The sequence below is a fragment of the Periplaneta americana genome, chromosome 14 (genome assembly GCF_040183065.1).
Source record: "Periplaneta americana isolate PAMFEO1 chromosome 14, P.americana_PAMFEO1_priV1, whole genome shotgun sequence".
Lineage (NCBI taxonomy): Eukaryota > Metazoa > Arthropoda > Insecta > Blattodea > Blattidae > Periplaneta > Periplaneta americana.
Genome location: NC_091130.1, coordinates 94232261 through 94376439, shown reverse-complemented (window position 1 = coordinate 94376439; position 144179 = coordinate 94232261). Strand labels below are relative to the sequence as shown.

The 144179-nt window shown below is 36.2% G+C and overlaps 2 protein-coding genes and 3 long non-coding RNA genes across 5 annotated transcripts; 2 read left to right on the top strand and 3 right to left on the bottom strand.

Moving 5' to 3' along the window:
* Positions 1–50465: 50465 nt before the first annotated feature.
* Positions 50466–123870, top strand: LOC138713584 (alkaline phosphatase-like). The gene is made up of 6 exons (XM_069845772.1): positions 50466–50484; positions 67954–68319; positions 73863–74191; positions 84278–84458; positions 94134–94470; positions 117040–123870. The coding sequence occupies exons 2-6, from the start codon at positions 67963–67965 to the stop codon at positions 117486–117488; spliced, it is 1653 nt and encodes a 550-aa protein (XP_069701873.1). The 5' UTR covers positions 50466–50484; positions 67954–67962; the 3' UTR covers positions 117489–123870.
* A 348-nt stretch (positions 123871–124218) lies between these two features.
* Positions 124219–127437, bottom strand: LOC138713586 (putative nuclease HARBI1). Its single transcript, XM_069845775.1, has 2 exons — positions 126134–127437; positions 124219–124307 (listed from the first exon to the last, which is right to left on the bottom strand). Exon 1 carries the CDS (start codon positions 127254–127256, stop codon positions 126135–126137), a length of 1122 nt encoding a protein of 373 aa, XP_069701876.1. The 5' UTR covers positions 127257–127437; the 3' UTR covers positions 124219–124307; position 126134.
* Positions 127438–127448: 11 nt separating this feature from the next.
* Positions 127449–132415, top strand: LOC138713589 (uncharacterized). Its single transcript, XR_011335932.1, has 2 exons — positions 127449–127906; positions 130176–132415. It is a non-coding gene; the product is annotated as an uncharacterized lncRNA (long non-coding RNA).
* On the bottom strand, positions 128978–142903 carry LOC138713588 (uncharacterized). Its single transcript, XR_011335931.1, has 2 exons — positions 142840–142903; positions 128978–130692 (listed from the first exon to the last, which is right to left on the bottom strand). It is a non-coding gene; the product is annotated as an uncharacterized lncRNA (long non-coding RNA).
* Positions 136597–139681, bottom strand: LOC138713587 (uncharacterized). The gene is made up of 3 exons (XR_011335930.1): positions 139389–139681; positions 138955–139162; positions 136597–138684 (listed from the first exon to the last, which is right to left on the bottom strand). It is a non-coding gene; the product is annotated as an uncharacterized lncRNA (long non-coding RNA).
* Positions 142904–144179: the final 1276 nt, after the last annotated feature.

The window sequence follows — 144179 nt, the reverse complement described above, 5'->3', positions numbered from 1 at the left end:
ATCTCACTTGTTTCCATTTCCCACTCAATCAAAATTGTTCTAAAAATTTAGTTTTTGAGAGATTTTAACCTATATAATCATGAATAAAAACTACAAATCCCATCGGATTTGCCTAGTTTATTAAAGGATTGTTCAATTCGTGTGTACACACGCATTTCTATCAAAGGATTCATGTTCGCGTCGAGAAAAATATGTGTTTGTTAGTGTAATCGTGAAAAGTAGAAAAATCGTCGTTTCTCGAGCTAGAAATGCGTTTTTTGTATAAACATTAATAAAACCTGCAAATTCGAACCGATTGTGCTAATTCTTCCACAGAGTATTTAAATATGCATTATTGAACAGTATTCTGCCACTCGTTTCGATTTTCCACAGTTACAAAATTGTTCTAAAAATTCAGTTTTTGCGAGATTTTAAGCTATATAATCATGAATAATAACTACAAATCCCATCGGATTTGCCTAGTTTCTTAAAAATTTTTTAAATTCGTATGTACGCACGCATTTCTATCAAAGGATTGATGTTAGCGTCGAGAGAAATGTGTGTTTGTTAGTGTAAATCGTGAAAAGTGGAAAAATCGTCGTATCTCAAGCTAGAAATGCGTTTTTTCTATATACATTAATAAAACCTACAAATTCGAACCGATTGTGCTAATTCTTCCACAGAGGATTTAATATGCATTATTAAACAGTATTCTCTCACTTGTTTCGATTTCCCACTGAATCAAAATTGTTCTAAAAATTTAGTTTTTGCGAGATTTTAGCTATATAATCATGAATAAAAACTACAAATCCCATCGCATTTGTCTAGTTTCATTGAAAGCAACGGTCCATCGATGGCTACTCTCCCCTAGTTCCTAAAATTACTGCAAAAAATGGAAACCAAATAAAAAGTGTTACTATTGTGAAAGAGGCGTTAATGCATTTGGTGTTGTTTGTATAAAAATTCACATTAATGATGTGTTTCTTCTTCCAGAACAGATTTCATGTATGATTATATATAACTTGTAAATGTTAGTGGAAAGAAGTGAAACGGAAATCATACACTATTTATTTATTTATTTTTATTTATTTATTTTCCTAATAATTTTAACATAAAATGTAATATAAACAGAAAAACTTTAGCTCTCACCTGAAAGATTAGAACTCGTGATTATGGGCGGATTCCTAAATTGAAATTGAGAACTATATAATACAATTTATTTTATGTCTACTACACAATAAGAATATATAAATTTAAATTTTCAATTTTTCAATTTTCATAAAATCCATACATAACTTTTAAAAAAAATATTAGAACTATTAGAATTGACAAGATTAACATATTTAAATATAAATTGTTATATACTCTTTGGCCTAAATAAATTACTACGATTAAATACTGTAGTAGTGTTGCATTTTGGTTCAAACAATCTTAAAGAATTCATATCTTTTGTTTCATAACTATGAGAATGCAAATAAAAATTATTTAGATTTTTATGTACGAATTTTATTAATACAACATAATAAATTTGTCTTATTTTAGAACATTAAAGTCTAAAAACAATTTTCGAGATGGAAAATCAATAGGTTTATGAAGACATTATTTTAATTATTTTGTTCTTTAATAAATATAATGGATTAAAATTGGATTTAAATAAGCTACCTCATCCTATAATTCCATACATAATTACCGATTGAAATAAAGTTAAGTATATTGTGCGTAATAAATAACACTCGGGAGGAAATTAAACGCAGAATAAATATGGGAAATGCGTGTTATTATTCGGTTCAGAAGCTCTTATCATCCAGCCTGCTGTCCAAAAATCTGAAAGTTAGAATTTATGAAACAGTTATATTACCGATTCTTCTGTATGGTTGTGAAACTTGGACTCTCACTCTGAGAGAGGAACATAGGTTAAGGGAGTTTGAGAATAAGGTGCTTAGGAAAATATTTGGGGCTAAGCGGGATGAAGTTACAGGAGAATGGAGAAATTTACACAACACAGAACTGCACGCATTGTATTCTTCACCTGACATAATTAGAAACATTAAATCCAGACGTTTGAGAAGGGCAGGGCATGTAGCACGTATGGGCGAATCCAGAAATGCATATAGAGTGTTAGTTGGGAGACCGGAGAGAAAAAGACCTTTAGGGAGGCCGAGACGTAGATGGGAGGATAATATTAAAATGGATTTGAGGGAGGTGGGGTATGATGATAGAGACTGGATTAATCTTGCACAGGATAGGGACCGCTGGCGGGGTTATGTGAGGGCGGCAATGAACCTTCGGGTTCCTTAAAAGCCATTTGTATAGTATAGTATATATATAGTATATATATTGTGCGTAATAAACTTATTGACAAGTAATTCCTCAATAAAACAAAACAATATATTATTTTACTTAATTTATTGCAAAGATGATTAATGTTTTGGTTCCATTTTAAATGATTATCGAAAATAGGACGAGATGTTTCGTCATTATGAACATACTGTGTATGTAATGTCAGGTATACAACAAATAAATGCTTACTCATCAATTTCTTCTTATTTACTTCTATATTTTCTTTAAAAATAACACCAAATCAAATTGAGGCAATTTTATTCTTGGTGTAGACGTTCACGTATGACTCATTTCACAATATATCGGACATTTACATAGGAATAAAGATAAATCTCATTTAAATGTGGATACAGACATAAGTACTGTACGATGTTAAAGTTCAAAAGATGGATCGTAGGGAATAATAGTTGGATATGAAATAAAGACCTGTTTAGTAGGCTAAAGGATAATTACCGACAGTAAATAAGATAAGTCGAATCTTAAGTATGCGAAGGTGATATAAGAGATTCAGTTAACCACGGAGTTTGCGTGTGTTAAGGATTATAGGCAGTCGTTCGTCGAGAAAACAGTAAGTAAATTTCTGTTCAGAATATGGTGACTTTGCTAATGAATTCTGTAATTCAGTTGGACCTAAACATGTTGTTATTTTATTATACAGCCTAAAACGAACAACTTAGTGAGGTTTTACGAATCTTACTTTCTCAATGTACAAAGAACACAAAAGTATGGGAACATATTGTAATCTGATGTAGGCCCTACTGCAATGTCCATGGTACTTCATCTGGTCGTCTGAACATTTTTTCTTAACTGAATTATTGGAAAAAGTTATTAGTATAATCATGTCTAGGATTTAATTCTCCTCGACATTTACATGTTAACTAAACTAAATTTGAGCAAAAGCAGCTTAGATTATTTGAAAACTTAAGTGAGGCCTACTTTATTTAGAACTTAGTAAGATGATTTTACTTCTTGATATTTAAAACATAAAAACTGTAACGAACTGAAGCTCTACATATTTCCTCTTTATAAAAAAACATCATCATAATCATCATCATAATCATCGTCATCATCATCATCATCATGAATACAAAGCAAGAAGTAAATCTTAAAATCTGCTCTATCAAGAGTGGAGATGATGTTGCACATGCCATTTCTTATAACTTTGTCCTTAACAAAAGACACTTTTTGTAATCGGTAAGATCTACGTTCCATGAACGTTTGATGACCAGTAATACGGATTGTCTACAAAAATAAGTGAAGCATGTGTAGTAAAAAAGTAATGCCAAACGTATGACAGGACAATATTCGGCCCAGAGAGTGGCGACAGATTAAGGCTTACACTTTACAGGTAATCGGCATTTAATGGCAGTAAGGATGTCAGTCCAAAGTGCCCGTCGCCATTACTCCCAAGGAAATGCCCCTGATACTAATTTATGTTAGAGGCTGAATAAACCCCAGGGTCAAAGTGCGTCTGGAAGAATTACATCAATGGAGAAAATCATCACCTCATCGGGAATCGAACCCGCGTCCTTCAGACTTGGAGCGTAACGAAAAAAAAAGAGTAATAGTGATTAAAAATCAGCACGAACCTGTTCACAGGTCTGGCTTAAAATTAGACTTAAACGCTAGAAACTTAGAGGTGATTTAAATATTATACGTAATTGATTTTCTAGCGGAAATTAAATGCTGATAGGTAGATATACTAACACAATAAATAGGCCTAATGCTAAGTTAAGCTTATATTGGTCCCCAGACATACACGTTTCATATTATTTCAACTGATCTAGTAAGTATTATTTGATTCTAATTTAATAAAAATAACATGTGCGTTGTAATTACATATTCTTAAAATAAAGTGTGTAACGAAAGTGACGCGTATTCTATCACTTATGTTTTACGCATTCCTCGATAATTGAATTTATTTACCGCGTTAAAAATGATATTGAGGTTTATAATTTATCCTGGAGACAGTAGATCTGTTAACGTAGGCAAGCTTGTTAAAATTTACTTTAATGCATTAGCGTACGAAAAGTGAATTTAACATTTGTTCCAATGTCACATGGGAGCAATCGCAACGGATGTATAAAGCGATTCAAACAATGCCAGGCCTACGTCCTTCTAGAAGTGACTGTTTTTGATTAAGAAACGCACACAAATTTAATAAATTGCTTCAGTAATTATTTTATTGACAACTATAGGCTATCAAACAAATTAATTATTAAATGCAATTATAAAATATGTATTAGGGAGCACTTAAGTTTACTTCAGGGATAGGGTTGCCATACGTCCTCAAGAAGCTGGATATTTCTGAATTGTAGCGCATGGAGAAGTGTCCCGCCCGATTTTCAACAAATTGGCAAAGTCCTGAATTTTTAGTTTGGTTTCAAACTTTCATTATAGGATAAAGCAGAGCTTCACAAATGCTCAACATTACACGCGCTCAAATAGCCGTGCAACGGTGCAATGCACGGTGCAACGAGGTAAAGAGTACTGCTGTGAGGTATCCAAATACATCTTCCGCAATTATTGTAGTAAGTCTAGGAGGCGAAACTAGTCGTCAGCGCCTGAGTCGAAAGGTTACGCAGTTTAGCGATCGATCATTATTTTTTGTTCTAACCTTCAGAATAATGTTGTTTAGATAAATAAAAAAAAATACGTTTTTTATGTTTGGTTAGGCTACATTAGATACACAAATTCTTAGTTTGTTACAACATGTAAAGATAATTGTGTGGCATCTATCACTGAACGGAGTTTAACTTTGTTTACTTTAAGTTTTACTCACAACATGGCATAAGTAAAAGATTATCGCATTCTGAAGCTCTACCCTGTCAGTCTGCTTGGCGCTGTCGGCTCGATAAGACACGACTCGATTCTACACGGCGCTTTTATTAATATTGTGAAGTTAAAATAAATGGATACACGTGCAATGGATCATTCAATGGCAAAAAAAAAAAAAAAAAAAAAAAAAAAAAAAAAAAAAAAAAAAAAAAGGGGGGGGAAGATTGGTGACGTAACTTTTACAAGTGAATGGGAACGTGGGTATTTTTTGTACAGCACGGCACGAGCGCAACATGTTTATTTTGCAGAGGCGTGATTAAGTTCGTAAGAAAGTCTTCCATTGAAAAACATTATAATGCCCTTCACAAAGAGCATTATGTGACACTTAGCGCAGACGACCGGGAAGGAAAATTAGTGGAACTTATATTGGCGTGTGTTCAACAAGATTCGTCTGTTACCACCGAAATCGAAAACGATGATGAAAATGAAGAATGTAGTCTACTGAGTGAGGATCGTGCCCTCAGAGCAAATTACAAAGGGACTCTGCGCTTGGCACGAGTTGGTAAGCCGTTCATCGAAGGGAACTTAATCAAGGATATTTTGATTACCGTGGCGGAAACAATGGACCCTACAACTGATCCCGGCTATAATCAAATACCCTTATCGAGCATGACGATAAGTCGTCGCATCAGAGACATTGTATTCTAATAACTGGTGGCTAAAGATGCAGACCAGCGTAGAGAATTGGCTGAAATCACAGGCGGCTGGCTTCTACTCGTATAACGAGGCTGGTTTGCAGCTCATTGTCTGTGCCAAAATGTTGTCCTCCTAGACACCGTTTCATACGCATAAAGAGATGAAAATCAAAGGGAGCCACGTCCGGGCTGCATAGTGAGTGATTAAACACTTCCCATCGAAACCGCTGCAGGAGCCTCTTTGTTGCAGCTGCAGTGTGCGGCCGAGCATTGTCATGAAGGACGCTGTATGAGGCTGCAGTGATGGTTGTGCCACGTTCCATGAATTCCACCAAGAGAACTCCTTTTCGGTCTCAGAGCACAATAGCCATACACTTTCTGACGGAGAAGGTTCGCTTGAACTTCTTTGGTTTACTCGGGGAATGAGAATGCATCCATTGTTTGGATTACTCTTTTATTTCTTCAAATTCAAAATGGACCCATATCTCGTCCCCTGTGACAATTTTGTTCAAAAAATCTTCTCCATTATGATGGCGCTGGAGAAACATTAAGGCGGCGCCCATTCGCTGTGTTTTGTGATGGTCGGACAGCATCTTGAGAACCCATCTCGCACACAATTTGCGGTAATGAAGTCTCTCAGTCAAGATGGTATAGAGAGCTGACCTTGAAATTTCGGGAAACGAATCACTCAACATAGAAATTGTGAACCGGCGATTTTCTCGAATCGCCTGATCCACTCGCTGAACAAGATCATCGGTTGACACTCGCTTCCTTCCCTGACTGCCTGCATCATGAACGTCTGTACGTCCTGCTTTAAAGTTCCTGCACCATTGCTGCACGTTGCTGTCACTTATGAAAGTTTCACCGTACACATACTCATACGTCGATGGATTTCGGCTGCATTGCACCCCTCCACATAAAGAAATCGAATTACAGCACGTACTTCACATTTGGCGGGAGACTCTATTGTTTTTTATGTGTTTACGTGCTCACTACGCGCTCAGAACTGACAAGTGCGATGTGACGCGATCGACGGGCATACTAGAGATACTGAGCAACACATCTGAGCAAAGTTTCATCAGATTGTCACTGTGTTTTTCATTTCGCGGTCGATCGGACCTTGAAAAAAATAGCCTTCGTAGCATCTATTTTCCTATCGTCATCAGACGCTTCATCAGTATTGTTTCGGATTTCTTGCGGTGACCCTTCATTTTCTTTCTTATTCAAAATTAATTTTATACCTTTCTTACACAATCCTTTCTTATAATGAAACTGTGGCACAAACACACTCCGAATGGCAAAGGGACTTTGTAGACCCAGCCAAAGAACATATTAGTCAAGCAGAAGCAACAGGATGGCAGGAAATGTTTTTGTTGCAAGTGCTTTGTAAAACAGGAATTATAAATACTTACTTCCAAATTATTTCATTGTTTACAGCCATAGGCACAAGAGGGGAAGCATAGAGGACGAATGAAGATCCCCCACCCTCCTCATGAGCCGTGGTGTGTCTTACCGAGACGCTGTCACAGATTCGGTCTCGCATTGGCGGAATATGTTAACCGTGCAGCTGTGCAGAAAATAGCTAAGCTAATACGTATTTATTAGGCAAATTATGTATATTGTAAAGTATTACGCATTAGAGCACCAGAAAGATTAATATGGATATACTCGTATTATGAATTTTATCCTGAATTTTCCATGAGTGAATGGGAAACAATTTTGGTAATCCTAGGTTGAATATTAGAAAAGTTTGTATGTAAACAGGAATTTAATTTCTGTCTGTAAGTCGAGAACGGAATGCAGATTTTGTCATATTCATATGACAAAACAGCTTCTCGCGCGCGCGCGTGTATATATATATATATATACATATATATATATATATATATATATATATATACCACTGCCACTTGTAGTGTAAGTAAATATACATACAGGGTGTTTAAAAAATACGGGGCATAATTTCAGGTATGTATTTCCCACATGTAGACAATCAAAATAGTTCATTACAACATGTGTCCGGAAAAGCTTTATTTCCGAGTTATGGCCTTCACAACATTGAAATTCACCGGAACGTTTTTCTTTCCGCAGGTCGTTGCCGTCAAAGGAGACATTAAGAGGGCACTCTGACAGTTCATTCCGAGGCGAAGGTTACATTCAGTGTTGTGTAGGCGTTAGACTGTGCGACATGTATTCAAATCAAGAGCTGGCAGAGATACACTTCATGCACGGTAAGGCGGACGGCAATGCTGCGCTGGCTCGTCGTTTGTACCAGGAGAGGTACCCACAGCGACAATGTCCAGATCGGAAGACATTTGTACGTCTCCATTACCGTATGTGCGAGTATGGAAAATTTAACTCTCCAAGATCTACAACTCCAGAAGTACAGGAGGAGATTCTGGATTCTGTGAACATGACTCCTTCTATCAGCACACGAAGGGTAGCGTTGCAAGTCAATGTTCCTCATACGACTGTCTGGAGACTGTTGAAAGAGTATCAATTGTATCCTTATCATTTGCAACGTGTACAGGCCCTGTCACCAGCAGATTACCCTGCACGAGTTGGGTTCTGTCAGTGGTTCTTGCAGCAGTGTAAATCCGAACTTTCCTGCCTTAGTGTTATTTACAGATGAAGCACAGTTCACACGAGATGGCATAACAAATTTCCACTATCAGCATGTATGGGCGTATAAAAACCCACGTGGAACTGTTCCATCTCATCACCAGGTGCGGTTCTCCCTCAACATGTGGGCCGGTATCATTGGTGATCGATTAGTTGGACCCCATGTACTTGTAAACAGACTTACGGGGCAGGCGTACACAAACTTCCTGGAAAATACCATACCTCATGTTTTAGAAGACACTCCACTGATCAATCGTCAACACATTCACTTCTTGCATGATGGCGCTCCTGCACACTTCAGTCGTACGGCTCGCCGGTACTTGGATCGAAGGATGAATAGGTAGAGGTGGCCCAATTGCTTGGCCTCCACGCTCACCTGATCTGAACGCTCTCGATTTCTACTTGTGGGGCCATTTAAAATCATTGGTTTATTCGTCTCCGGTGCCTGATTTGAAATCCCTTCGGAATCGAATTGTAGCATGTTCTGAGGACATACCTGGAGTTTGGGATCGTGTTCGCAGGTCAATGAGCCATCGATGTGAAGTCTGTATTCAAGCAGGAGGTGGACATTTTGAACATCTTCTGTAATGACAACGACCTGCGGAAAGAAAAACGTTCCGGTGAATTTCAATGTCGTGAAGGCCATAACTCGGAAATGAATCATTTCCGGACACATGTTGTAATGAACTATTTTGATTGTCTACATGTGGCAAATACATACCTGAAATTATGCCCCGTATTTTTGAAACACCCTGTATATTTATATTTATTTATATAAATAAACGTATAAGAAAAATAGGTACAAACTTAAGCTCCAAATGAATGCAATTTAGGATATTGTGAGTTTATATGTTTGTAAAGTTCTTTTCCTCTGAGAGATGAACACAGAACATGCAGTTGAAAATCACATTTCAGGTCTATCAGCTCCATTTGAAAATCTAGGTCAGCAAGTTAAATGGATTTCGAAACATTGTGAAATATTTATCCAATTTTCTTATACAGTATATATTTCTGTAGTCTTTCTGTTATTTTCTCCAGATCTTAAAGTGAAAAGAAGTGAAGTAGTTCATTGTTACTTACAGAGGGTCATACTGAAAGTCATACTCAAGAGCAGAGACAAGAACTTTGGAAGAATACCTTTTTAAATGTGTTAAATCTATCTTCATTTTGAAAGTAAATCTGTACGAATTATACCTTTGTGATTGAAACGTCACAGCTTTATGTTGCCCTTTTCTGCCTTTTTTTAAATATAAATGCCTAATTTACAAAATAAATGTGTTTTTGCCTTTATTTGATCATTTATCTATTATTTATTATTAAAAATTGCCTACAGGTATATTTTAATTCATTTCTATAACGGCTACAATGAAAGTGACTTTACCGAATGTATAATATTGTCTTTCAGTCACTTCATATTCTCTTTGCAACAATGAGTGCTGCCGTGCAAAAATGTATAACAGTAAGCGTTTTAATTATCGCTTGTGTTTATTTGATAAGGCAACAATGAGTGCGGGTCTAACGTTATTTTTAACGCTTATTTTTCTTTCAGTTTCCATTGCGACGTTGTTGTAGCTAGTTAAATATTTCAGATCGCACCATATCAGTACAACCAAACACAAAAATTCACTTTCCAAGGCTACTGGAACATCGAATCGAAAATCTTAATTTGCATTCGACTTAAGTAAAGCTTTTCTTGCTGCCGAAATCCTATTTTAATGATTCATAATGCCTAAACTTCCGGTCTCTGCTCATGAGCAACCCATTACTATAATTCCAGTTTCAACACTGTAACAAAAACAACTATGATCATAATCTACAGACTTTACACCATAGACAAATAAATATGCTTTACCCTATGTATTGACGTATTGTGACGTCATTAGCATCTAACACGTGATCATAGGCAATGTTCGCAAAATGATCGACAACGATGATTCGTTTCGACAGCGTGCTGTCATTGAATTCCTTATTAAAGAAAAAAAACTCTTCTCCTGAAATTCACCTCAGGCTTCAACATGCATACGGAGATGTGTGCATGGGCGCCAGCAGTGTTAGGAGATGGGTGAAACATTTTAAAGACGGGAACAAGAGCATCCAAGATGAGCCTCGTAGCATTTGCCCTCGAAATGCCTTCACGGAACGCAACAAGGAAAGAGTTGTTGAGTTCTGGGATGCATTCTGGTTGAACTTCCTGAACCTGGAGAGACCATAAATGCTGTCCGCTATATCCGGACACTTTTGTAGCTCCGTAGTACATTGCGCGAGAAACGACTGAAAAGATAATCCTGCAACACGATAACGAGCGGCCTCACATTGCTCTTATCATGGAGAAAATCAGGACAGTTGGGTGAGAAACTCTTCCGCAACCTCTGTACAATCCTGACTTCGAACCCTCCGACTACCATCTTTTCTGTTCTCTAAAGGAACGGCTGCGAGGCCAACGCTACGTCAATGTCTTCAGAAAGCTGGAATGGACATCTACCGCAAGGAAATTTTCAAACTTACAGAAGGGTGGGAAAAATGTGTGCAAAGAAATGGAGGCTATGTTGAAAAGTGACAGAAAAGTCTGTAGATTAAATAAATAAATAAAATAAAATAAAAAATAAAAATAAAAATTAAGATTTATAACAATGAGTTGCTCATGATTATAGTATGGCCCTCGTAGTTGCTGTTTCAAATGCTTGCACTGCATCCCGCATGTCAGTTATGAGATTTCTTTACCTTGTATCTGTGTATTTAAGCAATCTAAATGTTCTATCACCAGTCAAAAAAGGTATATCCTTTATCCAAGATGGGTCATTTAACTGCTTCAAAGTGTTACCTTTTGTTTCAATAAAATTTGCCACTCGTTTCCTTAATTGAAAATATCGTTTTAGTATCACAGTATCACTTCTCTGCTAAGCCATCAGATGTCATTGAAATAGGGAATTTCTGAAAAATCTGATCTAGTGTTTTGAAGAAAAAGACGAAATTTTCTGTGAAGTACAGCATTTCTTCTAATTTTCTTGACAGTATTAATACCAATTTTCATTACGTTTTCCGCTCATGGGCCTCTTGATGAATAATGCAGTGGAGCATCAATATGCCATTTAACTATTTTATAAGTTTTGAGTCGCCCACGCAGAGACCTGTACAACGGCCCAGCCCATGGGCTGCTTCGACACTGCACCGCACTGGGCTTCAAAGTCTCGCACGGACAAGCTCGTGACGTCATCGAACTGGCCAGATAGGGCTGCTTGCGTAGCAGTTTTGTGCGGTGGGCTGGTATCAAGGCATCGAACCCAAGTCTCCACTTCTACCAGTTACTTATTCATTGAGTTTGCGCGGGCTTGTGCTTGCGTGTGCAGTTCGATCAACGATCAGCTACTGTTTCAAACGTTTTTGTTTTAGTTTTTGATTTCTGTTTTTCAAGATGAGTCGAAATAATGTTGCATAGCAAAGAAAATACAGTCTCTGTGATGAAGGTTTTCCGGGCTGAGCCGCCGTGGTCTACTGATAGACTGCTTGAATGGTAGACCACGGCATCTCAGCCCGGAAAAATTTCATCACAGACACCGGCCGTGAAAACACACATTCTAAAGTACAGTCTCTCTAGAGAAAAAGTAGTGAAGGATAAAATCGCTGCTTGAGAGTTTAAACAACAAAGTAGGGTGGAAATCAAAAAGTACAGTTGGGGCAGTTTTTAAATCTGTGTTAGACAGCGGTGGAAAATAATTAAATTTTGTATGTTGTCCGGTATACGGGGAAGTGTATGCTCATGCCACACGGGAAGCGAAAGCACAACCAATGCGCGGAAGCGGAAAAGCAGTGGAATGCATCAATTGGTGGATTGATGTCAGTACAATGTTGAGCAGTACTGTGGGCTTCGAAGCCCAATGCGATGGGCTAGGAAGTGGCCGCGTCAAGCAATGTTGGTCTTGTGTGGACTGGGCTGCTGTCGCGTGCGGGCTGGCAGTTCTAATAGCTTATCACATTGGTGAAAAGTTCATAGTTTTTTCCCAAATGTGTAACAACCTCTTATTCGGTAACTATTGTGAGTAGAATCGTGATTTTTGTCTATATCGATAGGAAATCTAATACAGAATAATTTATCCCTCTGGCGTATTTTAATACCGTGCACAGTTTTCGTATAAATTTAATGTTAAAAACCTCTAATTTCAACCCACTGTACGATGCGAGCAAGTGGCAACGTCGAGGCAGAGAACAGCTCACCTACCGAGACACACCGAGTTCGTTGACTTCTTACATCTGTATCACGAGTAGTGTGTGTTACCGGCGATGTTGCCGGGCTGCTGAAACTTCAAACTTAAATTTCTAATTAACCGTGCATTTAATTACAAAACGTAATAGGCCTATAGGTTTTCTATTCATTTAAGTACAACCTATCGTCTCTTTCAATCTGCAAGGTCATTTCACTTTCACCCTTTGTATTCGAATTAGGTTTAAGCATAACATAACACAATAAACCGGGAATGCGAGAGAAATAAGTCTATAAAATATACATACATACCTTTCAAAACCAAGAATTCTGCATGAGTTATGTAGTGTCTTCGTGCGTTGTAGGTTTTTATGTTTTGTAACTGTGTTTATAGTCATTTGAGTGACTTTGATGGCCGGGATTCCACAGTATATGCACATATGCATCATTGGGCGAAGAATGTACGTAAAGATTAAACATGGAGTCAGACCACAAAGGGAAAAAACACTAGAGGAGGGGGATTCGATCCGGTGCTGTGGATTGAACTTCGGCTTAGCTCAATGGTTAGAGCGCTTGGTACGTAGAACCAAGGATCCGGGTTCAATTCCCTGCGCCGGAGCGAATTTTTCTCTTCTAGTAACTTTTGTTGCCATAACAGATGGATTCTGTAGGACCAGAAATTAATCTTTACGTAAATTTAGCTATTATAGAATTTGTTTTAAATTTATTGTAAGTATTTTGGCAATTATACTTTATTTTACTTTTGGGAGATTGAGAATATTTTCATTTTATTTATTTTTTGATTCATTGTTGAGGCGAAATGACTGTTATAAAGGACAGAAAAACTTGATTTTCTTGTGAACCAGTCGGTATTGAACATCTTCTGGGTAAAGAACTAAACTTTTTGAGTTTCTCTTTCCACTGGTACTTTTTTCATGCACCTCAGATTCATAGAACGTAAATTACATGTGCTTAAACCGGAAAGATCCCGGTAGGATCACTGTGTCCTAAAAGTCATAGTGCGTTTCAGAGGATTCTATTTTTTAAATGAATAAAGGCAGAAATGTAATATTGGTGCCAGATGAAAATGAAACTCTCAAAATAAGTTTCTGGCGCTGAAGGAAGCAAAAGACGGTAACAATCGAAGAAATGTAATAACCAGGGAACGGATTTATATGGACTAAAAATATATGAAATATGTAAATATATATGTAGTTATTTTTACCAAAATATGGAATTAAATATGGATTTTTACCAAAATATGGAATTAAATATGGACTTAAAATTATAAAAAAATGACTATGTACGTTAAATATTGGTACATTTTAATCAAACTAAACAAAAAATATAATGGACGTACCTTATCTTCCAATGTAGTTTCAACAAAACACAATTTTTATTGTCTGTTACCATAACAATAGGTTACAAACATTTCTTTCAAGTGCTGAAAAGTGAATCTTCTTCTATTGTCTCTGAGGATAGATTTATACTGACTAAAAGAGCGTTCGACGTCACAAGAAGTAACTGGTACATAATTCAATTTCACAATGTCTGCTGGGGATAAGTCCAAGTTAATCTTCACTGTTGATTCACCACTCATCACAGCAACAACCTTTTGTAGTTCTTCATATCCAGGGTTTTTTTAAAGTACAGTGTCCACCTTAGCTCTTACTGCATCTGCAACTTTACCTCTACCACGATTCAGTTGTTCCACAGTACTATTTATAATTTCAAAACTTTCAGATAGTGAAAGGTGCCTATTTTGGAGACTTTTGAGCGTTTTTATGATGCATGAAAATGTATGCTGAATGTGAGCTAAGTCATTCTTCACACTTATGTCACAGGTAACTGTTTTCGCAGTATCAATTGAGACTGCATCTTCAGAGTCCAATGCAAGGAGAACATTGTTAATAGAGTCTATATGTTCGGCATAATATTCAACTGCTTCTAGCCATGTACCCCATCTAGTTAAAATTGGCTTTGGTGGCAATGGAATTTCAGGGTACATTTCTTTCAACACGTTAACTCTACTGGGAGCTTTGAGAAATACTTTTTTCACTGATGAAATCAACAAATCTACTTTAGGGAAATTGTCTCTGACCACTTCTGCCACACGATGAAATGCATGCGCCACACAAGTAAAATGAGTCAATTTAGGATATACAACAGATAATGCTTGTCCAGCTTTGACCATATAAGGGGCAGCATCGCTAATAAAGAATAACACATTATCGTACATAATACCCTTTGGCCACAGGATACCCATAGCTTCGTTGAACAGTTTAACTATAGTTTTGTTATTGCACTTTTCTAGAACATCACAATGTAAAAGAATTCGTTCAGAATATTGTTCACTTAACAAACCGATAACTACATTACCAACAAGTCTACCTTCTTTGTCGGGAGTCTCATCAATGGAAACCCAAATTGAACTATCTCTAATTTCATCTCTTATCTTCTGTATTGTCTCATCGTAGATGGATGGAGCATACGTCTTCCTAAGTGTTGACTCATCCGGGATTGTATGTTGAGTATATTTTTCAAGGAATTCCCTGAAGACCTTATTCTTTAGTTTGTAGAGAGGAATATCAGCAGAGATGAGAGAACGGCACAGGTCGATGTTAAACTCAGATCTTACATTCGATGTTGTTGGTTGTGTTAAAAACAATTGTCTCTGCTTGGAATTTAGTTGTTTGTTGGCCTGATGTTTACTAGTTGTAATGTGTTGTTGCACCAGGAACTTTTGTGTAGATGATACTGCACACTGACACAAATTACAAAATAATATTTTATTGTCAGTTGATAAACCATCTTCTTTAAATTCTGAAATGTAACTTGTTAGTTTTGATTTTAAATTGACTGAATGACGTACTTTTGGCATATTTACCGTCTTTATAGTATGATTTACAAAACTGAACCTATGTGTACTCTGACTGGCATTTAACTGTTGAGCTGCACAACTGAAGTCTGTTAAAAATTTTAAATTAAATTAATACAGTTTTGTAACTTACTTTCCCATTGTTGATAGGACTGCTAATTTTCAAATAACTCTGATGTTAAAGGGATTACTGAACATGTGTTTAAATCTCTATTGTTGAAATGTATTTTTAAAAGTTAATGGAATTTTGTTTTGTTTTATTGTTAAACCTAATATAATATGGACTGTTTTATATGAAATATGGAAAATATATGGAAATTAACGAAAATATGTACTAAACTCTAAAATATGGAAAAATATGGAAAATAAAAGTAGGATTTTTCAACCCTACACATTGTGAAACATAAAGATAATGCAAAATATAAATTATATTAGATTTATAAGTAAATATGTATTTACATATAAATCCTTTCCCTGGTAATAACAAATGCCTTACTATAATAATACCGGACAGCTAGCAGTTTTGCGTAGGTGCTGCTACCTAGGCGACAGGGTGTGCTGAAACCCGCGAAGCAACCTGTAATCTACTACAATGTAGGTTGTTGCAGGGCTAGTAAATAGTTTTATTAATTATTGCTATGTTAAAATATCAAGGCGTATAATGTGTTGTTTATAACTGTTACAATTTATAGCATTACAAACTGCTCCAAATCGTACTTTCGATTTCCGAGGGATCATAAAACGTGAGTCAACAAAATTCTTTAGTAGCCCTAATGCATTTGTCTCTGTGTTGATAGAACAATAAAAATTAGCTTTTTTATTTAGGCCTATTAAATTAATAGAAGTTAAAATGTATTGGAGATTTTAAGGTTTATAAAATTAAGTTTTATTGTTGTCCGCATGCTTTTTCTAATTATTACAAGCATCAGATTACTACGAATTTTATCTTTGCAGCTGTCAGCAATGGGTATATAAAGCGTTATTGTAAATTCATTCTTAATGTCAGAATTAATTTTGTCTCACTAAAGCAAAGAAAAAATATTTATCGGTAACAATTAATTACAAAAAATAATACCACTGTAAGTATGCAATATTTCTCATAATATACAGCTTTGATATAAAAATATAATAATGTTACATTAAATATTATTCAACATTTAAGTGTCTCATATATTATTCCATATTAGTCGGTACCTCAAGTTGTAAACAATAGTCCGATTCCCGCTATGTTAATATTTGTATTTGTAGTCGTAATACCACATCTCTCCGCTAGATGTCAGGTCTGCAACATTTCGCATTCTCGTCAATGCTTCTAGTATCCAGCTGTCCGATATTATTATATTAAGGTATTTGATAATACAGTAATTTTCGTCGTTAAAATTAATTACACAAGATGTATCTCCAAAGAAAAGTGCAATGTGTTTTGTGAATGGCAAAATTTGAACCTGTGACTCGTGTACGGCGGCGTGAACTTTGTCGCATATTTAACATAGTTGAAACTAGGTTGTTTCTGGTGCGTCTGTGTACGTGGAACATTCGGGGGAGGATTCTTCTTTCGCGAACTTCGAATTTTTATTGGTATTTTGGAGGGGTTTGTGTGAGGAATATGGAGAGGTGTATGCATAGGAATCTAACCAATGCTTTGTATAGGTGGTGGAGTGTTCTGGTGATACAACCAGGTCGGTTGGTGCCACTTAGGTAGCTTATTGTTCTGGTGGCTCAGGTTCCTTTACTACTTTGGTCTAAAATTAATTATACAAGCGTTAACATTTATTAATGAAGCCAGTTATCTTTCTTTTTTCGAAAGAAATAATTTATTGTGTTACGTGATAAACGATAGTATTCTGTCTCATTATATGGAGGTGCAATAAATTTTTTAATTTGTATATTATATTTTCTGAACACTACTTCATTCAAAATAAATTAAACAGAAAAATTATTAGTTAACTTGGTAAACATATTATCATGTGTTACAGAACGCGTAAATTATTAATGAGAAATCGTACATTATCTTTTACAACACTGGTGTTTTGAAACTAGTATTCCCTTACCCATGTGATTAATACGTCCATTCTACTTTAACAGTCTATTGTACACCTATTTACTGAAGTGCTCAATTTTATATTAATTTTCTCCTAAAAGCAAAGCTTGGAGTTTTCGCTCGTAATAATTTTATTGAAACGTCGATATTCTCTCACACCTCACACGGAACAGATATCTAAATTGCGTTGTGTTATTTCATGATCAATTAATGAAAGTGAGAGATGAATAGATCTACAAATATACACGCGACACATATACAGGGTTGTGCAGATAAAACCGGCCCCATCTCATGTCATATGATTTGAAAAATAAATTATGTAGAGTATTGCTTTCTTTTCTTTCTTTTTTCTTGAAAATGTAATTATGTTGGCTATACTGTATCTTCCGCGTGTTTTGTGTCATTGTTGTTGCGCCATTGTTGCTTATAACCTCTTCTGGTTGCTGTTTAAAAGTCAGACGTTCTAAACACATGCAAAGAGTTGTTCTTTAAATAAGCATGACTTATTCAATACCAGAGCGAATATTCATTGTGGAGGCGTACGTACAGACCAGCTCTATTAAGGAAACACAACAATTATTCAGAGACAAATATCCGCTTCGCTCAGTACCAGCGAAAAGCAGCATTCAAGATTTGGTGCGAAAATGGCGTACGACTGGATCCATCAAAAATGGAACAGGAATGGAATGTAACAAGGAACAGAACTCCTTCTGTCCGGACTCCTCAACTTACGGCGCGAATTAATGAATTTATCACCCATGAGGAATTGACACGTGTTTTCATGAACCTGTTAAAACGTGCACAGAAGTGTCTAGATGCAGGTGGAGGGCACTTCCAACATTTATTATGAAGGTAAATGCATTTTATTTTCATTCCATTTGAAGTTTGTTTCAAATCATTAGTACCTATAAATGTCATAACACGGGCCGGTTTTATCTGCCCAACTCTGTATTATTCCGTAAGGTACGTACACATTTCTTTTTACATACATACATACATACATACATACATACATACATACATACATACATACATACATACATAAGTGTTGTCCAAGGGCAGGTCTTTCACTACAAATCCAGCATTTTCCAACCATTCCTATGTTCTGCTTTCCTCTTAGTCTCCGCATATGATCCACATATCTTAATGTCGTCTATAATTTGATGTAGGCCTATTTATCTGCCCCGAAATCTTCTCCCGTTCACCATTCCTTCCAGTCCATTCTTCAATAGACAGTTTCTTCTCAGCCAGGGACCCAACAAATTCCTTTTTCTTTTTCTGATCAGTTTCAGCATCATTCTTTCTTCACCCACTCTTTCTAACACAGCTTCTTTTCTTATTTTGTCTGTCCATTTCACACTATCCATCCTTCTCCATATCCACATTTCAAATGCTTCTAGTTGCTTCTCTTCACTTCGTCGTAATGTCCATGTTTCTGCCCCATATAATGCCACACTCCACACAGAGCACTTCACTAGTCTCTTCTTTAGCTCTTTTTCCAGAGGTCCGCAGAAGATGCCCCTTTTTCTATTTAAAGCTTGCTTTGCCATTGCTATCGTCCTTTTGACTTCCTGGCTGCAGCTCGTATTACTGCTTATAGTACATCCCAAGTATTTGAAGCTGTCCACTTGCTCTACTGCCTCATTTAGAGTTCGCAAGTTTACCTTCTTTATTTTTGTTCCAGTAACCATGATCTCCGCCTTGTTTGCATTTATCTTCATCCCATACTGCTCACAGCTGTCGTTTAGATTCAGTAGCATATCCCTTAGTATCGTCCCCTCTTCTGCTAACAATGGCATATCATCAGCAAATCTTATTCACTTTATTCTTCTTCCTCCTACTTTTACCTCTCCCATATTCTGAAAACAGTTATTCACCAAATCCTCCAAGTAGATGTTGAACAGGGTTGATGATAAAGAGCATCCTTGTCGTACTCCTCTCCCTATTTCACTTCCTTCAGGTATTTCTTCTCCTATCCTAACTTTGACTCGTTATTTCATATTATAAACATTACTGAACAGCTTCCTGTCTTTCCAATCCACACCTATTTTCTTCAGGATGTTCAACAGTTTGCTCCAATCCACTCTATCAAACGCCTTTTCTAAGTCCACAAATACTTATATAGGCCTACACTTCTTTATTCTTCTCTAGGTATCTTTCGCCGATAGTTCGTAGGAGTCCAATTGCATCCTTTGTATCTTTTCCTTTCCTGAAGCCAAATTGTTCTTTTTCCAACTGTTCTTCCATCTTAGAATATAAACGTCGATTCAGTTTAATACTTACTTACATAATTGTTTCCCGTATTTCTTAAAATAATGTTTGTGTCATGTGTAGGGCTCAATGTTAATTTTCAATTGTTTCTATTTACGTAAATAATTATGCATAATGATGCCAACACAAAAAATTATCTTCTTACACAATCCATGCTATATTCACATTGCTTTGAAATGATTTATTGAAGAATGTATTCAAGACTGATTTAGGAACATTTTAAACGGATTATCTTTGCACCGAAATCGGATGCTTCCTGGACCAAGTTCGTATTTTAATTATTTGGATACAATGGAAATTAAGAAACATGTTAAAGAAATTAACCTTGCACCAACATGTATGCTCTCTGAACATAAATAATAATATTTTAATTATGTAATTACTTCGTAGTTTCATCAGGTTTTTATGATTGACGAACCTATTGTTAAATGTTTTTATTTATAACAGTAGGCCATGACAGACTCGCGCTCAGAGGATTGGAAGTCGGGATTTGGGATGATCAACAAAGCCCCAAGTTGCTTTGTTAATTATCCAATATGGAGTCTTGTAAGCACAGAGCGGTCAATTATCTTTCGGCCGTTGAAGCACGGGAACCGACACAGCGTGGAATTTACGGCCCGTAACTTTTCGCTCATTTTCCCGTATATTATGTAAAGCATGCAGAGAATTTTAAGGTACTGCGCAATGAGTAGAGCTAGGAAGTCGGTACCAAAACTGTTTAGTTGTGTGAGCTTGGGCTATATTTCTACCGAGCGAAAAGTAATAGAGAGTCTCTCGGTGTCAGTGAAGCAGAACGACTAACGTGTACAGCAGGGTGGTAACCAAACATGTGCTCCAATCGTCCACAGCCTTGGAACAAGTAAATATATAAAAAAACAGTAATTTATAATTACAAATTTCGTAACTCAATCTAAATTAATTTACCCATAAGTTACATATAAAAATAACATACAAAGTAGCCTATACACTTATGATTCTAGCCTCATTACAACAAATAACAATGAACATTTTCACTTTATCAAAATGAATACTCGTTTCAGAAAAAGAAAGAATAATATTTGTATACTCGAAACTATTCGTTCTACGTTACAAGATGTTACTGGAACAAATCTGAAATATGATACAGTATTTATTACCATCATCAGGTGAACAACTACTTTGTGAATCTAATGGTATATCTCGTATGTGGCACATAATATTAAATCCATAATTTGTTTTCAAGAAAATTGTTGAACTTGGACTTTAACGCAACTGAATGGATAGCAGCACAGTCGTCAACTTTTTAACGAAGAATAATCGTAAAAAAAATAAAAATAAAAGTGTTACACAATCCTGTTTCCATAATTATTTAATAACAGATGAGTTTACTTGTTTGGGAATGATGCATATAATATTCACATTACGTAAATAATGCAATAATAACAGAATAGTTCACTTTGTTCAGAACCTAAAATATTAATATAAATTAACAATATTCTTCAAACTATTCACGACTCTACACAGATCCACAGAATGCCACTATGCGTTGTTTGTGAATATAATGTGCATCATCTCTAGCGAGCGGCAGTAGGGCGAGGCGCGGGAGATATACTCCTCGCTGTACTCAACTGAAATCTACTGCTTTGGTACGAACTTCCTAGCTCTGGTAATGAGAACTAATCTGTGTTATAATAGTTGCTCAAAGTGTGGCTATCTTCATTTACTCATGCCTAGCATCTTGTGATGGAAATTTCATTAATTCACAAAAAAATTCCTATTCAGTAGCCCTAATTCTGGTAATTTCTGTTCTTAATGTCTTTCAGTTCATTGATTGTGTGTGGAATACTTCCATAGACTCAGTTTTTTTTTTAGGGATTCCCACAAATAATAGTCGCACACGGTAAGACCTGGCGAACGTGCAGACTATTAACTTTTGGAAATAATTCTGTTATTAAAACTCACCCTTGTTTGAAGTATCGACAGCAATGTGAGCTGTGGCGGAATCTTGTTGAAAATTCCCGTTTTCTCTCTTGTTATTTGACAACAATGGGACGATATTTGATATGCGATACCTTTCTCCATTTATTGTCGTGTAAAAATATGGAACCTAAATTATTTATCTGGCACTGACAATACAGCATACACCAATTTTTTCATCACGTATAAGGAAATTTCGTGATTTTTTAAATTGCTGTTTATTTAACGACGCTCGCAACTGCAGAGATTATATCAGCGTCGCCGGTGTGCCGGAATTTTGTTCCGCAGGAATTCTTTTACATGCCAGTAAATCTACTGACATGAGCCTGTCACATTTAAACACACTTAAATGTTATCGATCTGGACCGGGATCGAACCCGCAACCTCGAGATTGGAGGCCAGCGCTATACCAACTTCGCTACCGAGGCCGAAAAATTTCATGAATTCTTTGGAGGTTTTCCTCGCTCCAGTACCTGTTGTTTTGTGTACAGACATAACCGTCTCGTCAGAGAAAATAATTAACTCTGGATCAACCTTACCGTCACCAATATTCCGTAAAGCCCAATTACAGAAATTCACTCGGCTTACGTTGTCACGTTGCTGTAATTCCTGTATACTAAACTCACTCTGTACGCCGTACGGCTTCAGTTTGAACAATTTAGTTATCGCATGGGCTGATCCTTTTGAAACGCCTCCTTTTTAGACAGATGACATAGGGGTTTCGTTGGAGAGTATTCTGACGATACACCAGTTTCATCCAGCATTTCTTCCATTGAAACATTCTCTTCCGCCTACGAATTCCAGAGTTTAGCGAACTAATCTAATAACCAGTCGCGTAACTATAGCTCTATTTGGAACTTGAACGCAAGGGAATTTGTGTGGAAATTGCCTACAGTCATCTCGACATGATTCGATTTTCACATAGCCTATGTGTCATACATGAAAAATTCTTTGCTCTAATGTGAACTTTTTGGCTGCCATTTCAATGGGATAATAACAAACATACATAAACATACACACATACAGCATTTACACTGAAAAAAAAAAACATACGGAAATTATACGCAAATAAAGAACATTGACAATAATATCTACATACTGAAATTACACAGAAAAAACATACAGAAACTACTCACACAGAAATAAAGAACACTGACAGTAATGTTTACTCTCTGTCAAACAAACCACGCTATAGCAGCACTCGGACTCAACTGATCGCACAACGCAGCCACGCGTATTCAGTAACGTGATCTTCAAGTTGCTGCATCAAGTCCCGCGCTCTACCGGCCGAAAGATAATCTGACCACGCTGAATAAAAGTTTTCGAGTGATCACATCGTGTCTCTAGAGTTAAGTGTTACAATTTTGAGGTTATTTTCAATGATTTAAATACATTTCTTTCTCTCGTGTGTTGTGAAAGGATATCGAAATTTCATTATAACAATTTTCCTATTCGACTCAAAATTTTACAGTATCTCATAAAATTATTCTTCGTAGTAACTATCAATAAAGCTCGAAGAGAGTCCTAGTTCTTGGATATTATTTACAAAAAGATGTATTTTGACAATATTAGTTATATGTTGCATTTTCAAGAGTCAGCCAAGAAAAGAATTAATTTATATTCACAAAATAAAAAAGTCTTATATGATTTATTCATTTCTTCCTGTAACCACTATAGGTTTCCATTGACAAAGAGTACCATGATACAATAAAGAGTAAATGCCTTGAGGCTTAGTGATACATTGTTGTTAGAGTGAAAAATAACATCTTGAATTAGATTGAAACACATGATAATAAACGAAGTTGTTTATGAAAAAGTGATACAATATTAATGCATGAAACAAAATGCATTTCATGCATTAATATTGTATTGTTTTGATTACTTCCTGCGGGGTTATCTCAAAAGTAGGGTGTATTGCAACAAGCCTCGCACCATCATCCAGCTGAAACAAAACATAAGAAACGAAATTAGTGCCATCGAACCTGTTTTGTTGGGGCGAGTTATGCAGAACTTTCACAGCAGATTGCAGGAATGTATTACTTACGAAATGTAGTTATTAAAAAATAACCAGACATTAATAAATTGCATTGTACTAGATTACTTCCAGTATATGTGTTTTCTTTTCATTCGTCCTGAATGTCCCACAACAGGGCTGTAAAAACCGTCATATCCACTGCCGCACCCTATAGAAATGGTTGGTGTAAACACTTACGTTACGTTCTCGATCTGTCTTGAAAACGGCTAGATTAGGCCTACATTAATTTTTATATAGGAGCTGTTAGTGCGAACACTTACGTTTAACCCCGATATATCTCTAAATGGCTAGATTACGTTAATCATTGGCGTAAACACTTAAGCTACGTCTCGATTTGTTTTACAAAACAGATAAGTTACATTAACTTTTATATACTCGTAGAAATTGCTGGTGCGAACACTTACGTTTAATCTCGGTCTATCTTGTAAATGGCTAGATTACGGTACATTAACTTCAATACATAGGCCTAAATGGTTGATGTGAACACTTAAGTTATACCTCGACCTGTCTTGCAAATAGATGTTACATTAACTTATAATATAGAAATGGTTGATGCAAGCAGTTGGATTACGTGTGAACACTTAAATTATTCCCCGATCTGACTTGCAAACAGCTACGTTATATCACAGAAATGTTTAGTGTGAACACATACGTTATATCTTAATATTTCTTGAATATAGCTATGTTAAGTAAATATTTCTTACATATGAACACGTACGTTATGTCTCTGGCTTGTAAACGGTTACATTACGTTAATTTCAATATAATATGGCTGGTTCGAACACTTACTTTGCATGTCAAGCTGTATTTAAACATATAAATAAATAGGTAAATAAATAAATAAATAAATAAATAAATAAATAAATAAATAAATAAATAAATAAATAAATAAATAAATAATTTTAATATAGGAATGGCTGGTGCGAACGCTTACTTTACATCTCATTCTGCCTCGCAAACAGCTAGGTTACATCAATTTTTATAGCCTATATAAATAGTGTGAAAACTTACGTTCGATACATCTCAATCTGTCTGGTAAGCGGCTGGGTTACGTTAATTTTTATATTGATATTATTATTTTTATTTAAGTATGTTATTTTACGACGCTGTATCATCTTAGGTTATTTAGCGTCTGAATGAGGTGAAGGTGATAATGCCGGTGAAATGAGTCCGGGGTCGAGCACCGAAAGTTACCCAGCATTTGCTCAAATTGGGTTGAGGTAAAACCCGGGAAAAACCTCAACCAGATAACTTGCTCCGACCGGGATTCGAACCCGGGCCACCTGGTTTCGCGGCCAGATGCGTAAACTGTTACTCCACAAGTGTGAACTTGATTTTATCGATGGGGGGTCTCTTAAATAGTTCGGTTATTTTAATATTAATACATAAATGGGTGGTGAGTACTCTTATGTTGCGTCTCGAGAAGTGACTAGTTTAAGTTAAGGGACACTAGAACTAAGTATTGAAGTGTATACAATTTTAATCCGATTTCTTTCATTTTTGATCGTTTGTTAGAATTTATTAAGAACAAGGTTTGTGTAAATTTTCAGCTCAGTCAGAGTACTAGTTACGAAGTTAACGTTATTTTAATTGTGTTAATTAGTGACAGGCCTATAATCAACGGTTGTTCTGTATGGTTGTGAAACTTGGACTCTCACTTTAAGAAAGAAACGCAAATTAAGGGTGTTTTAGAATAAGGTGCTGAGGAAAATATTCGGGACTAACAAGCAAATATTCTGATGGAGCAAGATAAAAAGTTTTTTTTTTTCTTTCGCCATGTTAATAATGTCAAAAGAAGTGCTTATATAAATTTTGGCCACTCGACCGCAATTACGAGGGCCGTAAAAATAACTTAGCCAGGGGGCCGTTAACAGAAAGAAAACACAATTTCATTGAACAAATTTATTGGGACACACACATTAATTATTGAGCTATTTTTCAACATATTCCCCAACGGAATTGAGATATATGTCATATCGTGGGATCGTCAGAGAGGTGCAGACGGCTGTCAAACGCTGGTTCCGATCCCAGGCGACTGAATTCTACGACACAAGGATACAAAAATTTATCCCATGGTATGATAAATGTCTTAATTCAGTTGGAGGATATGTTGACAAATAGCGCAACAATTGCTGTATCTGTTCCAATAAATCTTTCCATGCAATTGTGCTCTTTTTCTGTAAACTCCCCCAAGGAAATCACTTTCTGGACGGTCTCGTAATAATTGGGGTCGAGTGGCCAAAATTTGTACAAGCACTTTTTTTGACATTATTAACGTGGTAGAAGACAAACTTAATATTTGCTTGTCTCCCTGACCTTGATCGCGTAACATTCTGTACGACGGGAGAGCCTATCTGCTGAGCTCCTTTGTTTAGGTGAGTTATTTTTATTAAAAACTGATATGATATTTAAGTCTACATTCTGAAATTTTCACAGTGGAATCAATATACCCTAAATAATTAAACACATATTTTTTCGTCTGTAAAAATGAAGTGCATTTTGTGTTTTATATTTTTTAAATTATTTTACGGTGGGTAACTATTTAAAAAATTATATATCTTTTTCATTTTAAGGGCATTTATAAACAAGGCTCTCCTTTTACGAACTGCATTGAAATTATTTTTTCATCTTCCTTTACATACTAAGAAAACTTCAATGAAAGAAACTGCGTTCTTTGTTAAACCAATATTTTAAATGCTGATTGCTGCCAACCTATGAAGGATATAAATATAATATTGCGTGAAATTCATATTTAGAACATACAAAATAACCTAGTACAATATTTTTAACTTTTGAGACATCATGGTTCAAAAACATAATTTTTTGCATGGAATGACCCTTATGCGAACACTTATAATATTTCACGTCTGAATATGTCTCGTAAATACACAGGTTGCTTTAATATTAGGCGTAATATAAAAACAGGTAGAATACCACTTTTACGCAGCGTCTAAATAAGTGACTTTTTCCTTAATTTTAATATAGGCCTAGAATGGTTCATGCGAAAATTTACATTAAGTCTCAATCTGTCTTATCTTAATGTATAAAAGTGTGTGTATGTATGTATGTATGTATGTATGTATGTATGTATGTATGTATGTATGTATGTATGTATCTATGTATGTATGTATGTATGTATGTATGTATGTATGTATGTATGTATGTGTGCATGTGTGTATGTATGTGTGTATGTATGTATGTAGGTTCTTTTTACTAGGTTATTTTACGACGCTTTATCAACAGCTTTGGTTATTTAGCGTCTAAATGAGAAGAAGGTTATAATGCCGGTGAAATGAGTCCGGGGTCCAACACCGTAAGTTACCCAGCATTTGCTCATATTGGGTTGAGGGAAAACCCCGGAAAAAACCTCAACCAGGTAACTTGCCCCGACCGGAAATCGAACCCAGGCCACGTGGTTTCGCGGCTAGACGTGCTAACCGTTACTCCACAGGTGTGGACTGTATGTACTGTATGTATGTATGTATGTATGTATGTATGTATGTATTTATGTATGTATGTATGCATGTATGTATGCAGGCGCGGATCTAGAATTTGATAATAGGGGGAGCTAATAATAATTGAGAGGCTGGGTGCAAGAAGGACATTTTAGAGGATGTGCCCTTTTTGAGTAAAACGCTTTATTGTGTTCTCTGATCTGTTATGCATATGATCACAAAGTTGTAGTTCAATACTGTGATCATAGAGGTCAGGAGTACCGGTACCCAAAATGTAAAGGCGTGCATAGATAACATTATTACGGTTTGAATTTTCAACATCAATTTTCTCAAAACTAGCATTTGAGAGAAATGTCTTTCTTGCACCCAACCCCTCAATTAACATATGAATACAGTAGTATAATCATAACACAGAACAATGGAATTAAAAACAAATAAATAAACCACAACAATATTGTCACTCTTAGGTTCTAAGTCTTCAATTAGTTCTAATTCTAAAGGAAATGGTGACTGGAATGGAAAGTCGATTAGGCCCTAAATGTTACTTACAGTTTAACGAAGCTGAAGTCGTTTGGGATGTTTTCTTGCGAAAAGTTCTATGACTTCGTCCGGACTTACGTCAATGTTACAATGAATGTTGAGCAATACCAAACCATTCAGTCTGCCCTGGTTCATCGTCGATCTGAGGTAGGTTTTCACACGTCTCAGTGTTGAGAATGACCGTTCCGCGGTGCAAGTTGTCACTGGCATAACACATAATATGGTGAGCAGCTCCCTCATATTGGGGTAGAAATTATTCCTAGTATGCAGGAAAGCTTCTATAGCCGTGTCTGGTTTTTTTTGTTGCTCCTTCGAAAATTGAAACCACAAATGTAGCTCTCCTCTAAGCTCTGGAATAGTTCCTGGCAGATCCTGTTCATAAATCGTTGCAGCTTGTAGGATGACATCGATATTTTTATCAGGATCGTGTAAAAAGTTAGGAATCAAATATTACATGACTGTGCCTAGCAGGCGAAAATCGTACTGACAAGTCGCTTAGAAGGTGATCTAGAAAAGGAAGAAATACATTGAGGCTGTAATAATCTTTAGGAGACTTAGACGCAACATTATTGCGATGGATTTGTCTGGATGCAACTCGAGGTACATTTACTTCTACGTCTACAATTGAGCCAATGTAACAGCCTTCTCAAAAAGAAAATTATAAGTGTTATTATCTCGGCAGGCCTGAAGAGTATTCATGACACATTCAACCATCTGGTAGCACTGACTTAGTTCGAGATTTGGGCTCTGTAGCTTCCGCGAAACACACAGTATTATTCCAAATATTTCTGCTAAAATATGCAATGAAATTATGAATTCGAATTTTAGAATTGAGTTAAGCATCAAATGTGCCTTTGTACACTCTTAGACAAAAAAAATGACCGGACTCTTGAAGCGTAAATTTTTCTAAGTTCCGTTAGGGTGTGCGCCTGATACACAAGACTAAAATCAGAGTAGGAAGGACGAGACCAGCGAGATCCAAGAACATACTCTTATACCGGCAAACAACGGTTTGAACTGCGTGTGTGTCATAGCTCCGTGGTAAAACTCTGACTTCCCACGCAAAAAACCCGCGTTCGTATCCGCCTTCGGTTAAGTATATATATTTATTTCGTTTTATTTTTTCTCTAGCTGAAAACGAATGATACATTTATTAACGTGCACAGGAGTTTGGAAATTAAACAAAAACTTTCAGTAATATCGGAGACTTCTTCCTAATTACCCTTGAATTAAAACAGATGCTCAGGTCTTGGATCTTCTGCCTTCTCCATAAGGAGTATTGTTCAGTTACTAAAATTAGTATTAGTAGCAGTAGTAATAATAATAATAATAATAATAATAATAACAATAATAATAATAATAATAATAATAATAATAATAATAATAATGAGCCTAATAATAATATTGCAACAACGAGAATAGTAACAATAATAAAATTCATAGTATTACAAACCCGAGAATAATAATAATAATAATAATAATAATAATAATAATAATAATAATAATAATAATAATAATCATTATCATCATCATAAAGTTAATAGTGTTGCAAAAACGAGATGAATAATGTTAAAGACAAAACCAATGCGTTCCATGGCTACACTCGTAAATAGTGCCGTTACATATCTGCTTTGTAATAGCTCCATGGTAACAGCCTTGCTTCTTGTGTAGGCGATTCAAGGTCGTGTACCCCGTAAGGACGTCAGATGTTTATTTCTATATTGATGTGTAATTTATTTAGAGACATCTGGAACTTCTGAAAACAAACATAGTTCTGCGCACATGTAACTGTGCATATTAAACGTGAAACAACTATTCTCTCTTGTCATTATCAGAGGTAACAGAAGACATAGACCAGATACAAGCTCTTCTCTCTCTTGTGAGGGATGCCGGATTTTCCGCTACTGAGGCAGGTAGGCGACTAGGAGTGCACGATTCCACAGCTAGAAGATGGGTGAGATTATCCAGAGAAGGAATTGAACATCGTCAGCCAACTCGTGCACAGGACGCTGCTTTAGTTGCAGAAGTAGAAGCGAACCCACTTCTTCAATTAAAGTAAATGCCCGTTTCCCTGGATCTTGTCATAAGGCGTCTGCGGGACGTAGGACGTTATCCAAGAGTGACAGCAATGAAAGGATGCACACTGATGACCACAGATTATTCCGCCTTGCATTTGGAGAGGAAAATGTTAATTTCGATTGGAATAAGGTAATATTTTCAGACGAAGTTACTTTTTCCTCTGACAATTACGGGCGGCATATAGTCTACCGTTCACGTGGATCCCGATACGATCCTACGCATGTGGCAACTCGCTTTCTCAGTGACCATGTATCTGTTCCATGTTGGGGCTGGATGTCCAGTGACGGCCTGGGTGTTTTATGGCTGCTCGACGGAAATCTTAATGCCCAACAATACAAGGTCTTATTAGAAAATGTTATGCTTTCCTCTGTACGGATGTTATATATCCTAATGATGGTGATATATTTCAACAGGATAATCATCGTGTTCACACATGTGTCGAGGTCATGAGATGGTTTTCAGAGAGGCCATATATCAGACAGACACAATGGCCTCCCTGTTCACCAGATCTGAATGACCTAGAAAATGTGTGGTCGGAGGTGAAGAAAACAGTGAACGCGATGATAAATACAATGGCACGCGTCGGCCGACCACAAAAGATGCACTCTGGAATAATATCAAGACCGCTTGGGATCGTGTATCTTCACGTCGACAGTACCTGAGACGCCTGAACGCATCCATACCCCATAGGATGCAGGCGGTTATAGATGTGGAGGGATTACATACCCGGTATTGAATTTTTTTTGTCTATTTTGATTTTTGTTTATTGGTCTCCGAAATGTATTTCTTTATTTTGTTTAAAACAAAGAAAAGAATTATGTTTGTTTATTCCTATCCGAGAAGAATTTCTTTTACTTAAGGTTTATTTTTCTTTATTTCTATCCGAGAAGATTTCGTTTAGTCTCTTTAAATACAAGATAGAAGGGAAAGGATTGCTATTATGTATCTAACTTGCCCTTTGTAAATATTCAACTTTCTGTTAAATAATTCACAATACTGGTTATTATCAGTATACAAGAAGTAAAAAATGAAAATTAAAAAACAAAGTTTAGGCGGAGATTCGAAGTCGAAACCTTTCGAATACAAGACCACACTGCTACCGACTACGCTATGCGAGAGAGACGATGACTGCTCTTTAAGAAGCATGTTATATAATCATCATATAGTGGTGGCAGTGGAGTGTTGGAAATATTTACGACAGAAGATATTCGTTTGCGTGTGTATCATGCTCTGACAAATGCACCCGAAGTCTTCCGAATCGGACATAGAATCTGGAGCCCGGTCATTTTTTTTTTTTTTTGTCTAAGAGTGTACCATAGGATCCAAAATCTTCCAGGAATGATATAACTGCGGAGAAAATGTCTAAAAATTGTAACACTGCGTCATGCCGTTCAATCCATCTTGTTCCACACAAGGTCTTTAGTTTCGTTTTCTTATGTTCAGGGCATATTTGACTAATTTTTTCTTTCATCATGATTGACCGCTTGCTAGACTCCCTAACATATTTTGCTATTTCAGCTACTGTATCTACAGTTTGTCTAACACTGGGAACAGAGCACGATTTTGAAAGTAACAAATTTAGGCAATGTGAGGTACAGTGCATATAGTATGCGAGAGGCTGCTCTTTTAAAATTCGCGCTTGGACACCGCGAAACTTCCCCGACATATTAGCACCGCCGTCATAACCCTGTCCGCGAAGATTCTAAATGTCTACACCTAAGTCCCACAGTTCACTTAAAACAACTTTTGACAATGCCTCTCCACTTAGATCTTGCACCACTACGAATCTCAAAAATGCCTCATGCAAGTAACACTTTTCTCGGTCTACGAATCGCACACATAATGATAGTTGCTCATTGGAACTGATGTCGGTTGTTTCATCTACTAAGATAGAAAAATATTTACTTTGGTTAACCTCTTCAACAATTTTCTTTTCAATAATGGTGCCACAACAGTTTATGAGATCGTTTTGCGTTGTTTTACTTATTAGAGATGAGTTTTTGGGGGCATTTTTAAGATGACTATGCAGAATCTGATCACCGGCATCAACGCGATATTTTAGAAGCTCCCTGAAATTACCTTCGTTTTGATTTTCGCTTTCCAAGTCAATCGCACCATCATCCCTGTGTCCTCTTAATGGAATATTTTGTCGGCCGCACAAAATAATTGTTTTTACTATTGGGACAAGTTTCATCCTGTTTTCGCGCACTGTTTGTAACATTTCATTATTCAATTTAACCAGAACGTTCTCTACCTTACCTTCAAACCTCGTTTAAAGTTGTCACATTTTAAGAGAGCAGTTTTGTGATAACTGTTCTCCGAATGTCTCCTGAATATTTTAGAGGCCTTTTTGAATTTTCTTAGAGGTTTCGTAACTAAATTCTGTAACGTGCTTCGCCCTCCCTCTTTAGGTCCGAATAAAACGCACGCGTGACAGAACACACATTCATTCTTCTTACTGTAAGAGAGCCATGGAAATCTTTTAAGCCACGCACGCTGAAATTGTCTAGAGTGTCCCGATTCTAGTGTCTTCGGAAATGGATATTTTTCGTCTGGAACCCACGGATTTGTTAGAGCTTTGTATTTTATCTCGTCACTGCATATTTCTTTTTCCACTAAGAACCAATATCTAATACATTATGAGTCGTCGAACTAGCGTCATCACTTTCACCTCACATAACCGATTCCACTGTTACGGTATTAACAGGCATACACTTTTCTTCATCAGTTGTATCATTGTCATCCGTACTGCACTTTTCTTTCACTTCACCACATGGCTTCTTGATGAATTGTAAGATATTTGTTTGAAACTTACGTATCGACATTTTACAATTTCTTATAACTGTTACACTAAATAATTCACCTGTACGGACTGATCACTTCTCGTCTCAATTCAGAAGTCGAATGTAGTGGCTATTGTAAAGTACGATAACAAAGGTATTGGTAGCGGCCTAGCTACAGTGTGGTAGGGGTGGTTACCGTTAGATTTCCGTTCCGAAGTCCGAGCTATTGTTAAACCCCATGGTAACGACCTTTAAGGAATGCGACCACTTACCTGATCTATTCACTGTAAAGAGATTTGTATGCGAAAGTAAAATAGCAAAATAATATGAAGTTTAGAGAGTGAAGAAATCATATAAGTTATATGAATGAAAAAAAAATGCTTTGTACATTTTAAATAAAAAAAAGTCTTTGAATTGATAGGGGGGTCTATAGCCCCCACAGACTCCCCCTTGTATCCGCGCCTGTATGTATGTATGTATGTATGTATGTATGTATGTATGTATGTATGTATGTATGTATGTATGTGTGCATGTATGTGTGTATGTATGTGTGTATGTATGTAGGTTCTTTTTACTAGGTTATTTTACGACGCTTTATCAACTGCTTTGGTTATTTAGCGTCTAAATGAGAAGAAGGTCATAATGTCGGTGAAATGAGTCCGGGGTCCAACACCGTAAGTTACCCAGCATTTGCTCATATTGGGTTGAGGGAAAACCCCGGAAAAAACCTCAACCAGGTAACTTGCCCCGACCGGAAATCGAACCCAGGTCACGTGGTTTCGCGGCTAGACGTGCTAACCGTTACTCCACAGGTGTGGACTGTATGTATGTATGTATGTATGTATGTATGTATGCATGTATGTATGTATGTATGTATGTATGTATGTATGTATGTACGTACGATGTTAATGAGTGTAATTGATGTATTGAATATTTCGTCAATCTCAGAAGATGACATCACAGATGTGGTTGATTCTGAGTGAACATTAACTGTTTCCTCAGCCGCTGAAGAAGCTGGCACCGCAGAATTTGTTAAATCTGAGCCAGCTGTCGTTTCGCTAATTTCAGTCTCAAGTGGGCGATCTGTAAGTTCATCTGGAGCAAACTCTTCATCAACAAACACATTATGGTTGTATGGCCAGATAGCAGAACCACTGATTGGAAGATTTTATTTCTTCAAGTGCTTTCTTCATGTCTTCTTCCGACCATTTGGCTTGCTCCGTCTTCCTCTTGAAAAATTAAACCATCTGAAAACACATTACGACCTTTTTAAGTAAAAATTAAGATCAGTGTTGCTGATTTATAATTTAATTATTGTGACTTAATGCCTCCACTATGTAAAATGATCTAACACGCTTTATTACAATAGACAAATATATACAAAAATGCAGCTGACAATTATATAGTGGATAAGTTATCCACTTTGCCCTATTCACTTTGCCCGCAGACGCCACTTCGCTTTTCATTTAAGGTTATACAAACATAAACGTCAATAATCTTCTTCGTAAGTACGGCATTTTAGAACTAATTCTATCGCCTATATATTACTATCATATAACAAAGAGTTTTTGCAGTACTGTATGTTGTACATATGTTTCTCTTACCTTGATATTTTAAAAAAACAGTCAATTTTCTTCAAACACACGCTTAGTTTTTCTCTTAGTAGCTAGAATGACGACAAGTCAGTTCGAGCAGCAAAATCTGGTAGAGATTCTTCCCCAAATAGCAGGAAGCGCTACCTGTTGGCGTTTCTAAGAAATAGGCATTATTCTCTTTTCCCGGGTTATTCGTTTTGCCCGGGTCTCCCCTATGTATGTATGTATGTATGTATGTATGTATGTATGTATGTATGTATGTATGTATGTATGTATGTATGTATGTATGTATGTATGTATGTATGTATGTATGTATGTATGTATGTATGTATGTAGGCCTATGTACGTATGTACGTATGTGTATATGTGTGTATGTATGTATTATGTGTATGTGTGTATGTATGTATGTATGTATTTTTTTTTTATTGGACAGCATGTTCCATTACAAGGTTAGTAATACTACATGCCTTGTTGATCATTCGATACAATTCTAAATTACTATTAGATAATCACTATTAGATAAATGTCACATATGGCTTCAATGTTCTTTGAGTGTGGTTCATAATTATCTAGTTCCTTCCCATTTATGTTTATACTTGATACACTGCTATATCGCTAGTATTACTAAGAGATGAGTGTTATATAGTTACACAATTTTCACTATGGCTACTGATTGCACTTGTTATATTGTTATTACACTACTATACGAGTATACACTATTTACAACTCTGTTTCTTTCTTTGCTCTCTTCTTCTTCCTATGTATGTATGTATGTATGTATGTATGTATGTATGTACGTTTGTATGTATGTATGTATGTGTGCATGTGTGGATGTATGCATATATGTTTGTATGTTCTCTATTCAAATCTACAACCTTTGACCGATATGTGTCAAAGTTTGCACATTTAACCTTCATAACCAGGAGAAAAACATAGGCTACATTTAAATTGTGCAAATGTACGTCAAATTAATTAAATTCACTTGTGGTCCTTCTGGGGGACTGCCTCTATGAATTTTTTTTTGTGTTTTTGGTCTTATGAGGGTTCACAATCCTTCATAGATGATTTAGTGCCACTTCGTCCATTTATCTGTTTTTCTCTCTGTGTATCTGTCTACATGTATGATACTACTTATCTTCCACTGAATCAATCTTAATTAAACTTTATATTTTAATTTTTTATTGATATCGGATAAATAGGAAAAGGCAGAACTCTCGATACAATCAGCATAGCCTGTACTTACTTACTTACTTACTGGCTTTTAAGGAACCCGGAGGTTCATTGCCGCCCTCACATAAGCCCGCCGTTCCTCCCTATCCTGAGCAAGATTAATCCCGTCTCTACCATCATATCCCACCTCCCTGAAATCCATTTTAATATTATCTTCCCATCTACGTCTCGGCCTCCCCGAAGGTCTCTTTCCCTCTGGCCTCCCAACTAATACACTATATTTTGCATTTCTGGATTCGCCCATACGTGCTACATGCCCTGCCCATCTGAAACGTCTGGATTTAATGTTCCTAATTATGTCAGGTGAAGAATGCAATGCGTGTAGTTCTGTTTTGTGTAACTTTCTCCATTCTCCTGTAACTTCATCCCTCTTAGCCTCAAATATTTTCCTAAGCATCTGATTCTCAAACACCCTTAACCTATATTGCTCTCTCAAAGTGAGAGTCTAAGTTTCACAACCATAAAGAACAATCGGTAATATAACTGTTTTGTAAATTCTAATTTTCAGATTTTTCGACAGCAGACTATTTTGCGCAACTACTAAATGTACATATGCCAAATAGCAATGATCGGGACGAAATTGAAATACAAATTGCTGAGCCATTTATACCCGAACCCACGCTTTCAGAAGTCGAAATTGCGATAGAAAATCTGAAAGTACAAGTCTCCAGGTATCGATCAAATTCCAGCAGAATTAATACAAGAGAGTGGAAGTGCATTATATAGCGAAATTTATAAACTTGTACTTGCTATTTGGGAAAAGGAAATTGTACCAGAACAATAGAAGGAGTCCATAATCGTACCTATCTTTAAGAAGGGGGACATGACTAACTGTAGTAACTTTCGAGGAATATCACTTTTGTTGACGTCGTACAAAATTTTGTCCAATATTCTTTTGAGAAGTTCAACTGCATATGTAGATGAAATTATTGGGGATCATCAGTGCGGGTTTCGGCGTAATAGATCGACTATTGATCAGATTTTTTGTATTTGACAGATAATGGAGAAAAAATGGGAGTATAAGGGTACAGTACATCAGTTATTCATAGAATTCAAAAAGGCATATGACTCGGTTAAGAGGGAAGTATTATATGATATTCTTATTGACTTTGGTATTCCCAAGAAACTAGTTCGATTAATTAAAATGTGTCTCAGTGAAACATACAGCAGAGTCCGTATAGGTCAGTTTCTATCTGATGCTTTTCCAATTCACTGCGGGCTAAAGCAGGGAGATGCACTATCACCTTTACTTTTTAACTTCGCTCTATAATATGCCATTAGGAAAGTTCAGGATAACAGGCAGGGTTTGGAATTGAACGGGTTACATCAGCTTCTTGTCTATGCAGATGACGTGAATATGTTAGGAGAAAATCCACAAACGATTAGGGAAAACACGGAAATTTTACTTGAAGCAAGTAAAGCGATCGGTTTGGAAGTAAATCCCGAAAAGACAAAGTATATGATTATGTCTCGTGACGAGAATATTGTACGAAATGGAAATATAAAAATTGGAGATTTATCCTTCGAAGATGTGGAAAAATTAAAATATCTTGGAGCAACACTAACAAATATAAATGACACTCGGGAGGAAATTAAACGCAGAATAAATATGGGAAATGCGTGTTATTATTCGGTTCAGAATCTCTTATCATCCAGTCTGCTGTCCAAAAATCTGAAAGTTAGAATTTATAAAACAGTTATATTACCGGTTGTTCTGTATGGTTGTGAAACTTGGACTCTCACTCTGAGAGAGGAACATAGGTTAAGGGTGTTTGAGAATAAGGTGCTTAGGAAAATATTTGGGGCTAAGAGGGATGAAGTTACAGGAGAATGGAGAAAGTTACACAACATAGAACTGCACGCATTGTATTCTTCACCTATCATAATTAGGAACTTAAAATCCAGACGTTTGAGATGGGCAGGGCATGTAGCACGTATGGGCGAATCCAGAAATGCATTTAGAGTGTTAGTTGGGAGACCGGAGAGAAAAAGACCTTTAGGGAGGCCGAGACGTAGATGGGAGGATAATATTAAAATGGATTTGAGGGAGGTGGGGTGTGATGATAGAGACTGGATTAATCTTGCACATGATAGGGACCGATGGCGGGCTTATGTGAGGGCGGCAATGAACCTTCGGGTTCCTTAAAAGCCATTTGTAAGTAAGTAAGTAGGACTGGATGGTGAAAGCTTCTCAACCGAATAATAACAGGCATTTCCCATATTTATTCTGTGTTTAATTTCATCCCGAGTATCATTTATATTTGTCACTGTTTCTCCCAGGTATTTGAATTTTTCCACCTCTTCAAAAGATAGATTTTTATTTTAGTTGGTTATTTAACGACACTGTATCAACTACTAGGTTATTTAGCGTCGATGAGATTGGTGATGGCGAGATGAGGCCGAGGATTCGCCATAGATTACCTTGCATTCACATTACGGTTGGGGAAAACCTCGGAAAAAACCCAACCAGGTAATCAGCTCAAGCGGGAATCGAACCCACGCCCGAACGCAACTTCAGACCGGCAGGCAAGCGCCTTAACCGACTGAGCCACGCCGGTGGCTCAAAGGATAGATTTCCAATTTTTATATTTCCATTTCGCACAATATTCTCGTCACGAGACATAATCATATACTTTGTTTTTCGGGCTTTACTTCCAAACCTATCTCTTTATTTGCTTCAAGTAAAATTCCCGTATTTTTCCTATTCGTTTGTGTATTTTCTCCTAACATATTCGCGTCATCCGCATAGGAAGCAGCTGATGTAACCCGTTCAATTCCAAACACTCTCTGTTATCCTGAATTTTCCTAATGGCATACACTAGAGCAAAGTTAAAAAGTAAAGGTGATAGTGCATCACCTTGCTTTAGCCCACAGTGAATTGGAAACGCATCTCACAAACTGACCTATACGGACTCTGTTGTACGTTTCACTAAAATACATTTTAATTAATCAAACTAGTTTCTTAGGAATATCAAATTCAATAAGAATATCATATAAAACTTCTCTCTTAACCGAGTTATATGCCTTTTTGGAATTTATAAATAACTGATGCACTGTACCCTTATACTTCATTATCTGTCGAATACAAAAAATCTGATCAATAGTTGATCTATTACGTGTAAAACCACTCTGATGATGCCCAATAATCTCATCTACCTATGCAGTTGAACTTCTCAAAAGAATATTGGACAAAATTTTGTACGACGTCAACAAAAGTGATATTCCTCGAAAGTTACTACAGTTAGTCATGTCCCCCTTCTTAAAGATAGGTACGATTATGGACTCCTTCTATTGTTCTGGTACAACTTCCTTTTCCCAAATATGTAGCAAGTACAAGCTTTTAAATTTCGTTAGATAATGCGCTTCCAACCTCTTGTATTAATTCTGCTGGAATTTGAGCGATACCTGGAGACTTATAATTTTTCAGATTTTCTATCGCAATTTCGACTTCAGAAAGTGTGGATTCGGGTATAAATGGCTCAGCAGTTTGTATTTAAATTTCGTCCCGATCATTTTTATTTGACCTATGCATATTTAGTAATTGCCCAAAATAGTTTTTCCATCTGTTCAGGATTGAATGAGAATCTGCAAGCAAGTCACCATTCTCATCCTTGATAACGTTTACCCGTGCCTGATATCCCTTCTTAAATTCCTTTATGCCGTTATATAAATCTCTAATGTTTTTATTTTTACTATTTGTTTCTACCTCATTCAGTTTTTCCTTCAAGTAATTTATGTTTTTATTCCTAAATGTTCGATATGCTTTTCGTCTTTCATTGAAATAATTATCTCTATTCGCCTCAACTGGATCCTTTAAGAATTTCAATTTTTCCTATTTCCTTCTTTCTACTGCCATGCAACAATCTTAATCAAACCACGGTTCCTTTTTCTTAGTTTCATAATAACCTATGCTCTACTCAGCTGCAATTTTGATGTTATCTCGGATATTTTCCCACACGCTATTAACATCTAACTCTTCCTCAACTTCGTCGAAAATTGCTAATACGGCAAACCTATTTAAGATTTTGACCTGATATTGTTGCTTAGTTTTCTCGTCCTTTAATTTCGGAATATTGAATCTTTTAATATTAACTTGTCGCTCTACTCGCTTGGTTACTGATAGTCTTCCTCTTAGTCATCCAAATTACCAAATAATGTCAGAATTACAGTCTGCCCCCCCTGAAGGTTCTAATGTCTACTATACTAGTATGTCTTCTTTTGTCTATCTAGATGTGATCTATCTGGTTTTGTGTCAATCCATCTGGAGAAGTCCAAGTATAGTTATGTATATCCTTATGGGGGAATGTTGTACTTTTGACAATTAATTTTTATGTCGCAAAGTTGACTAACCTAACTCCATTATCATTACTAGTTACGTGTATGCTCTCTTTTCCAATAGTTGGTTTAAAAATATCCTGCCGTCCTACTTTAGCATTGAAATCTCCCAATAAAATGTTCATGTAGATATCTAGGTAACTGATCAAAAGTGTGTTCCAATTCCTCATAGAATCTATCCTTTATATGGTTGTCTTTCTCTTCTGTAGGAGCGTGAGCATTTATAAATACGATATCGCACCATCTACTCAGGTACTAAATACGATAACCTATAACTGATAAATTCGACCATTTTACTGCTTATTTTTTTCTTTTATGGGTAAAGAATCGTGTTCCTAAGTGGTGATTATCGTTTCCGTCCCCATAACACAACAAATAATCTCCTATTTGTGTCATACCGTTCCCATCTAACCTAACCTCCTGCACTCCCACGAAGTCTATTCTATGTCTAGCTAGGTCTTTTGCTACTAATGTTACCCCACCTGTTCTATGTAGACTTGTAACATTCCAAGTACCAAATCTCATAACCCTAAAAGCTATATGAATTAACAATTAAAGACGTAAGAGAATTGACATCCTGTCTTACTGCAGGATAACTTGTTTGATTACGATCTGGTTCTAGCCGAAAATTTATGTAAAATTCCAGTTGAAGAAGACATTACCACTTCCCCAAAAACACCACAGACACTATCTGCACAAGGACATATTTTAGGCTTGCCTAAAGTGATACTTCCTTTGAATAAGTGTCGCCAGTTCCGCCGCTCACACTTCAGCTGGTGGAAAAAGAGTAAAAAGACTGCAAGATTCATACTAATAATATTTGAAAACTACAGGAAACAGCTGAAGGAGACTAGATAATAAAAAGAAGGTAGGCTTTCCCACAGAAGGAAGCTGTCTAATCCTCGGCTTTTAGGGGGAGGAAGCTAGTTCATCAAACAATCTGGATAATAAAAAAAATTATTGTGCCTCATATAGTGGTATTACTACGATGACAATGCTAGAGAATTGTGTATTCAGTGTGTTGGAGAATACCAAATATGGTTTCACGAGGCATGTGTGGGAAATGACATTGATGAAAAATTCATGTCACCAACGCGAGTAGGAGTATTACAAAATATTTAGAGTTATCAGGAGCTAAATTTGTGTTATAAATGTTGGGTTTTAAAGTGTTTTAAATGTTTTTCTTTGTTTGTTTGTAATACTATACCGAAATGTTCCCCATTATGAGAGAAGTAGATGTTTCCGCACCAATTTTTATTTTTAATGCACATTGGCATCAGATGTATGAATTGTACGGAAAGCATGTTCATACATATTAGGAGAAAGAATTATAATAAAATTTCTATTAATTGGTCTCAAATAAGCATTTTTCCTTAGCGTGTCGAGATGTCTCTAAATGACCCTATGTCTGAATCATTTTCGTAAACAACTAGTTTACGTTACTTTTAATGCATAAATGATATGTGTTGGCGTTAACATGTAATCGTATTTTTCAATATTCATTCATATCTCTAACAGAAAATGACAAAGTATTTTCCTCTATGACAAAATCTCGCACTTTCAGTCACTTTCTCTTCATCTTGGCTTTGTTCACTTATCGACTCTTATGACAAAAATCCATATTTCTTTTATCGTGTTGATTTTCGAACCTTGGTGATATGTTTCTTGAGAGTAACTAACCAGCTTATATCATTAAAACGTAAAAATTAAATTTTGGAACCCGAAGAAATTAATTAAAAAATAAGTAAAATTTTTAAAGTCCTATCTTCGTTACAAATTGACCTAGAGTAAAATTTATTTCGCCGAATGGTCCTCTACATATGGAGCCATCTCGAGCCATAAATATGCACCTTGCCTTCTGTACAGTACTTCAATAAAAATATGGTATTATACTTTACAACTGGGTGTTACAGGCTTACTATTTGGAGCGAGGAGATATTATCTACCAAGATTCACGTGTAATGTACTTTCATCTTTTAATATAACTTTTTATGAAATTCAGAACATTGTGGTGTAACTTCTGAACATCTGTCTTCAAATTCTACACTATCAATAATATAGCCTATAAACACATTTTTGTTTAAATGTACAAAACGGATCATTATTTTACTCATATAATTTTTTTTATATTTTCATGTTTTAATTCCGGATCCCAGGGGTCAATCTCACTTGAGGACGAATGATTTTGAACAAATCTTAGTAGTAATATATGTTACATTATATGGTACTTCAGAACAAAATTAGAGTAATATTTTAATATACTTTTGGGATGAACTACTGGCAATTGATTTAAGTGGATACTTTTATTATATAACACAGCCACATGTGTTAGCATTAATTTTGTACTTGAATGAAATATATTGCACGATTGGAAGTCTACTTTTATTTATCGACAAGATAAAAAGGTGGTGTACGGTGTAGAAAATATACATTTTACTTGTCGAATCCTAAGATTGTCGTATAGCATAGGTTACAAGTTAAAGTAGGCTATATATTTTTAAAAGTAGAGGAAATGAGGTTTCGGATTAGACAATAATTCATTTAACAACAGTTTGAAGAAAACTGACATTTCAAGGATCTATGTATGCCTTATCAAGAACAAAGACATATCGTAGTTACAAGCTTTAAATTGTGTCTGCTAGGACAGCTTACTGAGAGATAAGCTAATAGCTGCTTTTGACCTCAAATAATGCCAGGTAAAATAAAATAATATTACTGCAGATCGAAACACAGCACCGACAAGTCATATTCAATTTGCTCCTGAAAAACTTGAAAATTAGTGATTGGCAATCACTGATTGCCTTATTGCTTCACGCACGTCGCTGAGTTTGGAGTGAGTATTAATACTTTTAAAATAAACACAATTGATATAATTTTATTAAGTGCATAAAATTAAGAATAATGAGAATAAACATTCATTTGGCTTAAATCTAGGTTGCAGTATGTCGTTAATTACATTATAGACCCAGGTGTGGACCATATGGCTTTATAGGCTACAATAATAATTTATTAAATATATGCACAATGTAGATAATGCAAAAGAATCAGTGTGTTTCTAGGATTTACATGTTTCACAACAATTAAATTCATTGTCAATTTTATTATAGTCTTGGACGTAGTTCGTTTCCTTTATCCGTTATTAAAAAAACAGCTACATGCAGGAAGGATTTGAAATTTTTGCTACGGTTTCTAAAAGACGAATGCAGTCCTTTTCCTCCAGAAGTCGCGTATTTTAAACCGAAAATTTTATTGAGAAGTAAGATAATATAAAAATTATTAATTGATAGCCATGTTTACTACTTTAGTTTATTTTTGTTGAGTTTATTTATATTCACTTTAATATTTGTGAGCACATCGCGTGTTTAGATTCTATGGGTATACCAGTAGGCCGTTTTTACTATTGTTTAGGACCTGTTTCTATTGTTTTGCACTGTCGATGGTTTGTGTTTATGCAACTGATTTTAGATTTTTATTAATATTTATGATATTGGTGACCGAGGCGGTGATGAATCATGGTATGGAAAAACCATTAAAAATTCCAGTCAGATTGGTCGGCCATAGGGGACCTCCCGATGCGAGTCTCAAACGCTATCGCCTGAGCCAACTCGCTCGGTTTTTAGTGTATTAATTTAATAACAAATGGTCTGATGAACTCGCAATTAATTTGTTTGATGTCATTGGTAAAGCAGGGAAAAGTAAAGATCTGGACTTTCTATTTTAGTAGAAAATTTTAAAGATATTTTTAGACAAGCAATCCTAAAGTAGATATTCTAACGTTAGGAAAGCATGTTAGGAATTGACTAACTGTAACGTGCGAAAAGTACGAACGTTTTTGGCGCGTGTCCTTGAATAAAAAGCCAGTCAGTGAGCATTTGTTGCCATTGCAGCTGAGAACGGTACCACTCAACATCTCACGTCAACAATCTCCCAAACACAGTTGTCAGTCTTATTGCGTCTAAGGCAAGACGGTCGCACTTTACGTTTCTGGGGTGTGTCCTTGAGTACACTGTCCAATCAGTGGCATTTGTTGCCACTTCACGGCTAAGAGTGGTAACACTTCCTAAACAGATGTGACGTCAGCAATCTCCCAACCACAGTTGTGAGCTTTCTCGCCCACGAACTGTGGCAAAGATAATATACTCGTTCTCAACGTTCCCATTACTTACTTAACGCGCCAAAAGCGGTGGCTTTGGTTATAACATTAGTGCGACACTGACTTTCAATTGTTTCCACCGATTGTCAATTGTTTTCCAACAGATGTCACAAGGAAGCAATCGCAGCCAGAGTCCGTGGATATCCAGAGTACCGCAAACCTTTGCGCCGGAAATGCCGATAAATCAGCCATTGTTATTCCAGCGCGCACTATTTGACGTATATAGTTGTATAGGGAGTGAATGTAGCTTAAGTAGCCTATATCAGAATCAAATATTTTTAATTTTAAGGGCCCTAAATTGAGTTTTACTTTAAATATTCACATCCCAAGTTTGTTGAAATTGAATAACAATAGCTGCCGATTGCGCTACTCTGGGTATCCACGGACTCTGATCGCAGCCAGAGTCAGTGTATATTGGAGAGTACCGCATTATCGGCGGCGCCGGCCATATTTACCCCTTGGTCGGCACAGAAACGTATGCAGTAATGCTAGAACGAAGATCATTAAAGGTAACATCATACATGCTGTTCTGGTTTATTGAATACAGGAGACATGGATTAATAAACAGTATTGCCATAGTGAAATGACTCATTAGAGATAACACTTTATTATTTATGTCATGTTCGTTTCAATAGGGATAAAATCAGCAATTTTCTATTGCAATTCGTACCAACATTTCGATTGCCACGTTTAGCAGATTGTTGTAGTGCATTTGCTGTAACAGACAATTTCTTAACAAATACATTCTAGTCCTAAAATACATTGACAAGACTTTTACGTATTGCGTACGTATTAGTTGAAGAGTTAATGAATAGGCCTAAAGGCGTCAGAGTCTTTAGTGTCAACTCATTCTTTACCGACGTTTCACGTTTTGTGTCTGAAAAATTGTTCTGCATTCAGGATTACATCAAACACAGATTTACAAGGATATGCAAGTGACATTTCCTTGTACGACTTAAGAGTCACTAATATTCTAAGAAAATGTATAGATTCATGCTTGTTATCAGTTATTAGAGATGAAAAGCAATTTTCACAAATACTATATGACTTATTTTGTTTTATTTTGAACAAAACTGATCACAAGTCTTGCGCTGTAATGAGTCTCTTCTGGAGTAAAATCCGGCCGCCGCGTCGGCATTTGTCAAATCAGAAGAATGAGGTACTCTTCAACCGCAGCCGGTAAATTAAGCAGTTGAGACAATTACTATTTAATACGAGAAAAATTCGTACCGGCACCGGGAATCGAACCCAGGACTTTTCAGCTCTGCGCGCTGAGCGCTCTTTCCAACTGAGCTATGCCGGGACACGATCCACGGCGCCGGCCGAACCCCTCTCGTAATGCTTTTACGGCCTTACTGCCTGCATTTGAGACGATATACGGTACGTCATATATGCAGGAGCGCATATTTAAATGACTTTATGGCTGTATTCAACATCAGTTTGTGACAACTGCTAACAGTTAATACATCACATATTCACATATTAAATAATAATAATACATATTGGCTACTTCAGAGTAGTCGTGTAATAATCAATGAGGTGGGCGAGACCTCATACAAATGAATATGTGATTAGTAGAGACAATGTTAGATATACTTTAAAAAATGACTGTTTTTACGTAGAATACGTCTTTTCCCGTACCGAGTATTGGCCACAAACAATGCCAGATTATTTCGTTGTAAAAGGACTATGAGCAACAGGCCATAGTAGTTAGGCCATGAACCAATGTAACTTGTGTGACTGCACCCAATAACGCCACCTCCAATCGCTATAAACTACTTATTTGATTTGTAATCGCCAGTTCTTCAATATTAACATGATATAATAGAATGATAGCTACGTACAATACATTTTGAGTGAACTATAGTGTTTCTTTTTTACCTGGAACTGATTTCAGATGTCGCGTCATATGAAAATAAAATAAATTCCATGCACTTCATTAATTACTTCTCTTATCAAAGACAGTCTGCATTTGACTTTGCATTTTTAAACCGAAAAACATTCAAACCAACACAACTGTAGTTTCTTTTCAGGAAATAGGCAACATTTTCTACGTGCCGGTGTATCCCTTGTATAGTGCAGAATTTTTTTTTTTTTTTTTTTTTAAATAACGTAGGTTATACAAATGAAATACATTTCCTTAAGAATGAATTAATTGCATGTGAAAAAAAAGAATTAAATGTAAATAGCGTATAAAAACATTAAAGAGTAAACGAGTTTGAATCGTGGATCTCGTGGTCTAAAGTCCAATACGAGCATGGAAGAACGACTGTTTAAAAAGAGTATAAACTAGGGATGGACAAAAATAACCAGTTATGTTTATATGGTTAACCGGTTAATTTTCCTTGCCAGTTTTTTTTTTTTTTTTTTTCGTTGTTGGTAACTCTATAGCATCTATTAGATGCTTTATGGTTGTGCTAACAGATTGAGTTACTTGTCAACAATGTGACGCTGAAACGTGTGTTCAGGTTACTGCCCAGCGACAGTTCTGGTGTATTTTATATTTTGATGATTGGTTAATTAATATTAACCCGGCACACTCACATTCATACAAATTTCCAAACTCTAGACACCCAGGTAATTTTTCTTCTTCAAGGAAAAAAAAAAAAACTTGCCGGTTTAAACTGATAAACGTTTTTTTTTTCTCAATAACCGAACGACCGACACCGAATCAAGGGTATTTAAGTTTATCTCAAATTTATTGCCAGTCGAACATCCAATCTTTTTATTATTTTCTAATCGATGTAATCAAATTGTCTTGTAGGTTTTCCTAGATGGGGTATACGTTACTGCTTTAGTTACTTCATCTGTCCGCAGGTGGCGAAATAATAATAATAATAGTAATAATGATAATAATAATAATAATAATAATAATAATAATAATGATAATAATGATAATAATAATAATATTAATAATAATAATGATTTAACTTGACAGAGTTAAGGCCATACGGCCTTCTCTAACACTCAACCAGGAGTAAAACTGCGTTACAAAAAACACTACAAATTTACAAAGTACACTACAATTTTACACACAAAACTGAATAAGATAATAGTAATAATATGTAAACAACAAGTAAGTAGAAATCAGACATAATATATAACATACAGAAAGAAAGGAAAAAGCATAATAAATTGTGAACAGCAGGTCAAAATAAATGAGACATGCAAAGTATAAAAAATAAGACAATTATTGATAATAATAATAATAATAATAATAATAATAATATTAATAATGATAAAAAATAAGAATAGTAATAATAATAATACTAATAGTAGTAATAAAATAGTGCAGTACAAAGCATACAATGAACACAATATTTTTAAGTACACACAGTAAGGAAAATTATGATTATATATAGCTCAACTTATTACATTATAGATATACCATTATCGGAAAGTATGAAAACAAAAATATAAAATAAGTTAAATATCACTAGAACAGAAAAAAATGTGAATACGTGGTAACATGCAATGCGGCAGAGAGTTCCAGTGACGAGAGGTAGCAACAGTGAAAGATGAGGAATACAGAGATGATGTATGAAGTGGAATTTCTAGCGTGTTGTCGCGTTGTGATCGAGTATTAATATTATGATAGCGAGAGAGAGTATGAAAACGAGCGAATAAATAATAGGGGGATGAAGTGTGCATAATTCGGTATAAGAGAGAAAGTGAGTGCAGATTTCTCCTCTCATGTAACCTAAGCCATGATAACTTCTCGAAAGAAGGTGAGATATGATCATAGTATCGAACATTACAAATGAAGCGGGCGCACGCGTTATGAACAAGCTGCAGTTTCTGAGCGGAATCAATCCTGAGATCACTGAACAAAACGTCGCAATAATCGAAGTGAGGTAGAATGAGTGTCTGTACCAGCGTCTGTTTTAATTTAGATGGATAATGATACAATCTTTTTAGTGAATGGAGAATAGAGAATGCCTTCTTACATGTATAACTTATTTAATATGCGTATCCCAATTGAGATTAGATTCGAAATCCACTCAGAGATTTTTTACGGTAGAGCTAATCGGGATGATTGTTTTATTCAGTTTCACAGGTGGAATATTCAGGTCGTTGACATCAGGAATTAATCTACGGTTCGCATCGACATCGATCGATTCAATGTCAATAATATGTATATGCCCATCTCAATCGCTGATTTTTTCTGATTGGCTTATACATATATGTCTTCGGGCCTCTTCTATTCTTGGCTTTTGTAAATGATCTGCCAGTTAATATCTTGTCCAGGGTTCGCTTATTCGCGGATGATTGTATGGTATACAGGGAAATAAAAAGCCATGAAGATACTACTCTTCTCCAGAATGACCTCAATAGAATAAACGATTGGGCAATAGCCAACAAAATGAAAATAAATTCCCTAAAGAGCAAAGCCATCAGCTTTACAAGGAAAAGAAATAAAATAGTCGCATCGTATACGTTAGGGGGTGAAACCATTCCGGAAGTTAACAAATGTAAATACCTCGGAATAACATTTAGCAGCGATCTCGGCTGGGGGGAACACGTTACAGACACAGCGGGAAAGGCATGGAGAGCGTTATACTTTGTGATGAGGGTACTAAGAAAATAAATAAATCCAAAGAGATTGCATATAAATCACTAGTACGTCCAGTAATGGAATATGGTGCTGCATGTTGGGATCCTTACAGATTAGAACATATTAAGACACTGGAAAAGATTCAAAAACGGGCTCTTAAGTGTTGTCGGAAAAATTCACCATTAAAATGGGACACACTCACGGAGAGGAGAATGCGAATTCGATTATGAGCACTGTTCAAAACATACAGAGGTGAGCCTGCCTGGAGAGAAATAAAAAAATAGGTTGCAGCCGCCAAATTACTCTTCAAGGAACGACCACTCATATAAATTGAGGGAAAGAAGGCAGAGGACGGACACTGGAAAGTTTTCTTTTCTCAATCGTACTATCAGGGACTGGAATGCTTTACCTGCAGACTTACTAAAGGCTTTACCAACAACCAAAAATGCATTTAAAATAGGCTTAAGGACCTTACTAATAGACGGTAATTATACACAGTATGTAAAGGGTGTAAATGATATGTTGTTATTGAAGTATTGTATCAGTGAAGAATTATGTTGTGTCAGTGAAGTGTGTTGTATCAGTGAAGAAGTATGTCGTGTCAGTGAAGTGTGCTGTGTAAGTGAAACGTGTTCCTGTCAGTGAAGCTTTATAGTTTATAGTGGCAGTGCAAAGTATTTGAACAGTGAAATGTTTTTGAAGTGTTAGTGAAATCAGGATAGAATCAGTGAAATGTGTCGTAGTTCCAGTGCAGTGAGTGAGTTGACAGCGAAATGAGTGTAATGTTGAAAGGTACTTGTGCAGATATGAACATATCATACTCGTGGGTTTTAGTTCGATCTTAGTTTTAAGATACAAATTAGAATATTTCAGATGTTATTTTAAGTGATCGTGCATTTAATTTAGTATATTCCTTCTTGTTGTTGTTGTTGTTGTTATTATTATTAGTATTAATTATTAGTATTATTATTAATTGTATTTTAATTAATAAGTTTATTATTGTCATTATTGAGTGTAATTAGTTACCACTGCCACCGAGTGTATACCCATTGCAGTGTGAATAAATACATACATACATACATACATACATACATACATACATACATACATATATATATATATATATATATATATATATATATATGTGTGTGTGGATATTGGAGCATTTCAAACGACGAGAAACTTTGACTTCAGTATTTATTGGTTATAGGAGAGTAGATTGCCCGTCGAAATATATCATAATCAAGATTATTATTGTAAAAAATTATACAATTTGTGTTGTTTTAATTTATTTTACCTAGAATCCTAATGCGAGTGAAGTAATTAACTAAATGCAATTCCATAACCTCTTATTATTGTTTTGCATTTTGTTTAGGGATGTGATTGTTGATCTTCAGCATCGACGTTCTTTTAACTACCTTCTGGTTGGCTTACAGTTGATTGCAAGTTGTTATTTGATTTTTATTACAAATTATCTCTCATTTTGTTTTTCTGACTAATTTACTGACCTTAAACTGTTAAAAAAACAATAACCGGTTACTTTTTATCGGTTAACTTTCTTCAGGTTAAATTAATTTAAAAATAACCCGTTAACCGATAACCGGTTATTTTTAATAACCTCCCATCTCTAGTATAAATACACATGTTAAAATATTTATTTTGTTTGTAGAGTTTGCTTCACTCGGCTTAAACGGCTTTGTTTCGTAAACATTCCTAGTCACAAAATAAAATGCCATTCTTTGGTTGGCGGAAAAGTCACATAAGTTGTAAAAAAAAAAAAAAAAAAAAAAAAAAAAATTTCAGGAGAAGGCAAGGCAGGATCTTGGTCCCAGCGTGACGTCATCTGTGCGAGGAAGAGGGAACGATACCTGCATAGACAAATAAATAGATATCTGCGCACCGCCTCACGTGGCCTCACCATTATTCTTCCACTGTGGCAGCCTCGTTGACCGCTGATTCTGTAGTGGTAAGAGGAACCTTACTACAGTAGCAGCATTTGCTATAGCGCGTTTTCCTTTCTTACCTATGTTCCCATCTACTTGCCATACATCCTCCGAGGGCGCGCAGTATTTTGTTCAGGTTCTGCGGCCTGTGAGAGACACAGGTGTCGAAATTCTCCAGGTTGATTGTCGGAACAGGAGGGGAAGAGGGAAGACGAGCAGTATTGGCAGTATGATCTGACACGTCAACCGCTGTAGCACGTCTGACCGTGAAAGGAGCGGGCCCGGGTTCAAATCCTGATTGGAACAAGTTACCTGGTTGGGATTTTTTTCCCGGGGTTTTACTTCAACCAATTGAAGCAGAATTGTTGGATCACTTTCGGCGATGGTCCTCGGACTCAATTCGCCATCATTAATTCGCATATCATCATCATCATCGTCGTCATCATCATTCATACCATAGCCCGAGTTAAGTTCACGGTGCAGCGTGCTGTACTTGTACGAGAGCGCGGCCATTCAGCTACCCAATCATTCACAGAATAGGAATGGTAAGCACAATAAGCCTCAGGCTGCATGTAAGCGTTCCACATGACCTAACGTGTAATGTCTCTTATGATACAGGTTCTTATAAGCAATGTATTCTCTACAACCTCTGTACTTCAGTACGTTGCTGGGTGTTGCCCCTGGCAGTTCACACAATCTCGTGTAGTGCTTCAGCATGTTGCAAGCAGATGTTACGTGCTGTCAGGCGTATTTTCTACATCTTGGCGGTTCTTTACACTACCTAGCTGTAGGCCTATGTCTGAACCTCCAGCAGCAAATGCACTGAAGAGGAGTGAGTCCAGAAAATACTTTTCTACCCTCACGGATGTGAACAACAAGTTTGTCAGAACGAGTATCTATCTCACCTTTTCGTCAGTAAGGTTAATTAGAAACATTCCGTTCGAAGCCTCGTGGTAGTTGTCATACATGACGACAGTGTTTCGTACAGGAAATCCAAGTCTAGTCAGTTACTGAATTAATCGCTTGCAGTTATTTTCTAGTGGGTTGTGCGCGTCTCGGTATGTCGTCAGTACTGTTACATGGTCGCCTGGGTAGTCATTTTCGATGGTTATTAGAGGAACATCACCTCTCCTAACAGTCATATAATCTCCCTAAGCGACTTCAGAGTTTGTTGTTGGCGGCTGAGTGGGTGAGAGTGTTGCAGCTGCACCCCTCTCGTTGATTAGCAGTGGTGTAGTGGGAGGTCGTGATGCTGATCTCCTATCGTTAGCAGGCGAAATTTCTCTCCTCTCGCTTTCAGATAGCTCTCGTATATCAGTATTGGAAGCTGGAGACGTGTAGGACACACTAGAGGTCCTTTGCATATTAGAGAACACATTGTCAACCGAGCGAGAGGGTGGTGCCCCTACTGACACATCTGAAGCTACCGGTGAGGGCAGACTTCCAGAAGTCTCAGTAGCAAATGATGCCAGAGACGACACCGGGGACTTCATCTTCTGCCTAAGCTTTACAGTGACTGGCAGTTTCGTCTTGCTGTCTACACCAATTCTGGATTGCTTGGAACTAATCACTACCGGTGATGTCTGTCCCTGTTTGCAGTCACCTACTTGACGGTTCATAACTGTAACCTTTATCTTGCGAATGGGATCCATTTCACTTAATTGTCAGCAAGTTAGCAGCGTTGCGCAGGCTTATGCCCAGAATCCTCGGAAGTCCGAAGGTCAGCTGTCCTCCAGAGGCTGCTACTGCTGCTCCGTCGTCCGATGATCAATCAGATGCTCCGCTCTTGAAATATGCAAATGAAAGGGCAGGGTTATATGTACTACTAGTGGGGTGGGGTAGGGATCAAACATCCATAGCATCATCATGCTACTCGTGTTTATTAAGCAACTGGAATAGCATTACAACACATATACCCAATCTAAAAATCGTTTGAGTCACAGCCATTATGCAGGGCAGTCGACTCACAACTGCATTACGCTTTACGCTGTGCGGTAACCATATCACCCTCTATCTAGTGATGCGGCCACATACTCGTACTATGGATGCACGCCACGACAGTCGACCCACAGCTGATTTTACATCGCTCTCTATACGATAAACATACGTATACACGTATCTACTTCACAGTGCTATAATGCTTTTCATGCGACTTAGTTTATACATCTTCGCTACTCAAAACTCAGCGCGACATTAGAAGACCTCTCTCTCTCTCTCTTCCTCTGTCGCGGACGCATGAAGGATATATTACCTCATAACATTTATTTGTGAATAATTTAATTATAATTGTAATACATTTCGAAGTATTAATAACTTACAATCTGTGTTTACACCCCGTATAAATGAAGACACAAAATTAAATTAAGCAGATGTAGGCCTATTAACTTTTGCACTCACTAGGTTCACAAAATAAATACAATTATTTTATGTATATATCATTGTCATTATTATTATTATTATTATTATTATTATTATTATTGCTCTCTCCATGTTCGTGAAGTAAAATACAAATATTTGATGTGCTCTAAATACAACAGACTAATATAACAGATAATAAATAATAGGCCTAATAATAACAGTAGTAGTAGTAGTAGTAGTAGTAGTAGTAGTAGTAGTAGTAGTAATGAAGTACTTTATACACCTAAACGCGCAATAAATTAGAACAGACATATTTTTAAACTAGATATTGAGTTAATGCAACTATCACCCTTAATTGCATATTTTCACTTCTTTATTATAGGCCGACATTATTCCACAATAACTATCCAATGTAGGTATTTGTGTTTGACGCATGTGAATAAAATAAAAATAAAGGAGACAGGAATGGAATATTATTATTATTATTATCATTATTATTATTATTATTATTATTATTATTATTATTATTATTATTATTATTAATGTTAATAAATTGACTAAATAATTTAAATATGCGGTAACTGATAGGCCTAAAAATCAATTTTCTTATGATATAGGCCTACTTTTTAGCACATTTGCACATACCTACTTTTCTTGCTACGGAGGATCCAAATCATCTTCATTTTCGTCAGTTTGTCTGTCAGCTTCATTTTCGTCGTTGTCCAATGAATCAATGTCTTGTACGAGTATGTTCATTACAGGCTCTGAAGTTGAGCTGGCGACGTTTCTCCTCACATTTAATTCCTCAACAGAACTATGAACCTAAAAACAATCTTCCTTGCCTGGTTTCTTAGGACTAAACTTAAAAACGTCGAACTCCTTGATTAATTGTATAAGTGTTCGGTTTGCTATACTGTGTGTGTATATATACATATATATACAGGGGCGGATGCAAGGAGGGGGATTAAGGGGATATATCCCCTCCCGAAATTTTGAGAAAAATACGAAACAAGAAACAAAAATAATATTAATTTTAATTCGTGAATGTACATAGGAATTAGAGAGTTTTCCACGTAAATTCTTTTTGCTAAAGTGTTAAATTCCAAGAACTGCAGGAAGACAAACAAAGCGTTCTTACTTCAAGACAGATAGTCATGAAGAGTATTTTAGGCTTTTAATTTTCCTTCTCTTCTTGGACTATTTCATTAGTCAGCTCAAGGACAGGTTTTTAAATCGTAAGGGAATCCTAAAATCCATACAAACTTTGCTGCTTAAAAACATAGTGCGAGCATGAGATGAAGATTTAGAAACTGCTGTTGAGGCTATAGTAAATGAGTGGCCCAATGATGATGCATCACCAGAGTCTTTCTTCAATGAATTGAAGATGTGGAGAAGAAATTTCCTTGATCAGAAAAATCTTCACCTAATACCTACTGATTTTATATCATCTTTGAACAGGTGCAATGAAATTATTTTTCCCTGCACTCGCAAGGCACTGAAACTTTTCTGCACGTTGCCTGTAACTACAGCAACACCAGAACGCTCGTTCTCAACATTGCGGTATTTGAAGACTTACTTGAGGAACACGATGGGAGCAGACAGATTAAATGGACTGGCCTTGATGTATATACATAAAAATGTAGAAGTAAAAGCTCATGAAGTACTGGATGAAATGTCTAAGAAGCCTCGTTGCCTTCTTCTGTAAATGTCATTCTGTCATTGTTTTTGTATTGCAGTCATTGTAAATGTTAAAATTAAAAAATTATGGTTTATTTAACAACGCTTGCAATTGCCGAGGTTATATCAGCGTCGCCGGTGTACCAGAATTTCTTCCCTCAGGACTTCTTTTACATGCCAGTAAATCGACTGATATGAGGCCTGTCGCATTTAAACAAACTTAAATGCCATCGAGCTGGGTTAGGGTAGAATCCGCAACTTCGAGCACAGAAGGCTATACCGACTACGCTACTCAGGCCAACTTGTAATTGTTTGTGACTCGGAAACAAATTGTGAGTATATAAACTTATTTCTCATTACTCCATTTTTACTATCTCCTCAAATCCCTCCCCGAAAAAAAATCCTGCGTCTGCCCCTGTATATATATATATATATATATATATATATATATATATATATATATATATATATATATATTCTCCTAAAGTGGTTCACTACTAATATAAACACTAGGCTATAATATATAAATCTAAAAAATGGTAAAAACACTAGTTTCGTATACTTAGCACAGGAAACTGTAATATCAAACACACACGATCCAGGAACAAGAATCAAGCAACATCATAGGCTTTTAAAGACTGAATTCTGATAATAATATGCGTGGTAGGTAACGTCACTCAAGTCAGGAATGTGGCTGTGAGACATTTTAAATTGAAATGTTGCTCTCACCAGCTGTTAATCTTTGTGTGACAGGGTCAAAAGTGACATTCAGCCAAAGACACTCACTGTTAAGAATAAAACTGGCATAGGAGGAGTAAGGGGGTTAAAAAATATGGTAGTTTCACCAGCATGTGTAGGAAATAATGCTCTATCTATAGAAATATTCATTTTCTTCCAGGCTCCGGGCGCATGTAATATATACAGTAAATTACTGCACTCACAGCGAGGGAGTCATGCGTTGAACTAGGCAACATTGCTTAAGCGCGAATGGCTGTGTTGTTTTGGGCAGCTACGAGGCCACGCCCGCCATGAACTAAGTCCTATGAAAAGCAGTATAGTGATGCGACCACATACTATTGATTACATACGATACCTCGTGATAACTTCGCTGAACTTTGAATATATATATATACTGTATATATACTATATATATATATATATATATATATATATATATATATATATATATATAGGTCTAGATATACTATTGTATATATGAGGAGCAACTCTTCAAAATGCATAATGTCCCTGGAAAGTAAATTTTCAGGAGATGTGAAAAACTGATTACTTAAGAAATATTTATTGCATTTTTCAAATTCACAAACACGAATAGGGACGAGATCCTGAAAGAGGAAAGTGAAAAAAATTATTGTGTCTTATTAGAAACGTTTTTATGATGGACTAAATGCACTTCGTTTCGTCCTAATTGACAAAATTCTATTTGATCAGTCTGTTTTGGACATTATGCATTTTGTCAATAATTTATTAATACTAAAATGATAATTCAGATGAATCAGATTTTAATAATGAATTTATTATTTAGGCACATTTGCATTATAACTTAATTGTAATCAAATCCTTATAAAATAATATGACAAATTTTGGATGCAAGCAATTTGTTTACAATTTTCCAAGAACTTTTCCATATCTTAACAGTCATAAACGATTGGTAGTTACGTAATCAAGAAAAATTATTTATAATATTTTTCCAAGAACAGGTTCCTGAGCTGAACAGTCACAAGCAACGTCTTCTTCGTCGCCAAGGTGAATACAAGGAAGGCGGAGGCAGTTTACGAGGAACTTCAGTTCTTCTTTTGCTTCCAATTTTCTCCAAACCTGTGTGTTAGCAATTTTTTCACGTCATCTTTTTTTTCTTGTTTAACTCTACTTAAAAGCGGTACTAAAGATCTGATGGCAATTTTTACAAAGCAATAACCACGTTTACCCAAGGACATGAAACTCTTTTATGTAATCATCAGTGAAATAACTCAACTGGGTTTGGATTTCAACATCACTGACCTTACTACCTACCATTAATTTCTTTAACTGAATCCCTTTTATCTCACTGATTCCATTAATAGGTTTCAGGTTGTTGCCTAGTTCTTTGTAATCACGCATGTTCCAATCTTTTCCTAACACTCTCGTTTCACCCACCTCCATGTAAGTTTCTTAGTATGTCTTAGGATTCAATATTTTTGGGATTTTTCAAAGCTTCTTTTCCACACGGCAAAGACTCGATCAGATGGTAAAAATGAGTGTCCTCGAACTGGGAAACAAAGATGTGCTTCAGTCACATGTGGTGGGGATTCCTTGAGTAGCCAGAAAGCAATTGCATGTAACATGTGTTTATTTTTATTCTGATCAGCGCATCCGTCGGCAAAAAATCTGAGACTAGTTGTTGAGTTATCAATGTCCATCTTATTTAAGAAATCGGTGATGGCTGAAAAACTTCTTCTGCCCCTCTACCTGCTTGAGTTTCATTCCAAATGTAAAATATAGGCTCTCTGGCTTCTATGTTTGTTACACAAAAACTATAAAGAGCTATCTGTCTGGCATAATACGCCTCTCCAATGTTTAATTTTGACAATGATTGAACCTGTTGCAAATGAAATGCTAATGTCTTGCTATTATTAGGAATAAGCCTCATTAATTATGAAAGGCTTTTGACTTCAGTCTGTGTGATCCAAGTTCAGTCATTAGCTTATTCTTTTTATTCATGTCTGTGGCAATATTCATTTCATTTTTGCTCTGTGCAGGCTCTTTACCGAAATAAAACAACATCCTACTCTTGATTTTCTCTTCATCCGCTTCCTTGTCCCTCGATCTTTTTCTTCTCCAACTATAACACTAGACCTCTGCATCAGATGATCCATTGTTCTGATAGTGAGAAGTACAGAAACTTCCACCAAACAAGTTTACTTTACAATGAGAATGAAAAATATCTCGCCAACGCATATAAATGAAAATAAAAATTATTAATTAAAGTCAACACTAACATTGTTGTATGATTCCGTTGATTGTTTGAATTTAAATTCTAGTTTAACATGGTCGCTACATTATTTCGTGACGGAAGAAAAACATTAGTTTAAGGAGAAATGGACAAAATTCTATTCGATGCATTCACACTAGAGCACAAAATGCTATTCGGTCTGTCCACTACATTTCGAAGCTCTATTACAAAGAGTTAAAATGCGTTTTGTTGAAATCTGAATGCAGGAGCGTGTAGGGCATGTTAAAAACTATACGATTTCATATCAAACTCAATTTTGTCCATGGGTGGACATTATGCGTTTTGAAGAGTTGCTCCTCATATCACGTTGACTGCCACCGTGTTTTATGTACATTAGTCCTGAATGCTTGTGGAGACACTGATGTCCTCTCTGCCAGTCAACGTAAAATAAATAGTTGTCATGACTTATGTACCAACATTTGTGTAAGTAAAAATGATTAGGGAGTCTTGATTCCAGAATTAAAATCTTAGGGCCGTATTCATAGGCATTTTTAACGCGGGCTTCCGGTGGATGATCAGCGTTTTTCGTATTCATAAACCAGTGTTAGCAATAGGATATGATTTGAATTCTGTACAAGTAACCAGTGGATAGCCGGGGCTAGCTTAGTACGCTCGTAGCGCGTGCTGCGAAATGTCTATGAATAGCACCCTATGTTAAATACTCGTACTAGGTTTTGTATTAAAACATATTTACCTTGGCATTAAATAATTGATGTAGGGAATGTTTACGTTCTTGTTTCTAATGTTTATGCGTGAGTTTTGCGTTGTTTATACTCAGTAACTTATTCGGCATTAGCCCTTTTCCGTGTGGGTACACTATTACTACTGGATTGAGAATTATTTTTCTTTTCCTATAAAGTCTCATATATCCCGCGCGGCTGCTTCCTGTAGACATGTTTATTTTCAGTGACGTCAAAGGGTTGCAGTTGTCAAGGCTATTGGATCATGCTCTCAGCATAGCAGTTGCGTAAGCCGAACAAAACAGGTCCTACTTCCCAAACTGTAAGAGATGGCCCAAAACGGATTGCACTTTTGAAAAGGTCACGTTTATTAACGCATTTCCGTCGTAATAATGTCCCTACCCATCTTGTACGGTTTAGAAATAGCAAGCAGTTGAAAGTCTGTACAATTAGGACAAGTATTATATGTTCTTGAGTTATTGTTTAAACAATGTACAATGTAATTTCGGGAATAAAATAAGCCTAAGCATCATTTTTTACGTAAGTCTTTATTATTTTATTTACATATAAAATGTTCCTATAAATAAAGTAGGCCTATAACTATTAAAATTTATTGGCAGCCAAAGAATTGCGTCAGTGTCATGGAAAAATCAGTCCGTTTCATCCTAGTGACCCTCGAACAATATAGTTATTGAACGTTAAACCCGTTTTTAACAATCCTCTTAAATGGTCGATCTTCTGTCAGTCCCCTCTTGCTTTCTAACGATTATTTCTGACAAGAGGGAATTGCAGACATTCAGAGTACATTTGTTCTAAAAAAAATATTGTTAAAAGTTTTCCACATTATTTCATTATTGGAAAGGAAATACAACTTTTGGAGCTTTCCAATATCGAGAACTGACTAAAAATCACAGGTTTCCGAGAAAGACATATCACTGTAATCTGGAAAATGTGTTCAATTAAGAGATATGTAGGCCTATGACTATATTGTGGGTGCCGCCACGCCCACATCATGGTTGAAACGTCAGAAGTTTGTTTTCTAGGATCAAACCCTCAAAGCTTAGGCCTAGATATTAATATTTCCGGAACAGAGATTTTTTTAAAGAATCTAAAAGTGCCTATTTACTGGCGTAGTTCAGTTTTCAGTAATTGTGCGGGTGTGAAAAGAAGAATAAGAAGAAGAAGAAGAAAAAGAAAGAAAATATTTGTTGTGTATGTTGTTCGCCAGGAACAAGGAGAGACGTCAAGTTTTTCTTTACAAATAAGTGAGTTAGTGATTTTTTAAAAGTAGATCGCAATATTGATCTGTTACATTCTTTTAAATATTTTCTCGATGTAGTCTGATTTAGCTTCGATGGTATTCTTGTAAAACTATATTTTTACTTCCGAACTGCAGTAACTGTATAGTTCTTACAGAACGGGATCTATAATATAATAGGCCTATACTGATTTTATTAAAGTAAACGATCAGATTTTTCAACCACCAGCCGCCACTGCTCATCACTATTTTCCCTCTTCACTTCCCATCACATCCACCCTGTTTCTTCTAATTTCTTTCTTCAAGTTTTCCAAATTACCTGCTTGCAGTAGAGTCCTCACATTCCACGTGCCACTCTTCAATCTTCTTTTCTTCTCTCGCTTGATTTCCTTCCTCAGTATCTCCCTCCCGGACATCCGAACGAGGGGAAATTTACGTCCGGAATCTTTTACCATGGAAAGACTGATCATGTCATGTTTGCAGTTTTTCTTAGGAAATATAAATGTGGTAGCTTCCCGTTGCCCTCCGTATATCACGCTCTCTTAAAAGATCCCAGGGGGTCCCAGGGTTGAGGTGAGGAGAATGGATTTGACTAATTAGGCCCTCCAGACTTCACCGAAATTCACCGCAAAGGTTAAATATCAGTTCTATCAAGGTTTATGACCCGATCAAAGACCGGGAAATTCCAATTAGCCTCTGACCCCCAGCCATGTGTAAATTGTTTTATAGCTTTTATTTTCTGGCTTATTCTATGACATTAATATGTTTAATGATAAAACATTTACGTCTAAACAAATTTTGTTTGAGAGTATACATACGTTGCTAATTTATTATAATATGACGGCATTTCAGCACAAATGCTTTCAGAATACAAAATTTCATAGTGAATATATATATGCACAGGAATATTGATGTGTTACAGAATATAAGTGCCTATTTCAAAGTGTTTTGTCGGTATGTTTATTGATTTATTAAATATTTATTTACTAGTTCTCGTTCGGTTGCTCAACTTGCTATTTCAGTGTGTATTAATGTTCATATTACACACGCGTAATATTAAATTCAAACATATTTTGCGATCTTATGCTGCCCATAAACATTTGAACTCTTTTGACTACTGTCAGCACTTGGTGAGCATTCTTATACTTAAACTTGCCGACTGCTCTGCGATGGTCCTGGTGTGGTAGTGTTTGAGAAATAGTTGTGTGAAAAGAGTCTTTGAAAACTAAATGGCAAAGTTAAAAATCAGCTGTAGATGTCTGTTAAATCTGTAGGCGAAAAAAGATAGGCCTCAGTCGGTAACCAGTATTAGCAATGAAGTTGGATAAGCAACAAAGTGCATAAAATATGTCCAGTGACATCAAGTGATATGGAGAGGACTTTGTCAGCCTATAAATTCATGTTAAATGACAGAAGACTCATGGTCGGTTTCACCAACCTTCGTTTTTTCTGTACCGTCTGGTTACAGCAACAGTGCTGAACTGTAGTGCTACGTGTCCAGTGCGGTAGTAAGTAAGCGAGTCGATTTCTAACCTGTAGTGCAGTGTTATTGTCATTACTTTATATATTAAGTCATTCTAATATATGTAGGCTTCAGTTGAATTGTACACTCCACAGAGGACTACCAAGAGTAACAACTTTACATTGGTTATATTTAACTCATGGCCGGTTTCACCAAGCTTCTTTAAATCAGCACAAACGACTTGTCAACAAATGGATCGTTTAATTTTAACGGAATCTTTAAAAGTTGACTATTTCACCAAGCCTCGTATCTTTAAAATTAACAGGCGTTTACTAACGAGGGGATTTTGTACTTGTATCTTGCATGTTTTGTTTTTCATACGACCATGGCTTCGAAATCGCGAATTTCATTGGTTACATATGATCATGGCTGACTTTGTTTGGCATGAGGAAACAATCATAGGCAAACGGGTAAGAGGCAGTAATTTTAATAACATCTTCCTAAAAACAGTATGTTGTTATACCGCAATTAAAAAAAAAAAAGACAGCTGCTTCCAAATGTAAATAATAGGAATATAGAGCAGTTAAATTGTAGCTTCTAAAGGAAATCTGAGAAAATTTAGCGGACTACAAGGTCGACAGCTTAAAAATTGATGCCACAATTAATTATATACAAAGCATTATAAGCAGTTATATTAGGCCTAAATTTAGGACGGGAAATCGCCTCTTCCATAAATTGCACACTACTTTTCCACTGTATTTCATGCAGATTTATTAGTACCCTGTAACAATTTTGCCATACTTGTGTGGCAGGATTCAGGAGAGATGTCATTAAATTGGATTTTAAGGGGTATCCATTGTCTCCTAAAAGAAAATCTCTTTACACCCTTTTCATTTAAAAGGCATCCTCCTTTGGAATGTTGTGCTATCCGTGTAGACCGTAACATTATCTTAAACCGAGAAGAATCTGTTGGAGAGGCGTTAAGTGGGTGATTCCTATCTGTCGTATTCTAACCTATTACAATTTCAATAAACTAGCGCTGAGGTAGTTCTGAGGTAGAAGTGAAAATCGTTGAACTTATAAGGGATTTTTTTGTGGTAATGCAGTTGATCGTATATGCAAGGCATAACAAAAAATTAAACTAATCAAACATAACCTGTCACAGATTCGTATGTGCAAGGTGTAGGCTATAAGCAAAGTACGAAGGAAACTACCTCAGCGCTAGTTTAGCCACAATTTTTCTATGCGGAGCGTTACATAGGCCTATGAAATTGTTTGAATATTGAAGGAAAAATAGGATCTTCTATTGCAGAATCTTTTGGCTATATTACTGCCAGGGTATACGATTGGAACATGTACACAATCTATGTTGTCTATGACAACATAAAATTTAGCTATAAGCTTATTAGGCCTATAGAAATAATGACTATTGTAATGTTGGTAGTACGTCTGATAATTTATTCACATATCTAGACAATACAGCTCTTGATACCCCGTTCATATCATCAATTACTATTTCAAAACTTCCCGCAACATTATTTTAAAACGAGAAGAATCTGTTGAAGAGGCGTTAAGTGGGTGATTTCTGTCGTATTCTAACCTATACAGTATACTGGTATTCAGTTTCTTCTAGAACATTCTTACTGCTTATTTCCTTAATGTGTAGCTTTCGTGGAATTCTTTATCACTTAAATCTTCAAAATGATTATTCCGAGTGTTATTACAACATATAAGTTCGTCGTTATGTTGAAGTTCTAAATAAAGAACTTCATCATCGAATAATTACGTCCGCCATGTTGTTGACTTCTTAACGCATCGTTACTGTTTTAACGCGACGAATAGGTCCTAATAAATTAACGATGAATTTAAAGATGCGTTAGCAATAATGATACTTGGTGAAACACAAAAACTGACTAACGTGTCATTAAATTATTTAACGAGACGTTATATTGATAACGAAGGTTGGTGAAACCGGCCATCAAAATGTTCCCAACAGGTAGTGAGCAGCGTTTATGTTCCACCAAAGTATACTGTACTTTGTATGTCTGAAACCTGCTCTTGTTTACATCTGACCGCTGTGCAGAGTTCAGAGATACCTAAACTGTATAGTTGAAGCATAAGCAACCTCGTGTCCATGGAAGGAATTGTTTCAACTCTAGTTATCATTATAACGTTTCGTTAAATAATTTAATAATACGTTAGTCAATTATTGTGCTTCACCAAGCATCATTATTGCTAACGCATCTTTAAACTCATCGTTAATAACATGTTAGTCAGTTTTTGTGAAGTATCATTATTGCTAACACATCTTTAAACTCATCGTTAATTTAGCCTATTATGACCTATTCGTCGCGTTAAAACAGTAACGATGCGTTGAAAAGTCAACAACATGGCGGACGTATTCAGTGCTGAAATTCTTTATTTAAAACTTCAACATAATGGCGAACTTATATGTGGTAATAGCACTCGGAATAATGATTTTTAAGATTTAAGTAATAAAAAAATCCGAGAAAGCAACATACTATGGAAATAAATAGTAAGAATGATTCAAGTGGAATAACGGTTAGCGCGTCTAGCCGCGAAACCAGGTGGCTCGGGTTCGATTGTCGGTCGGCGAAAGTTACCTGGTTGAAGTTTTTTTCCGGGGTTTTCCCTCAACCTAATATGAGCAAATGTTGGGTAACTATCGGTGCTGGACCCCGGACTCATTTCACCGGCATTATCACCTTCATCTCATTCAGACGCTAAATAACCTAAGATGTTGATAAAGCGTCGTAAAATAACCCACTAAAAAAAAAGAACGATCCAAGAAGAAACTGAATATAAGTTACAATACGATAGATAGGAATCACCTACTTAACGCCTCTTCAACAGATTCTTCTCGCTTTAAGATTTTATGGTACGGGAAGTTTTGAAAATAAATAGTAATTGGTGATATGGACGGGGTGTCAAAAGCTGTATTGTCTAGATCTGTGTTCCGCAATCTTTTTCTACTCACGGCACACCATAGAAGGGTCCAATATGGTACACCAAAATGTTAATCTCCTCAAAACATATGATGTGACTCTCTTAATATAATCACGTAATGTAATGAAATTTATTATTATTATTATTATTATTATTATTATTATTATAAAACAAAAATCGAATCTTGCCTTTATTAACAATTTATGAACTTTAATTCCCTCTGGAAAACACATTTCTGTTACTAATATTGAAGTAACATAACTTTAGTCATAACTTCAATGTGATACTTGGGCTTGCTTAGGTGCACACAGGTGGTTGATCCGCTTCAGAATCTTTGACAGTGCAAGTCTCATTTCCTCATCTATGGATTTGAGTCCCTCTTTTATGTTTTAATTTCATTTAACGTCGAGAAGCCCAGTCCACACATATATGTAGTTGAAAATGACAATATCATATTAACTACTATCTCGAAGATAACCAGGTATTCACTCCTTATTGACAACCGAAATTTTTTCCGAAGGCATTTCGAGAAGTTTTAATTTCAATGTTCTGTCTGATTTTAAATCTGCCAGTTCCTCTTGTACGAGTATATATTAATCGGAAGATGTTTTGAATCCACAATGAATGGATCATGAACCCAGTCGGAATCTTGAACATTCTCTTTAAAATAATTCTTGAACTTCTGCTGCAAGATTATTAAGTGCTATTTAATTAAGTTCATCAACACTTTATTACCGCCAGGAAGGGGCCATACAGTTGGGAACCATCTCAAATGACCCTTTTCAATGATCTGTATCCACAAATTCAGTTTATTCACAAATCTTTGAATCTCATCCATACCAGTCATAATATTTTCGTTCCTAACTTGCATTTTTCTGTCAAGCTCATTCAAATGTACGAAAGTATCGGAAAGATATACCAACTTAGATACACATTCATCATCTGCAAATAAATCCTCGTACTCATGACCCTGAATAATAAAAAATGCAAGTACGTCCTCTTTAAGTCCAAACATTCGCGCTAACACGTTATCTCGTGATAACCATCACACTTCTGTATGTAGCAGGAGTGTAATGTGCTGTTATTCCATTTCCTGACACAAATCGGAAAAAAAGGATATTTTGGGGCCGCGATTTGATGAAGTTGACGACTTCGTCCATCATAATTTTCAGAGAAGATGGCAAAGACTTAGCAACAATGACTTCGCGGTGAATGAGACAGTGGTCGCTCCATATGTTAGGATTTACTTCACGTACTTTAGCAACAAATCCTTTCATTCGGTCTGTCACAGAAACGACTTTGTCTGTAGGCCTACAAACACTAACGTAATCCTCCAGTCTTAACTCATTACGGATCACATACTCATTAGCAGTACGAACTATTTCTTTATCGGTTCCTCGCTCGGGCAGTTCTTTGCAAAAAAAAATACAATTACATCCCTATTGTACTGAATGTATTAAAGAAGTTGTGCGTGACCGCTAATATAGGTGGACTCGTCGATCTGAAGTGAGAATATCTGACTGCTCTTTATTTTCTTCTTCATAATGTCTTCGATGTCACTGGATATGTCATTAACTAGTTGGCTGATTGTGTCAGCAGAGAGAGGAATTTAATTTTAATTAATTTTCATTAATTTTATTAATTTCTTACAATAATAGGTAAAAATTCACGTCACATCTTTCACCTTGTGGAGGCACACCAATGTGCCGCGGCACACCAGTTGCGGAACACTGGTCTAGATATGTGAATAAAGTATCAGATATACGTTAAATCTGCATGAAATACGAAGGAAAAGTAGTATGCAATTTATGGAAGAACAACTGCTGAGAATGCTATAAGCTTATGTATAATTAAGGCATCAATTCTGGAGCTGTCCACCTTACCATCCGATTTTTCTTAGATTTCATTTTGAAGTTAACATTTAACTGCTCTACATTCTTATTACTGTATTTACATTTGCGAAACTATTTAATTTTTTTTTCATAATATGTTACTCAAATCTCTTCTTTTTAACGTCGTTCCTTCTGTCTTTTTGTTTTTAATTACTGTATGACAACATAATTGTATTTAGAAATAATATCAAGAACTAAGAATTTTTACGAGTAGATGTTCTTAAAATTATCCTCCTCCGTTTACCTATCATTGTTTCCTCATGACAAACAAATCAAAACAAAGTCGGCCGTGATCATATGTAAGAAATGAAATTCGCGATTTCGAAGCCATTGTCTATGAGAAATATAACATATAAGATAAAAGTACGAAATCGCCACATTAGTAAACATGTATTAATTTTAAAGAAACGAGGCTTGGTGAAACAGTCAACGTTTAAAGTTCTCGTTAAAATTAAACGACCCGTTTGTTGACAAGTCGTTAGTGCTGATTTAAGGAATTTTGGTGAATCGAGCATGAGATTCTCAGAAGAGAATAAATGGAGAAGATAATAAAATGTTATAACAATGTCACTTCAAGTAGATATTGTATATAAAATGAAAGAAAAATGAATTATGAACACTAATACCATATACACGATTGTTCTTTTACATATTAAATGTTTTATTTAATTGGTTATTTAACGACACTGTATCAACTACGAGAATATTTTAGCGTCGATAGAATTGGTGATAGCGAGATGGTGCCGAGGATTCGCCATAGATTACCTAACATCAGTAGCAGCTGGTGGTCAAAATAATGAGTGTGATACAATCTCTATATCGGCCTACTGTATACACATATATGCATTTATCTTAATTTGAGACTCGTCTAGTGACGAAATATGAAGTCCATACGACATTCCTTCCTACTGCAGAACTTGTCAATTACCCTGGTTTTAAATCCCTCCATCTTGGACATCATACTCTTTTCTGTTGACAGTATTGCAAGAGCAGTGAGGCGATCCTGGGACAAAGTGTTTCTTAAAAAACGTTTTTATGCGTTTCAAGCAAGAAAAACATATTTCTGGCTCAGCAGTGATCATTGGTGTTGTAACCAGAATATTTAACAATTTCGTTACTTCACAGAATGGATCCTGTGAAATTGTTGGAGGCTATGTATTGTAACAATTGAACAGCTCCATCTATATTTCGGAAGTCGGGTCTTCGTATAGAACTCCAAGTTGTGTCTTTAACACTCTTTTGTTCAGTACAGTATAGCTGTTAACAGAAACTTCAAGTTCGCGTTCAGGAAAATTATGCGAAAAATTGTCAAAAAATTTTCTGTTTCAACAATTTTGTTGCGTCTAGGTAGCTTAAAGACTGGAAACGGTGAGTAGTTTGCTGAATTATACGGTCACATACTTCCTTGGCTTCAATTTTCTGGGATTCCATTTTCCGTCGCTTGCTGACTGATTCAGGAGGAACTTAAAAAAACAGGTAGATGGCACCAGCAGTCGGACACTTAAATTACCAAATACATTGTACATAGTTCCGAGTTCTTCCACAAACAAGCATTCTTTCGTTACGCTTTACTTTTGCAATCTCCAAGCTGTGTCGTGCTGAAGCTGACTACAGCACTTCCCCGCGTAAAAATAGCCAATCAGAGCAGTGATTTCAGCTTCGTACATGCACATTAATTGTCTACATTGTCATGTAGAGTTTTGAGTAGCACAACGTACCCCCTGAGGCACCAAAGAGCGAAGAGCGAAGACTTAACACTCTATAACGCGTCATGAATATAACCACGGGAAATTGTCAAATGGCAGCTCAAATACTATGGTATTGCAAATACATTATTTAAGCAAAAATTATCATTGTGCTGTAGCAATGTAGCACAAAAGGACGGGCCGCCCCTGCCTAACATTCGCCTTATGGTTTGGGAAAAATCTCGGAAAAAATCCAACCAAGCAATTATTTTCAAGCGGAAATCGAACCCTCGCCCGAGCGCAACTGTGGATTGACAGGCAAGCGCCTTATCGGACTGAGCCACCCTGGTGGCATCAGATTACATTACTTAATTTAATCTTTAAGAGAATATTGTTGTTTTTAAGAAAACATCCGGCAATTTTAAGATAATATTTAGATATGTGTTTGTCATGTTTCTAAACATACAATTTTCGTCCCTATTAATAACACTTATATGTTATAGGTACGCACAATGGCACACGATCACACGAATTTCCTGAAAGCGTTATTCGTGTGGCTGTCTATGCTTCTCTTTCTCAAAGTTGAGGCAATGCATCTTACGAGGGATGAAAGCGCGGACTTCTGGATACGCTCAGGACAAGAACGTCTTGATCTGGAAATTCGTCGCCAGCAAGAAGCAGCGGCAGATAAAGATAAAATAGCCAAGAACGTGATCTTATTCATTGGGGACGGAATGGGCATGTCAACCATAACTGCCACACGAGTCTACAAGAACCAAAAACAGGGAGGTTCCGGAGAGGACAGTAGCTTGAGTTTCGAGAATTTCCCTTATGTGGGGCTGTCCAAGACTTACGAAGTCGACTATCAGGTAAAATCGGTTTTATTTAAACATTTTAACAAGTTATGTAATTTTTTATTTATTATAACACGTTAAGTTACTAGCAACATAATGTAATATGCCACTGCTTCATTATACTAAGCAAAAGGGATAAACTACAAGGCTCAAAATAATTCATTTCCAGCTATTAACGAATATTTCCAACAGAATAATTATGATGGTGTTCAAATTTATATGTTTTCTTCTTTTACCCAGGTCAATTAAATATTTGTCTTCTCTTTAGGTAACTTTACAATACAGGTTCAAGTAAATAGTGTATTGAAACATGAAGCACTTGCCCCAGGAGCTAGAAAAGTAATACTATTAATTATTGTTAGTACTAACAAAAAGTAGTTTTCCTAACACTAGGCTATATCAAATGAATTTCTATTCCTCTCTTTGAAAATTTAGAAGCGTCCAGTCACTTTAGCATACTTCACGCCAAAATGATCTTATCAGTTGAAAAATGAAATAGAAAACAATATTCTCTATCTATGAAATGATATTTTCCTTTGGAATAATAATAATAATAATAATAATAATAATAATAATAATAATAATAATAATAATAATAATAATAATAATCCGAACCTGATGCGGACTGAATTTTAAACGTGAGCTCTAAGTGCGGAGAAGTGGAGACTAAAGGCACACGGTAGGAAATAACTTTAAGGGAGACTGAGGTTAAACTACAAGGGCAGTAAAGCCGAAGAAGAGAATTCCGTCTCTTTGTGTCTAATAAGCTGGATTAGGAAGTTCATGTATTGGTAGCCTATATTTTTAAAACATTGTTACTGATAGGCTAATAAATTATTCGTTCGAATTTCGACTTTTCTAGTGTCCTGGATGAATTTTACTGTGGGAAAAATGCATATTTATGCTCTTTTAAATCGTTGCGTCTTATATTACGAGTAATAAATATAAACTTTTTTCGCATTATTAAAATTCAAATGCAAAAAGAAAATCTTCAAAACTGCTTGAAACTGGCTAACTTTGATGAATTAAGTAAATAATAAAAATAAGGCCAGATGCACACAGAATCAGACGCGGCTCGGCGTGGCGCGGTGCGACACAACATTTTGTGTGATGGTACTTGATGGTAGACTACTTGATTTCTTATAATGTGATGCACACAGACTCAGACGTGACAAGGAGGTCTCGAGCAGACATGAGGAGACTTTGATGACTGCTTGAAATTGGTCGCGAGCAGACGCTCTGATGAGTGCAGCGTACTGCGCATGCGTGACTAGCCATATCCACGAACTCCATGTCATACAAACACCATAACACCAATCGGACCTCAGTCAACAAAAGAAAACCTCCTTTAGTCAAAATTAGCAATATTCATTCTAGTGGAATTTTTTTAAACCTTTCTCGTCAGTTCTTAGTTCTTGCATGAGCCCAATTAGGTCACGTCTACCCAAAATCTACATACATTCTGATGTCCTTCCAAAGTAGTCAACGTGCACAATGACGCCATTTTCTAGACTGGGGCAGTTTTCCAAACCCACACAACCAGCAGATCACTTGTCGCGAGCAGACAGTGTTAAGCTGTCGCGAAGCGTTGTGAGACGCTGAAAAACAAAATGTCGCGTAGCGAAGAACCGCGCCGCGTCTGATTCAGTGTGCACCCGGCCTAAGTTGCCACATCGTATCAGTAGGCCCTAATCACTCAGGCAAGTGAATCATTGATCACGTGAAGAGTGAGAGAATGTCCTGGCCGGCTGTTTAAGAATCACGTGATACAGTGCTTATCTCGAGAAGTGGAGAAATCCCCACCTTAAACAATAGGCTACACAATAAGGAAGGGTCTAGAAAACATACTGTTCTCCAAGCAGGAGTTAAACCATGAAAGGAATGTGCTTACTATTGCGTCATCTATTGGAGCGAAGTAGATAGATAATATTAGAGTTATAACGTCAGTTTAAAAATCATGCGCTCTCCTGCATATGTTATTTCCTGTATGGAGGGTTTAAAAGACCAGGAGATAAGAGTGATCTAATTTTGTAACTAGGGTAGTATAAAAATGTGTATATCAGTGTTATGGTTTGTGTTTTGAGAGATAGCCAATAGAGATACGAGTATCCACGTGTGTGACCTTATGACATCTTATGACATCAACATTCATTCACAGCATCACCCCGCTTCGTTTCATTCTCTGGAGACTTTCTCGTGGTTGGAGTACAGTAATAGTGTCTTTGAGAATAGTGACGGAACAAATAGTGTTAAAAATGCTGACAGAGAAACCAAGTAATGCGAGTAGGCTTAAAAGTTTACGAAGTTTATTTTCTAGTGATCTTATTAGTACAGATGGCAAACTTTTATATTTTAAGGCATGTGGAAAAAATACTAGATGTGAAAAAAGATTTCAGGTGATTCAACATTTAATATGCGAAACATAAGGAACTGCTAGCAAAAAAAAAAAAAAAAAAAAAAGTGAGAGAAATGGTGTCAAATGGATATTACTACAAAAGTACCTTGAGAGACAATAGGCGAAGATTTCTATGGAAAGTATCCGCCACAAAATAGTGATAAATTGTAATTAATCTCTTAAAGTATTCTCATTAATCCACTCGTTTAGGCGATTGAAGAATTTTCTATCCTTTTCCATGAAAAAAATGTTAGTGCAAACACTCGTGATGCCCCACTTCGATTACTGTGATATTCTGCTTACTGACCTAAGTGTTACTTCGGCGCAGAGACTACAACGTGTTCATAATATGTGCGTCCGTTTCGTCTGCAATATTCGCCGGGCTGATCACGTAACACCATCCCTCGAAATGTTGTCGTGGCTCCGTTTAGAAGATCATAGGAAAATCCACTGTCTTTCCCTTCTCTTTCACATATTGCATTTCTCCACTCCTGTCTATCTTGCGTCTCGTTTTCAAAATTTATCCACCCTCATAACCAAGACACACGATCACAACACTCCTCAAAATTATCCATTCCCTCCCACCGAACATCCTCATATTCATCTTCTTTCACTGTGGCTGTTCCTCGGCTTTGGAATTCCCTACCGAGTATTGTCAGGGACTGTCAGACATCAAACCAATTTAAGAATAGGCTAACGAAATATTTTTCTAACAATTCTTGTTAACAATAATAACTGTTTCAGGTTTCTCAATGTTTAATGGTTATATATATATATATATATATATATATATATATATATATATATATATATATATATCACAGGTAAATATCTAAATTATCTCATTATTATTATTATAACTATTTCTTACCAATGTTTATTATTGTCACACTAACATTACTTATCCAACTTTCATTATTTACTTTCATGTTGTTTTATGGTCTAGATATTAATGTAATAACTATGTAAGCAATTGTATTCAATTAGAATTAGAGTCTAGCAGGGCGGAAGAGAAGACCTACTGGCCTTAGCTCTGCCAGATTAAATAAATAAATAATAATAATAATAATAATAATAATAATAATAATAATAATAATAATAATAATAATAATTATTATTATTATTATTATTATTATTATTATTATTATTATTATTATTATTATTATTATTAATTTGGATGTGGAGCCAAGCGCGTTTATTTCTCAGCAATAAATAATGTGAGTTTTCAAGAGTACATTGCTATATTCAGAGATTTTCCGTGCAATTTTTTGTGCACATTTCGCACATTTTGACGGCATCATTTCATGCGTAATAATTACAAGAGGTCTTGGAGCATGAACTTCCTAACCCTCCTAGTAAGACACAACAGACTTATTGGTCATAAAGAAGGAATGTTGCTACGGAAACCCTTTGAGACTTGAAATGTCGCAAGTCGGTTGTTTTAATTCCTTTTCAGGCGAAAAATAATATTGGTGAATTACTTAAGAAAATCCTTAAATCAGATACATTTTTCTCTGGAAAAGGAAAGTTTCTCTTAGGAATATTTTCGTCAGGAACAGTTTCATTCAAACTTGCTCGTAAAATAATGTAATTGTTTCACTTAAACGCATGAAATATGCTATTTGAAGTACAGGGCGATTCAGAAAGATGGAAACACTTTTAATTTGCTGTATTTCCTGAACTATGTGTTGTATTTTAATTCTGTAAATTACATTTGATTGTACATACATGGAAGTTTAAAGATGTTCCACATGCCCGCCTCCGGCTGCAAGGACAACTTCTAGACGGTAGCTGAATTCGTCCCACACTCGTTGCAGAATGTCTTGCGTCACTGAGTTCACCGCAGCTGTGAGACGGTTTCTTAGCTCATTCAAATTCATGGGAAGAGGTGGTACGTAAACTGCATCTTTTACGTACCCCCACAAGAAAAAATCACAGACTGTCAGGTCGTGGGACCTCGGTGGCCAGAACTGAAGTGCCAAGTCTGCATTTCCCATGCGGTCTATCCATCGTTGAGGTAGAGATTCATTCAGAGAACGTCGAACATTCAGATGCCAATGGGGCGGAGCTCCGTCCTGCTGGAAGATGTAATCTCCTGAATCTTCATTCATTTGAGGAACATGCCAGTTTTGCAGCATTCTAAGTTACGTTACTCCAGTAACCGTATTTTCGTCAAAAACGAAAGGTCCATAAACCTTTTTCAACGAAACGGCGCAAAACACATTCAATTTAGGTGTGTCCCGCTCATGTTCCAGTGTCACATGGGGATTTTGTAGCCCCCATATCCGAACTTTATGCCGGTTGACTTTCCCATTTATGTGAAACGTAGCTTCATCACTAAAAATTACACGAGACAGAAACGAATCGTCTTCTTCCATGTTTCGGAGCATAGCATCACAAAATTCTACACGCCGTATCTTATCGTTTGCGCGAAGAGCCTCTAGCAGTTGTAGGTGGTATGGTTTATACACTAAACGGCGCCTCAGTACACGCCAGACAGTTGTTTGCGGTAGCCCAAGTTCCCTACTCGCTCTACGAATTGATTTCATTGGGCTACGTTCAAATGTCGCTCGAATGCGGTCCACGTTCTCCTCCTATACAGCGGTCGACCTGGGCTTTTACCTTTATTCAAAGAGCCAGTTTCGTCGAAGTGTTTATTCCAATGATAAATGCTCTTCCTCGTTGGAGGTGTAACATTAAACTTACGCCGAACTGCACGCAGCACAGCAGTCACAGACTCGCTTCTACTGAATTCACGAACGCAAAAAATCTCATGTTCCATAGTAGCCATCTCGATTACAACTTACGTGGTACTGTACAGTGCAGCGTATTCGAAACAGCTGACGGTACAGTGCGGCGGGGCGCTCTAGTGGTAGTATTCGAAACTTTACACCTTCCTCTTTCAAATATACTCGACAGAATTAAAATACAACACATAGTTCAGGAAATATAGCAAATTAAAAGTGTTTCCATCTTTCTGAATCGCCCTGTATATATGTACTTTATCTGTTGAATGAAAAAGTAGTCTATAATCTGTTGAAGCAGGAAGTTGTTGATCCAAATAGCACAGAAGGGTTACAACTAAATCTAACAAAAGGGTCTGAAATTCTTCAGTTCCTCCATAATTGCCATTGTTAACAAGGCAACCAAACATTGTTGTTAGGTGCCGGATTCAGCTGGTACGGCAACTGCAATGCTGTCAGGAGTGAAAGTTAATGCAAACGTGGCTGGACTGGACTACAGAGCGAAGGATTTAGAATGTAACGCTACCATCAACGAGATGGCAAAACTGGAAAATATTATAATGTGGGCTCAAGCCGCCAGGAAGTCTACGGGTTTCGCCACCACGACCCGGGTCACTCACGCCACACTGGCGGCAGTCTACGCTCACACGAACGACCGATACTGGGAGTGCGATACCAAGGTTCCGCCAGAGCACAAAGACTGCGTCAAAGACGTGGCACGACAACTCGTCGAGGACTCACCCGGCAGGTAACATACAGTATGTCGCAATACACAGTTTATTGACACACACATACACTTATAATATTTGTAGGTCTATACACTTATAGAGAAGAAACCATTTACAGCATTGGGATGTACACCCTTTGACATGGAAATTGGTCGCTGTTCAGAGATTTATGATGTAAAGAGTTGTTGTACAATAACTTCATTTAGGTCAAAATTACATAAATTCTTGCTTAACAGATTAATTACTGATTAATATTTGTTACTTACAATGAAACTAACATCTGTCCATTTTTATTATTGCCATTAATTTCTCTAAATAGAATACAAAACATCTAATGACAAAATCTCATTACATTAATATTTCATTATATCAATATATTTTAGATTTATATTTTGCTCCCTATTAAAAGAGTTCTATTAAATTAATTTTCATAATTTTAACCAACTAGCTATCTCAACTTAATTATAATTCTTTACATATTGCATATAGACTGCATTGAATTATATTAGCTTATCTGACAGCACATAATAGTGGATTCGCGCGTGGGAAATTCAAACTAGAGATATGTAACAATGAATATGGTATATTAAAACAACGATGTAAAAAAATTTCTTACCCCAGCAGTGCTGAGGTTGATGGGGTTGACTGCACGCCACTACATTTAAGTGTGCTGAAATACGACAGGCTCATGTCAGTAGATTTACTGGCATGTAAAAGAACCCCTGCGGGACAAAATTCCAGCACATCGGCGACGCTGATATAACCTCGGCAATTGCGAGCGTCGTTAAATAAATCATATTTTTAAATACATACATACACACCAGTGGCGTGCGCAACCTATTGCATTAGGGTAGGCTCTTCATGTTTGCATGCTACATAGGTATACAACTTACAATATCTCGAACATATTGATAATTTGATATAATTTTAGTGAGTTCTGACATCAAACCAGAGCAGCAGCCAGAAGGAGGGTAAGAAAACAGAAACTTCCGGAAACTAATGATAAAATAAATTGGTAATTAAATAAATCATACCTTATTTACTTAAAGGTGAACTCCATTCTGCGTTCCTTTTTAGAAAACTCCTCAATGACATCGCTGTGGAACGTAGGGGATTTTCAGATTTCTTTCAGCTTTTTCTTCTCAATGGACATCAAGGCTAAACTGCTTAATCTTTCTTGCCCTTGAGTTGATCTTTGAAGTGATTTAATCCGCTTAAGGGCAGAAAATGACCTCTCAGCAGATGCAGATGTGCTTGGTATGGTCAAAACCAGTAGGGTCAATTTGTACAATTCGACAAATTCTGTGTGGAGTTGTTTTGATTTTAAATGTGTCACCAGTTCATGAGGGTATTTTCCACGAAACTCTTCCATTGAATATAGGACTGTCAATTCATTTTTTAGACGAACTATATCAAACACTGCACTGTGCTTTACATTCAGCGCATCCAGGGCGGAATTAGGAAAATTTAATTTATAAGACTGAAATTTGTTTGGATCAAGCAATGAAATAAATTCCAACTGAGGGAGATTTCCAAACCTATCTGTAATATGGTTTGTCACATTGTCTATTTGTTTCAAAAAATATTCTCCTGTATTTTATGACATCATTTTCCAGGCATTTTCTTTTTCGCGGCACTTCTTCACATTCGACTTCATTACAAACATCACTCCATAATGCATCAAATCTGTATCTCTCATGTAGAACAATAGGTTTTGTTTCATTAACCTTTTCTACACAATACAGAATATCCAAATGCTTCGTTTGAAGAATGTTGTACAGAACGTCAATGTATGCATAGATCTTTGATAACACATTTAGAAGAAATTTGGTCTCAAACTCTGAAAGGAAAGACAAATATCCACGCGCAAGAGCAACAGTTTCACTTTCCCAGTCTGATGAGTTGTTGAGTATATTTTTAAAAAAGTCCACCAGCAATTTACGGTTCTCCTTTACAATATTGACTATTCTGGAAGAGAAATTTCATCTTGTGGGTGCATTTCTTGGAAGTATTCTGTTGGAATATTCAGTAAGAGCATGCGCGCGTTTTGTAGACTTGGAGAAGAAGCTACTTAGTCCATTCAATGTCTGAAAAAAAGATCCGGCACTCCTTAATACTCATAGCTGACTGAGATAAGACTAGATTTAGGACATGACTGAAACAATGAACAAATAGAGCTCTAGGATAAATGTCTTGAACTGTGGTTTTAAGTCCATTTATTTCTCCAGCCATCTCTGCCGCACCGTCATATGTTTGACCAACTAATTTGTCTCTAATATCATAAGATCCCACTATGTCCATTACATGATTAAATAAACCATTACAGGATCTATCTGCACTCACATCAACGAAGGAAATAAACGTTTTTTGAACCTGTGCTGTCTGGTCATGGACATACCTGAGAGTGGTGGATAGTTGTGATTTGTTGCTTACATCGGATGTTTCATCTAAAATAACTGCAACATGCTGGGCCATGGAAATGTCATTCTTAATAGATTCCATCAACACGCCACTGATAGCAGCTATCAGGTCATTTTGAATTCTGTTGATGTACCCTTAAATGTTGTAGACGACTCTACATGTTCTCGAAGAGTAGTGTCGTAGCTGCTCAACAAATGTAAACATTCTATATAGTTGCCTTTGTTAAGTGAATCTTCACTTTCGCCATGCCCTCTGAACGGCAGTACTTGCATGGCTAAGAAGCACGTTGTGTCGATTAGGCTTTTCATTATTTCTCTGTTCTTCTTCACCATTTCATTGTGACGCGCCACATCCGATTTCAATTGTTGATCAAGTTGGGTGTCTATACGAACACTTCCAAAACAAGAAAGCTGAACAACCGAACGCAAATGACATTGCGATCGTTCGTGTTTGACAATGGCATTGCTGAGATTATTTAAATTATTATAACCCTCTTTGTTCCACACACTTTGTTCGTTACAAATTAACGGTTAGCACGTCTAGCCGCGAAACCAGGTGGCCCGGGTTCGATTCCCGGTCGGGGCAAGTTACCTGGTTGAGGGTTTTCCCTCAACCCAATATGAGCAAATGCTGGGTAACTTTCGGTGTTGGACCCCGGACTCATTTCACCGGCATTATCACCTTCATCTCATTCAGACGCTAAATAACCTAAGCTGTTGATAAAGCGTCGTAAAATAACCTACTAAAAAAATCGTTACAAATTAATAAGCATGGCCAGCAAAATAATGACTGCATCCTGTTAGCTAATTAGTTTTCACATATTGGTTCACATTGAAATAACGTAAACATTCTCTACTCTTTTCTTTATGTAAAAACTTAAAGTTCGGAAGCGCCGACACTGGTCTTCCCCCCACAGTTACAATTTCAACTTTTTCGTTCAATGATCTACAACCGAAAGTCCTTTTAAAAATCTGTTCAATTATACAGTGATCTTCTGCCATATTACAACAATATCGCACTAGTTTTACCTCACTTTGTTTAAATAGACTCTATAACACACTCACTTTACCAATAGAAGTTCAAATAAACACTATAATATAGTAATTTCATCACCAAAAGCGCTTTCATTAGCGCCTACCAGCCTAACGTACTACGGCAATGGGCAAGACACGTAAATCAGGGCGCATGCGCCAGCTGTTCTAATGTACTGATTATGAAGGGAAACACTACGCTCACTGCAGGGCCAGGGAGGCTCAGCAAGCCGAGCTGCCCAACTCTCCAGTGACGAAAGATGACGCGAGAGCGAGCACACAGCGGACAATAATTGAAATGCGACGTACAGTACCAACCGAAAGGAAATGAAAATAGGATGCCAAGCCAAAATTTGCTGAAATTAGTTAAGGACTCTGCAGACTTTCTTAAATTAACAGTATTACTTTTAAATACAAATTTAATAAATTTGTTCCTGTCTGTCTGGGTAGGCGCAGCAGACCTAGCCTACCCAGAATGCACGCCACTGATACACACACACATACATACATACATACATACATACATACATACATACATACATACATACATACATAGCCACATTGACTTTTATATATAAGATTTGTCTATTTGAACTGTGATGAAGTTCTGTTTTAATAGTATTTGATTTTCTCTAGGAATGTTACTGACAATTTTAATGGAAGTGTCACTTTGTATGTTCTTCAGCAGGTTAATAAACATAAAAATATTTTGCTCAGGAGAACAAAACATGTTGATTTCGAGTGAAACGATTCGCAGCAATTTGTAGTTCTTGCTGGCTGCGATTTCTCAGCCCATACATTTGGTGGAAATTCAGAATTTGATGTTATATATGTCTCTAGTAGATAGGCTAATCACGGAACTTAAACCTTTACGTTATTTGGTAGTATTGCTATTCCACAGTTGTCCACATCTTCTGATGATAAAATGGCAGTCCAAAAAATAACTTAAGAAATTGTCCTATTCCGGAATTATAATAGGAATATCCTGAACTAGCACCAACAGATAGCGCGCGTGTACTTTGAGGGATGTGCTTTGCATGTGCATTTGTTTTCCAGTACAATAATATAAAATTGAGGATTTTCATAGTGTATTAGTATATTAAATACTCTTAAAAACAACTCAAATGCCAAATTTTTTTTCTGTTCCTATATACAAAAACCAGGAAAAGCTTTTTGCCTTTAATCAGTTCCCGAAAGATTGTGAATGCTTTCAACCTTAAAAAAAATGTAACTAATTAAATTGCGCCTCAAAAGTGCTAGCTATTAAAGAAAAAGAACTACTTCAAGTATGGAATTGCTGGCTACAGTTTCATTTTGGTGGAGGGTAAAGAAAAATTGTAATAAAAACATATGCAACCTCAACAGCAAGCTATATTAACTTATATTTATTCAGTACTTGCAGGAATCTCCGAAGTTTACACCTGCATTTTTCAATGGCACGGTATTAGGCGTATAGTAAACTCTCGATTAACTAGGATGATTATTATCCAGGACGATCCGTAGTGAAGGAAGAGATCTATAAATAATTTAGTTTATGTATAAAATAAGAAAGTTGGGGAATCTTGACTCCAAAAATCCATTTCGTGAATAATGCCTTTAATGTAGACTAATTATTGTTAAAACCATGTTTTAATTTCAAATTTTCAAAATCATTCTATTTAACCTCCTGAGTCCTGAGAGTATAGTACAGACCTGCAGAACTGTAGCTCCTGAGAGCGACTGCTTTACTCCCCTTTCTTACCCCACCCACCTTTTCTATCAGTGCGGTCATGACGTTCTAGTTACGCTCGGCTGCATCAACATTATCGCGGCGGGAGGTATATAATACGCTATCAAGAATTACAAATGAACAGATAATAAAATCCTTAGGAAGATACCTTTAGAAAGTAAGAGAAAAATGAATGAGGGAAATAAATAAATTGAAAGACATGTAAAATAAATTTTTAAATGTATGTGTGCATATAATGTAAGAAGGTCTACCTATATATATATATATATATATATATATATAGGCTATATATTACTAGTAAAGCCGATTAAATCCACTTTTTGTGTAAAATAAGTTACGTACAGTGCCCGACTTGTCTTTACGTGCTCTGTATTCTACTAAAATGAAATAAGTCCGAAATGTTGCATGCAGGCAACAAACCATTTACTTTATTTGAAGAATTTATTATGATTTTTCGTACATTAATAAAGTTTTAATTCCTGTTTTTACAAAACTTGCATTACTGGTATTAACTGGTTTTACTAGTAATAGGACGATAAATAAACTGTACGTTGAAAAGTGAGTGATAGCTATATTACAGGATGTCAATGCTGTCATTCAACATTGTAACGCACTCCGGCCAAATAAATAAGTATATAAATATATAAGTAAAGTAAAGTAAAGTAAATAAATAAGTAATTAAGTAAGTAAATAAGTAGGCCTAAATAAGTAAGTAAATAAATAAACAAACAAACAAACCAATAATACGCGTACTGCAGTTTAAGGAGAACTGGAACATGGCAAAATCTAAACCCGTGAAGAAATATTACTTCCAAAGGAAATGGGAATATGATTATTTTGTTGTTGGAGACGAAAGAATTGCTTGTTTTCTGTGTCCCATCCAATTTATTTCTACTCGTCATTTCAATATTAAACCACATTTCAACAAAGACCATATTAAGAATTATGGAATGCACAAACTTTCGGGTAAGTTCATCATTACGAACTGTGTATTGATTATTTATTTATATACTGTAAAATTAAGGACTTCACTCATTGTGTTCATTTTGAATTGAAATTAAAAGTGACTTTCAAGGTTCATTACTTAAATGCTATAAATTTATGTTTCTGTAGGTGATGATAGGAGAAAAGTTTTCGAAAATCTAAAACGGGTTAGGTGCAAAGAAATCTCAAAGAAACTACCGACAGGAAATTTAGCATAATTGTAAACCTTGAAACTAGATAACTCATTATAAAAACAATAAATTTATTACAATCCTTTTTGAAACTTACATGCCGCCACTTATGGACCTTTGACGTCCAGAGAAGGTAAATAACTCTACGCGGAAGTCGATAATTCCCAATAGAAGTGGAGTGAGGCTGACGTCATATTTTCCCTACTTGCGAGTTCTGCAGGCCTGGTATAGTACGTCATTATGATATAAGATGTATGTACAGAGACCCGAAGCATAGTATAGTCTAACACATTTGAATTTTTGCTCTAATTGTAACCTGTAGATTTTTTCTGCATTTTTCCTCATGTCAGTGACTTTTTGTTTTGAAGTGTAGAATTATATTGAACTTTAAAAAGAAAACAACAAATGTCTCAGGACTCCGGAGGATATTCAAAACTGCATGTCCTTAACCTACAAAACCCACGAATAATCGTGATACTACTTCGATCATATTATAGCATTCTACTAAAAATTGAATTTGATCTATCTGCAGCTAGAGAAAAAATACGAGGAATTCAAGCCCGATAGTCTCCTCTATGTAAAAAAAAATTGGTGGCTGCATATCCCGTTTTTCGCGTACTATACTTACTAATATTCACTTTTCACAAAGTTCCTATTTTCTTTTATTCGTGCACCTCGTTCTCAAAGTTCTCGTTTAGGTTCATGAACATTCAATTCACTCGTATCTATATTCTGCATACTGCAGATTTCTCCATTTATCTCTTAAGGAAAATCGCTCAGTATTAAAGCCTACAAGTTTACACTATTATTTATTGTAAATTAAATTAAATTATGAGATAAAATAAAATTAATTACATTAAATTATACTAGCTTATAGAAAATAATTATAAATATAATTTTGACACGCACAGAAAACCAACAAGCGAGAGAACATAATGAACTGTAGCATATGACATACGAGTAATATAGGTCTACAACATTTTTGCCGCATGGAACGTACCTGGAATCTAACGGTAAAACTTCTCATAAGATATTTGTATTACTATAGCCTTTTTCTAAATGGAACTCTTTGATTTTCCTCCACCAATTTTATGCGAGATGGCTTTTGTAGCTGCCAATTTTTAATTTAATTTACAACATTCAGAAACAAAATACTGCATTGCAATGATATAGACCTACATCACTTTATTGGAAAGAAATAGAAAACCAGAGATACATAAACACTATGATTAAGACATGAATTATGAAAAACTGATGGAACAATATTGATGAAGTTATAAATTTTCAATCTACATAGAAAGATTTGACTCAGCAAAGAATATTCAAATAAGTTTGTATCAAAAACATAACAATATTGTTAATGCTGTCGTTCACAAGAAATAACTCTTCGTCTCTCTTTGTTTTTACATTCACTTTATGCAATTCTGGTAAGAATGTTGTAAATTTAGGAAATTCCACTGCTCTAGCCCGGTAAATAGTATTTCGAATAAACTTAACATCATGAGCAGAGGTAAGAAGTTCATACCGAAGAGATTTTGTAGATAATGTTTACACATTACATAATTTCCAGGAACATGTTTCTGCATTTTTTTATATATGATTATCAGTAAATCTTGAAGTACTACATTCAACTTCGTGTGATCCGAAGATTTAAATTCTGCCATGATGAAAATCGCTCACTAAACTGCACATCTCCACTGCGAACGTTAGCACGTATGATATGATTGGTTGGGGAAAACCTCGGAAAAACCCAACCAGGTAATCAGCCCAAGCGGGGATCGAACCCGCGCCCGAGCGCAACTTCAGACCGGCAGGGAAGCGCCTTAATCGACTGAGCCACGCCGATGGCTACAATTCTATATTATATTACCCCAGATCTGCCTTACTTTACAATTTTACTCATCTATGCCAAGTCTCACACTCACAACTTTATATATATATATATATATATATATATATATATATATATATATATATATACACACACACACACACACACACACACACACACACACACACACACACACACACACACACACACACACACACACAACAAGATCAATTTAATACACAATTACTTTTAACTTTCTCTTACCATTTCATCTTCACTATCATTAAAAATTTGCCCAATTTATTTAACTCTCTTATATTAGTTATATTACATATTTTCTTATATGCTACAAATCTATTCATATTCAAAAATTTATTATTCATCCATTTTTTCCTTGTATTTTCTGTTACTTGACATTCTAATAATATATGGAACGCGTCTTCTCCCATGTCGCAAAGGACGCAGATATCCTTCTTTATGGTACCCCTCCTGTTTTTCAATTTCCATATCCCTAGCCCATCTTCACTTTCCTATTATTTATTCTGACATATTCTTCTTGTTCCCATGACGTTTTAATGTCCTTATAGTTACTCAATGTTCTTAATTCGTTGAGATTTTCATATAATTCCTGTCTCGTAATTTCATTACACTTCTCTTTTACGATTTTACAAATTACATTTACATTCATTACTCCAATTTCCTCCCATAACCATCTTAGACCTGATCTATTCACCTTGTTCTTTACATCTTCTAGCCAATTGGATTTGAAATTCGTGTCCCGAAGAAACTGCAAACACTTCTTTTCAATGGCACTATCCTCCTTCTCCATAATATGACCTAATAATTTTATTTTCCTTACTGGTATCGTTCCCATAATACTATCTACCCCCATTTCGAATCTAGCAGCTAGGTTAGAGGCGTTCCACGGGATTCCTATAAATTTCTCACAAAACGTTAGCACGTAATGAAACTGCTTCTCTGCTGTGCATATTGATGTAATGTAATTCCAAAAGTCACCCATCCACACATGCGGATATACTTTTGAGTTGTTTATAGAATATAGGAGCAGAGTCTAGTATAGCCTACACAGAAGATAGCTAGTGTAATAGAGCGAGCGTAGTCTATATGTGTGGCTGCATCCTGAATAAATCCGCTGGTTCTGTCACAGTTTTGTTTAATTGCTTTTCTCTTCAATTTACTGCAGAGTTTTCGCCTATTTAACACTTGTTCTTCAACTTGGTCATGATTATGATTTAAAACATTCAGTACTACATTTTCATTTCCATAAAATTTTACTATTTACACAGCACCACAATTGAACATTGTTTGTTATCACGTTGAGAATTCTAAATGTATAGCAACATTATCACTAAGCACAAGCAGACTGAATATACAAGTTGGTAAGATGGTGCTAGAAGCAGCGGATATATAAGTAGGCTACATAGTAAGGCAGAAGAGTGTTTAATTGAGCGGCGGATGTATACACCATAAGAAAATATTGTGACCTTCAATTCCTACCTGCTTTTTCGGTTGGACTGACTCGATGCGCGATGTTATCGGTGCCACCGGAAATGACACTGGGTTGAAGTGCAGTCATTTTACGAGTCTTAACGTGAGTAGTAAGAGTAATTTTTAATTATACACCTTGCATAGTTCGTTTATTAAATCTCTGCCTCTATGCAACGTCACAGTTTTCGGTGAGGGAGAAGAAAGACAGCAGAAGTTTGCAATGCTTTTTAATGTTCTGACGTCCACGATCAAGATAAGCCACTTGAAATTTATCGGTCACTCACCAGCAGAGATGTAATGAAAAATTGTAAAACTAAACTGCGTTAAAGTTACAATCTACAAAATTTGTAGTGCAAAGTTTTGTCAGTTTTTTTTAATCATTAAAATTAAGCTTTTATTAAATGTTCCAGGGACCTCAATGTGATACTTGGAGGTGGAATGAACCAAATGGGAGTTCCAGTGAAACAGGGCGATTATATCTACTGCACTCGTAACGACAATCTAAATCTCGCCGAAAAATGGAAAGAGGGAAGAAAAAATTATCTATTTGTTAACACAACAGAAGAGTTCCTGGGAGCTGATCTTAGCAAGGTGAAATCGGAGAGCTTAATGTAAAGTAGTGCCACTTTTGTCAAGTTTCAGCAAACTTTTTGTTATCTTTTCTTGGGATCTCGATTGTTTTATAGAAGTTATTCAATCACATATTTAAGATCAAAAGCCGGGTTTTATCTTTGTTATAAGAGTTCTCATTTGAACTTATAGGCTAATTTCAGTTTTCAAACTTAGGAAATAACCCTTCAGTCAGCAGCATGTCCGTGACGATAATGTGCCAAACGAAATACTTACAAATTGATTAATATTATGGTATATGTTCGTGACATATATACTGTACATTACATATTATAGTATCTACAAAAAAGTAATTGGGCACTTTTTTTGCCCCTTTAGAACCTCGTGGTACCACCACCTCTTTATTTAGTTTATTGGGTTATTTTACGACGCTATATCAACATCTTAGGTTTGAATAAAATGAAGGTGATAATGCGGGTGAAATGTGTCCGGAGTCCAGCACCGAGAGTTACCCAGCATTTGCTCGTATTGGGTTGAGGGAAAACCCCGGAAAAACCTCAACCAGGTAACTTGCCCCGACCGTGATTCAAACCCGGGCCACCTGGTTTCGCGGCCAGACGCGCTGACCGTTACTCCACAGGCGTGGACACACCTCTTGTTACTATAACAGCAGCCGCCCTATCACGCATGCTTCCACTAGTTTGTGTAGGATATCCACTGGAATGCGTCGCCATTCCTCTTGCAACATGGCACTCAGTTGGACAATGGAAGTTGGCCCCATGTTACGGCGGCTACTGTGCAGTGGTATGCAGACAATAATGTTCACCGGTTGGACTGGCCTGTACAGAGTCCTGATCTCAATCCTATTGAGCACCTTTGGGAGGAATTGGACCGCCGATTGAGGTCTCGGGAGATACGGCCAACTTCCATTGTCCAACTGAGTGCCATGTAGCAAGAGGAATGGCGACGCATTCCAGTGGGTATCCTACACAAACTAGTGGAGAGCATGCCTGACAGGGTGGCTGCTGTTATAGCAACAAGAGGTGGTACCACGAGGTTCTAAAGGGACAAGAACAGTGCCCCATTACTTTTTGGTAGATAGTGTATATACACATATGTATACATGCACTCGGGCGTGGTTTCGAAACTCGCTAATGCACATTGGTCTTCGCAGATATTTCTGAACTGTAAAGGAATGTAAGATAACCACATGGCGAACCTTGGTTTCATTTTTCCACAATACTATCTCGCTATCAGCAATTCCACTAACGATAATGATCCTAGCAACGTTGTTGAATAACATATTGAAAAGGGGGGTTACTAGGTAGGCCTAAATTGGCCTGGAAAGACGATTCATTGAAGATCTTCAGAAACATACGGCAGTACCACTTACTGTGGGCAGCATAATCTTGCAGGCGTGTAAAGATTCGTTAGATAACATGATTGCTAAAGAAATTGCTCAGCACTTTATATACGATAAGAGAAAGGAGAAGGTTGCGGAAGAATTTTCAATTAGAACTAATTTTACCTACGACTGTGCAAATTATATGAACTTATTTTCTTAACAGTCAGTATATATTATATATGGTATGTAAGATAATAAACTTTTCCCTTGGTAGGAGGATAAATGAACCAATCTCTTTCCACGAATTCTTTGTTTGGCACTGGTCGCGAAAACATTACTTTATTGAGGCATCTTTTCTCGACTTTATCTCCAATTTTGTATTCATAGGCTGATTTATCAAAATTATTACCTATATTTCTACAAGCGGAAGGCCCGTTCCTACTCAATAATCCCATAAGATGTTATTAGTATCTGGTCAAAGACTTAGGTCTAAAAATTGTATATTTACCTTTTCTGAAACAATCGTACGTACATTGTTTTGTGAAGCACAATTTGTCACCTGTTTTTTTTTTAATTTCAGCACTGTACATTAATGAATCTTCTAGCTTTCGGTTTACTGTTTTTTATTCAGTTTTGTCCAAACTCGAAGATGAGTGGCCAGGAATCTCATTTATATTATAATTTCGAGTAATTTATTTTTTTGTTGCCAGTGGTGAAACTGAAATGGTTAATTAACTTCAGAATTTTCTTAATGTTTTCTTTTCGTTGTATACCTTCCTTTCGCTTAGCCCAACCACTTTCATAAACCCTTATTACTAATATTAACTGTTTTAAATTATACAATAAAATTTACTAACCCAGTAGATTTGCTGGTACAATCACTTACGTTCGAAAGCCGAATAAATAGTGTGGGTACTATCGGATGTTGTGTAGGATAAGCCATTTGATTGCGAAATTCCATAGTATCTTTTTAAGAAATTTGTATTATAGTTGTATAAAATACTCCGATATATTATACGCAATAAATTAATAAAGGAATTTGGCATCTTTGGTAGGTACAATATAATTTAGGAAAATAGTTATTGAAATATAAATTAATTGAATGACTCCATTGCAGCGTCATTTACTGTTTTTTTATTTATTTTATTGGGTTATTTTACGACGCTGTCTCAACATCTAGGTTATTTAGCGTCTGAATGAGATGAAGGTGATAATGCCAGTGAAATGAGTCCGGGGCCCAGCACCGAAAGTTACACAGCATTTGCTCGTATTGAGTTGAGGGAAAACCCCGGAAAAACCTCAACCAGGTAACTTGCCCCGACCGGGATTCGAACCCGGGCCACCTGGTTTCGCGGCCAGACGCCCTGACCGTTACTCCACAGGTGTGGACTCGTTTATTGTAATCGTTGCAAATTGGATGAGAGAAAAATAGCATTTGAGAGAATTGAAAGATCTCACACTTGCCAAGCAGCACTTTCAACAAGACGAGAATAGAGAATATTTTATTAAGAGAGTGTGATAGAGAAAAATTGATTGTGCGGAAGCAGCTGAGACATAACGGCAGATAATAGTACAGTATTGTCGAAGCAAGGATGACAGAGAAACAGTAACAAACAATACCATTATTATTTAATGAATAAACGTTTTGCTCTAAAAACTAATAGGCCTAACTGATTTGACAATATTATTATTATTATTATTATTGTTATTATTATTATTATTATTATTATTATTATTATTATTATTATTATTATTATTTTGAGGCCCCGTTATAATCCGAGACCCCCGGCACACAGTGTACAGCTTTCCCAATCTAGGTGGACAACATGAAATTTAGACTTGTTTAGTTGAAAAGCTCATTTCCGAAAGTTACCAACTTCAAAAAGTTCGAAAATGATATAAATAACAGGTGGCATCACTTCTAGGAACCACACTCTATAATAACACAGTCTAGTATATACAGTCATGAAGCTTGAGTTGTGTAGGTGCTAGGAACAATAGACTGTGCCGGTACTATTTCGCATTGTCTGTAATGAGGCGATATTAGCAACTATTTATGGATCCATATTTTCTACGTATTGAGCTTCGTGACTGTATATACTAGACTGTGATAATATGGCGAAAGCAAAAGTTGGCAAAACGTATGATATTCATGTTAAATTATGTCTTAAAATCTTGCTTTCATTACACTAAGTAGGCCTACCAAATCCCAGCTGATTTCTCTGACAAAAGATAACATCCGTTCAACCAATTAGACTATCTGCTTCTAAAGCAGTGAGCTCTATACTAAACAGAAGGCGCTATCGCAATTATCTTTCCTGTCTGAAAGCGTGACTGTTGGTGAGGGTATTGCTCTCTCTAACTAATCTGTTTCAATGAGTCTTTCGTGAGGATGATGTTGCACATGCGCAGTAAGCAATAAAAGTACCGTTATTGCAGGGGTCAGCACAGAGCACGCTGGGGCTAGGATCTCTTACCCGCTGAAAACGCAGTGCACCCTCGCAGTGCACTAGGGTGCACTGCGTAGATGCTAGCGGGTATGCTTTCTATCTCTCCGTGCTGCACGACGGTGTACATGGGACAGCACCGCGTACCCATTGTACATTTCAGCGAGTGCTGACGACCACTGCGTTATTGTGTACGATAGCATTCACTGCAAGAGAAACATGGACAACACTATGTTAGAAAGAGATAGCAATACGCTCAGGCGCTCAGCATTCGCGTCACGCTTTTAAAACATTGAGTGGTACCTTCTCTTTAGTATAGAGCTCACTGTTCTAAAGTCACATGATGCAAGATGGCGGTTGGTGTAGGGCGGTACCTTCTCTTTAGTATAGAGCTCACTGTTCTAAAGTCACATGATGCAAGATGGCGGTTGGTGTAGGGCCATACAGTTAATATAATACAGACAGCGTGTATAGTTGCACAGAAGGCTACTGAAGGGTATCAACATCGAAACACGGACGACTCACGTGACTTTGGGACGAAAGCAGCCGATTTCTGTTGACTGACATAGGCTCGTAAAGATTTTTCATAGGAAATACTGTGATTTTATTTGATCGAGCACAATAAGTAGAAATATTACGTTGTTCATAATATACCTAGGTATAATGAAATTAAATGATTGTCTAAACTTCTGCTATTCGTCCGAGAATATATTATTATTTATTAAATTTAATGCCCAGACACTCCCTACAAAAGGGTAATTCCTCTTACATAAACGTAATCAACATTTCTACACAAAAATATTGTAACTTTTATACAAAACAATAATGTAACTTTATTGTTTCAACAATATCACTTTCTATAATTTACTTTAAACGCTCCCGTCAACAATGGGATTTCCACTCCACACAGCAACTCAGTATTCGTTATTGCACTCCACAGACGACAATGACAATTCACTTGGATTATTGAAAACAACAATGTACTGCTAATCTCAACTAATGTTCACAAAGCACTATTTACAAAACAAAACTGTCAGTTCTCAGTTCACAGTTCGTTGCCTTGGCTAGTTCCTCTAGCTCATTCACTCAAGTTCACAGTATATCGAACCCAAGCCTTCTAGAGACAGTCCACTGCACTCGAACTCAGGCCTTCCGGGGACAGTCCACTGCACTCGAACTCAAGTCTTCCAACTGCGTTGCTCCCGCCTGGACCCTCGCACAGTCGCGGACAAACACTCAAGTCGAACTCCGATCTCGAAGCTGGCTTCACTGCTACACACTGCTTGCTGACCAAAAACTGACAACTCTCTTCTTCTCGCGTCCTGTATTTATTACTAAACCATAGTTTCGAGAAATTACGATTTCGCGATCAATCTACAGATGCCGAGAAGATGGCGCCTATCTAGACTGCTCTGGATTTCTCCCCTCTCCCTTCGTCACAGCACATGCCCTAGGAAGTAGATGCGTGTGCAACTTCATTTGCCGCTCCGAGCCACCGCCGACCTTGCCCTCCTTCTGCCGGTCGCGAGATCGTATCCCTGCTGTCACAATATAATCTATGCTACTGTATTCCTATAAAAATGTTTGTAAACATCTGTTATGTAGGAGAGAATTTACTAATTTTGTCTAAATGTACCACCAATTAAATTGGAATTTCTCTTATACAAGCGTATAATATATGCCACCTGTAACTTTCACACAAAGTTCCATAAAAATTTAGGCTATTATAAAGAAAGAAAGTTATTGATTTTGTATAAATTCATACGTATAAGGATTCAGTATATCTTTCACAAACGTAATTACAGTCTCTATACAAAAAATATAGTATAAACAATTTCATAAAAGTCCGTTATTATGGAGACAAGTTACTAATATTGTCTAAAACTAGCCCCTGTAAAGGGGTAGTTTCTCTTACTCAAATGTAAGCAGAGTTTGTACACAAATAATATGTGCTACCTGTAAGATCTATACAAGGTTTCATAGCAATCCGTTAGAATGTAGAGAAGTTATAGCTAGATTTACATTTTTTAGGATTTTTCAGCGGCCACTGGATTCGACCATGCGTTAAAACGGCACTGATTTAAATAACGACTGTGCACAAATAAAATATGAATGACTCGGCAAGTGCACTTATTGTTATTTGTTAAAGTCTTATATTTGATAAATCGTAAAATAAAGATTTTTGCCACTTTTATTGCAACAATAAATATTTTATTTCCATGTGAGCAAAATCTGCAGAAATTACAATAGAGATATAAGTACAGTTGAAATTACTTCAAAACACCTCTTTGAGTATGTATGAAAGTATAAGAGGGCGCCTTGGTTTATAGCTCTTACTTGAAATGTGTCTTAAATATGATGAATCAATCTAGCACCAGTTACTTAAATTAAAGTAACTATTTCACCCATACCGTCAGAATCCGTTGAAATTCAACAAACCAGAGCCATATAGGAGAAAGTAAAATTGTTGTGTATATTTAGGCCTTTACATAGGTCTATGTATTATTTATATATTGTGACAGCGACGTGAGATTCGAACTCACGACCAGCGTCCCGCAAGAGAGAAGATCGCGCGGAGCACTTTGGGATGGCGCGCGGCGGAGAGGGGAAAGGGCCAACGCGGCGAGAGAGTGGAGAGAGAGTGCGCGCGCATCTGGTGCTGGTAGAGAGGAGAGGGCTCTGGATTTTTCTGGAGTGCCATCTCTAGAGACGCGTGGAACTTTCGAGGCTACGTTGCTGTGGTTATAAATTAAGGACGCGAAGGAACGACAGCAGTTTTTCAGTTATTCAGTCAGTGAGAAAGCCAGAGCAAGGAAGCCAGTCTTGTGTACCGGAGTTCGACTCGAGTGTGCGTCCGCAACTGCGTCAGCAGCCGAAGGCCTGAGTTCGAGTGCAGTGGACCGCAGTTGGGGGGACCTGAGTTCGAGTGCAGTGGACCGCAGTTGGAGGGACCCGAGTTCGAGTACAGTGAACTGTCTCTGAAGGTCTGTGGTTCGAGATACTGTGAACTCGAGTGACTGAGATAGAAGAACTGTGAACTGAGAACTGATAGTTCTGATTTGTAAATAGTGCTTTGTAAATATTAGTTAAGATTAACAGTTCATTGTTGTTCGTAATAGTCCGAGTAAATTGTCATTGTCGTCGGTGGAATGCTATAACGAATATTGTGTTGAGTGAAAATCCAATTGTTGACGAGAGCGTTTGAGGCGAATTGTAGAAAGGAATTATTGTTGGAAGAATAAATTACATTGTTGTTACTAATAAAATTCACAATATTATTCTTCAGTTGCGCTTTAATAAGTTCTTTATGTTAACTTCATAATTTAAATGTAGGCCTATTATTATTGTTACGCAACACAAATCAAATATTTTTTTATCTGTACATAAGGTAGATTAGTTGTAGCCACAATCTCAATGTCGGCTCAATTTCGTGAGAAATAAATTGCATTGTTATGGTCTATGGAATATTTGGCATTTAAATACCTTTAATACTGTATATTCATTTAATAGTGTATAAGGTAAGTTGCCAAGTTGCCCATTTATCGTCCCCCGTTTGGTTTTTGCTTACCATTCACAGGTCATTAAAGTTGAAGACTTGAAAATTATGTAATTAAGGTCCTTGAACATTTAGCTACATTTAGACTTCGAAATTTATAAGTGCGGAAACAAATGGAATATAAAACATGAATGTATTTATGCATTTTTTGACATTTCAATGAAGCGGTCTAAATTTCGCCCCTATGCTTTTTAACATATTCAGTGAAAATTATTTCAATAATAGGCTACAGTGAAATTAAAAGAAATGGAACAAAAGGATCTTTAGTAATAACTAATGAACGCTGAAAATATTTAAGACAGATTTTGAAAATTATTTTAATGATATTTCGCAAAAAAGGAAATACCTCTTTCATATGATATTTTTTAAAACTTTGCAAAACTTTTTAGACAGTTTAAACCGAGATTAAATAATTCAGTGCGTTTTAGTCCGGTCTGAAATATAAATGACAACAACCTTTTTAATATTAAACGAGATGGGAATAAAGTTTCGATTTTCGTCCCGGGGACAAAATTTAGACAGATCCTTGGGGACGAAATATAGGTATGTAGCCTACACCACAAACGTATGGCAGCATCATGTACTAACTGCGCTACAATATCCGGTCCGTTGACTGTATAACCTTACACTAGACACTTTAATCTATATAAATTATAGAAGCAAAAATAATACGGAAATACGTACCTTGGACTGTAAAGCACTACTGAGAATGTATGACAGATATTAATAACCAGTGGCGGTTCCTCGGGGGAGGGAAGGGAGGAACGTCCTCCTCACATTTTCTTCTTTTGAAAGTAAATGCCAAATAAAATATTTGCCTTGATATTTGAGGAAGATTCGATCATTTTTAAGTTCACAGCTATAAGAAAAACACGGTTGATCGAGTTTTAAACGACGCGCGCTCATGTGCTGTAGAAAACTGTGAGAAAGATGCGAGATTGTCTGTGTAGAGGAAAGGCACTCCATTTTCTCCTCTACTGCAGTTAACACACATAGACAACAGCGTACTAGCGGCCAGAGAAAGAAGCAGAGTTTTAAAGCAAGTAAATGAACGAAGAGGGAGGAGATCCTCCTCTGAATCAGTCGTGGGCGGGAAATAGAAACCGACTGGTCGTGCAGCAAGCTCGCTACCGCTGCCACCTAACGATGCTGCATTCAACCGGACTATAACACATCTAGGAGGAGACACAACAAAAACAGTTTTAACGCAACGCTATGAAAGACACCATGTAAACTTTTTTTTTAATTATAAGTCAAAAATATTATTCATTGCACTTTATATAGGCTACTATTCATGGTTTGAAACTTTCGTGGTTATTTGAAAGTTAAAGTCGGGTTTATGTAAAACAAAGAGGAAGTAGTTCTACGTAGTTGGCCCCTGAAATTCACTTGTATTGATTGTTTACTAGACAGGGCAACAGCTAAGTTGTCAGTTTTGTACAAATATATTTGAAACTGAAAGTAGGTACTCCAAACTACATCATTTTTAACATGAAAAATTAATCGGCCACCGGCAGCTTTGAACAATAATGATAGTATGACTTTACAAGAACTGACATTCTTCAAAAGCATGTGATACTGAACTTGTAAAATGTACATGTGGCAACACAGACCACGTGGGTGGTGCAGTGTTCTCGCTTTCCTCAGATTATTTACCATTTCCATTTCCGTAAAAGGTTCCGGTTACGAGTTAGTAGCTAGTCTCTTCCAACACGTGTGATGCTGTAGTGTGCTCGAAAAATGCTACGAGGTTGTGAATTTCCTTGTAATTGTTAATTTGCGCAATTCTTCAACAATGAATGGAAGTGAAAACATAATATATTTTGGACAATTTAGGAGATTCAATTTACAAGAACAGATTATTGCTATACAGAAGGGAAGGCCAACCCCAACACTACCTGGTCTTTACATGTATGCATGTAGGCTGATTTGTAGCATGTTTCATTCAAGAAGGTGTCATTCCGTGCTGTTAACTTCTTTCCTCCTCTTAAGAAATATGCAGGAGCCGCCACTGTTAATAACCCAAATAACAGCGAAATATACTCGCTCTAACTGAACGCACGCATACTACTGCATAAAGAGGGATGGTTTCTACTCACCACTACCAGGGTACTACGACACGTTATAGAAGAAAACCTGTGGGGGACGAATATAGGCAAGGGAACCAACATTGGGCGGTACACCTTAACAACAGATAGATTTTCTTTTCCCCGACTTTCCTCGTGAAGGTGCTGATTCATATTTCCAAAATGTTCAATGTAGGCTATCTGAATCTATGACATAGTGTAAAAACAAAAAATGTTGATGAACTTATTGCTCTATGTGCTAAACGTTGTGCAATTTTTCAGATTGAGTACCTTATGGGATTATTCAGCCCTGGACACTTGCCCTATGTACTGGAACGCAAGGGGGAGCCATCACTGGTCAACATGACTGAACAGGCCCTGAAGATTCTTAGCCGCAACCCAAATGGCTACGTTCTCCTGGTAGAGGGAGGGAACATCGACAACGCCCACCACGATGGCATGGTTCGCCAGGCTCTGGAGGAGACAGCAGAGATGGACGACGCAGTGGCGTATGCCGTGCAGGTTACGGATCCCGATGACACGCTTATCGTAGTTACCGCAGACCATTCACACACTCTCTCCATCGCCGGCTACCCTGCGAGAGGGGACGACATTCTAGGTCTGTATGACACAGTATTTGTTTAACTCATAAGTAGGGCCTGGATTTTTCGAAAATGCATAAGCGCATATGCAAATGCATATTTTGAGGGTTAGTGCATGTTTCGGCATTTATTTAGTTTATGTATGATCAATTATCTGACATTATTGAACGAACTGTAAATCTAGTAATGAATTTGTATGTCGGGCATTCCTTGGCACCACAATAACCTTCCTATTTCAAGTAAAATGTTAACGGGACCATACTTCCAGTCTCACAATACATGCAGGTAGATGGACGTTGGAGACCTTTTTCACAAAAGGAATTTCTTACATTCCTTTCTCAGTGCAGTATCCTCTCAAAGTTTGTATCGACAGGACCGCAGGTGTTCATCTGTTAACTTGTTTTTCGTCTACTAATAGTATATGCGGTGTTCTGTCAGATTAAACTAAAAATGCCTAAAGATAAGTCCACTAAATCCTTTTTAATTAAACAGTGGATTTCAGGCAATAGTGACTATTCAGGTAACGGCGATATAGTGTATTGTCAAGTATGTAAGAAGGCTGTGAAATGCGAGAAAAAGTTTTAACTAGAACAGCATTCGAAAACAATTGCACATCTCTAGTCAAAACAAAAGAACACGCAACAGGTACTTTTAACTCAGGCGAAATCACGGTCAAGTTAGTACATTTTAAAACCGCTGACCTTTGTAAAGCTTTGTATGCAGAACATTCCGCTGCATAAATTAAATAATCCACATCTACGATCATTTCTTCAAAAATATTGTCTTAATGAGAGGACACCAGATGAATCCAACGGTCTGACATAGGAGGGAACTGCGCATGGATTTTGGTTGATGAATCAACAGATTCGTGTGGCAGATACATAGCGAACTTCATGGTGGGTAAATTATGTCCAAAAGAACCCAGAAAACCTCATTTACTTTCATGCAAAGTGTTGGAAAAAACCAACCACAGTACAGTTGCAAGATTTGGTTAGTGCATATTGTTTTGTTTTTAGTGCATATTTTCAACATTTTTAGTGCATATTTGCATGCATATTTTAGGTATTTTCAATGCATATATATCCGGACCCTACTCATAAGTCATAAACCAGCAATGCTCTTTCTCTTCAACTCTCAAATCAATGACATCCCTTTCAGACTGCCCACTAAATACCCAAGGCCGGATTTAGGTATAGTCCCACCCCTAGGCAGTGCTAAAAATTTCCGCCCCCAACTCCTACAAACAAGTTATAAGCAGCTATTATACAGATCACGTTTAGTTTAAATTAGTTTTACAATTCAGAAAACAATAAATTACTGGAATCAAAATAGATACTTCTTACTTGTGAATTATACAGATTTCCTTCGCACTTTCTTCACAGAGAAAGCACTGTTGATGTCATCTAAGTCGATCTGACGAAGCTCATCAGACTCGATGCAAAGAAACAGATTATCCAAACTTATTCATTGTTGAAACAAAATTGATTAATTTTGTGATAGCCAACCTGTGGTTTATTTTTAAGCACTGATTTTGTTGGTGGTATAATTTATTACAAATAGGCTATTTATTACTTCGATTGGAAGTAGTATAATGTAAATTGAAAAATATCTCCAACTCTTTGCGGAATAAATCTTTCATATTGCATTATGTAGTATAGGCCTACATATTGGAAAGTGATTAAATAGTATCGTTGACGATATGCAGAGTGGCGCAGATGAAAGTAGCCCGTGTAAGTATAGAGTAAATAAAGAAGAAAAATACAGAAGTAAAGTCCTGAAAAGGACCCGCCTTTTATAGAAGAAGTTGAAAGTAGCTCCTTGCAAACACAGCTGTGCACGTCTAATCATGTTCAGATACACATGCAAAGATTCCGTAGCGCGCCAGTTTTTAAACAACTATATATATTGCTCTCTTTGCCGGTTGTCCTCTACCCGGAAACTTGTCCTGAATATTTCGCGGGTTTTCTTAATCGAACGTGTTCTCACATACGTTTCCACAATTTCCACTCTTTCTTGTATCGAGTAAGTCATTTTGTAGAATGCGAACAGACACGTGTAATTCGACTGATGAAATACTGACAGGAAGAATGGCAACAATCGATTATTGCAGAAAATTGTTCACTGTTGTAGCTGTATACTCATTTCGTTATGATATAATACGACAGAATACGATAATGGGATTTCAAGCAGTCGAAATATCGCATTCGCGTTCAAACGGGAGGCGGGCTACTTTTATCTACGCCACCCCCAGTATATTGGAAATGTGACTGAGAGTTGTGGTTACTATTCACAGCGATAAATAAGAAACACAATTTGATTTTCTATAATGCATTCTTGTTTATACAAGCAATTTAAGCAGTTTCACAGTAGGCCTATAATAACGTTATACCGGTATTGCAATATAATAAATTATGCAGGTGCGTACTTTCCTTTCTACTCTCGCTGCGACCGCGACAATGCGACTTCCGACTCCCACAAGTTGTTCAAGAACAAACTTCAGAAAAGATTTACTAACAAGATTTTTAAAAACAAATTTCACTGTGGAAAAAAAAAAAAAAAAAAAAAAAAAAAAAAAAAAAAAAAAAAAAAAAAGGAAGAGAGAGAGAGAGAGAGGAAAAATGCCACACTCTAGAAATTTCCGTCCTAGGCAACTGCGTAGGTTTCCTAGGTCTAAATTCAGCACTGTGAATACCTATGGGTAGAGCGATGATTTCAAAATGTGGTCAGATAAAAGAGATAGGCTATATCCATTTTCCCCTACAGATCTCTGAAGAAATATTTATTTCCTCTATATCTCAACAATGTTTTGTAATTTATGAAAAATAGTAGGCCTAATCACTGTATGGTTAATGCAAAAAATTGAAACTATGAATTTCAGAGCCACGTAAGTCCATATTTTGGCATTATGCATAATATCATCATAATCATACTGGGAAGCCCCATAGGCTATACTAACAAAAAAAGTACCAGACAAATACATAAAGTTTATTCAAAAGAAGTAGGCTACGGGATATAAAAAAGGAATAAAACGAGTGACAAACATAGTTCCCACATTACGCAACTCATTTAGCGCTGAAGTACAGCCATAAATGGGTGGGAAAAATCCCAATAATAACAATAATTCAGCTTTTACCTACTTACTCGAAATCAACGAAAAAAAAAAATCAAAGTACAGTACATGAAATTATCCTTCTCCAAACGTACCAACATGTGCCAATGGCTCCTTCAGTTTAATCTGAATTTGATTATTTCAATTACTTTGGTTCCTTCAGTTATTTTCAGATTTTTTGGACTAGTTTTGGCTGACTTAGATTGGTTTTAGTTTCTTTAGGATAGCTTCGGTTTATTCAGGCATAGTTTTGATTTACTCGTGTTAGTTTTTAGTTTCTTTACTTTACATTTGATTTGCTTACGTTAGTTCGCGTTTCTTTAGGCTAGCCATGAATTGCTTTTTAATTACTTTAGTCTGTTTAGTTAGTAAAAAGCTTACACAATAACTAGTCAACTCTCTCGAAGGCAATGTAAATTAATTAAAATGTTTTGTCCTAATTCGTAATCATCATTTCAACCCACATCTATACAACTTCAAACTTAAACATTTTAACCAGTATGTAACTTTAAATATCTGGCAACATTCTTAAACCCAAACAAGAAAGTGAAAGAGAAAAACTATATTAGAATTGCATGAAAGAGAGCCAATATCATGCTGGGTGTTCATTTCAAAGTGTGTCATGACGTCACTGTTGTTGGGTCACCGATTTGAAGAGAGTTTCAGCTTATATGTTACAGAAGTTGCCTATTATTTAAGGCGTTCTTCAATCTGAACTTGAGAACGTGTACGGTATAACTTGAACGTCGTAGCAACAGATGGCGGTCTGTACGGCTGTGTGCTACCATAACCTCTTTCGAACGGTGTTTTACGCCGGCAAGTCGTACGCAGGGTATTTGTTATCTTCGGTTGCGTACGGTAACATTCCACAACACAAATCAAATGCTCCGTGTCCATGTTGACCGTCGAAGTTAATGTCAACAAATACCTAAGTAATCGTCTTAACCCTCTCCCCATATCCCGACAGTACGTATTTCCAAACAGTTCACATTCCTGCAACTACCGGCGTTACAGTACGTATCGGTACGTACTCTTCAGAATGAACGCCGTACTTGCTAGGCAACTTCTCTGCCTCTTAGGTTATACACCTCTGCGGAAGTGTAGGAAGATTGAATTGATTGAATTCTCTAGGCTCATCGGCTAGCCACATGACGGCATACAGCGAGCCATGACACATTTTGAACTGAACACCTAGTAGTCTACTCATACTGAAAAAGGGTAAAGAACTGTCTTGCTTTCAGAACTACAGACACGATCTCTTTAATCAGTAACTTAGCTAAGACTCGCTGTTCTGCAGTTGGTTCCCAAACAAAATATCAACAATGTGAGTTGGTTCCCCATGTTCAAATATCATCAACGTGAGTTGGTTCCCCATGTTCAAATATCATCAACGTGAGTTGGTTCCCCATGTTCAAATATCATCAACGTGAGTTGGTTCCCCATGTTCAAATATCTAAGGCTGTGATTTTGTAGCAGGCTGTGTGGGACATGGATGTTAATCGAATGTAGGTTCCATCTTGCACAATCTTGGTGGAGGAAAATTCAGTCCTTAGGTTTGAGTGCGGAATTTAAAAGTAAGGAATCTGAAATTGGTCAGCTTCTAAAAACTATATTCGGACTGCCTTTATTGGCTCCTCAAGAAGTTGAAGCTGTTTTGTTGTTAATGGCTGTCAAACCTATAGACGATCGATTGGACCAGTTCTTTGATTACCTCCTCCATACTTACATTACACCAACAAGTGAGCATCCACCTCCAATATGGGCTAAGTTTACTCCTTCCTTAGAGCGAACAACCAGCGAAATTGTTGTCAATCTTTTCACAATAAACTTAATGCGCACTTTTGTGCTCCACACCCAAATATATTTGTACTTGCAGATGCTCTGAAGGAGGTTCAGTGCGATACTTTCATTAAGCTTAGGAGTAAAAGTAAATGTAGGCCTAAGATAATGCAACAAAACGAAACTTTTGTGAAATATTGGATGGAAAAGCTTTCTGATGGCAGTGTAAGTAGATATGCATTCCTGCGACACGTTTGTTTCAAATTTTTACAGTACAGAAATAAAATTGTGAAGTTATTCGACGCAGCGTGTCCGCCAAGCACAAAACATTTTTAACATACCTAGCCTACTACTGTAGACAGTAGTTGACAGTCCTAAGTCTGTATAAAATGGGAAGGGAAATGTTTTCTGTCTTGATCTAGCGCGGGAACCAATTGCAGTACACAGGAGAAATCAACCTGGAACCAACTCGACTATAGCTCTGGGAAGAACTGGGAACTAATTCACAGATTTGGGAACCAATTCCAGTACAGCCCTAAGACTAGGCCTATGGAAAGAATGGTCAACAGAAGACAAAACTGGTTTCTGGAAACCTCTGATATTATAGCAAATGAAGAAACAGGTTTTCGAATTTATAGGTCCACAAGTCAACATGTCACGAAGATTAGCCAACATATGAAGAATGATATGGAGGGGAGAAATATATTAACAGCAGTATTTGTCGACTTGAATAGTGCCTATGACACAATATGGGCTGGAGCTAAAATTGTCTCGAGCTGGTATTAGAACTAGTAGCCTATGCTAAAGTTATATGGACAGCATCTTTCCTTCTTTAAATATTCTGCATAGTGAAGTACAGGAACACGAGAAAACATTACAATATTGTAATGAAGCATGCACGAATGAACATAAAAATATGACCATAAAATACTTCAACCATCTGACACAAACTTTAAATGATTTGGCTATATTTGTCGTATTTATCAAACGAAAGGTCACTCATATATCGCATACAATATAAGGAACTAAGAAAAAGCAAAAGTGATCTGCAAATTAATCCATAAGTAAGCTTCATTTTTTATTTGAAATAGCGTAGAGTTATAATGGTCTCCTCAATAACAAAGAACATTCTTTCCAAAGATAGCTTCAGATACAAGCCTTTGTTTTTTATTATAATTTTACCAGTTTATAAATATGGTTTCATTGACTTTTAACATGGATTCAGATTATAAACTCAATGTAAATATTCAATTCAAATAGTGCTATCTGAAGAGGAAACATAAATCGACGGGAGGGAATAGAGTACGAGACATAGCCTAAAGAAAATTGAATTTATGAAAAACAGAGCATTAAACACAAAATAAAGATGTCTTCATTTAAGTTGCATTCATGCGAAGTAGTATTCTGAACCATAAATGCATTTTTGAGCTCTGTAATATAATTTTCAATTTATACAGAGCGATCCAAAAGTCGCGCACATTAAAATTATAGTGTCTACATTGAGTAGTGCAGTTGGAAAATGCTATCGGCTACCGCTAGATAGCATCATGGGTATTAACAGAAAAAAAACCAAGACGTCATTGTGATGTGTATGTATACACTGACGCTTGCAGTAATCCTTTGTTTATTGCTCGACAAACATGTCGTTTTCCCAAGAGTAACGAGTTTTCATTGTTGAACATTATTTTTCCAGTCGTTCTTATGCACGTGTGGCAGTGCCTAACAATTCGACCATAACGAGATTAATCGCCCGTTTTAGGGAATGTGGATCAGCGCTTCTTGACAATGATGAACGTGATTGTTGGTTCCAGCAGTGCCACATGTCACACATCTAATAAAACCATGCAGTTTTTGCGCGAGTTTTTTGGTGAGCGCATCATTTATCAAGGATTATGTCCCCATGTTCCCCCGATTTGACGTCCCCAGATTTCTTTCTGTGGGGTTATCTTAAAGGAAGGATAGAGCCTATACAAAAACAGGCCGCACACTCTGAAGGCACTAACGTATTTCTTTATAACATCATTCGACTTCTTTACTGATGTGGAATATTAAAAATATAGGCTAACTCTGATATATACCCTTCGGATTTAAATATTTACTACTTCAAAACTTAGTTTTTATGAGAATCACTTAACAGGAAAGACAAAGTAACATAAAAAGCCTTATTAAAATTAATATCTTTAATCTTGTCTTGTTTGAAGAAAGACAGCTATTCTTGGTATGACAGAAATACCATTTTGAAGTTTGAATTAGGTTCACTCAACCTAGAAAATCAAAAGAAAAAATTTGTTGAATTCATGTTAACTTTCAAATCACGTGAATTTCTTAGAGATACATAGTATGTAATACAAAGAAGCATAAATTACGAATTTTACATCTTCCCGTGTGAGAGAAAGCAATGGATCAATATTTAAAAAAGTGAGAGTTGGACTTCATCCACTGCTCATGATAAATGGAAGAAATAAAACGTCCATTGCTCATCTTTATAATGAATTTTAAATGTTGGCTAGTCTGTTTGTCTTTAACTTTTCATTATTTGTTTTCTATGATAGAGTTAGGATCTATGTCAAGATCGGAATTGATTTCTCTCGTGATGGAGTCAATTCGTAGAAGAAAATTTTTGACACCAAAACTTCGATTTCGATACCATTAACAGCATCAGTAAGATAGAGTTACAGAATACGAATATCTCACACAGCGTGATTTCTAGATGTCTCCTGTCATAATATTAACAGTCAGTGGTTTCTCATAGTGGAGACAGGTTGAATTCTATTAATATTATTGGATTATGCTTTCCGAAGAACTATTGATAAGTTACTTTCGTCAATAATATATTATTTACCATTAGCAAGGTCACTATGCAGAAAAGAATGGGAAGTACACTATACCTCACTTCTTTCCGAGAATAGTACGCCCTATCATAAGAATACACAGGTAATGGTGAATATGTGCCATGATAGATGTAATAAAAGACGCAGAAATTCCTCAGGAAACTATTAAAATCTAAACTTAATTTACTCGTGGAAACGGCCGTGGTAGCTCAGTGTTAGCATGCCGGACTTATAAGCCAGGGCCCGGTTTCAAATCTCTGACGATTCATCCCGAATTTATAACCTATATTAAGCAAGCCGTGGTCCAAGCAACATAGGTTTTTTTCAGGTACTCCAGTTTTCCCCTGTCAAGCAATTCTCCATCATAATCATAATTCATTTACAGTACATGGACACAACCCATTAACGCTGATTGGTCTATTTATAGACCTTTGCACACTCGACTACATTATATATTTTTTAATGACGCAACATGAATTCAATATTAATGATCATTAGTAGGACCCGGACTTTTTTCTGAGCAGTGAAGACGATCGGTTATAAATAAGTACATTCTTCAAGAAATATGTTAGATCTACTGAGGTTTTAGAGGTAATTGAAATGCATTTTTCTATGTTTTCCAGATTAATTTAGATTCAGTTTAATGTTATTTTCTTCACGTCACAGATTTTTATAGGTCGTTTTCACGTTGTTTATGGTTACATTTTCATTTTTACGTATTTTTTTATAGTTGAAGTAGTCATCTGTATCTCTAAGACAGCATCGTTCTTGGGCTAGCCGATATCCATCTACAGTGCTCATGTGTTTATTAGCTGCATCAAATTTTATCTGTAGCAGTTTTAACCTTTCTTGATCCCAATGATGCGTGAAAGAAAGGAAAATGAGCGGCTACGGAGCTGCTGAATACTTATTTTATTATTGCATAACAATTGCTCTAGCATAGTGTTGCGCATGATTAGGTTCTCTCCGGAGCAGTTGTTCGCGCACTTTCATTCAAAGACCTCCTGTTACCTCCGATTGATGCCGCGCAGGTTGTACATGTGCTGTGGCGCAGATATTTTCCGCTGAGCATTCCTTTATTCGAATCATGTACTGGTTCAAATCCGAGTATTTCTTTAATAATTGTGTAATTTTTGTTTATTTTCTCATTTTTTTACTCTCTCCCTCTCTTTCTCCCTCTCTCTCTCTCTCTCTCTCTCTCTCTCTCTCTCTCTCTCTTTGCTTGAAGTACTACTTTAGCCGACAGATTTTTTTCTACGTTTGAAATTCATAGCATTTATGGAAGAGCGTATCAGTTTTATGTTATTAATCAAATTAATGTCATTAAATTCAATTATTACGAAATCTACAACAAAAGTAAAGTTTTCATTAGCTAATGTAAACAATTATAGTTCTCGTAGAAACATTCGTTTATTCACAAATAGTTACTCTCAATTAGTCTAATCGATTGAGTTTAACGTAAAACATATTAAATGGAATTTCAGAATGGGACAGAAGAAACGTGTAGTATGAATGTGTTAAAGTTTAAAAATAATTTATTCAGGCTCATCGTTACCTTTAACTCTGGAAACCACTTTTACATAATATTCATGAATATGTTGTATTAGAATATAGTATAATAATAGGTCTAAATGTACCGTAACATAATAATAATAATAATAATAATAATAATAATAATAATAATAATAACAGTAACTTTCTGTAGTCTGTGTCTGTGCACAATAACAAAAGTCGACAACAAACAAATATTCAAAGTCTATAGAAAACCCAAAACAACAACAACAACAACACACATACACAACACAATACAAACAAGCTGCATTCCGAACAATGGTACACAGACTACTCAACATGCCAATGAACCAACATGACTACAAAGGAGAGCTAAACACAATCAAATACATAGCACAAGAAAACTTATACAACCCTGACATAATAGACGATATAATAAGAAAGACAAAACATAATCACAAAAAGCATAAGAATATAACACAAACACAAGAACACAAAAAATACATCACACTTGCATACTTACTTACAAATGACTTTTAAGGAACCCGCAGGTTCATTGCCGCCCTCACATAAGCCCGCCATCGGTCCCTATTCTGTGCAAGATTAATCCACTCTTTATCATCAAATCCCACCTCCCCCAAATCCATTTTAATATTATCCTCCCATCTACGTCTCGACCTCCCCAAAGGTCTTTTCCCCTCCGGTCTCTCAACTAACACTCTATATGCCATGTATTGTGGGTCCCTTTCACCACGGCATGGCGCGTCCTCAGGTTGTGGATAGAGGAGACAGCCTCCAGATATGGAGGGTAGCTGCGAGTATATTGAATAAGCAGTTGTGGACAGCCAATAATGAGTGGTCCTCCACCTTGGGGGTTGGGCGAAGGGCTAACAACTCATCACCGTAAAAAAAACAGCTTGTTACATCTCATTAACATACGAAAACAAAAACACACACGAGATTGCAACCTCATTCAAGAAATTAAATTACAACATCGCATACAGAACAAAAAATACTCTACAAAAGCATCTCAACACACAAACAACACAAACAAACAAATACAACCACACAGGCGTATACAAACTCAAATGCAACACCTGCAACAACTTCTACATAGGACAGACTGGCAGATCATTTCAAACACGTTACAAAGAACACATCACAGCCATAACGAAACTACAAAACACTTCCACGTATGCAGAACACATCATAAATGCTAACCATACCTACAGAGACATCAACACAAATATGGAACTTCTACATATTCAACCAAAAAGTCAGAAACTAAACACACTAGAACAATACGAATGGCAGACACACAAAAACACATCCAAATGAAATTCTCAGCACACAACTCAATTTCAGAACACACACACTCTTTGACTCACACTCTTTGACTACACAAACACACCCCACAGGAAACACAAACAAAAGGCGCCAAGACCAGCAACAATCAGTTCTGAAGTTGGCCAATAAGAGGCTGAAACATGTTAACGAGGTTATGTAAAATTTAACACGAGAAAGACGAATAATACGTTTCCCGAAGTGATATAGTGTTAAAAGTTGTGTAATCAAGATGTATAATGTGAAAAGCTTCATTCATTTTAACGATAATGCTGAAGCTAATGATCAGAAGCAAGCTAAAGGTTTCAAAGTGAGGGCCACTTATTTCTATGCTGAATGCTTTCTTCTAACAATTCTTTACTATTCGGAACATCTTCCCATATCTTAGATGATAGTAAAATATTATGGTCACAACACATTGAAACAATTTATTCGAGGTAAATAAATTCGATCTAGTTACAAGCTGTGGGCTCTATGTGGTTCTAACGGATACTGCTATAAGTTTGACTTCTGCTGTGGTAAAAACGCGGCTGGAAGTGACGTCAATAATAAGCATGACTTAGCCTTAGACAGCAGAGTTGTGCTTAATATGCTGGATTGCATTGTACATCCTCGGATTCACGACATGTACGAGTTGTGCTTAATATGCTGGATTGCATTGTACATCTCGGATTTACGACATGTACGAGTTGTGCTTAATATGCTGGATTTCATTGTACATCCTCGGATTCACAACATGTACGAGTTGTGCTTAATATGCTGGATTGCATTGTACATCCTCGGATTCACGACATGTACGAGTTGTGCTTAATACGCTGGATTGCATTGTACATCCTCGGATTCACGACATGTACGAGCTGTGCTTAATACGCTGGATTGCATTGTACATCCTCGGATTCACAACATGTACGAGTTGTACTAAATATGCTGGATTGCATTGTACATCCCCGGATTTACAACATGTACGAGGTGTGCTTAATATGCTGGATTGCATTGTACATCCTCGGATTCACGACATGTACGAGTTGTACTTAATATGCTGGATTGCATTGTACATCCTCGGATTCACGACATGTACGAGTTGTGCTTAATATGCTGGATTGCATTGTACATCCTCGGATTTACCACATGTACGAGTTGTGCTTAATATGCTGGGTTGCGTTGTACATCTTCGGATTCATTACATGTACTTTGATAATTTTTTTACAAGTAGAAATCTTTTGCGTCACCTTCAGGATATTGGTTTCTTGGCTACATGATCTGTGAGAGAAAACAGAATGGACGGCTGTCCTCTTGAGGTTACGTAATTACTGCAAAAACGAGTTCGAGGATCCTATGATTATACATTTTTGACACTAATGGTGAAATTCTGTGTGATAATAGATGTGTAACTGTAGGATCAAATTTTGATTTAGTGGAGTTAGTGTCTTCTGCAAGCAGGTGCAACAAAAGTTAAATGTGCAGGAACATTGGTCATAAAGAACTGCAGTAAGTACATAGGTAGAATTGACCACCATGATTGGTCAGCAGAGAAATATGCCACTTCAATCCGTGGAAAAAAGTGGTACTGAGCTCTCTTTGCCAAAATGCTGGAAATGGGTAGAGTAAATTGTTCGATTATTTGCAAATACATACATGGACGAGACTTCCTGGACTTTCATGAATTCGACAATGCTTGGCTGTCCATTATCTCAAGATGTTTTCGAACCGCAAGAGAATGGAGCACCCTACTTCATCATTTCGAGGAGTGCAATTTGATATGAAGTTTGATGGTAGAGGTCACTTCATAGCAAAACAGTCCTCTCAGGGACACTGCCGAATGGAAGGGTGTAAAGGCAGAGCAGTAATATTCTACAAGAAGTGTGATATAGAAGCCGTTCCACAGTAGTTCAATCATGAACTTGGATGCACTGTGAACGAAAACGCGTATACTCCGAAAGATTTCACGGCCGTCCCCACGTAATCTGCGCGAGGTGGCAAGGCCATGCTTCAACTACGGTGGAACGACTTTTAACTCTCTGTCTAGGATACTCTGAGTCTTACCACACTCGATAAAAGCATAGTCCTAAAATAAATGTATTTCATTATTGCCTTAGCATTGAATTCTTGCTTCTAAATTAAAACTGACATAAATAAATTTACTTACATTTGTGTAAACTTTTCTGGTTATAATATTAAATACGCAAAAAATTCTTGAATGTCAATGAATACGCAGATATCATAAGTGCCCAGTGGTTCATTTAGTGACCTGTTGATTTCAGCTACTTTGATGCACGGTGGAAGAAACAAAATATATTTTTGGCATTCATTCATTCATAGTGTTCTGCCCAAGGGCAGGTCTTTCACTGCAAATCCAGCATTCTCCAGTCTTTCCTAGTTTCTACCTTCCTCTTTGTCTCCTCATATGATCCATATATCTTAATGTCAACTATCATCTGATATCTTCTTCTGCCACGAACTCTTCTCCCGTTCACCATTCCTTCCAGTGCATCCTTCAGAAGGCAGTTTCCTCTCAACCAATGACATAGCCAATTCCTTTTTCTCTTTCTGATCAGTTTCAGCATTATTCTTTCTTCACCCACTCTTTCCAACACAGCTTCGTTTCTTATTCTGTCTTTCCATTTCACACGTTCCATCCTTCTCCATAGCCACATTTCAAATGCTTCTAGTCGTTTCTCTTCACTCTTCGTAATGTCCATGTTTCTGCCCATAAAATGTTACACTGCACACAAAGTACTTCACTAGTCTCTTCTTTAGTCTCTTTCATACTCTCTGAAAGTAAATAAAGTGTGGTATCCTGCACTTAGAAACACTAACACAAAACAGGTCTACACCGCGGTCCGCAACCAAATCACTGAAACCACCAGCGCGCACCGCACTGGCAACAACAAAACCCCCGCGCGGACCGCACTGACAACAGCGAGTCAAACCCAGTTCCCCCTATAAATCAGGATGCACTATCCCTCAAAATTAATGATTATTCACATCGAATTCGGGCCCTAACAGAATTCAATCGTCCCCTTGTACAGATCAATGGAGTCATCAAAGAGCCAATTGGCTGGTCTCCTGATCTGAGAAAAATCAACAAAGAGCCAATTGGCTATTGCCGTTAAGATTAATCCCTATGCGTCCGATTCTTCAAACAGCCAAACTGGCCATTACCGTTTCGTGCCTAGACTTCTATGACTCTTCCTCCTAGTTGGTACCATCGCGTCTCTCCTCCGGATCAGGTCACTGTACTTCTGCCCCTCCTCCCCCCGTATGTTGTAGCTAATCAGTTACGTCCATTTTCGGCTTATCCACTGGAAATTTCTAGCGCTCCTTGACTGGGGCGGCGAAACCCGAAGTGAGACAAGTGGCCAAGAGGCTTGGAGCTCACATATTAAGTTTTTCACAGCCCCTACTCCCCCCCCTTGCAAGGACGTGTTTTCACGTATCTTTAAAGTTTCTCCTCCCACTTCCCCCCCTCTTTCATTCATTCATTCCTCTTACAGGTCTACGGAGTGAAGAGTCAATTGACTAATCTCCGGATCTGACAGAAACCATCAAAAAGCCAATTAGCTAATACCGTTATGATGATTAAATAACTTGAGCTAACACATCGTCCCCAATATTTCCGTTTTGCTGATCGATGGAGTTGTAATAGAGCCAATTGGCTTGTCTACATCCATCGAATCAAGTCATTTTACCTAAGAGCCAACTGGCTAGTCTCTGAAATTGAGACATCTCATCCTGCCTAAGGTTTTTCCGAGGTTTTCCTAAGGCGTTAAGACCTGCATTCACTTCCCCAGACATTGATGACGGCTCAAAATTAATGATTATTCACATCGAACTCGGGCCCTAACAGAATTCAATCGTCCCCTTGTACAGATCAATGGAGTCATCAAAGAGCCAAATGGCTGGTCTCCTGATCTGAGAAAAATCATCAAAGAGTCAATTGGCTATTGCCGTTGAGATTAATCCCTACGCGTTCGAATCTTCAAACAGCCAAACTGGCTATTACCGTTTCGTGCCTAGACTTCTATCACTCCTCCTCCTAGTTGGTACCATCGCGTCTCTCCTCCGGATCAGGTCGCTGTACTTCTGCCCCTTCTCCCCCCCCGTACGTTGTAGCTAATCAGTTACGTCCATTTTCAGCTTACTCACTGGAAATTTCTAGCGCTCCTTCCACTGGGGCGGCGAAACCCGAAGTGAGACAAGTGGCCAAGAGGCTTGGAGCTCACATATTCAGTTTTTCACAGCCCCAAGTCCCCCCTTGCAAGGACGTGTTTTCACGTACATTTAAAGTTTCTCCTCCCACTTCCCCCCTCATTCATTCATTCATTCATTCATTCATTCATTCATTCATTCAGCGGAGTTCATCTCCTCCGGATCAGGTCGCTGTACTTCTGCCCCTCTTCTCCCCCCCCGTACGTTGTAGCTAATCAGTTACGTCCATTTTCAGCTTACTCACTGGAAATTTCTAGCGCTCCTTCACTGGGGCGGCGAAACCCGAAGTGAGACAAGTGGCCAAGAGGCTTGGAGCTCACATATTCAGTTTTTCACAGCCCCAAGTCCCCCCTTGCAAGGACGTGTTTTCACGTACATTTAAAGTTTCTCCTCCCACTTCCCCCCTCATTCATTCATTCATTCATTCATTCATTCATTCATTCATTCATTCAGCGGAGTTCATCTCCTCCGGATCAGGTCGCTGTACTTTGCCCCTCTTCCCCCCACCGTACGTTGTAGCTAATCAGTTACGTCCATTTTCGGCTTACCCACTGGAAATTTCTAGCGCTCCTTCACCGGGGCGGCGAAACCCGAAGTGAGACAAGTGGCCAAGAGGCTTGGAGCTCACATATTCAGTTTTTCACAGCCCCAAGTCCCCCCTTGCAAGGACGTGTTTTCACGTACATTTAAAGTTTCTCCTCCCACTTCCCCCCTCATTCATTCATTTATTCATTCATTCATTCATTCATTCATTCATTCATTCAGCGGAGTTCATCTCCTCCGGATCAGGTCGCTGTACTTCTGCCCCTCTTCCCCCCCACCGTACGTTGTAGCTAATCAGTTACGTCCATTTTCGGCTTACCCACTGGAAATTTCTAGCGCTCCTTCACTGGGGCGGCGAAACCCGAAGTGAGACAAGTGGCCAAGAGGCTTGGAGCTCACATATTCAGTTTTTCACAGCCCCAAGTCCCCCCTTGCAAGGACGTGTTTTCACGTACATTTAAAGTTTCTCCTCCCACTTCCCCCCTCATTCATTCATTCATTCATTCATTCATTCATTCATTCATTCAGCGGAGTTCACCTCCTCCGGATCAGGTCGCTGTACTTTGCCCCTCTTCCCCCCACCGTACGTTGTAGCTAATCAGTTACGTCCATTTTCGGCTTACCCACTGGAAATTTCTAGCGCTCCTTCACTGGGGCGGCGAAACCCGAAGTGAGACAAGTGGCCAAGAGGCTTGGAGCTCACATATTCAGTTTTTCACAGCCCCAAGTCCCCCTTTGCAAGGACGTGTTTTCACGTACATTTAAAGTTTCTCCTCCCACTTCCCCCCTCATTCATTCATTTATTCATTCATTCATTCATTCATTCATTCATTCATTCATTCATTCATTCATTCAGCGGAGTTCATCTCCTCCGGATCAGGTCGCTGTACTTCTGCCCCTCTTCCCCCCCACCGTACGTTGTAGCTAATCAGTTACGTCCATTTTCGGCTTACCCACTGGAAATTTCTAGCGCTCCTTCACTGGGGCGGCGAAACCCGAAGTGAGACAAGTGGCCAAAAGGCTTGGAGCTCACATATTCAGTTTTTCACAGCCCCAAGTCCCCCCTTGCAAGGACGTGTTTTCACGTACATTTAAAGTTTCTCCTCCCACTTCCTCCCTCATTCATTCATTCATTCATTCATTCATTCATTCATTCATTCAGCGGAGTTCATCTCCTCCGGATCAGGTCGCTGTACTTCTGCCCCTCTTCCCCCCCACCGTACGTTGTAGCTAATCAGTTACGTCCATTTTCGGCTTACCCACTGGAAATTTCTAGCGCTCCTTCACTGGGGCGGCGAAACCCGAAGTGAGACAAGTGGCCAAGAGGCTTGGAGCTCACATATTCAGTTTTTCACAGCCCCAAGTCCCACCTTGCAAGGACGTGTTTTCACGTACATTTAAAGTTTCTCCTCCCACTTCCCCCCTCATTCATTCATTCATTCATTCATTCATTCATTCATTCATTCATTCATTCATTCATTCATTCAGCGGAGTTCATCTCCTCCGGATCAGGTCGCTGTACTTTGCCCCTCTTCCCCCCACCGTACGTTGTAGCTAATCAGTTACGTCCATTTTCGGCTTACCCACTGGAAATTTCTAGCGCTCCTTCACTGGGGCGGCGAAACCCGAAGTGAGACAAGTGGCCAAGAGACTTGGAGCTCACATATTCAGTTTTTCACAGCCCCAAGTCCCCCCTTGCAAGGACGTGTTTTCACGTACCTTTTAAAGTTTCTCCTCCCATTTCCCCTCTCTCATTCATTCACCATCCATCGAATCACACAGTCATTTTACCTGAGAGCCAACTGGCTAGTCTCTGAAATTGAGACATCTCATCCTACCTAAGGTTTTTCCGTGGTTTTCCTAAGACGTTAATACAAATGTAGGGATGAGCCCTAAAAGAAATGGGCCACGGACCTGCATTCACTTCCCCAGACATTAGTGACGGCTCAAAATTAATGATTATTCACTTCGAACTCGGGGTGTAACAGAATTTAATCGTCCCCTTTTACAGATCAATGGAGTCATCAAAGAACCAATTGGCTGGTTTCTTGATCTGAGAAAAATCATCAAAGAGTCAATTGGCTATTACCGTTAAGATGATTAACCCCTACGCGTTCGAATCTTAAAACAGCCAAATTGGCGTTTCTAACTCCTCCGGATCAGGTCGCTGTACTTCTCCCCCTCCCCCCGTATGTTGTAGCTAATCGGTTACGTACATTATCGGCTTTCCCCCTCGAAATTTCTAGCGCTCCTTCACTGGGGCGTCGGAACCCGAAGTGCGACAAGTGGCCAAGAGGCTTGGAGCTCACATATTCAATTTTTCACAGCCCCAACTCCCCCCTTGCAAGGACGTGTTTTCACGTACCTTTAAAGTTTCTCCTCCCACTTCCCCTCTCATTCATTCAAGTCTCTGTGAGTTCAAGTGTCAGTGAGCCCTGAGAAAAATCATCAAAGAGCCAATTGGCTATTACCGTTAATATTATTAATTCCTACGCGTTCGACTCTTCAAACAGCCAAATTGGTTATTACCTTTTCATTGCCTAGACTTCTACCACTTCTCCTCCTAGTTGGTACCATCGGGTTTCTAACTTCTCCGGATCAGCTCGCTGTACTTCTCCCTTTTCCCCCAACCGTATGTTGTAGCTAATAAGTTACATCCATTTCCGACTTTCCCCCTCGAAATTTTCTAGAGCTCCTTCACTGGGGCGCCGAAACCCTAAGTGAGACAAGTGGCCAACAGGCTTGGAGCTCACATATTCAGTTTTCCTCAGCTCCAACTCCCTTGCAAGAACGTGTTTTCATACCTTTAAAGTTTCTCCTCCCATTTCCCCTCTCATTCATTCATTCCAATCGTAGCACCAGTTGTCCCTGGCACGCTGAAGAGAATACTACGCCCCAGAGTGCCTCGCCACTGATGATATCTGCCGCAGTTGTAGACGAAACGTCTGGTCGTAACCTTGCCAGTAGATCACGGCCTTTTAGCCCTGAAAACTCTAACCTCAATTTCGAAATTGTGCTTTCAAATTAGTGTACTTTACCAAGAGGACCGATCTTCGTAATTATTAATAATGATATTTACCTCTGATTGACACTCTGGCTGACATGTGTTATCAGTAAAGATAGGAATTTACCCAAATCTAAAAAAAAAAAAAAAAAAAAAAAAAAAAAAAAAAAAAAAAAAAAAAAAATAAGATAAAAATAAAAATAAAAAAAATTTAACAAACTTAAAATGATAGTTATTATAAAACCAACACCAATTTAAAAATAACAAAAATTATAATTGACCTGCCCACTGATTGAGTTTTGAAGGGCCGCGGTATTTTGACCGCGCAAAGGTAGCATAATCACAGAGACTACTCTCGGCTCCACAAGTAAACAACCCTGGCCTCATACCACTTCTACACAGATGACAGTGATTGACAGGCCAGTTAGGGGAGGTAAACTTGCTAAAACTTTCAGCTGTTGCCATGTTTGCGCTTGGCTTGACTCTTTAAATGTATTTTCTTTTGCAACTGGTTGGATTCTTTCAAAAATGGAAAATTCACAACACAGCATTCTCGGCGGTCTTCTGGCGGTATCTTTGTCCACAGTTTCACTAATTGGGGGAGCGTGTCAGTCAGATTTATGGCTTTCTGAACCCAACCCTGCAACGAAGGTTTTTTACTTGTGAAACCAAGAGTACTAGGTTAGGTATGCATAAAGTGCTTGTTGTTGAAAGAGAGAGTGAGTGGCTGGTGCATGGGTACAGGTTAAGGAACTATGCCATGGTATAGGCAGGATGAGGGTGTAGCTTTATGTGGTTAACCAACCAACGAATCACAGTGCAATGTAAACAAAACAGTTGAGGGGTCCACTGCAAAAGGGACCTATGCCACAAAATTCTGATCAGTGAAATTTCAAGTTTTTTAGGCACTTCCTACCATCTATTGCTCATTTTCCTAAACTATATACGTAGATGTGGCAGTGCACGAGCCAATGCCTGAGCATTCTGATTAATTCTAGGATACGACCCTTTTCGTAACAGACTTATTTTTCTCACCTTACGGTTAATGTGACATAGCTCCCTCTTGCAGCGGACCTCTCAATTGCCGGAGCGCAACACTGAACTTATCCCCATTCCATTGCTGCGATACACATTTCAGTTGTAACCTGGCCATAACTCAGGCTTCATGACGTAACGACAGCCTAAGCACAACTAACCTAATATCCTCATGATGTGGTATAAATTCCTACCTTTAATTATCAGGCAATATGCCTACATTTCACTTGACGATATGTGCATGGACTTCGGTCAAACCAGTACAACTAGTGCAGTAATTTATCTTACGAGAAATATACTGAATCCATTTGAAAATGGTGAATTAATTAAAACCATAGTTTTTATCTTAGCAAGGCTTTCGATATTACTGATCATGAAATATTAAATTCAATGTTAAATTTTTTAGCGCAGATATAGAATTATCCTTATTTTCTTCATAGTTATTTGAATGTAAGCAGTGTGTTGTTGTTAGTAACAATAAAGCTAATGTAATGAATTTCAATATGGAGTTCCACAAAGTTCAGTGCTCAGATCAATTTTGTTTTTTATAGCCATTAATGATATTGGTTTTAACATTCACTCTGACGTAGTGTTTTATGCTGATGACAACACGATATTGAATTGTAATAATACCTCCCAGTTGCTTGAAAATAAAACACTGACTTATATTGCAGAAGTTAAAAAAGGGTTGAATCTAATGGTTTATTCTTAAATGAAAATAAAACAGAACCATTAACATTTAATTTACAACTTTGCTCAACGAATCGTTCATATAACATGTTTGGAATTATGGTTGACACAAAACTAACTTCGGAATATAGCGAGGATTTAAGTATTAAGTAATCCAGGATTTTATTTCTTTTAAAAATTTAAAATGATTTTACCATTAAAATATATTGAGACCGCCTATTACGTCTATTTTAACAGCATTTTAAAATATTGTATCTTATTATGGGACAACAGCACCCATGTAATCAATATTTTCAAATTACAGAAAAATTCTATCAGGACTATCACTAATTCTCATTATCCTCTGTTTATTAATGAGAAGATATGAACAGTTACAAGTTTATATATATTTCAAATTATTAATATATTTTAAACAAAATTTTAATAATTAAACTTTTGGGAAAGATCGTCATGATCGTTACACTACTAGACAAATAAGTATGTTTCATCAATCGAAATATCGACTAACAAAAACCAGCGAAAATTTTGAAATAATGGCAGTAAAAGTGCCTAATAAAATACTCAAATACTTCTTTACTCTAAGCAGTGATGAATTTATAAATGTTATCTCTAGTGTCGTATTAGTAAGTTTTTTATGAAAAATAACTACAATTTAACTCTGATTTTTAATATTTATTATTCTATTTAACAAGATCTATTACTCTATTTCAATGTATAAAGCTGTTATGGAAATAAATAAATACATAAATAAATAAATAAATAAATAAACAAATAAATAAATATACATCTAATGACTGGTTAGTGTAATATGTTACTATACAGCGATATATGCAATGTACGGGAAAGGAACTGGCCACTCTATTTATTTTGTAGCCTACATGTTTTGAATACTGAACGCAAAGTATCGTCCTGTTTAGCGTTGAATGTTTCTGTGAATGGTACACCGGATTTAGAAGTTCGTAAGATGTTATAAAATGTTTGAAAAAAAAAAAGTATTTCCTCAAAATAGAACATACTTCCTTAATCAAAATGGAGATACAAATAAGGAATACACAATTAACAAGTCACAAGATTAACATATCCCCTGATTGAGATTCTGGCTGATATGTACATCTATTATCAGGCAGTACATCTCACTTGACAATATGTGTTGGAGGAAGAACAATTGTTTGTATGCATCTGAAGTCTGACTAGTGTAATATGTAGCTAGTCGGCGATGTATGCAATGGAGAGGAAAAGGAACTGGCCACTCTACCCTATTATCGCCTGCTCTAGTTGCCTCATAAGTGGTGTCTTCTTGATATCACTTGCGAGGTTCAGGCCTGTCTTCGGACAGTTGACTAAACAACAACAACAATAACAAGATTAACAAAATTGCAAAGTCAAAATGTCCTCTACTAAGAAAAGCATAGATCAAGCATTCAGCATCTTCATTAGAAGGAGTTTTTCCAACCGTAATACAGAAACCAGATGAATCGTCTCTCACGGCTTTGCTTTTTCATTCCATTGTTTTCTAAGTTTATTGGAAGGTGGGATTTTCCATCCCCCTACAGATAATGAAACTGAAAACCACGATGGAATACTAATAATATTAGTATTTCATATTTGTGACACACTGATGTTGTAAGTCATAACCTCAAAACATAACACAATTTAACAACGAAATCAACATACATTGCTAGAAACATAGATTATTTCTCTTTAAGAATATACTGTATAATTTATCATTAATATTTCTAACATTGAGGAATAACATTTTATATTCAAGAAAAGAACTTACCGCCAAAATTTTCACTTTCCTCGAAAACGTAATAATGATGAAGCTTCAACAGATCAGCTTTTAACTGCAAAATAGCACATTACCGCGCAAGAGAGTATCAGTGCGTAGTAATTGGAAAGCTTCCGCTGGAATACAACTCATCTCAGGTCGTATTCTATCACACTACTCTTATTTTATTTGGAAAACATATTATATGTCTTTCACGTGTTAAATTTTATGTTACCTTGTTAACATGTTTCGGCCTGCTATTGGCCATCATCAAAACTTATTTTATATTTGTACTCCCATTTCATATTCGTAACAGTTCATCTATTATTATTATTATTATTATTATTATTATTATTATTATTATTATTATTATTATTATTATTATTATTATTATTATTTCCCACGTCTGGTTACATTTTTACAATTTGCATGGCGTTTCTTATTCGCTGTTTTCTCCATTGCTTACACAGATTCATAAAGTTTAATCCAATGTTTTTGTAGTTACTCTATCTAAGTGTTTCACAAAATAATCATGTTATTTATTTGTAAGCTGAATATTTTTATTGTATTTTTCCTAGCTTTGTAGTTCTGAGCGATTTACATATTTAACTCGAGACTCATACAGGACTTGTTCTTTGACATACAGTAGGCACATGTTAAGTCTGATATTCTTGTAAGATGTATGATAGGTTTCATGTTATTATAATTTAAATATACCGACATCTTCAAATTTCTCTATAATTGAAAACATGTTTCTTCCAGGTTCTTCAAATGCTATAGAAGAGTTGAATGGTACTGACTTTTTGACTTATGCTAACGGTCCGGGATTTGAGGCTCACAGAAATAAGAACTGTTCTGAAGACTTCTGGCGTGTCGTATCAGATGAGGAAAGGAAGGATCCGAGATATCTTGCCTTCGCTGGGCGTGATCTTAACAAAGAGACGCACGCTGGCGAGGACGTTCCAGTATATTCCCGTGGACCACATGCCAATCTTCTCTCTGGAGTCTTTGAACAAAACTACATCGCACATGTGATCGCCTACGCGGCGTGCATTGGACCTCATGCTACTTACTGCACATTGTCAAATACAGACCCAAAGTCAGGGGCTACTACAAAAAAATCTTCAGCAACAAGTTCTACAGATATACACTTTAACAGTTTTGTTGTGTTGTTAGTATTACAAGCTGTATTTCACTTCTGCGTAAAATGAGTTTTGTTTTGTTATGAGAGTAACGCTTAATGTTGAATTTAAAATGTAAAACAACCAGAATATAGATTGTTTAAATTATTAAAGTTCTACATCTCATTGGGAACTGCAATTTATTTACATTGGAATAGAAGACGCACAGTGGATGCACGAATTCAAGATCATTTACATTTCTTGTGAAGTAAGAAGGAAAGATTACATAATAATGTGTAATTATTATAAAGCCAAATGCAAGAGAATACAGAATGGTTAATATAAAAGTGCGTCCTACTTTCTTACATTGAATACCGAATTATTATTTCTAGGAAAATACAAGAACTCACATTACACACAACTTAAATGTGAAAAGTGAAGAAAATAGTACGAAAATATTATTTCCGGATTTTTGTAACAGGTAAAAAGTACCACGGACTTCTTGTTACAGATTTTATGTCACAGGGATATTATTCCACATCGAAATTAATGTCACATGGCTGCTTTGTCATGGGAGTTTGACGTTACAGGAGAATTTATGTCCTATGTGGAGCATTGTTATACTGTATATGGCGTTTATCGCTTTATTGAAATTTGTAAAGAAACAGGTAAATCTGTTGCGAGTACTAGGTATTTTACAAAATATATCGCTTTACTGAAATTTGCAAAGAAACAGGTAAATCTATTGCGAGTATTAGATATTTTACAAAATATATCGCTTTATTGAAATTTGCGAAGAAACAGGTACGGTAAATCTATTGCGAGTATTAGGGGAAGGTTGCCTATATCGTATCACTTTTCAGTCTTTCTTTATTAATTTCGAAATGGGAAGGAATTTTAACTGCATATATTGCTAGACATTCGGAGAATACTATGAGACACATATATATAAGAATTTTTAAATAATTATCAAATGTATTTAAAAGGCATTATTTAAAACTCTGCGAGCGGTACGATTTACGCGCCTAGTTTCCTAAATCATACCTAGAGGTTGCTTAAATCGTACCCATTCGTAAAATATACATACAATTTTCAGAGGCAAGTTCAGAAAGAATATATTGAACCAATTCTTTTTCTATTTCCCGTGGAAAAGCTGTATTCCTTCCGTTGATGGATCCATGTGCCTATCAAATGTCGCTTGAAAGTCTGTTTTGCAATTTCGTACTTACGGCAACATTCATTCAATCCCACTGATCCGGATCGAAATTCATCCACTGCCTTAAGTAAATCACTTTGTTGCCATTTTCCGTATTCTCATTTGCCCATTATCCAGAACTGCCAAGGATCCCCATGGTGACTGAGTGAGATCACTGGTCAGGAAGAGTGAAATTCAAGGAAAATGAGTGACACAACAAATTTCTTTTATATATCCATTTACTTCATAATTAATTAATAGTAAACCACAATTTTTTATAACGCAAATTATGTTTATGTAATATTAATCATTTTTGTGAAAAACAACACAGCATAAAATAAGTTAATATATTCCAAATGTTGCACTTAATTATAAACGATACAATCTCACTCTTTATTGCAATGTGTTTTATTAAACTGATGCGTTGCTTTCTTAGCATTAGCCACCACTTCTTTTGGTGATTCGAATGTATGGCATAGCTCAGGGATGGCCATTTTTGGTCAATATAGATAATAACGTACAATTCACGTTTAATGAAGGTCTAAAAGCTGTTTTATTTTCCCTTATCATAGAAAAAACACGTTCTTCGTCAGCATTAGAATGTCGAATTATCAAAACCAATTTTGCAATCTTAGATAGCTTGTTATACTTTACTTCTCCATTTGCTAGTTTCATCTGAGATAAATATGCCCAAATTACATCAATTCAATAAATGTACCGACTTATATGCACCTCATCTTGGACTTTAGCACTTTCCCATTCATCTTTAGGGATACTGTCTTCTTTGAAAATTTGGTAATCCATAAATGCGTGAGATTTCAGCTCGCGTACGTGTGAGTGTGAGATCAGCCTCAAATCCGTGTCTCACGTACAATGCTTGAGACTTGGCAGGTCTGCATTATCTATTCTGAAATTTAAAAATATTATGCACCTAGCGTTAATTGTTCACGTTGCCAAAATCGTACTGGTACGATATGAGCAACCTTTTAAAGGTACGATTTAGGAAACCAGCACTCCAAGCAAACTATTCAGATTATAACCTAAACAAAGTTGTTACAGTGACTATTTTTACCGTTTAAATAATGCAAACAATCTTATATGTTAGGAATAATAAAAGACATGTCTTAAATTAACTCAATATTTCAATAAAAGCTTACGAAAAAGTAACAAAATCTTATATGAGAAATCAGAACTTATTATTAATTACGATTTAATACAGCTGTTGTCTTGGGTGAAAGGCGGGAAAGTGAACGAACATCACTTTCTGTTTGTATTTCATGAAAAATTCCCCAGATGGTCCCTGGATGCAATACTTTCCTCAATATTAATAGTAGTACGATTTCGGCGCCGGTACGATTTAGGCTACTTTCCTCTATATATTTTACAAAATATACCTCTTTATTGAAATTTGCAAAGAAACAGGTAAATGTAATGCGAGTATTGGATATTTTACAAAATATATAACTTTATTCAAAATTTGCAAATAAGCAGGTAAATCTATTATGAGTATTACATATTTTACAAAATATATCACTTTATTGAAATTTGCAAAGGAACAGGTAAATGTATTGCGAGTATTGGATATTTTACCAAATATATCACTTTACTGAAATTTGCGAAGAAACAGATAAGTCTATTGGGAGTATTACATATTTTAGAAAATATTACAAAATATGTCAATTTATTTAAATTTATAAAGAAATTATATATTTTATAAAATATTCCTGAGTTAGTTCAAAATGCACCTGTAAAATTGTGCCCAAATGTTCACAGGTATTGTAAGGTCCTGTTTTCATCGCGATATTCCTGGTACCTTGCAACAACCCTTACGACCCGCTTGTCGAGTTCCGAGTACCGTACTTTTTTTTTTTGTGTGGTGAGTGTCCACTTTCCAGTTTTTCAATATCGCATATCATTTTTCACAGGCCTACATTTAAGTTAATTTCTTACCCCCTTTCGCTGTAAGTATGAATTTTGTTTCATCTGCCATTTTGAAATTTAACTGCATGAATTTTTTATTTTGTTTACTTGAATTTTGTTTATATTACCATAAAGGCCATTTTGTTTGTTGTTACTCTAAAAGCCATTCACTTTGTTGCGGACTATATTGACAATATACAATATATACTGGAAATCTGTCCATGTCACATAATTTTTAGTATGACGTATTGCACCTATGACAATATTAATATTTGACACTATGTCCTCGTAACATTTTAATACTCTGTGACGAAAAGTCCGCGGTACGTTTTGGTTGTGACAAAAAGTCCGGACACGCGAAAAAATTGCATTTGGAAATTATAGTAATTGTATTTCATGTTTAATTTTTTATATATCTTAGGCTGTTTTAATACAGTTAAATACATAGGTATTTTATATTAGGTTACAATCTATTTCCACAAGGATTTTTATTATGAGGGGCAGTCAAATGAAAACGGGTTAGATGCCAAAAAGTATAACAGAACATTTCTTACCTCAAAAGTAATCTACAAAACTGTTTATACATTTATTCCACTGCGAAACAAGACGATCAATCCCATTCTTGAAAAAGCTTGTGGACTATCTACCGAACCAGTTCTTTACCTAGTCACACACGTGTTGGTCCGATGCAAAACGAAGTCCACGAATGTCTTTCTTGAGCTCTCCAAAAATGTGAAAATCGTATGAGAAGAGATCTGCGCTGTGGGGGGGGGGGGGTGTTGAAGCGTTTCCCAACCAAATCTCTGAATCGTATTCCTCACAGAATTGGCAGTATGTGGGCGGGCATTATCATGAAGAAGAATAACGTCGTTCGATAGCATTTCAGATCGTTTTCACTTAATGGCGCGTCTCCGTTTCTATAAAGTTTCTCCATAACGCTGTGCATTGATTGTGGCCCCATGCTCGAGAAATTTAACAAGCAGAGGATCCCTACAGTCGAAGAAGAATGTCAAAATGACATTACCGGAACTTGTGTGTATTGCTTTGGACTTTTTCGGTGGGGGAGAATCCATGTGTTTCCATTGTTGTCTCTGCCGTTTGCTCACCGGTTCAAAATGGTGACTCCACGATTCGTCTCCAATGAAAATATAGGACACAAATGCATACTCTTCCTCGTGGTATCATTGCAAGTGACCCAGTGAATCAGCCATTGTTTGTTTTTTATTCCTCCGTCAACTGAAGTGGAACCCATTGCGAGCAGATTTTTCGGTAATGCAGGTATTTCGTTGCAATGACGTGTACGGAACCGTGACTTAATTCCCACCAAACGACGAAGTTCTTCCACAGTGATCGGTCAATATCCCCGTATAAAAACATCAACCTCAGCAATAACAACAGAAGTGATGGCACGATGACCTGTCCTGGGCGAGCAGTGTCCTTGCAGTGACACGCGTCCCTCTCGGAATCTCTTATGCTATTCTAGTATACGCGAACATGACATGCTGTGTTCGCCGTAAACAGCAGAATGTGACGATGGATTTATCATCCTCCTACTCCTTCAGTAGTAAAAAAACGCACTACATCTCGCTGTTCTTTTTTACCTGCCTCCATTAGTATTGAGGATCACGTAAGTTCAGTTCCCAACAACGAGTTAGATACTATAGAGAGGCTGAAGACCTCTGATAAGCGCTCCCTGCGGAGGCCAACAGTACTATGGATGGTTCCCTAAAAAACATGGCGGTCTATAGTACCGCCAGCCTCCGCAAGGAGTGCTTATCAAAGGCACACTGCAACGAGTTGGTACATGTATTATATTTTTCAGATACATCAATATTTAATTTAAACATTTCACTATAGGTTTTGTAAATAGCTGATTTATAAATGAAAAAGTAATAATTAAGACTTTAAAATTTCAGAAAATGTCTCATTCCCTCGGATTTAAATGAAATGTACCGTAAATCATAATATTAGTTGCTGGATAATTAAACCCTCTCAATGCAGGTACCATTGCCGCAGAGAATTATAAGATAAGACGGACTGAGCATAAGCGAAATATCTGTATTAATAAGCTTGTACCATCAAGAGTTTAGTATTTATTGTGTTTATAGGGCCTACTCCAATTTTCTTTATATTAATGCGTAGGGCTCTTTTTGTTGACAAAGAGGAAAGTTAGCACTTGCATCACACACAATTTGTCATTATTGTTCAAAATAATGTAAGAACAGTTTTATTCTGCAAAAGCCTCTGCCTAGTTGCGAGATACATGTGAGATCAATGTTTGTTTCAAATTATATTAGACTACACGATGTCTCCATCACGCGACAATATTTGTTTCAAATTATATTAGACTACATGATGTCTCCATCACGCGAAAAGAAGTGTACCTAGCTGTGGCTCCTGTTGTTTCTGATAACAATGTTAATCGTAAGTATCTTATCGTTTCAATAAATGTGGTGAGTTATGATCATGAGTAACTTCCTATTAGTGTCATTCTTTAATTATTATGTTGCATGCTAAGAGGTTATTTGTAGTTTTAATAACTGCAGTTTTCAAAAGTTCTGTGTTAATTCCAATTTCAAATTAATTTTTCTCAATAACTTAATTACTGAATATATTTTTTTTTAATTTTCGCCACTACCTTTCCTATATTTTACTCCTATTAGTTACATACGTCGTCTCTCTTGAAATCACCTGGTGAGCACTGAATTACATAATTTCATATTAGGTTAGATAAGCTGTAAGGTAATTAAATTTGTGAGGAAGTCAAAAAATTATTTATTTTTCTTCTGCCGATTAAATTCATCCGTCTTTAGGTGCTTTGCTTTGGTTGCATCGAGTATAGCTTGTCATTTAATATCTGGGCTATATTTAGTTAAACTAATAAAACAAAGGCCTACTGCTGATATAAAACGTAAAGTTTTGTGTGTATTTACTTTTTACTTATTAACATAGTCTTAATATATAACTCAATTCACAATAATACTAACTTCAACACAGTCATTTCCTACAACATCCGAGCCACGCCCCTTTGTTTTGACTAACCGAAACATGGCGGACCAATGTTCAATTGTCTTCAACTTTCTGAGGTCTTTGTCCTCTCTATAGTATCTAACTCGTTGGTTCCCAAACAGCAAATATTTCCGCCTTGTCAGTGTTGCCAACTGTTACCAGATATCACCACATGTAGTAAAATCACGATCCTATGTACTGAATGACTTCTTTACTCACCGTACTTTACCTTAATGTTGGAAGGTTATTCTAAATAGTTTCAATAATAATGAGAATAATAATAATAATAATGAGAAATGTATTGCTATGTTCTATTCTTTTATTCCTTTACATTATTATTAGTATTAGCATTAATAGGTTACTATACGTAAATATACAACAAAGTATAGTATATAATATTCAAGAATCAAATCTGTTCCAAGACCAATTAAATTATTGTCACTTCACTTCAAAGATTCCAGCGTACATATACTGTACTTCCTAAAGGTAGATAAATTAATAACCAATTGACTTTTGGTTGGAATTCGAATGAACTTCTGATTATCTTTTGAAATTAGTAAGGAAATGGATAATACAACTAGGCTAAAACTGAAATAATAATAAATCAACTTACAAAAATAATCTTGGTCCTTAAAAGCCATAAGTAATTTCACTTCTAGATACCTTTTTAAAGATTTCATTTGTTTGTAAATTGCTTAATAATGTTACACTTACACTTATTATTTCTGCAACTCCACGTCTGTCATTGATACATAACTGTGAAGTCTCTTTTTGGCTCTTGTGTCCTAAATTTAAATAAGAAAAAACAAATGATTCAAGAAATGTGAGCTGGTGAAAATTAAATACTCAATTAATAAAACAATTACTACCAAAAGAGTATTTTATTAATTCTATACAAAAGATGGATTACACAGAACAGATGGCCAGAAATCATAGATTTATACACAACATACAGCATGAAACGATCATCAAAAAATGCTTTTTGTACACAATAACATCTTTCAAACGAAGTGAAATAGCCAATAAGTTCAATAAATATTATGCTAATAAGTAATAACTATAATTAATAATTATCTACAAGCTGTAAAAGGGAATAAAATAGTATATTGTTGAAATTAGGGGGTTATGGTTTATTACGTGTATTTATAATTTTAATTACTTTTTCTACATTTAATTATATTTTAATTTCTATTAGATTAGTTGGTGGTGTGGTTGTTAGTTTTATCTGTGTACGTCAGACTATTAAGGAAAAACTGAAAGAAATATTAAATCTACAATCTACTTTATATAACAATATTTAATCAAGAACTGAATATTACTATTAATTTAATAACATAAGACCCAAAACATCTCCAAGTCCAGACAATACACATGCTGATTTTCTTAAACATGTTGGCAAACAAGCAAACTCACTACTTTTATCTTGTAATCTCATCTGAAATACAATATCTGTCTGGAGAAAATCTATCATAACATCAATTTTGAAAAGCAATTATTCAACTAATATCTTTTCGAGTTATCGACAAATACCACTTACTAGTATGATAGCCAAAATTATGGAAGAGATGATTTCATAGATTGAATTGGTTCCTGGAATCTAGTAACTAACTTTCATCTTATTGAGTTGACTTTAGAGAACTGCATTCAACAAATGGACAGATTTTAAATTTTAGTCAAGATATTAAAGATATTTTAAACAGAAAACAAAACACCTTAACAATTTTAATTTATTTTCAAGGATCATATGGCTCTGTAGATATAAATCACTTAAGAAATTGCAAACTTAGGGTGTCCATGATAAAGTGTTACACTTGTACAATAAAAAAAGTAATAAGCCAACAGCAAGTTTACACTATCTAAAATACTCGTAGGCCTATATCAATATTCCATATATAGCCTAAGTGAATTACCCAAACTTTTCAGAAATATAATGCAAAGCAGAGTTTGAAAATTATAATTTTACATATGCTTTATGTGGCTTAATTTCTAGATTTTATCAAAGTATTTTTTTTTTCTCGAGAACCTCTCATTTCTAAAAAAAAAATTTCTTCCCTAGTAAAGACTGGTGCACACTTAAAAAAAATCTACAATTCTGAATATACAGCAAATTGTTCTTTATAATATTATACATATCTAAATTTTTGAAGTAATTTGACACTTAGGTAACTAAATTACCAGTATACTGATACCAAGAAGCCATATTGTGAAATTCTCCAATGTATATTGAATAAAATAAAGGAAGAATCAAGGCTCTGGCGTTCATTCTTTACTTTTTATATCTACATTTGTTCCACTCTGCACTCATCAATATCAGTTACTGAGTGAGAACACATGAACTTCAACGGGCTGTAACTCACTCATGCAACAACGGAATAATCTAAATTCTGCCAGATTTCTGTACTGGTACACATAAAACTCATGACCAAATATCATAACAATCGCTATCAGTGGGTGACATGTTTTAGTTGCACTGACACAGAATGACTCTAGCGCTTTGTCTAAAAAATAAGTGCTTCAGAAATTGCTAAATATAAAGTTAAAATTAATGTTCATAATTAAAAGCAAAAATTAATGTTCAATGTTATTACACTGATGCTACTGACTGACTTACCTTATTGAAAATGCTGGTTAATTATAGCTTGACGAAATGCTCTCCCAGGCACAGCATCATTGCGCTGCATCAACTCTCCTTGGGGAACAGGTTCATCATCATCAATGTCAGGGCCTCTTAAACCTCGTAACTCCTCTAGTAGTCGCACCATCTGTGGATCTTCAGGCGGTTCTTCATTGCTGGTGCTTCTGGCAATGTTATGCAGTACTGCAGTAGCCGTTATTACAGTCATGGCTTTCTGCAGACCACATCTCAAACCCACTGACAATATTGGAAACCTTCTTTTCCATATACCATACTGCCTTTCTACAGTGTTCCTTGTTTTGATGTGTGCTCTATTATATCGCTGTTCGGCTGGAGTTAGTGGATTTAACAGTGGAGTTAATAAATATGGTTTGCAGGCATAACCTCCATCTCCTAATAAATACCCATGCGGTATTTCACCATTTTCAAATTGTGCTCTACGAGCACAGTTACGAAATATGGTGCTATCATGCACAGATCCTGCCCATCTTGCCACAATATCCCTTATCAATAGATTGTGATCACTGATTGTCTGACAATTCAAAGAGAAATAACCTTTCCTGTTACGGAAGTGTTCTGCGTTGTCTCCCCCAGGAGATTGAATTCTAATATGTGTACAATCTATTGTTCCTATCACACCCGGAAATCCATCTATTTGATGAAATCCATCCATTACATTTTGTAAATCGGCCCTTGCTGGAAAAACAATGAAGCGTGGAAAGAACGATGCAATGATTTCCGACACTTCACTGGTGATACGCTGCACTGTTGTTCGATGTATATTAGCAGTGTCCCCGATAACAATATTAAAAGCACCTGTGGCATACGATCGTAAAGTTGCCAAAACTCTGTTCATAGGAGAAACGGGATTATTTCTGTTGGTAGGGAACTCTAACCTATCGTTCATTTGGTCCACTAACCACCACACTGTTTCTTTACTCAGTCGAAATCTCTCTTCAAATTTTCTGTCTCCCAGATCTTCGAAAGGATCTCCTCTTTCTACAATAACACCAATTCTATTATTTCCGCAGTGATTTGCGTGTTCAAGATACATCATTTCATCTTCGATTCCATCAAGTACGTCAAATCGTGCCGCCATTTTGGTTTTCTCGACTTGACCATGTTCAATTCAAGATAATCAGTCCCACACCCGTGATCAAATTTGATCATCATCAACTCGCTTGTTTAACTTTGATCGAGATTGATACTCCGCAAATTGGCGTTGAAGACGGTCAAGTGCCGACTTAACTTTGGTCAAATTTTGATCGAGAATGGTGCACACGGGCCAGTGGCCGTGTGCACCATTCTCGATCATCTAGCCCGTTTATCAGCAATCACGGAAACATGGTCAATTCTTGACAATGATCAAGTTACAGATGCGGTGCACCGACATTTTCCCTCGATCAACTCATTACCGTCAGCTGACGGTACGCTCGCTTGAGAAGAATCATCTGAGCGCTAGGTAACCGCGTATAAAACAGCGAACGAACGCACTCTGTCAATTATCGCTTCGTTTTTGTTTGTCGCCTTGTCGGACTGTTTCAAACATCGTCACAGGTTTCAAAACAAGTTTCATGGAAGAAAAAAAGAAAAGAGCACCGAACTTCTCACAGTTCGAAGTGGGAATACTTTTAGAACTCGTCGGCAATTCGGCATCTATATTAGAAAATAAAAGTACTGACGGAAGTTCTCTAAGAGAAAAGCAGGCTACCTGGTTGGATTTAACCTCACAATTCAACGCTGTTCCAGGTGAGTTATACGTGTTTACATAATTCGGGAACATTTTAGAACATGAATTGCACGTACCAAATTATGTCTTAAAATACTAAAAAGAGCAGATTTGTCTGCGTTTGTCGAATGCGCATCATTATATTTACGAAAAGGCACTTTTCAGTGCCAATAATTTATTTTGTGTGCACAAGGTTGGAATTTTGAACTAAGAGGGAAAGGGTGCAATCCATGTTCTGGAGTTTATCCCATCCACATAATTTATACAGTGGTTATTTCATACTTTTGATAATAATTGGGAAAATTTTAGTATACGGATACCTCACTGACAATTATCTTGAAATAGGCTACTAAAAAGAGCAGATTTGTATGTATTTGTCGAATTCTCATCATCTTGCTTACGAAGAGACATTGCAGAGCCAATAATTTATTTGGGAAAATTTCAGTATACGGATACCTCACTAACAATTATAAAAAAAAAAAAAAAAAAAAAGACAATTCATCTGTGTATGTCGAATACGCATCATCATGCATACGAAAAGGAAGTTTTTAGTGCCAATTTATTTTGTGTGCATGAGATTGGAATTTTGGAGTAAGAGGGAAAGGAAAGTATCCTTGTTCTGAAATTTATCCATTTATTTTGTGTTCACAAGGTTGGAATTTTGGAGTAAGAGGGAAAGGAAGGTATCCGTGTAATTTCTCTTAATTCAAGCGTCAATAGCCTTATTGTCCAAAACGTCATGTAGGTCCTAATAGTTTGAAACTGCAAATCTATAGCTAATAAGTGATAATCTCGCATTCCACAAAATGGTCATTTAGTTTTACTATATTATTACCAGCATATAATAACTACTTTATTATTAAATTGGACAGTTAGGCCTAAATAATATTTTGTCCTCAAGTAAAGTCCCCAGAAACATATATAAAATATTAGTCTATTTTTACAAAAAAATATATATATATTTTTATTATTCATCTGCAAACTTGCAGAGACATACCACTTTTTAGCCATCGATATATTATTAGACCTCCCTGTGAAAACTGTTGGGTAGTGTAAGGAGTGATTAAATGAAAATGAAGATTAGACAGAAGTGAATAAAATAAATTTATTGCAATTTATATCAGTGTTCAATATCATAATCAAGTAGTATTATAATTTTAAAAAATTCCAGCGGTCTACATTAATACAAATGAACATGACAGTTATCTGATAAATTAAATAATTTACATCAATTGAACATAATATGTAATAGGTAAATAGCCTATTTACAGTGAGGTAAGTATTAAACTATTTTGAACTACTTTTTACTTCACAAAAACACACAAAAAAACATATTTTTTTAACAATTTTCTCTTTTTTTCTATTAATACAGGGTTGCCGAGTTAAAATTCTGAAAAAGCTGAAATTCATGTTAAAAACAACAAAAATAAGCTGACACCATTAATTATTATTTTCATAAGATAAAATAAGTAAATACATTACCATGCATACAATAACAAACTATTCAGCATTTGAAATGTAAAACACACAACAAATACAGCCAGATTGCTATGAATTATTTTTATTATACTCTTCAGTGTGGTACATCTGACTTTATTAAAATATTTTTTGTCAAACACTTGTTCAGGGCACTTTCCAACATAGTTTAATTTGCAACATGCAATGGAAGAGAGAGTTCTGAGTTTCATTTTGTCGTTTCTATAAAAATGTGTATTGAAAACTTAAATTAACCGATTAATACAAAATAGACATTGGCACAGCAATTGTGACAAAAGCTGACAACAGATATGAACTGACAAGCTGACAAACTTTAGAAAATGCTGGTCAGTTTTAAAACCTGACACTTGGCAAAACTGTTAATAAAATACACTAAACCTAAGTTAAGCTGAGCAAACCTAAACTAAAGTGACAAGCCAGGCTTGCTGTACAGTGAGAGTATATTTCCAAAAAAAATTTCACATTCTTTTTGTAAAACAGCAATTAAATCGAGGTTTTGCAGAAAAAAAAGTTACGAAATCCAGTACTGACCTCGTTGTAAATAATGAATATGTAATATAATGTGGAGTTATTGGAAGCTATGATGAGTAAAATAAAATTACACAAGTTCCTTTCTTTCTAAAATTAAATAAGCTTATTATGCAGGGTCCCCTACAAAGTTTGAAGTATATTGTACTTATGGTTGAAAATTATACATTAATAGAGACTGTGAATACATTTAACCCACATTTTCTATATAGCAGCATAATTATTAACATGGTTTTTACATATTTATGTTTCTTTATGTTTTAGGTGTAACAAAAAGGTCTACACAAAATCTAAAAGTATGCTATGATAATTTAAAAAGACGTCTACGCAAAGACCTTGCAGATGAGAAAGTAGAGACATATAAGACTGGCGGAGGAAAAAAGAACATTAAAACCACAAACATTGACCCTAAACTACTAGAAATTATGGGCCATTCTGTAAGACCCTTACAAAATGCCTTTGACTCTGATACTAGTTATCAGGGTGACGTTTTGTATGATGGTAGTTTGTCAGTAGTAACTACACAGTATGAGGTACCATCAACATCAACTGCTCCTGAAATGGAACCAGTTGAGCAGGCATCAACAGTATCAGCTACTGTAATACAGGACATCACACAGAGAGTAAATGTACAGACACCAGTCGATATGGTATCGCCTAATATCTTCCAAGAAAAGGAAGTGGCACACTCCAAGACCCCAGCCAGCTCCAAGCAGTACCAATGGAATCGTCGTCGGATGCCTCAAAAACCAAAACCTTCATGTGATGCTGTAGCTGACACCTTTAAAAAAAGAATAAGTGTACTGGAAAATCAATTACGAATGATGGAGGAAGAACATCTAAAAGAAATTAGGATAAAAAACTTAAAAATTTCAGTGTTACGACAGAAACTAAAATACTGGAAAAGAAAAAATTCTGTTAATTGAAATGCCTACCACTGTCTCTTCCAGTTTTCAACTGGGTCATTCCGTGTCATTTCAACCAATATTCTTTCAAAATATCACCCACCATCTCAGATCATCTTCGTATTAGGTGAACATGTTTGCTTACCTGAGATGTGAACATAACCAAAATATTTGTTTTACCTGTAGCACCATTTCTTTGTTATAGCTTCATGAAAATATAAAAATTGCATATATGTCACAAACATGGTTTATAAGGTACTCCAGAAACAAAAATTGCTGCAAAAATGGAATAACTGTACTTGATTCTTGTATTTAATTGTTTGTTTGTTATTGAAGATTTTGAAATTACTATTGATATGAAATTATAATTGTTTGCTTTCTTTTACACACACGCACACACACATTATAACACTTTCCATGGATTTGGGCCAAATGGTTAATCCGTTTCAGTATCAGTTATCCGTAGTTGTTTCAATGGTCGTTCCTAATGTCTTGTTCCCCAAGGTTGGAAATTTTTCATTATTCTTGGGAGACAATGTCGTGGCATCCATTGGATGTGTTCAAACCAGTTATTTTTGTATTTAATCCAGCACTGATGTAACTTTCAGTTACTGGTAATTTAAAATTTGTTTATTAGCCTTGTGATCTAACAAAATAGCTATACTGCGCAGTTTTTCTCATGAACTTCATTTCAGCCGCTCTAATTCTTGATTTATCAGATGTTTCTAGAGTCCATATGTCACTGCCATACATTAACATTGGAAGTGCCAAATTGTTATAAATTTTACTCTAGTAGGTACTCCTTGAAAATTTTGTAGGTTAAAAAATAATTATTTATGAGTCCTGTTATTTTTAGGAACTTTGAGATGTAATTTTTTTCATTCTCATGAGACAGTAAACATCCTAAATAGTTAAATGACTTTGTTTGCTCAGTGATTTTATTATTAGTATCTATTTCACTTCTTACTGGTTCTTGGCCTATGAATGTCATCATTTTTGTTTTTTATGGTAGAAATTGCCATTTCATAAGCTTGTATAACTTTATTCAGTTTATGCGCTGCTATTTGTAAAAAATATATATATATATATCTGTGTGTGTGTGTGTGTGTGTGTGCGTATTTTAACTGTATATACTTACAGCCTTAGACACAAAAAATGACAGATCTCCTGTAGTGTGAACTTGTCTAAGTCCATTTTGGACAGCACTTGGTTTACACGGCTAGGGAAAGGATATTTATTTTGCACTTAATTTATTATTTGAATATATCTTCCTTATAACACATATATCTTCATAACACCTATAAACAGACAAATAAAAGCAACTAACAAAACAAAGAAGAAAAAGAGCGGAGTCATGCATAAGAAATTTCTTCATGTGTTAACCTAAGCTCTCATTGAATCAATTGAAGTCTTCCGAAGGGGACTTTGTATGGCGGCCCATCATTTTTTGTGTCTAAGGTTGTACATGATACATCATAATAAAGTCTAAATGTGGAGCAACATAGCTTTTAGAACCACTACATATCTGATACAAACAAAAATAGACATTTATAATTGTACCCCGGGTCCAAGTTTAGTAATATAATTTTCACACAAATGTTTGTTGACATTTTATTTCCTTAATATTCCTGTCATTTGGAATTAATGGGTTCATTTGTTTCCTTGGTCACTTGTTATGTTCTTCCTGTTGTTGTGTGCATACTGCCTTCACACAGTGTAATGCTCAAAAGCAACCTCACAGGTATCACTTTGAGACCTATAATATGATAATGCTGGGCCATGTGGACGCATACATTTAACAGTTATATCCCTTTCATCAGTATTTACTGCTTCTGCAAATCTTTTGCACCAGTATGAATCATATACACAACCCACGTTGGAGTTTGCACTCCAACTGTAATTATTGCACTTCCATTGTGAGCTGATGCTGTAATGTTCATCAGCACTAACCTTTTCGCACCAATTTCATTTATTGACAAGGGCACAAATTGATGTAGACTGTGAGTACCAGAAATTATAAAAGCTTGCTGAAATCGTTTATTCAGTTGGACACGAGTTCATGATGTCTTTTATGGTACAAAGAAAAATTTCAATTTCTTTAAGTGTTTCCCTACAGAAGTTGTAGATCAGACGTACTCATGGTGGGCACATCGCCCAGTGCAGAAGATGGGCGGGTGCTGGAAACTTCTGTACATGCAAACAGACAGTGTCGTGCACTCAGACCTATTGTAACCTAGCGGTAAGGTTGCTTGCGGTTTGTATCATGGATAGACCTATTGATACAATATTTATTTAACCTGGTAGAGAGAGATAAGGCCGTAGCCTTCTCTTTCCCTCTACCAGGGGATTACAACTACAATATCAAAAATATAATTTAATATTAAATTTACAATTACAATAAAATCAAAGTACTAAACATTACTTGTATAATAAAGACTGGACAATTTATTATAGAAGTTAAGACCAAAGAAAGAATTAGTTACTGAAGTACAAATTAAACATAGCATAATTAAATAGGGATGAAATTACTGAAGATCGAAGTATTTTATGCTACAGTAAGGAAGCTATTTACAAAGATAACAGAAAAGTACCAGCACTACATTTAAAGTGACTCTTTTTGTTCAAACTGACAAACTTGCCAAACACTTACTATGCGGGCACTCTGTTATAGGGACAGAATATAACATTGAGCCACATTACAACATCAGGCATGCTCAAACATATGATACTATGCAAATCTGGCTTTCAGGTAGTAGCTCCCTGTAAAGCAGGTTTGAATAATTTCAAGGAAAAATTGTTCCGGGGCCGGGTATCGATCCCGGGACCCTTCGCTTAGCACGCGAACACTCTACTGTTCGAGATGAGCGTATGCAAGTAATATAAAATTTAAAAAGACTGTCATCAGTGAAGTAAGTTATAGGGAAGTAAAGCATTATTCCAGACATTTCCCTGGTTACTGAAAAAAAAAAACGGAAAAAAATATAAACAAGAAAATGCTTAAAGCAAAATCATAATGATAACATTTAGTTGTGCACATAATGTAAATATATTATAAATACAACACTCTAATTTGAAAAAAAGATATTGAAATAAAGTGATAAAATATTGTCAGTTCCACTAGGACAGTTGTTTTTAATCTTTTTTTGGAAAAAGAGGCCCCTTTGAAAATATGGTGAAAGCTATGGACCCCCTTTCTAGAAAAATATAAAAAAAGGACTAACATTTTCAGATACGCTTCTCCTTTTTTACTGCTGCTTTTTAGTTCTGTACTGGTCAATAGGAGCTGGATATTTTTGTGTATTTTACATACACACGGAATTGTGTTCCTGGTGATCCTGCTGACACAGTGTTTTGGTCTTAATAAATTGGCAAAATGTAGAAAAACAAACTATTGTGGAAGAGGGTTTTGCTTTAAAAGTTGAGTATAGTTCTTGCAGATTGCAAAGTATAAGGCATTTCTGTTCATGTACATTTTTTTAAATGCTTTGTCTCTGATGCCTGACAATATTCTGGTAAATTCAGATTATTATAAAAGCCAGTTACCATTTTCACTGTTTCGTCTGCTAGCTTCTTTCCTCTTTTTATGTTTCGAAGATAAAGTCTCCCTTTCTCTTTCACAAGTTTTCTTCATTGCTTCACTCTCTTTCTTTTTTGACCAACTTTAAGAAACTAGTGTTAGTAACTAAATTTTTCCCTGCTAGTTACAGTTTGAATTTTTTGCATTATTAGGTCTAAAAGTATATCAAAATCTTCTGTCTTTTGCTTTATTTCAGTTCTAAGTGTTTCCTCTTCAGGTAGTGAAGCCGAATCAGGGTAAAGGATTCTCCCCCCCCCCCCCATATAAAATTTACCTAGTTTTGCTTTGAGAGAAGTTGATGCAAGTTCTATTTTATATTTGGCTACAGATGCCGTTCTGTGTTGTGGGATGCCATGGATCTTGAGACACCCAAACTAACAAGGCTTTCATTTATACCCTCTTTAAAGAAAATTTCCATAACAGTTTGACTACAAGATCATCCAAAGGACTGGACTGTTTGCTTCCTCAGAAACTTCTATTATTTTTTTTATCATTTTTCCTGCATATGTATATATATATTGAATAAGCAGTCGCGGACAGCCGATGAGGGATGGTCCTCAGCTTGGGGGTTGGGCGAAGAGCTAACAACCCATCACCGTAAAAAAACAGCTTGATACGATTCCTTCAAAGTGGGATATGATGATAGAGAATGGATTAATTTTGCTCAGGATAGGGACCAATGGCGGGCTTATGTGAGGGCGGCAATGAAGCTCCGGGTTCCTTAAAAGCCAGTAAGTAAGTATCATTTTTCCTGCAATTTGGACACATCTTTATGCCAAGTGCAGCATTATGTCCTTTCCTCTGTAATTTCCTGGCATTAACAAGGTAGGCTATATCTCTTTCAAACCAGATATGTTTTTTTGTGTGTTTTAAACAAATTACACTTGCTTACTATGAGTGAAAACCTCCAGAGATAATTATTTGTTCTTATGGTAATCACAGCATGTTGCCTTTGTTACAAGACTTGATATTGCTATATCTTCTCTCCATAACAGAAATTCTCCTCTTCTTTTGTTTGTTTATTTGTCATTAACAGACCCTCGACAGGTATCAGTATTTGAACAAAAGGCAGCATATGCATTGACTTTATGACAAGGTTTTACAGATAACACTCCATTACAATCACACAGAAATCAACGCAGCCTTATTTTATATGAAAGACTGAAAAGAATACCTAACGTAGACTACTGGAGAACCTTCTCAGATACTCGTACAAGCTTAGAGATCCAACAAGGTTTCATACAGAAAGTTAAATATCTAAAAAAAAAACCCAATATAGCCTACCATTAGACAAATATAGTATGGAAAGGTTACAACTTCCATCTTATCCTGTCAATAAATTAAAAATCCAAATTACAATATAACACTATCAACACAGGATTCCAGAAACTGAATGGGTACACATCTACACCGATGGTTCTAAAATCAGCAATAACTTTAATAATACGACTGGTGCTGGAATATATAATAGATTATTTTGCTTTTATATATTTCTAGGTCAAAATTCAACTCACTTTGATGAGAACTTGAAGCAGTCAATTCTACATAAAAACAACTTTTCTATCACAGTAACCTCTTTAATAAAGCTGTTATATTTAGCGATTCTAAATCAGTTATACAAGCCATTAATGCAAACACCTATGCAACAAAAAGAATTACTGAAATTCACCAAAGTATCAAACACTAAGTTATCTCTTCACAATAAATAGTTTTGCAATGGATTCCTTCACACTGTGGAATTCTTGTTAATGAGATAGCAGATTTCTTAACAAAAATTAAAAAAAGGCACAATGATCCAACAAATTAAAAATTCATGTTTATCATTTCAATTTTCCAAAGTAATAATTAAGAAAATCATCCAACAAGAAATACACAAAAAATTAGTAGGCCTACATGAGAGTATAAATAAGCAATGGAATATTTTATTAAACAATAACAATTTAATTCCAGACTGCCCATGAATGAAAGCTGTCGTCGCACTTTTTCAATTATATATGTGATATGATTGTTTGGCTGCTTATCTATATAAAATAAATATTTTTCATACTCCTAATTATTTATTTTGTAAAGAAGAAAATACTATAATGGATATGACACACCTCAAGAATTGTACAAATTTAACAGTACACATCTGTCATAATACTGGGAAGCAAGAATGCAAATGGAAGAACTCCAATACACAGAGCATTAGCAACCAAACAACATTGACTTTTGAGCTGGGCCTGTGACTTGATTATTTGATTCATTGTCACAAATATGTAAATAGAGACAGATTCATCTGGGCTTCCCACATTGTTGTTTTCAGGAATACATTTTCCAATATTAATGTCGATGGTCTAACTAAAGAAATAGATCTTATGATAATCTCATCATTTGCAGATAATATGGTTCTCTAGAACAAAAAATCACAGTCCACAAATATTAATAAACTGAGCCAAAATCCCAACAGACTTTTTGACTCTACTTGGAGAACTCAAACTTGCTCAATTAAGGGAAACTTTACTAATAAAACACAATCCCAAGTTATTTCAAAATGAATAGTATATAAGTTAACTTTAACAGATGATGTTAAGAAATGTGATACTTCTCCAGACATTTTAAAAATCATTAGAAACGATAAATGATCTGGTCAGTGAGTGACTACATACAGTATTTTTTTATAGATGGATCCTGTTTACCAAGCCATAGATGTAGTGGTGTTGTAGTACAATACCAGTATATTCCCTTTTACAGGGAATTATATTCAAACACTTGTTTGCCCCATTTTAACTGTGACAACGCTTTTTAGTTTTTTAAACATTCTGGTTATTGTATTGTGTTTGTGTTTAGTGAAAGATTTTAGATAAGGGCGCAAATAGCCATAGTAGCTGACGCGCCCTTTTTAAACGCCACTAACTAACTAACTAACTAACTAACTAACTAACTAAATAACTAACTAACTAACTAACTAACTAACTAACTAACTAACTAACTAACTAACTAACTAACTAACTAACTTCAAACACTGACTAATTTTGATAGTGAAAATTTAGATACATTTTTAAGCTTACAAAATCTCCAGTATCGACTTCATAAATCTGAGAAGGCTGTCATACTATCAGATTCAAAATCAGATATTCTTGCTGCAGTATTGGACGTAACAGCATGAAATCTCAATATTTTACAGTGTTTTAATATTTTAAGCAAAATGGTCGAATTACATCGACGACTGGTACTTCCGTGGATCCATGAACTTTATGGAGTGGGAGGTAATGAGGTAGCTGAAAGGTAGAAAAATTACTGTAAGGTTATCTATACCTGCATCTTACCACACTGTTAAAAGAATAACAAGATCAGAACATGACAATGTGGTAACAAAAATCGGAATGATTCTAAAGCAAATGAAAAAATTGCAATAGGCCATCCGGCATCCACTCCACGATGGAGGAAAATCCTCAGAAGAAACCAACTAATCAGACCAAATGGGGGGTCCAAACTACCCTCGAGTGCAGCTCTGAATTTGCAGGCCAACGAGTCTACCGACTAAGCTACATTGGTGGCTCCACTAAAAATATGAAGTACATGGCACTCAGATTATGAAATTGACAAACCTAAACAATTATTCATCAGTTAAGCTATAAAATATAATACATAGCAAGCAAGTTAATTCAATTTAAAAGTATAAACAATTCAATCAGTTGAAATATACAGAAATTGATAATAAATATCATGCAAATTACTTCACATTACAAGCATAAACAATTCATCACTTGTGGTATACAGCCTACTATTTAATTTAAAGCACATACAATTCATCAGTTATGCTATAGGCCTACAGTCTACTATTCAATTTACAGCATATATAATTCATCAATTAAGCGAAACAAAAATATAGTACAATACATAGTAAAAATAATACACCTAATTTAATAACTGAACTTCTATGAAAATCTACAGTGGCAGTACTCATATTATCACAGGCCATGATTGTCTCAAATATTTACAAAGAACTGATATTTCAGAATCTCCCCATGCCATTTCTGAAATCTCAATGAAGATATGGATCATTGTCTTGACTGTTTAACTTTACACAGCTTTCAATCATCTGGTTAAATATTGGAGTGCAAGATAACAAATGACATCAACTGCTGAACACTTGGTATCAATCAACCAACAACTTCATTAGATTAAAGGGGAAAAAAAACTGAAAGAATTAATTGTATATAGACACAACACATAAGACAAGGCCGCTTCAGAACAGTAATTGGCAAGGCTCTGTTGTTTTAGGATTCTTATGTAGATTCAATTTCACCTGAAAGAAAAAAGTAGCATCTATAAGTATGCCTAATTATGAGAAATAAGAGAAACGGTTGCAATAGTAGTAGTAGTAGTAATAGTAATAGTAGTAGTAATGATACTAATGATAATAATGATAATGATAATAATAATAATAATAATAATAATAATAATAATGACTGTAAAGTATGGAAATTAATATTGCAATGTAATATCAAAAGGTGATTTCACACCATCAACTCTTATCATTTAGTACAACAAATCTATTATATTCAGTTGCAATCACCAGTAGCTGTTCTTTCCTCCATTTTGTTGTTGGCTGATTTTTCACAAGTCTGCTATGATATGCAGCACTATCCATGACAATAACGCATTGCCCTAATGTTCTCAGGTCAACAACTGTGTGTGCACCCACTTCTCAACTACAGGGCTATTCATAGCACTATGGTAGTCCTGACTTTTCTTTCAATTGCATGAAAAAATTAAATCAGCACCTGCAATAAAAATTATACCTGGGCATATAATTACGTCACATGAATTCACAGCATTTAAATAAAGAAAATAAAACATAACATAACATAACATGACATGACATGAGATCCTCTTTGGTGAAAGGCTTTCCCACGTTTTTATTTAGTCACCAATTTTTATATTTTTGTACCCTGATTTAAAAAATTACTCTTGCCAAATTTATGTAAAATATAAATCAATATAACTTACCGAGTATAAATCCACCTTTCGTTCTGGCATCTAATCTTCCACCCTCATTTGTTGGTCTACGAATAACACCATTCATGTCACTGGAAACTTCACCTGGTTTATTTCATGAATAAGTGGGTCATCCTACTTAAAAAAACAGAGAGAGAAAAGCAATTCACATTGACACTCTAAGAGACACAAAAATTTTAAAGACAGGAAAACCGTTCAAGAATTTTATAACTAGCCTCTAGTTATAATATGAAACTATTAATTGCAAAACATGTTGTTCCCACCTTTCATTACTAGTAGCCTATATTAATTGCAATTTCATATTCCACATAAGTGTTAACCTATTTGTTAGTAAAAAATTCAATCACTCAATGTCTCACAATACATTGAAATTTACCATTCATAAAAATCCAAGTCTCATCCAAGAATACTATGGATTTAGGGTTCTCACGCTCCACATTTCTTATTTATTCTCTTAAAAACGAATAACATCACTTTCTCGTACATGTGTATAAGGATCCCCTTTGCTCCATAGAAATTTCATCTCTTTCAAAATTTTTTTCACCGATGATAAGGATACTCTAAATAAATATCTTTCATAATCATCATTCATATGTTCCAGAACTTTTGCTGCTGTTAGTACTTCCCCTGTAACAGTAAATGAAAATTATGCCATATTTTTATACATATGACTAATATCAGAATTACATTGCATAAATCAACACAATAATTCCTGTAACTTCCCTACCTTTATGTAACTTGTCATAAATAAATCTTGCAATTGCATCTTTCGTAAAATCATCAGCATCAGTCACTGGATGTTTATGTAGTCTATGTTTTCCTGGTGTCACAAGTGGGGTCCCCTTCTGTGAATTTATCACTTTCGTGGCTGTAGTAAAACCAAGCTGTAATAACAAACAATAACATAACACTTCTAAAAATTGTTATATCATAAAATTCATGCATGATACCAACATTTACAGCTATATGAATAGAAAATGATCAACATGTTAGGTTGGATCTACAATAGGTTTAAGTAGGCTAATATTTAGGTAATTCTCCAGAAAAGCTACATTAAAGAAGGCATAATTTTATTTTGTTTAATTGATTTCTGTGATATTTACATAGTGATGAACACGTGGTTTTAGGCACAGCCACAAATACTTTCAGCACAAAAATCCTTTGACACTTACCTGTATATTCTAATGCATTGTTGTAGTCCCTCCCTCAAACGTGTTACTAATTACCAATATAACATGCGAGAGGTCCAGGACGAAGAGAAATGGTTAGTTTCCCAGTAGTGCGTCCTCGTCCTCTCGAGTGTTATATCTTAACAAGTACGTTGGGTGGGGTAGCTTTTCTGAAGGAACACCATATTTAATATTACTTAGACCAGTCATGAATAAATTATTCAGCCAGAGTCAACGTTCCTATGCTTTATAGAGTATGTTATATAGTTATTATATAAAATTGAATTATTTTTAAGCACCATAACAGGCCAACATTCATGTAATATTTGCTGCAATATCAAGTTAATAATTACAATATGACTTGTATTTTCTTCGGCCGATGTGGCATGTAAATTGTGATCTGAACGGTTAATTTAATACCAAAAGAGAAAACTGGAAATTTACTTTCGTGCTGTTTGATTACTTGTTCGTCTAATTTGTAAATGTATTTAAGCTATCACCTACTGCAGTATTACAGTATCTTAAATGTATTTAGTTTGGCAATATGAAAATCACTGACTTGATTAAACATGTAGGCCTAACCTAAAAATTTGTTTTGTTTGACCACAATCATGAAATGATTAGTGCAAACTCCTAAAACTGAATACCACTTTGAAATGTATGCTTAAGAATACTTACTCCTAATAATTTTCCTATTCTGGTTGTAATTGCTGTCTCCGTTAGCATAATTCCTTCTTCATTATCTTCTTTCTTCAACTCATTATACACGTGAACTACAGATTTCTGAAGCGAACTCTGAATGCCACACATTTTCTTCCTTGGAGGAGTCACTGCAACACTATTTCATTTTTTTGACATAGTAATAAAAATCTAAACACGAAAGAAATTCATTAAAATTTGAAATAATATTTCTATCACCTTTACTTTTTAACTTCGCTCTAGAATATGCCATTAGGAAAGTTCAGGATAACAGGCAGGGTTTGGAATTGAACGGGTTACATCAGCTTCTTGTCTATGCGGATGACGTGAATATGTTAGGAGAAAATACACAAACGATTAGGGAAAACACGGAAATTTTACTTGAAGCAAGTAGAGCGATCGGTTTGGAAGTAAATCCCGAAAAGACAAAGTATATGATTATGTCTCGTGACCAGAATATTGTACGAAATGGAAATATAAAAATTGGAGATTTATCCTTCGAAGAGGTGGAAAAATTCAAATATCTTGGAGCAACAGTAACAAATATAAATGACACTCGGGAGGAAATTAAACGCAGAATAAATATGGGAAATGCGTGTTATTATTCGGTTGAGAAGCTCTTATCATCCAATCTGCTGTCGAAAAACCTGAAAGTTAGAATTTATAAAACAGTTATATTACCGGTTGTTCTTTATGGTTGTGAAACTTGGACTCTCACTCTGAGAGAGGAACATAGGTTCAGGGTGTTTGAGAATAAGGTGCTAAGGAAAATATTTGGGGCTAAGCGGGATGAAGTTACAGGAGAATGGAGAAATTTACACAACACAGAACTGCACGCATTGTATTCTTCACCTGACATAATTAGGAACATTAAATCCAGACGTTTGAGATGGGCAGGGCATGTAGCACGTATGGGCGAATCCAGAAATGCATATAGAGTGTTAGTTGGGAGACCGGAGGGAAAAAGACCTTTAGGGAGGCCGAGACGTAGATGGGAGGATAATATTAAAATGGATTTGAGGGAGGTGGGGTGTGATGATAGAGACTGGATTAATCTTGCACAGGATAGGGACCGCTGGCGGGCTTATGTGAGGGCGGCAATGAACCTTCGGGTTCCTTAAAAGCCATTTGTAAGTAAGTAAGTATTTCTATCCATTACCCACGTGCATTATCACGCCCAAGTATATTATATTCATTCGTACTTATCTGACTATTCTTGAATTATAACCACAACGCAACACATAAAATAACTATTATGTATTAATATTAATACTAATATTAATTAATTATTAATAAGTTCGAATTTCACTATCTTCCAGTAACCGGCTGAGAAATCTAGTACAATTTTAATTTCATGGAACTCCAGTACCGGCAAATATTGTCGATATTTGCCTCAGCTGCCAACATACCGGTTACAAAATCACTACCATTTATAGTATTTGTCAGTATCGAAATTCGAAACGAAGTTAGCAAAAGAAAATTCAATCTTCAAACTAGAAAATCACCATAATCCACTAGCATTTGTAGTAATGGGGGAAAAATGGTTAGGTTTCACCCTTAGGGTATCAAGTTACCTGGTCTTCCCTATAATGTTGGACGAACTCACGTATCTCTAACCTCACTTCCAGCACAATACAGCGGTTGTAACTGTGCTTTCACTAGTAGCCACCAGATGTCAGTTCAGCAATCAAATTCCAGTGGTACCAATTTGCCTGTCGTGAGATATACGCATGGTGACCCGTTTTCATTTGACTGCCCCTCATACATAGTACGGCTATCATTCTCTTAGAGGATGAAGTGCCAACATCTTACAATATAAAATCGAAATCCATTGTAATATAGGGCCAATTAAAAAATTCAACTTGACATCTGATACCACTTGTGAGGTTCAGACCTGTCTTCGGACAGTTGACTAAACAACAGTAATTTTATTATAGTTGACATTAAAATAAAACAATTTTGTTAGTACAGACATATTCAATGGATGCATGATGAAAAATAATTAACATAGCTCAAACTCAAAAGTCATGAAAGAGAGTCAAGAACAGAAGCGGTAAGAAATTGATACGCAGACGAAAATGAAGCAATGAGCATTGTGCAATTTCAGCTTAAAGAAATAAATAAATAAATAAATAAATAAATAAATAAATAAATAAATAATAAGGTATTTTTAAAATGAAAAATTAAAAATAGGATGACATTTTTGTTCCAATATTTAATTATACTTATTAATATATTGTTAATACAGTGCTAGGCTTTCCAAAAAAAAGCATCAGAATGACGTAAATAAAAACATAAATACGCATTATAGGAAAACTTAAACTTTCGTAAAATTTCACGTTTTCGCATGTAGGAAGCAAACATTTGTTTCTAAATGACTACGCTTTTGAATAATTCCTGGATTTATTATATGTATATGAGCCACTCAGAAGCAAAGTGATACAAGTGACATTTTTTTAAAAAGTGAGATAAGTGTATATTATAAATCTTTAACGTCACTTCTGTTCAGAGAAAAAGTAATATAAGTGCAGTTCCAGTCAATGCTGCTCCATGTTGGCCTAACTCTTGTATTACAATGCATACAGAGTTTTGACTGAGAGGCAAACTAATACAAGTGCGTTGTTTGCACAGTGTTGTTACGTTTCTTCTGTTTATGACTAATTCATTTGCCATAGTGGCGAGAGGTAATATATTACATATTCGAAACATCTTTGTGGAAGGCCTGCACACATTGAGCTATATAATAAGAATAACTTTTGCTACGTGGAGCAACTTGCAATAGCTAAAGAAATTCATCTCACCCATACACTACTCTTTATTTGATGACACGAAGCATGGCCGTGGAAGAGTGCTGGAAGAGAAAGTTCAAGGAATACTCGCGGTAGGATTCCTACAGATGCACTTCATGACAGAA

What these genes read in the sequence shown, in the direction of transcription:
- LOC138713584 (XM_069845772.1), top strand. Translation starts at nt 67,963, where the DNA reads ATGGCACACGATCACACGAATTTCCTGAAAGCGTTATTCGTGTGGCTG. An exon ending in CTTACGAAGTCGACTATCAG is followed by an intron (nt 68,320 to 73,862) that starts GTAAAATCGGTT and finishes CATTGTTGTTAG; the next exon opens with GTGCCGGATTCAGCTGGTAC. An exon ending in TGGGAGCTGATCTTAGCAAG is followed by an intron (nt 84,459 to 94,133) that starts GTGAAATCGGAG and finishes GCAATTTTTCAG; the next exon opens with ATTGAGTACCTTATGGGATT.
- LOC138713586 (XM_069845775.1), bottom strand. Translation starts at nt 127,256, where the DNA reads ATGGCGGCACGATTTGACGTACTTGATGGAATCGAAGATGAAATGATG.